Here is a 144,179-nt window from a genome sequence, read left to right as displayed (position 1 = left end):
TGATGCTTATCAGGCTGGAAAAGGTTACAAAACCATCTCGAAAGACTTCGGACTCCACCAATCCACAGTCAGACAGATTGTGTACAAATGGAGGAAATTCAAGACCATTGTTATATGGAATCAATTTTGTGCCAAAATGTTCATACAATACTTTTGAAATATCAAACAAAAATGACAAATCAAAATACAAAAAAAAGAAAAAGTGGACTTCAGTGGCGACTATGATATTGAATTAATTCAACAAAGTCTAAATTCAATATCATAGTCGCCACTGAAGTCCACTCGATCCTTGTTTACCGTCAATGGATCGGTCACTCGTCAAACAGTCTGCCAGAATCTGAGTAGGGAATGGCTGAGCGTAGCTGTCAGTCAAACACAAGTTAGCCAATGGGAATGCATTCCTGGACAGCCCACCCACACGTGAAGTTTGTGCCAAAACTGCAAGCAAAAAGTCAGGGAGCGCAAACGAGAAAGCTGGAATCGCAACCAAAATAAATTACGTCAAGCAAAACTGAGAAAGACGTGGAACAAAAATAAAAGGTTTCTGAAGAGTAATAGACTGATATTTTGCACAATTACACGAATAATTTGTTTGCCAGTCTAAAAAAATTGACCTTTTTTTGTATTTTGATTTGTTGTTTTTGTTTGATATTTCAAAAGTATTGTATGAACATTTTGGCACAAAATTGATTCCATATTGTTACCCTCTCCAGGGGTGGTCAACCAACAAAGATCACTCCAAGAGCAAGACGTGTAATACTCAGCGAGGTCACAAAGGACCCCAGGGTAACTTCTAAGCAACTGAAAACCTCTCTCGCATTGGCTAATGTTAATGTTCATGAGTCCACCATCAGGAGAACACTGAACAACAATGGTGTGCATAGCAGGGTTGCAAGGAGAAAGCCACTGCTCTCCAAAAAGAACATTGCTGCTTGTCTGCAGTTTGCTAAAGATCATGTGGACAAGCCAGAAGGCTATTGGAAAAATGTTTTGTGGACAGATGAGACCAGAATAGAACTTTTTGGTTTAAATGGGAAGCGTTACATTTGGAGAAAGGAAAGCACTGCATTCCAGCATAAGACCCTTATCCCATCTGTGAAACATGGTGGTGGTAGTACCATGGTTTGGGCCTGTTTTGCTGCATCTGGGCCAGGAGGGCTTGCCATCATTGATGGAACAATGAATTCTGAATTATCCCAGTGAATTCTAAAGGAAAATGTCAGGACATCTGTCCATGAACTGAATCTCAAGAGAAGGTGGGTCATGCAGCAAGACAATGACCCTAAGCACACAAGTCGTTCTACCAAAGAATGGTTCAAGAAGAATAAAGTTAATGTTTTGGAATGGCCAAGTCAAAGTCCTGAGCTTAATCCAATGGAAATGTTGTGGAAGGACCTGAAGTGAGCAATTCATGTGAGGAAACCCACCAACATCCCAGAGTTGAAGCTGTTCTGTACGGAGGAATGGGCTAAAATTCCTCCAAGCCGGTGTGCAGGACTGATCAACAGTTACCGCAAACGTTTATTTGCAGTTATTGCTGCACAAGGGGGTCACACCAGATACTGAAAGCAAAGGTTCACATACTTTTGCCACTCACAGATATGAAATATTGGATCATTTTCCTCAATAAATAAATGAACAAGTATAATATTTTTGTCTCATTTGTTTAACTGGGTTCTCTTTATCTACTTTTAGGACTTGTGTTAAAATCTGATGATGTTTTAGGTCATATTTCTACAGAAATATAGAAAATTCTAAAGGGTTCACAAACTTTCAAGCACCATTGTATGTTTTCAGCTGAGACGTAAGTGCTGAGACTGCATCTGATGCCCGAACTCTATTTGGAAGGCTGTTCCATAACTGTGGGGCTTTGTAAGAAAAGACTCTGCCCCTTGAGGTAGCCTGCACCTTTTGATCTAAGTAGGCATGGTGGGTCATAAAGGACCAGAATTTAGCTCAGGTACTGTAGCATGAGACCATTCAGTGATTTAAAGGTCAATAGTAGTATTTTATAAACAATATGGAATTTGACTGGGAGGAATTGTGTATGGATCTTAACCGCTAATAAACTCTAATTTCTGCATATATTTATCCTTCACTTCTTTTCTCCATCTCTTTCATAAAGATGGTGGCACGTGTGGTTGCAGCGGCTTATGGCTCTCCTTTTCAGTGCTCTTTTTTTTTGTATTTCTTTCTTAGTTGTTTGTGCACCATCGGTTCTGTGAACATCCAGTACACCCGCCAGACACTTTTAGCCATCGGTGACCAACACCAGATATCTGTTTCGAGCAACTTTCTCTTCACGCATAACATCCCAGATGACATAGCGAGACCGCTGGGCTCTCCGTGGATTGTTGTCGGGTCTAGGAGGCAGTGCAGACGGAGGAGGGAGAGGAAGCAGAAGCAGGGCCGCAGGTCCAGTGCTATGCTAAGGCTAAGAGAACAACCATATAAGCCACCTCTACTGAGGCTGTATCTCTCCAATGCCAGATCCCTGGTGCATAAAATGGATGATCTGGAATTACAACTCGCTGGAAATCGCTATGTTCGGGACTGCTGGGTTTTAATTATCACAGAAACCTGGCTTCATCCGGAAATACCCGATGCTAGCTTGCAGGTAGCAGGCCGCAGTTTGCTCCGCTGGGACAGGACTGAGAACTCTGGTAAGAGTAGAAGAGGGGGCTCTGTATTTACGTGCATGATAATTGGTGTAACAACGGAACAATAATAGACAAACACTGTTCCCCAGACCTCGAGTACATGTCTGTAAGATGCCGGCCTTTTTTTCTACCGAGAGAGCTAACTGTGGTGATTGTCACAGCTGTGTATATTCCACCTGACGCCAGTGTAAACACAGCGCTCTCTCTTCTGCTGAACACCGTTAACAAACAGCAGCGGGCCCACCCTGACGGTGTTCACATAATAGCAGGAGACCTTAATAAGGCCAACTTGAAGACTGTACTGCCGAAGTTTTACCAACATGTTAAGTGTTCTACTAGAGGGGAGAACACTCTGGATCATGTTTACTCCAACATCAAGCATGCGTACAGAGCCATACCCCTCCCCCACCTCGGCCAGTCAGACCATCTTTCCCTCCTGCTCTCCCCAGCCTACACCCCCCTCCCCCCTCAGACGCAGAGCCAGGCCCACCACAAGGACTATCACAACCTGGCCTGACAATGCACTCTCAGAACTACAGGACTGCTTTAAACAGACAGACTCATTTGAACACCAGGAACTGGAGACATTCACAGGAATGATGCTGGACTATATCAAGTTCTGCATCGGGAATGTGATGGTGGATAAAAACATCTGGGTCTTCCCAAACCAGAAACCCTGTATGACCAGCCAGGTCCGCTCGCTCCTCAGGGCTCGCGATGCTGCCTTCAGGTCAGGTGATAGAGCTCTGTACAGAGCCGCTCGAGCTGATCTGAAAAGAGGAATAAATAAAGTCAAGGCGGGCCACAGGCTGCGCATAGAGTCCCACCTGTCCGGCAACAACACACGGGAGGTGTGGTGGGGCATTCAGGACATCACAAACTTCAGAGACTGTGATGCGCCAACAGGAGACTGGAGTGCGCTGCTAGCAGAGGAGCTAAATCGCTTCTTTGCTCGCTTTGAAACATCTCAGCAGCACTCATCTGCTCCTGCCCTGCCCCCACCACCACACAGTTCCTACACCACTCCTTTCACTGTACAGGAGCACGATGTCAGATGGGTGCTCCTGGCAGTGAACCCCAAGAAAGCTGCCAGCCCAGATGGTGTACCTGGTAAGGTGCTCAGAGCGTGCGCCCACCAGCTCGCCCCTACCTTCACCAGGATCTTTAACCTCTCCCTGGCTCAGGCAGTCATCCCACCCTGCCTAAAATCTGCAACAATAATCCCAGTGCCGAAGAAGTCTCCCATCACCAGCCTGAATGATTACCGTCCTGTGGCCCTCACCCCAGTAATCATGAAGTGCTTCGAGAGACTAGTTCTTCAGCACATCAAGGGCCACCTCCCCCCAGACTTCGACCCCTACCAGTTCGCATATTGCGCAAACAGATCCACAGAGGACGCCATCGCCGTAGCTCTCCACTCTGTACTGAACCACCTGGAGCAGCAGCAGAGCTATGTCCGCATATGCTTTGTGGATTACAGTTCAGCTTTTAATACAATAATCCCTATTACATCCTTATTAGAAAACTGGACACTCTCGGCCTCCCCCCTCTCACGTGCCTGGTTAAAGGACTTTCTTACTAACCAGCCCCAGACTGTGAGACTTGGCCCCCACTTCTCCTCCACCCACACGTTGAGCACCGGCTCTCCACAGGGCTGTGTGCTGAGCCCCCTCCTGTACTGCCTCTACACCCATGACTGTAGTTTGACCCACAACAACAACCTCGTCATCAAGTTTGCTGACGACACCACAGTGGTCGGACTCATCTCAAAGGGAGACGAGGCAGCCTACAGAGAGGAGGTCCTGAAGTTGGCAGCCTGGTGTTCAGAAAATAACCTCGCTCTGAACACCAAGAAAACCAAAGAGCTCATTGTTGACTTCAGGAAGCACAGCCCCGACCTAGCCCCCCTCTACATCAACAACGAGTATGTGGAGAGGGTCCACACCTTCCGGTTTCTCGGCGTCCTCATCTCCGCCGACATTTCCTGGTCAGTAAACATCACAGCAGTCATTAAGAAGGTGCAGCAGCAGCTACACTTCCTGAGAGTCCTCAGGAGGTACAACCTAAACTCCAACCTGCTGCTGACCTTCTACCACTCGTCCATCGAGAGCCTGCTGACATACTGTATTACAGTATGGTATGGCAGCTGCACTGCTGTAGACAGGGAGAGGCTCCAGAGGGTAGTTAAGGCAGCACAGAAGATCATTGGCTGCCCTCTCCCCTCCGTGATGGACATTTACACCTCCCGCTGCCTTAGCAGAGCTAAGAACATTTATCAAAGACAGCTCCCACCCTGGCTTTGATCTGTTCGACCTGTTGCCCCCAGGGAGGTGCTACAGGTGCATCAGGACAAAGACAAACCGATTCAAAAACAGCTTCTTTCCAAAAGCCATAACAGCCCTGAACTTGGATATGCTCTGACTTTATAGTCTATTTATTTTACTATGTGACTCTCCTCGTGCAATAATTTATAATGTGCAGTACTTTTATAAGGTACTCTGTCTGTGCAATACTTTTATAATGTGCAATACCTCACTCCATAATGTGAAACACAACACATTCACCTCACCTCAAGACTGTGCACCTTACATACAGCACATGCACCCCAGGACTGTGCACCTTACACACAGCACATACACCAAGTCTGTGCACCTACCTTACCTTGCAATACTTCATAAATGTGTAATATTTTATTTTATAATGTGACTCTCTCGTGCAATAATTTATAATGTGACTCTCTCTGTGCAATAATTTATATGTGCAATAAGCAATACCTCACTCCATAATGTGTAACACAACACATACACCTCAGGACTGTGCACCTTACCCCCCTTACACACTCCCCCCCTCTTTCCCCCCTTCCTCCCTGTCTCTCACTCTACACGCTGTTTTGCACTGTTATTGGAGATGCTTTAATCTCATAGTACATGTGTATAGTGACAATAAAGGCATTCTATTCTATTCTTTCTGACTTAGATTATCCAAGTAATGCGATAGTAAAGCTTTTTTAGCTGTAGTTTTCTTAGGACAACAGCAACAGATGTCGAACACCTTTGCTTGGCTTCAGTATGTGAACTGTATTTAAACAACGTTCACTTGTCCCCCCAGGACTAGGGTAGCAACAGTTGCTAACGTAAATGTGACATCAGTGCAAGGGGTTTATAGCTGCCCACTACTCTGTGTGTGTGTGCGTGTGTGTGCGTGCTCATTGCTCACTTGTATATGCATGTGTGTATTCACTGCTTTAGATGGGTTAAATGCAGAGGAGGAATTTCATTGTGCTTGAGTGTACATGTGAGAAATAAAGGCTGCTGCTTCTTTGGCTTGCAAACCTAATAAAATTAAAAAGGCAATAGTTTGGAAACTATTTAAGATTAGTTTAGTGTGGGGGCAGTATTGCCAGTTGGCAAACTGAGGATGGGGGAAAGGGGGTTTATGAAATTAATAATCTAGGGGAAGTGCTGCTGAAATTTTTTTTTTGTTCATTTGAAAGTAATGCCTACCCTAAAGGGAAAATTAAGTTTTTTTTTGTTCATGTCCAGTTTAATATCAATTCTTATTGTAATCACATCAAATTTTTAATGCCAATATATTTTAGCATGCACAAGAATGTTACAGGAATAATTTGCTGTAATTAGTATTTTTCTGTGAAGATTGAGAATGCTTTGTGACTGTACTAAATCTTTCAGATGAGCTTTGGTATACGCATTGCTACCATTTCTTGTTTTAATTAACTATCTTGATACTTTTTTAAAACAACTTTCAATACCTGTGGATTGATTCTAAATTTATTCAAAATTTACTAATAAAAATCATTAAGCTGTTTTACTTTTAATCAGGTCAATGGCTTCGCGCCGTAGTTCAAGGCTAAGTATCTGTCTTTTAGAGACACACACTCCGCCTTACTCCATCCCCACCGCTCAAAAAAAGGAAAACTGCCGCTGAGGCGACACGCAATTGGAAAGACCGACTGCAACAAAATTAACCTGAGAGATGGGCTGAATACATCCAAAGAGGCAGAGAGGCAACAAAAGCCTACAGAAAAAATTGTTCTGAAGAAAAGAAGGTACATTTTTTACAAAAACCTAAATCAAAGTGTGCATTAGACATATTTTGCAAATGCATCTATTGTTGATATATTTGTCAGTAAGAATATGTGCATGGCAGTATAAATGAATGAAGCGAAGCATACCTGAATATTGCAATTAGTGCAAGTTTCATTTTTATGTAACAGGGTTATTCATCATAACGTGTTAAGTTGCCAAATACAAAGCTAACTTTTGTGTGTGTGTGTGTGTGTGTGTGTGCAGGCCATTCAGAGAGAACAAAGCACGCTTCGGATGCAGGCGATGAGAACCCGAAAGAAAGCAGAGCAGCCAGAGCAACCTAGATTGACTCGAGCTGCTAAAGAGGAGCAGAGAGAGAAGTGGAGGCAGGCGAAGGCAAAGTGGTGGGCGAGCTTACACCCCCAGAAACAACGCCGTCAGAGGGAGAAGAGAGCCCAGCCGGAAAGAGAAAAGCGAGCGAACAAAAGAGGTACCATGTATTGTCTAGTAATAATAAACTTAAATCTAGTTAGGAAAGTGGGAAGTAAATTCCACTTAGTTATAATGTTTGGTGTAAGTTGTAATTTCTCAGAGCTCTCTATTTTAAGTGACACTTAAAATATAAAGCTGTAAAAGCCATTTAATCTGAATGTCATGGCCACTACTGACATTGTTCAGCTGCTTTTTGGAACTATCTCCCATCTATTTGTGTTTACCAGTAGTGAAAAGAAAGATAATAATATTGACATAATAAACTTTTCTATTTAAAATATTGATTTAATGATTTTTCTTTGAATGTTCTAGTGCATGCAGTCAAAAAAAGATTTTTAAAGATGTTGATGTGAATTATCATTTTTTTTTTTTATAAACTGTAGACTGATGGATGTTTTAGAATCGTCACTTTGTGTTATATCCTGGTTATGAAATTAATCATAGCTGTGAAATTCTGCATATACACTGCAAATTAAACATTACAATAGAAATATATTGATGATCATTATATTTAAATAGTATTATTGAAAAAAATATTTTTCACAAGTTACACACTTGTGTTTCAAAAATTGTTACAAGTTTATTTAATAATTTTTACTGTTTCAGTATCTGCAGCTGCTGCTTCCCAGCCATCCAGCAGCATACCACAGGCTTCCACTTGCACCCCATTGTCATCATGGAGTCAAGGAGCCAGAAGAAAGGCAAAGGCTCAGGCCTATGCAACTTTTCCACACAGTCCTTGCAGACTCATAGAGACTCTGAATGATATTGTACATTCCCTTGCACCTCGTAAGAAGCAGCTATTCAAAACGCTCCAGCCAGAGTCATTAGAACACAGGATTGGGAAATCTGTGATATTTGAGCTGAAAAAGAACACCACCAGGCGAAATAAAGATCTGCTTCACACTCGCCATGTTCTCCTCAATACCTGTCAAAAATACCTGAATCTTTGAGGATCCAGCAGCATCCTAGCAGTCAGCAAGGGGAGCATTTTGTCACTGGCTGCATCAAAGCACATGAAACAAGAGAAGATGAAAAAAGAGATTGAGGAATATTACGAAAGTGTTTCCTGCCCCATCCCTGTCAAAAACCTTGTCTCATCAAAAACCGGCCAGGCTGCATCACTGTTGACGAAGCCCTTGAGAGAAGTCTACGATGACTTTGTTGCCGCACAACCAGCAGGGTCAACGAAGGTCAGCTTCTCTCATTTTGCCAAGTGCAAACCCAGGTACATTTATCCACGGCAAGACTGGCAGCTGAGAATGTGTCTGTGGGAGTATTGCACAAACATTGACCTGAAGCTTCGTACCCTAAATGCCATCACTGGAAGGACAGACAATGCTGCTCGCATCAGGCATGGCAACCATGCCATTGATCTCCTGACCTGCGGTCGGGATGACAGAATATGGCAAAAGAAGTGTGCATACAGGGAGTGTGTAGAGTGCCAAGACCAGACACTGAAGCAGCACACAGCGCGGCTCCTACAACACCAGCGCCCCCTGACCTGGTTGTAATATCTCGTTATCTCTAGCCGCTTTATCCTGTTCTACAGGGTCATAGGCAAACTGGAGCCTATCCCAGCTGACTACGGGCGAAAGGCGGGGTACACCCTGGACAAGTCGCCAGGTCATCACAGGGCTGACACATAGACACAGACGACCATTCACACTCACATTCACACCTACGCTCAATTTAGAGTCACCAGTTAACCTAACCTGCATGTCTTTGGACTGTGGGGGAAACCGGAGCACCCGGAGGAAACCCATGCGGACACGGGGAGAACATGCAAACTCCGTACAGAAAGGCCCTCGCCGGCCACGGGGCTCGAACCCGGACCTTCTTGCTGTGAGGCGACAGCGCTAACCACTACACCACCATGCCGCCCCTGGTTGTAATCAAAATATAATTTAACTTTAAGTTGTGAGAATGATTGCATTTTAATGCAGAGTGTAAATCTGCAACTTGTTCAGATGTGATATACCGTAAGTTATGATATCTTCACTGTAAAAAAGAAACTAGTAAAGAAAAAAAACATGTATTTCCATGTTATGTGAATGATGAAAAAGCAAATAATTGAATAAATCAATGGGATATTGTGTGACAGTTTCAAACTTTTGTCTGTGTATTACTATTATGCTAATTGATAATTTAGTACAAAATAAGGGGTGTATCTACATGATATCCTGCAGGCACAACAAAGTAAAGTTTAATAAAATGTATGATAACTGATGAACCATCAAAACTAAGGAGTAAAATAAAAAAATAATGATAACAAATGTTTGTTTTTCTGTCCAATAATTGCATTTAAAGAAACAAATATATGCACAGAAAAAGATATTCCTTGGTTATAAAACAGTGTTTTTAAATGCATACATGTTTCCATGTTATGCGAGTGAACTTCAGAACATCGTTAAAATTTTCCACAGTGGAGGCCAGATAAAACAAGATGCTATCTTTATTCATTGATTGATTGATTGATTACTTTATTCTGAACAATTAAGAAGATATAAAAATAAAATTTAAATAAAAATGCAATAATCAAAACATCATCATAAACAAACAGAATAGCGTAGCCACAAGGCAATAACATAACAATGTTCTGAAAGGATTAGGAAGAAGTAATAACTTATCCAATCCTAACCCTCTATACCACCGCTAATCAAATGTCACTTTCCACCATAATAAACTATATATATATATATATATATATATATATATATATATATATATATATATATATATTTTATATATATATATATACAAAAGAAAACAAAAGCAATAAACAAAAAAGAAAACATGCCGACATGGTATAATATCGACCAAATCGAATCATATATACAGATACTTATGTTATGCATATAGACACACATACAATACATATATACAGTACATACATGTACACCTACCTATAATTATACACTAAATACAAGAAGACCAGTCACAGACTTACTCTCAATTTCATCATCACCTATATAGTCTGCCTGTCCTCATTCTCATATATTTTTATTAACATGTTTTTATATAATTTTTTAAACAGTTTTATGTTAGTGCTATTTTTGAGCTCATTATCCAGACCATTCCACAATTTCACCCCACAGGCTGTTATGCACATACTTTTCATAGTTGTTCTAACATTTACTCTCTTAAAATTCATTTCCCCTCTCAGGTTAGACCCACCCTGCCTTTCCATAAACGTATTTTGTACCTCACCCGGAAGAAGGTTATGTCTTGCTTTATACATAATTTGTGCAGTCTTGTGTTTAACCAGATCCGTGAATTTCAGAGTGTGTGCTTTTACGAATAATGCGTTTGTATGCTCAAGATATCCCGTATTATTGACGATTCTTATTGCTCTTTTTTGTAATGTGCATAACGGCTGCAGGTTAGATTTGTAGGTATTACCCCATATCTCCACACAGTAGCTCAGATATGGAAGTATGAGTGCATTATACAGAGTATGTAGTGGTTTATAGTCCAGAATGTGTCTTGATTTCCCCAAAATTGCAGTAATCTTTGCTATTTTTGCTTTAACATGATTAATATGCGGTTTCCAGCAGACTTTATGATCAACAATCACACCCAGAAATTTTATTTCATAAACTCTTTCTATGGTTATGTTGTCAATTTTCAATTCAACTTTAGGGTTTGACTTATATTTTCCAAATAACACAATCTTTGTTTTACTCAAATTCAATGACAATTTGTTTACGTTAAACCACCTTTTTAATTTATTCATTTCGGTTGTGATTGTTTCCATAAGCTGCTGTGCATTGTCCCCGGCGCAAAAGATGTTTGTATCATCGGCAAATAAAATGCATTTCATTATACTTGATACATTACAATATAAACAGTTTAGGACCTAAGACAGACCCTTGCGGTACTCCACATGTTATGGGCAAATAACCAGATGTGTGATCTCCAATTTTTACAAATTGTTGCCTGTTACTTAAGTAGCTCCTCACCCAGTCCAAACCAACCCCTCTGATACCATACCTCTCTAATTTTTTGAATAGAATGTCGTGATTTATTGTGTCAAATGCTTTCTTTAGATCTATGAAAATTCCCATAACATGTTTTTTATTGTCTATACCATTTGTGATTTTCTCAATAAGTTCCATTAATGCCAGGGTTGTTGATCTGTCTTTCCGGAATCCGTATTGACTGTCAGCTAAAAGTTTATATTTTTCAATGAAGTTGTCTAGTTTTGCTGTGAACAGTTTTTCGAGGATCTTGGAGAACTGAGAGAGTAAAGAAACTGGCCTGTAAATTGTGTAATGGTGTCTATCTCCACATTTATATAAAGGTATAACTTTAGCTATTTTCATGTTGTTTGGAAATTTACCAGATTGAAAAGACATATTACATATGTGAGTAAATGGTTCTGCAATTTCTTCAATAACTTTTTTTATTAAACTCGTATCAATATCATTCCAGTCAGTGGAGGTTTTACTTTCACTTCTCCTTACAATGTCTATGACCTCTTTTATGCCAACTGCACCAAGGAATATAGATTTAGGATTTCTCTCCCATCGAGCAGCCTCCGCCCCTCCAGGTGTGTCTATATCCTGAATCTTTTCTGCCAAATCTGGTCCCACATTTACAAAGAATCTATTAAAACCATTTACCACTTCTTCCATATTATTTATTGATCTGTCATTCTCAATATAATGATCAGGGTAGCTTGTGTTTTTGTTTTTAGCTCCATTCCTAATAATACTATTTAGTACATGCCATAGCCCCTTCATGTTATTTTTATTACTATCTAATAATTTATTATAATATTCCTTCTTACATGTCCTCATAATGCTGGTTAATTTATTCTTGTATTTTTTATATTTAATTTCTGCCTCCAAAGTTCTTTTTTTAATGAATTGTCTATACAGCGTGTTCTTTTTTTTTTTTTTACAGGCATTTTTTAATCCTTTGGTGAGCCATAGACCATTTGCTTGTTTTTGTCCATCATTGTATTTCCTTACAGGACAGGTTTTATTATATAGTGTTTTAAAGATATTTAGGAATCCACTGTATGCTTTGTCAGTATCTTCTTCCTCATATACTACTTTCCAGTTCTGTTTAAGTAATTCACCCTTAAGTGTCCTTATGTTTTCTTCGGTTCTTATCCGTTTGTATTTCAGCTGAATCATATCCTTAGGTTTCCAGTAATTACAGTGATGGACAATAAATACAGGCAAATGGTCACTGATGTCATTATATAAAAGCCCACTTTCTGTATTATTTTCCATACTGTTTGTAAATATATTATCTATTAATGTGACACAATGAGAAGTAATTCTACTAGGTTTGGTGATTTTTGGGTATAAACCCATACTGTACATTGTATTTATGAAATCTTCTGTCATTTTATGCTTTTTTGGATTTAACAGATCAATATTATAATCCCCACAGATAAACACAGTCTTCTGCACTGAGTTAGAAAACATGTTTTCCATCCAGTTTTCAAATATATCGATACTTGATGCTGGAGTTCTGTACAAACAGCTCACAATTATATTTTTTACTTTTTCCATACAAATTTCCACTGTGATACATTCCACCATATTATCAACAGCTGCTGTCATACTCTCCACCACCTTATACTTCAGTCCTTTATCCACATATCAAATCAAAATCAAATTTATTTGTACAGCGCTTTTAACAATAAACATTGTCGCAAAGCAGCTTTACAGAATTTGAACGGCTTAAAACATGAGCTAATTTTATCCCTAATCTATCCCCAATGAGCAAGCCTGAACATATATTGCCACACCTCCTCTCTTTTTCACTCTGCTTATATGATTTAGATCATAACCCTCCATCTCAAAGTCCACATCTCTGTCAGTGCTGATCCATGTCTCTGAAATTGCTATGATGTTGAATGGGTTCTTAAACTGTTTCAAATATTATTTAATATTGTGGAAGTTGGCATATAGGCTTCTGCTATTGAAGTGGATGATTGATATGTTATGCTTTGATTGGAAAGTTGCGTTGTAGTGCTCATCTGTGTAATAACTGCAGCTGTTTTCTATATCATTGAGTAAGTTGTTATCCGGATCAATATCATGTTCTATGTCCTGTATTTTATGTTCTGTATATACAAAGTTTTCTAGTCCTAATGTGTGTTTATTATCAGGAGTTGTCATGGCTGTAGTTTAAGGATACCTTGTTGTTGTACGTTTCGTTAATATTTGCTCAGCTCCTCCAGCTCCCTGATGACTAGTACTTTGGCTTGTTCTGGTGTTCCATTTAACTTAATGTATATTTTGCAGTTTGAAGTCCATGTTGATTGTATTTTCTTCTGTTTTCTGAGTAAACGGGCCATTCTGGCAATGTCCGCATTTTTCTTTGTCAGGTGCTCATTGATGTAAACGTCTGATCCCTTCAGCCATCTTCCCTGTTTCAGCAGTTTGTTTTTGTGTTTCCTATTTGCAAACCGAACTATTATTGCCGGTTTTGTCTTCTCGTTTCTCCTTGGGAGCGGGTGACAGGCCTCGATGTTCTCCCTGTCTAACTCAACTCCCTTTGAGCGGAGAAATGCCGCCACCTGTTGCTCCACCGATGCCGCGTCCTCCTTTCTCGGCTCCTCTCCGTTCCGCATCGTCACTGCCCGTGCATATGAACGAGGTTTCACTTCCAAGCCGGTGATTATGATGTCGTTCATTCTGGTATATTGCTCCAGATCGGCCACCCGGTTCTCCAGCAAGTTTAATCCGCTTGTCCTTCTCGGTGATTTTTAGCCTCAAGGCTTTAACTTCCTCCACCAGGCTCATGATGGTTTTCTGCTGTTGTTTAACAGCAGAAAACTCCTCCGTCAACATGTCGAGCGATCTTTTAATATCGTCGACCTCCTCAACCTGTGCTGTATTCTTTTTTGGTGGCATGTCGTCCCGTTATCATAACACGCCCACTGGTAGCTTCTTAGCCCCTTTCAGCTTCTGAGCAATGCGAAGCGCAGGAAGAACAAGCGGGGCGGCGGCGGCAGCAGCGCAGCAGGAAAATCTGAGGCTTCAGCCGCGGCCCGGGCCGGCTCTCAGCCCGCTCTCGCTCTCAGCCTGTTCCCGCGCAGCCTCTCAGCCCACTCTCGCTTTCAGCCTGTTCCTAACCCTATTCTTATTAAACATGACAAAAGAAACATTGAGTGTTAAGTAAATGCAAAAAAAAATTGTAAAATTAGAAAATGTATTTTTTGACCATAATGTCCCAAATGAAAGACCAGTTTCTGAGACGGACCCATATACAAACTACTTGGCACTAATGTTTCCTTCAGATCATAAGGAACAGGTGCATATAAATTACAACAAACAAACAAACAAAAGTAAAACACATTTATGAGGCTCAGGCTTTTCTTGTAAATCATGCTCTTCAATTATGTTTAAAAGTTTAATTGCAGCTTTCGTTTTCGTGACCTGAATGGCTTTAGTGTAAGAAAGAAACTCATGATGAAGTCCACAACACCTGGGTTTCACCTTCATGTACTTCCATCTGTGGATATAGAATTTACAAAGGATAATAATGACATTCACCAAAAAGTCATTTTTCCTCATCTCATTCTTATCTCTAGCTGCTTTATCCTGTTCTACAGGGTCGCAGGCAAGCTGGAGCCTATCCCAGCTGACTACGGGCAAAAGGCAGGGTACACCCTGGACAAGTCACCAGGTCATCACAGGGCTGACACATAGACACAGACAACCATTCACATTCACACCTATGGTCAATTTAGAGTCACCAGTTAACCTAACCTGCATGTCTTTGGACTGTGGGGGAAACCGGAGCACCCGGAGGAAACCCACGCGGACACGGGGAGAACATGCAAACTCCGCACAGAAAGGTCCTTGTCAGCCACGGGGCTCGAACCCGGACCTTCTTGCTGTGACGCGACGGCGCTAACCACTACACCACCGTGCTGCCCCTGTTATTTTTCCTGTTGTCCATAAACAATGTCCTTTTTGAGTAAAGTTTTCCAAATGAAAAACCTTCAGGTCAAGCCAGTCATGTCCATCCAGTCACAAGACTTCTGCAGACATGCACTGGAAAAATAAATGATCAGAGGTTTCATTATTTTCACAAAACACACAATTCCTGGTTTCAATAATTAACCACTGTCGCAACAGATCACTGGATGGTACACTCCATTTAGAGTTTGAAAATGTATTTCTCTGGCTTTGGGATCTCGTCTCATCTCATCTTGTCTTCATCTGCTTATCTGGGGCTGGGTCGTGGAGGCAGCAGTCTGAGCATGGAAGCCCAAACTTCCCTTTTCCCAGATACCTCAGCCAGCTCCTCGGGGAGAACACCGGGGCGTTCCCAGGCCAGCTGAGAGACATAGTCCCTCCAGCGTGTCCTGGGTCTTCCCTGGGGCCTCCTCCCGGGGGGACATGCCTGGAACACCTCCCCAGGGAGGCGTCCAGGAGGCATCCGAAAGAGATGCCCGAGCCACCTCAGTTGATTCCTCTCGATGTGGAGGAGCAGCGGCTCTACTCTGAGCTCCTCCCGAATGACTGTGCTTCTCACCCTATCTCTAAGGGAGCGCCCAGCCACCCTGCGAAGAAAACTCATTTCGGCCACTTGGATCCGCGATCTTGTTCTTTCAGTCATTACCCAAAGCTCATGACCATAGGTGAGAGTCAGAACGTAGATCAACTGGTAAATCGAGAGCTTCGCCTTTTGGCTCAGCTCCTTCTTCACCACAACGGACCGGTAAAGCGACCGCATCACTGCGGAGGCTGCACCGATCCACCTGTCGACCTCACGCTCTAGCCTTCCCTCACTTGTGAACAAGATCCTGAGATACTTAAACTCCTCCATTTGAGGCAGGACTTCTCCACCAACCTGGAGAGGGCAAGCCACCCTTTTCCGGTCGGGAACCATGGCCTTGGAGGTGCTGATTCTCATCCCAGCCGCTTCACACTCGGCTGCAAACCACCCCAGTGCATGCTGAAGCTCCTGGTTTGAAGAAGCCAACAGGACATCATCATCCACAAAAAGCAGAGATGAAATCCTGTGGTTCCCAAACAGGATTCCTTCCAGCCCCTGGCTGCGCCTAGAAATTCTGTCCATAAAAATTATGAACAGAACCGGTGACAAAGGGCAGCCCTGCCGGAGTCCAACATGCACTGGTAACATGTCTGACTTACTGCTGGCAATGCAATCTAGACTCCTGCTCCGTTCGTACAGGGACCGGACAGCCCTTAGCAAAGGGCCCCGAACCCCATACTCCCGAAGCACCCCCCACAGAATACCATGAGGGACACGGTCGAATGCCTTCTCCAGATCCACAAAGCACATGTGGACTGGTTGGGCAAACTCCCATGAACCCTCGAGCACCCTATGAAGGGTATAGAGCTGGTCCAGTGTTCCACGACCAGGACAAAAACCGCATTGTTCCTCCTGGAGCCGAGGTTCGACTATTGGCTGAATTCTCCTCTCCAGTACCCTGGAGTAAACCTTCCCTGGGAGGCTGAGAAGTGTGATTCCCCTATAATTGGAGCACACTCTCCGGTCCCCTTTCTTAAAAAGAGGGACCACCACCCCAGTCTGCCACTCCAGAGCCACTGTCCCTGACCACCACGTGATGTTGCAGAGGCTTGTCAGCCAAGACAGCCCCACCACATCCAGAGACTTGAGCTACTCAGGGCGGATCTCATCCACCCCCAGTGCCTTGCCACCGAGGAGCTTGCAAACCACCTCAGTGACTTCAGCTTGGGTAATGGACGAGTCCACCTCTGAGTCCTCAGCCTCCGCCTCCTCAATGGAAGACATGATGGTGGGATTGAGGAGATCCTCAAAGTATTCCTTCCACCACCTGACAATGTCCCCAGTCAAGGTCAACAGCTCCCCACCCACACTGTAAAGTGTTGGCAGAGTACTGCTTCCCCCTCCTGAGGCGCCGGATGGTTTGCAAGAATTTCTTTGAGGCCGACCAATAGTCCTTCTCCATGGCCTCCCCGAACTCCTCCCAGTTCCGAGTTTTTGCCTCCGCAACTGCCCGAGCTGCAGCATGCCTGGCCTGCTGATACCTGTCAGCTGCCTCAGGAGTCCCGGAGGTCAACATGGCCTGATAGGACTCCTTCAGCTTGACGGCATCCCTTACTTCCGGTGTCCACCACCAGGTTCGGGGATTGCCGCCACGACAGGCACCGGAGACTTTGCGGCCACAGCTCCAAACAGCTGTGTCTACAATGGAGGTAGAGAACATGGTCCACTCAGACTCAATGTCCCCCGCCTCCCTCGGAAGCTGGGAGAAGCTCTCCCGGAGGTGGGAGTTAAAGACCTCCCCGACAGAGTGCTCGGCCAGACATTCCCAGCAGACCCTCACCATATGTTTGGGCCTGCCAGGTCTGTCCGGCTTCCTCCTCCGCCAGCGGATCCAACTCACCACCAGGTGGTGATCAGTTGACAGCTCAGCCCCTCTCTTCACCCGAGTGTCCAAGACATAGGGCCGGAGATCAGATGAAATGACAAAGTCGATCATCGACCTCCGACCTAAGATGTCCTTGTGCCATATGCACTTATGGACACCCCTATGCTTGAACATGGTGTTTGTTATGGACAAACCGTGACTAGCACAGAAGTCCAATAACAAAACACCACTCGGGTTCAGATTGGGGAGGCCGTTCCTCCCAACCACGCCCATCCAGGTGTCACTGTCATCGCCCACGTGAGCATTGAAGTCCCCCAGTAGAACAATGGAGTCCCCAGTCTGAGCACCTCTCAGTACCTCTCCCAGGGACTCCAAGAAGGCCGGATACTCTATACTGCTATTTGGCCCGTAGGCACAAACAACAGCAAGAGCCCTCTCCCCAATCCAAAGGTGCAGAGAGGCGACCCTCTCGTTCACTGGGGTAAACTCCAACACATGGTGGCTGAGCTGGGAGCTATAAGCAAGCCCACACCAGCCCGCCGCCGCTCACCATGGGCGACTCCAGAAAAGTGGAGAGTCCAGCCCCTCTTGAGTAGCTGGGTTCCAGAGCCCAAGCTGTGCATGGAGGTCAGCCCGACTATCTCTAGCCGGTACCTCTCAACCTCCCGCACAAGCTCGGGCTCGTTCCCCCCCAGCGAAGTGACATTCCATGTTCCAACAGCTAGCCGCTGTGTTCGGGGATCAGGTCGTCGAGGCCCCTGCCTTCGACTGCCACCCAATCCACACTGCACCAGCCCCCTACGGCTATCTCTGTGGGTGGTGAACCCACAGGAGGTCGGGCCCACGTCACCGCTTTGGGCTGAGCCCAGCCGGGCCAAGCACTCGCATATGAGCCCCAACCCCAGGCCTGGCTCCAGGGTGGGGCCCTGGCTGCGCCATACTGGGCGACGTCACGGTCCTTGATTGATTTTTCTCCATAAGGGTTTTGATGAACTGCTCTTGGTCTGGCCTGTCACCTAGGACCTGTCTGCCTTGGGAGACCCTAACAGGGGCGTAATGCCCCCAACAATATAGCTCCTAGGATCATTCAAGCACACAAACTCCTCCACCACAATAAGGTGGCAGTTCTAGGAGGGGTGGCTTTGGGATTTATCAGGAATTGTATGTATTTTCTTTATAAAATATGAAGTTATTTTTGAGTAAATTTGTAAGCTGCGATTTCTATAACAAATGGGGTACAACATTGATTATTGTCATTGCATATTACTATACAACAAAACACTGTTTGAGGGCTCAGATCACAGCAGCATATCAATAAATTTTATATATATATATATATATATATATATATATATATATATATACACACACACACACACACACACACACACAACCTTTTAAGAGCAGCATAATGGCATATAAGCAGTCGTATAAATTGTAGTATGTAATTATTTCATGTGGCCAAACACAGTAAGGTGCAGAGTGAGAGTCCAAATCCAGATCAAGCCTCCAGCAGAGCTTTTACAGCCCTGGGGAAGAAGCTATTTTGGTGTCTTGCGGTTTGTGACTTTATGACCCTAAGCCTTCCAGAGGGAAGGGTGTCAAAAAGACATTGTCCAGGGTGAGTGCAGTCAGTCCTAATCTTTGTGGCTCTGTTTCTCAGCCTGGCAGAGTAGATCTGTTCCAGGGATTGGAGAGGGGTACTAATGATTTTAGATGCAGTCCTGATGATCCACTGCAGATCTTTCCTCTCCTCTGAGGTGGAGATGGAGAACCACACTAGGGTATTTAAGTATTATAGACCCCTTCGCAGTAAACGTCATTCATACGTAAGCGGAAATTGCGCGCGCAGCCTGGACCCAAAAAAGACTCAGAAATGCCTAGTTGTTGTGTTTTCGGGTGTCAGAGTCATAGCAGTGATGGGGTTAAAATGTTCAGAATTCCAGCAGGATTTCACCCATTCCAAAAAAATCGCCAACGTCTATGACTACAAGCCATCAAACGTGTAGACTGGGATGAAAGCACTATCAAAAATGCACGGGTTTGCAGCGCCCACTTCATGACAGGTAAGATCAGGCTATTTATTAAATCTTTTTTATTCTTTCTAGTCTTCGTTTATTGATGTAGCAAAATACTTTGGTAACGTTTGTCTGATTAGCTGGGTCATAGTTACACAATGTAATGAATATTGTTAGCATGTTAACTTAGCTTTGCATGCAATTTTGTTTGTAGGAGAGGTCTCGCTTGACTCAAGCAGTCCAGATTTTGTGCCATCATTATTTGTGTATGCCGAAAATCACAATTTTAAAGCAAGGATGGAAAGGTAAAATTGTGTGCCCTCACTCTAAATGCCAACTTACGTTGACTGCTCTAGCCTAGCTCCCGCCCCGTTCAGTTTCATGTCTGGTCTCTGCCTCTCGCTTTTTACGCAGCTCTGATTTCTCTTAGCTGCACTCTTTACACTATCATTCCTTTCATGCCATTACCTCCTGCAAATTGCTGTTTAGTGTTGGTATTTGCTGTTGTAGCTAAAGCCACATTGCCCTCACATCACTGGCATAATTTGATTAAAACAAAATGAATATGAATGTCCCATTGTTAATCAAGTTGTACATGCCTGCACATAACATAATCATATGCTTCTAAAGACTTGTAGGCACGAAGTTTTTCGTGGGTGTACACTGAAGTCTTGTCAATAAGGTACGAGTATATATCTGGCCATTGTATACCAGGGAACTTACTAACATCGTCCGTCCACTCTTTAGTTAAATGCGGATCCGGTAGGCGATGTCCACTTGTTAGAGTTAACTTATTTATGTAGCATTCTCGATCTTGTAACGGTAATTGTTTGGCATAATCTGACAGCTCATAATGCCGGTCTATGGAGCACTTGCATGTGATGTCACAGCCGATCCAGATTGTGACAGACGCCATCTTGCCGGTCAAACGCCATATTTCCGCCTTCTACTTCTACCTTTTCTTCTGGAAAACCCTACTATATACAATTCTACTACAACGGCTGCGGCTACAAGCTCTCCCTACCTGTGCACGTTTATGTTTTTTGTGTGTATTTTTGCTTGTTGTTCGTCTGTACCAGACTTCAATATCCACTACAACTGTATGGACTTACTGAACATTGGTTTCCAGCAGAAAATGACGGTTTGTAGCGATTTCCATCGCATGCACAACATTCCGGACGAGAAAAAAAAAACATTCCGGACGAGATAGTACGGAGCCCTAAAGGGACATGGAAAAAAAAAACTTTTCTGGTGAGCACCTGAAACTTTCAGGTGCGCACGCAAAACTTTCTGGTGAGCACCTGAAACTTTCCCTAAAGGGACATGGAAGAAAAAAAACTTTTCTGGTGAGCACCTGAAACTTTCAGGTGCGCACGCGAAACTTTCTGGTGAGCACCTGAAACTTTCTGGTGAGCACCTGAAACTTTCTGGTGCGCACGCGAAACTTTCAGGTGAGCACCAAAACGTTTTCTTGTGTGCATTCCCATATGAAAATGTCAGTACAGGAGTTAACTCATTTATATTTTGACCTGGGACTGCATTATAAAGACATAGCTACTTTGCTTGCAACTCGTCATGGTTATGTTGTGTCTGAAAGACACTTAAAAAGAATTTTGATGTCATGTAGTCTGTTTCGGCGCAGGGGATACACTGCTTTGGATCATGTTGTCAGTTTCATTGAAGAACAGCTGCAAACATCTGGCCAGCTCTGTGGATATAGGTGGATGTACACAAAATGCAAGGAGAGTGGATTACGCGTCAAGAAAGAAGAGGTTCGTTTAATTCTAAAAGAACTTGACCCAAGGGGTGTGGAACTCAGAAGAAGGAGACGGTTCCATTGCCGCAGATATTTTGCAAAAGGGCCCAATTATATTTGGCACTTAGACTTCTATGACAAACTGAAACCATTCGGTATTTGTATTAACGGCTGTATTGATGGCTTTTCCCGGAAGATTATCTGGATGAATGCATTCCCTACTAGCAGTGACCCAAAAATCATTGGAGGCTACTACATGGAGGCAGTACAGAGATTCAGTGGCTGTCCAAGGATTGTAAGAGGTGACCAGGGCACAGAGAATGTTAAAGTCAAAGACTTTCAACGTTTTCTCCGTCGCAACATTCACAACACCTCTGGCATTGACCGCTACATCGAAGGGGCAAGCACAGCTAATCAGCGCATAGAGAGTTGGTGGGGCTTCCTCAGAAGGAAATCAATGGAATTCTTCATCTCTCTCTTTACTGACCTGAAGGACCGTGGTTTGTTCGGTGGTACATATTTGGACAGAAATTTGATTCAGTTCAGCTTCATGGGTATCATTCAGGTAAGATCATAATGTTGTTAAACCTTAATTTTAAATGGTGGCCCGCATTTTTTTAAACATTCTCCAATTAGTAGACACTGAATGGTTGTGAATACTGTAAAGGACTCATATGTCTCTTTGTGTCCACTAGTCTTAATTACTGTCATCCATGTGGTGTCCTACAATAATCATTCATAATAGAAGTGAAAATGGCTTTAACTTTTTGAGCATGGAAGCGCACCGGTCTGCTGTTCCACGGCAAAAGCTGCACACCCAACTCTCTGCTCTTCGATATTTTGTTTATTTATTATTAATTTTTTTTGTAAATTTATAAAAACACTTATTTCAGGTCATCTGGCCTACACGAGAACAACAAACTGCATATTATTTTCTACTTTCTAATATCTACAATTTTTTCCAGGACGAATTAGATGAGACCATCCATGTGTGGGATTCACATGTCATCAGACCATCAAAGAATGACAGGGTACCCAGTGGTCGACCCCGAATCATGTACATGTTTCCAGAACTCTACTCAAGTGATGACTGCATTTCCCCAGTGGACAGAGCTGATGTACAGTTGTGTCAGAGTAACTGCACATTTCGACCAGCTGTGCCATGTGACACAGACATCTACGACCTCTGCAACATTCTGATGGTGGAGTCGCAGCTGCATCTTCCAGCTGATGCTTATCAAGCAGTGGATTTGTACCTGCATTTGAGGAATGAGATAAGATCTGCTCTCTAATGTGAGATGGAACACATTGTATCCATGTCACTAAAGTGATCTGATGCTTTATTCACTTACCATTAGGGGAGAGTGGGGTAAATTGAGCCATTTCTTACTAATGCTGTCTTCTCAGCAAGGAAAAATGTTATAGCACAAAAACAAAACCACCCACATATAGTCCAGGATGTGTGCTGTAAATAGAAGTGACAAGTATGTATCTATGACAAACGATAATGAAAAAATGACTTATCAAAAAAAAGTGGTGTGATGGCTCAACTTCCCCCACCTTAAGGGTAAGTTGAGCCATCTAAGTGGGTAAATTGAGCCACATGGGGGTAAAGTGACCAATGCAGCTTTTCTCGTGTAAAACTCGAGCTTTACTTAAAATAATAAATAAATAGATAATGCAAGGGTATTGTTCTAAATATTTTAATACAGTGCAGACACAAAAATAACAACAGTGTATGCAAAACCTTTTCTAACTTCTTTAACTTTTTTAAATTCTTTAACTTGACCTAACATTCTTTATTGAACAAGGCTTTGTTTTTCTTACTCAACAACTAATTATTCCACATTCCAACCTTCAACGCTACAAGGAAATATGAAGTGCTGTTGCCTCCGTGCAGTTCCTCCTGCCTTTTGAGGTTGAGGTAACTTCTTCAGCACATCACTTTGTGGAAAAAGTGCCACATCATTTTCCTTGAAAGCGAAAGTGGGTTTCTCATTGGCAGTGCTTCCCCGGATTCTTCTCAGAAACCTTGCAGTCACTTCATCATTCTCTAGTTTTTCCACCATGCCAATGTAATTGTAGCTTCTGCTTTTGGCTTCAAACTTAACAATAACAAAGTCGCCAACTAACAGATCTCTGGTGCTTGGTTCATTTAAAGTCATAGAAATCGTACAAATGCCATTTTCAGACTTTTTAGGATTAAAATAACTAGTGGCTCAAGGTGGGGTAAGTTGAACCAGTGGCTCAATTTGACCCAAGGCAACTGGCTCACTTTACCCCACAGTCACCATTTTGGAAAAAACATCCTGTTCTGGCTAATCAGGCTAATCTTTAGCTAAATTATCACCATGATTTGATACACTAGCTAACCATCAACATGTATGATATATGTTTTTAGACCTTGATAAATTTGCTTTTAGCAAAATACCCTTTATATCTGATGTGTAAAAAATTTACTTTGACAAACAAAAAATTTATTTTTGTGAAAAAAACATACCACGCAAGCATGGACATCTCTCCTTCACATGGAACAGCAAATGAATGGTGATTGTAGAATTTCTGATCACATGACTCTAAAGGTGTACCAGTGCCTTAATACAGGGGGTGGGTCAACTTACCCACTGGCTCAATTTACCCCCCTCTCCCCTACAATGATCTAACAAAGCACAGACATGAAGGAGAAAATGACTCTTTATTGAACACTATTCTGTTGACAGTAACTGTCTGTATGAGGCTCCAGCCATAAGTAGCCATTTGAAATGTTACTATGACAGTGACATCCTTTTTGAAGTAAACAATTGCATAAGATAAACAAATGCACAAAACATGAACATGTTAATATCAACATTGTATATGCCTGAAAAGTTAAGACATGAATGAACAATAAAATGTTTTAAATGTAGATCTGTGTAAACAGCTTGCTTCAGACAAATGGTACCGTACAACAACCTCACAAGAAAAGGGACATGTGTAAGTTCCCTACATTGTATATTCCTGAAAAAGGGATATTAACAAAGTATGAGAGCAGACCTTTCTGACTCATCAAAATTATTGAATTTAAACTGTTGTTTGGACTTAAGCAAAGTTTTCAAAGTCTTAACAGAAAAGCAACAAAACCAAAAATGTCAAAACAGTTTGTTTCTGTTATGAGTTAATGAAGTGCAATGTTTTCTTGGTTGCAACCTCAGAAGAAGAGGGACATGTGTAAGTTCCCTTACATTCACTACACAATATCCATTGTAAAGCAGTCACCAGACAGGACATTGTCAAACTCTTTATGAAACTCAGGGTATGAGCTGTAGGTGCATGGTAACTCAAGAACTGCTCCACATGTGTGTGCTACAGGTCTGCGACTTAATCCACATAATGTATTAAAAGTTACTTCAGTTGTGTCTTTGCAAAGCACAGTGGATCCTGTGCAGAAGCGCAAGAAGATCTCCAGCTTTCTTTGGTCAATGTTTCTCACGTACCGCAGCAGTTGGTTAAGAGCTGTCTGCTCTTGTAGATTTAGGCTTTCAGGTGATGGCTTTATCATCTGGACCACTTTTTTGTTAGTTGGCCTCTTAGATTCATAAAGCCCCATTATGCTGCCTTTGGTTGAGTGTTGGCACAGAACTGTGAATAATGTTGTGGAAACAGTCAATTATGAACTTTGGCTGTTGAAGAAGAGCTTTGTGGGCCATTGTCAAAATGGCTGCCCGCAAGTTGTCTTTAGAGGGCATGCAGTGTGAGCCCATTCTTGAAAAAATGTCAAGTAAATCCTCCTCAACAGTTTCATCAATGTTGCCCTGCAGTGCTTTTTCAAGTGATGCACGCTCGTTCTCTGAAATAAATCTGGCAAATGACATAACAGCTCGTCATCCACTGAAGTAAGTCCTTGACAACAGGCAAGAACAAAAGCGGGTGACAGTCTGACTGGTATGATTTTGTAGTCCAGGTATCCTTTCAACCACACTCTTCCAAGAGCTTCCCATTTCTTCTCAGAACACTCTGGTTGTAGTCTGGGTACTCGTTCATCTTCCCCCTCACACTATTCCAAGAAATTTTCCCAGAATGCGGAATATGCCTCTCTTGATACCCCATCACTGTCCACAGCTTTCTCATTTGTGAATTCCATTTTTAGAGGAGCATTCAGTACCTTCGGATCCATAAAGACATCGAGGACATCATTAACTATGTTTACCCGTCTTAATTTCACAAGGACTTCTTTGTCAGATGGGTCTTGTGATGCTGCAAGACTGCTTGATGATACAGGCCCATCATTCAATGTAGAGTGCTGCAATATAAGAAGAAAAAGAAAGAAAGAAAGAAAGAAAGAAAGAAATCAGATGTGATTATTGGTTGATTAATCCATTTGTGAGCAGAAAATGACAACACCTTTGACAATCAATATATGAATTAGCATGCAAAATGCTGATTATGTTGTGGTTCTAGATTTGTTGCTTTTCTGTTTTATATGACATTGCATGGACTATCTTTTTGTTTTTAAATGTTTGGATGAAAAAGTAATCTCAAAACATGAGCCTTGGATGATAAAAGATGGGGTAACAATTTGTCACTGTTTTTTGTACGTTTGTAGACAGAATTACTGGGAAAAAATCTTTAAAGGAATCAGTAATTGCAGTAATATTTTGCTGCACTATAACTTAGACCTTTACTATACCTACTGAGGGTCCAAGTCATCTGGATTCCAGGGAAGGGTGGAGTCTTGATCAGCATCATCATCACCAGTATTGGGTCCAAAGTTTACTTCAGAGTCCTCAAGAGATGCTTCGATGGCAAAGGCAAGAGGGGACTCTGACTCAACACTTGTTGGTTGCTGAGTATGACTGTCAGGATCATCAGAAGATAGTTGATGCAGGAACTCTGCGTCACTCATCTCAGGAGTTGCTGGTCTTGGTCTTGATTCGATGATTGGTTCGGCTCGCTGTCGATATGAAAAAACAAACATATAATTATTACCTTATCTTTGCAGCTTTTTGGCATATGAAAAGTTAACATCAAACTCAAAACCTTTGCCGCCTTCAAACATCTTAGCTGCAGTTAAAATTTATGATGGATTTACATTTGTTGTTTGCAACAAAATCATGGTCTCTTAAACCAAATCTCTGTGTCCTCATGGATTTCACCAGTGGCATATTCTAAGCACAGCTGCTGTGTCATGCAGATGTAACCTAAATACCACTACAGGAAACTGTAACTTTTGATCAATCAATTTATGTTTGAGGGCGGCACGGTGGTGTAGTGGTTAGCGCTGTCGCCTCACAGCAAGAAGGTCCAGGTTCGAGCCCCATGGCCGACGAGGGCCTTTCTGTGCGGAGTTTGCATGTCCTCCCTGTGTCCACGTGGGTTTCCTCCGGGTGCTCCGGTTTCCCCCACAGTCCAAAGACCATGCAGGTTAGGTTAACTGGTGACTCTAAATTGACCGTAGGTGTGAATGTGAGTGTGAATGGTTGTCTGTGTCTGTGTCAGCCCTGTGATGACCTGGCGACTTGTCCAGGGTGTACCCCGCCTTTCGCCCGTAGTCAGCTGGGATAGGATCCAGCTTGCCTACGACCCTGTAGAACAGGATAAAGCGGCTACAGATGATGAGATGAGATTTATGTTTGAATTTTAAATAGTACTTTGGCACAAATAAATGTCCTACATACAACAACAGTTCACAAAGTTCTTCATGGTTTACCTGCATTGAGCCACTGGGTGCTGGGCTTCTCCTTGTTTTGTTCCTCGAGGAACGTCTCTGCATTTTCCTAGACTATAAAGAAGTCAGCAGATCAGCAAATTATAGGCTTGATTGACAGATTGTCCAATTGTTCAAAAAAGACTATCTGAACTTAGGTGAAGAGAGAAATGGAGCAAATATGTTTGGGAACCGTCCCCTGCAGATTGGCAGCTGACTCGAGAATTAATGCATAACTGTAGTTTACTATTGCGCATTTCCTTTTGCTGCTATAATAAATATTTGTGTAGGATTTGTGATGCAAATAGGATGGAAATTGGCAAACACAAGCATGTGTCAAACTACTGTACAGAAAGCAGTGGCAGACAGCAGGGAAGTGAAGTTTTGGTCAGTGACAGATGGGGGAGGGGGAGAGAGAGAGATGGTATGAGCAGAGCAGGAGAGTCATTTACCTACTGCTCCATAAGATGACCAGAGACCATTTTAGACATGTCCATGTTCTGTTATGATCTTTTGCTTTTGATACCTCATGATATTTTAATAAATACATTGTTTCATTTTGAAACAGTGGTCTTGATGCTTCCCATTGTATATGTTGTGCTATATTAACTGCCCCTTCAGTAACTTCATCCTATTTATTCTGTTTGTAGTCCACAGCTGGCTGCAGCATCACAAGGTAGCTGATACATGCCTCCAAACTGAGAAACATGCTGAGGTGTGCTTTTATGCATGCACAGTGCTGACTGACGTACCTTCATTAACAAGCTCGGCCAGGATTTGATTATATTAATTATTTATTTATTAATATTCTCTGTTCTACCTACATCTATACAGGTCAGCTGTTGCACAGTTTCCAGATTTACAGTTAAATTATTTCAAGGCAGACTTTATGGATCAATTTAGAGCCCCATCGCATCTGCTATTTCTATTTAAAATCTGACATAGGCCTGCATGCTAGTCCACAATCTACAAATGATATCACAAATGTGTCAAAACAAAAATTGAAAGGCAAACAAAAAATTACCGTCTTTGGCCTCTCAGTGGGCTCGGAGTCCGATGATTCATCAGAGATGAGCGTTACATTTTTCGCCTTGGAGCTCACGTAAACCCGCAACATTCTTAATTTAGTCTGGTCGTATAGCTGGCCCACTGTTACTTCAGGGGATACTATGACGTGGCTATAATCATGAATGTCGATGTCAAAGTCTTCCATCAGTCCTTTGGACGAACGTCCATTTGGAAAAAACAAGTCTTTGCCTGTCTGCAGCAGCTCACCCATAGTTATTGATTTCTGGACAGATAGATGCCGTGTAACACCTCCATTTCTAGTTCTGATTTGGTGATAAGTGCCACTCTCAAAGTTGAGCCATCCCATCTCAACCCGCTGGGTGACTTTGGTGGCAAATGTATTGCCAGCAAAGCGTTCTCTGTCGCTGATAGAGTTTTTCCGTCCTTCCTCTAACCTGTGTCTTAGGTTCCGCATGACAGCAGACCTCACTGTCTCCGTTCCTGCTCGGTTTTCATTTGTTATAGCTCTCTGACTGCAAAAGGGCAATTCCATGTAAATGTCAACCTCACCATGCAAAAATAAAGCAACATGTAATACATCAAAACCACTCCCAGAGAGATCACCTAGACCTGTATTTTACAGATGTGAATAAGTTGAACCAATTTGTAACCAACCTAATGTGTCACTGTCAGTCTTTCTTTCTTATAATGTAAAACCCAAGCTAAAATCAACTTTGATCATGTACAATTCTATATTATTGCCACAAGCCACAGAAATGTATGCTAAAATCCACAAAACAGCAAAACAATAGCCATCCTAAATATTATTTAAGAACTTTGATAGTTTTAGCTGATATTTAGAGAGTTTTTCAAAGGGTTATGGTGGTTAAATTGCTGATTTTCTAAACATATGCCATGTCTATTTCAGACGCGTCACATCCATAACGGAATTTCGTCACATCCATAACGCTGACTTTTCCTTCCGAAACTCTGCATGAAATACAAAATATTTTAAACAAAGATTTTTTAATATTCACCTTGGACCCCTCTATCAAATGGATATCTCCATTTCGACATTAGGTTTACAATTTCACAGAGTTTGATAAAAATGTACAGTCACCCAAGAAAAGTGATACTTTTTCTGTCACGTCCATAACGCATCTTTTATTGGCGTTTTCTGGCATGCCCTAGATGTACTATGGGAATTGTTCTTGTTCTATCACTTCTCCAGTATGGTACAGCCTTAAAATATGCAACACCTGTTTAAATACTGGGAGACAATAAAACATGCACTGGGTCATTTGTTGCCATTTTGAGTTCAAGTGTCACATCCATAACGCTGGAATTGCTCAAAATGCTTTTACTGCAAGTCGGTCCCCATATCTTGTGAAATATTGTCCCAATTCATCATCTGTCATAACACCGATGACGTTGATGTCGACCTGTAAAAAGACAGGCAAGCATCAAAAACGTTTGAAACAGTAAACGAGATGGAGCAAGCTAGCAATGCTGTACAATACATGTATTTCTATATTCATATATCTAAAATTAACATTTATATTCACCTTATCGTCTTTCAGTCGGTTGATGACACTATCAGGTATATTTTGGCCTTTAAAGAAAGAGGACAAGTCATCTTCTTCTGCCATACTTGGAGATTAGCCCGGAGGCTGTCGCACGCCGATTCAGTTACTGTGCGCACCTGAAAGTTTTCTCGTGCGCACCTGAAAGTTTCGCGTGCGCACCTGAAAAGTTTTTTTTCCATGTCCCTTTAGGGGCTCCGTAAGATAGCGAGATCAGCGGGGTCTCCGTGGATTGTTATCGGAAGCAAAGCGAAGGAGGCGGTGCCGGGAGCGGAAGCAAAAGCAAGGCTGTCGAGCCGGCCTGTTGACGAAGCTCAGAAAACAGCTACTCAAACCTCCACTGCTAAGCCTCTACCTCTCCAACGCCAGATCCATGGTAAACAAAACGGACGATTTGGAATTACAGCTCGAATTACCCTATTCTATTCTATTCTATAATCGGCTGGTCAGTGCAGTACGAGTAATACTTAAGTGACTTACCCATCCAATGAGGATTGTTATTTTCTTGTTTACAAGATGCCACATCTGAGTCGCTGACAAATCCTGAATTTCTATAAAGATAACTGTCCAGAGATTTATAAGCACGCAGTGCTTCACCACTGAACAGCGAGGGAAAGTTAATGAGGTAATTATACACGTCTGGGTATTCCGCTGGCAGTTCCATATCCACTGACACGGTCGTGAAAACTCCGTCCGGTAAGCCATAAGGGTCACTAATCTGTAGATCGTTTATTTTAGACATAGATCTAGTTATCTGTTCATTAGAAAAATGAGCCGTGTAGTCCGTCGGTTGAAATTGATCCATTCTGTACACGAGTGCAGCAGTATTCAGCGGTGTTTTTTACCGACAAGATGGCGGCTGTGTACTTTCCGGTCACGTGACTGCAAGATCTCTATGGGCAGCGCCATTGTTTCTGGGTCCAGGCTGCGCGCGCATCCTGGCAACGGTCGGTTTGTTTACAAACATGCGAAGGGGTCTATTTACATATCCAGACTCACACTCCATTTCGGTAGGTGGTGGTAATGCTTCCAAAAGTTGTTTGCCAACCGCCATTAAAAAGGAGGAAGAAGCAGGTTGGGATAAGCGTCCTCCAGTCCAGGTGGTGGCGGTAACGCGTCCAGTAGCTGCTTCTCCAACCGCCAGAAAACACTGGAGAAGAAAAAGCCGCTGCTCGTCTGAGCCGCTTTAGCCCCTCGTGTTATAAAAATAAAACCATGTTATTGTGTCTGGCTCTGAGGATTTAAAACCCTTTAGCCCCTCGAGTTATAAAAATAAAAACACGTTATTGTGTCTGGCTCTGAGGATTTAAAACCCTGAGGTAAGTTAAACTGAAGGTGTGTGGTCGAATCCCAAATATATCTCCACTTTACTGGTTTAGGAACTCCGTTCAGTATGAAATAATGCCGTGTGCACCCTAGATAGTGCACTATTTATCCACTCAGGAGAGAGTTGTAGTTTGGCTAACCTGCTTAGTTGTATATTGAAAGTATTTAAAGCTTCACTTCAAGTTTATTTCCATCACGAGTTGTTGTTTTTTTTTTCCCTCTTTCTCTAAATTGCGACTTCCTCGCAATTCCAACTTTTTATTTCTCAAAATTCCGACTTGATTTCTCACAGACTTTTTTTTCCCTCGGGGTTTTTATTTATTTTTAAATTATTATTATTATTATTATTATTATTAAGCTAATCAGGCAGCCTCACCCCCTCTGCAGTGTGTTGAGCAGAAAGCTTTACACACTGAAAATGAAAATGGATGAAATCATAGGGGACTGTTTTAGGCATGGTTTCCCGAACCGGGAGGTCTTGCTGTTGGAAGAATCGTATGGTGTTGAGCTCGAAGCCTCTGATCCCTGGAGAGAGAGAACTGTGTCTAACAATTAGCTCTGGCAGCAATGAAACCTCTTTAACTCAGGGCTAAAGGCCAGGAGCAAGATCAATGTAATTCTCCTATTTTATATTAATCGTTTGTCAAATATCTGTCACATTTTGTGCAATTTTTTTTACCTTGCACAATACCAGAAAAATTCAGTTGAAATCAAGCCATTTGAGGCGAATTGGTCCGCCTCTGAAAAAAATTGCCATTTGGATTTCCCGGCAAACATTGATTTTCGTGACGTTACGTGCGGAACGCCTCCCTCTGAATCCTACGTCAGCGCTGGTTTGTTTGCAGAAAACCACCAGGTCGTTTTCTCAGATTTCTTCAATGTTATCGTGTAATTATTAAAATGGTTAACAGATGTATCATAGGAGGCTGTAGCAACACCAATCATGATGGGATTAGTACTCATCGTTTCCCAAAAGCCTGGACAATGAGAGAGAAATGGGAACGCTTCGTGCAAGGCACCCGGAAAAAGCCGAGGACCAAAGCAGAGCCGAGAAAAAGACCAAGAAAATCGGCAATTCACAAGTCGACTGTTGCCAGGGTAAGAAATAAGAGAGACTATACTCTAAATTAGGTGTTCCTGTGGTACACGGATAATGTTATTTATTGACGCACACGAAAGCGCTGGGCGATAATACCCTTACTTAGATTAGATAGAACTTCATTGATCCCTTTGTGAGGGTTCCCTCAGGGAAATTAAAAACGTTCAGTCCACAGCCTGGTAAAAAGCAGCCAAAGTAGAGTCCAAAGTAGCATGGTTAAAGTCCCCAGAAATGATCAATGCCTCCGGTTGCTGTGTCTGCAGCCTTGCTGTGACAGAGTGAATCCCCTCACATGCTGCGTCTGCCCTCGGAGGGATGTAAACACAGATGGTGATGCTAGTGGCTCCAAGTCCGGGCAACATAAGACTGTCTTTACGGAGAAATGTCCCAGGTTACACCAGCGGTTGTTCACGTAGACGATGAGTCCCCACCTTTGCCTTTCCCGCATGCTTTAATGTCTCTGTCGGCTCTCACAGCAGTGAATCCCCGCAGGTCCACGTTAGCATCCAGTACAAGGTGTGTTAGCCATGTCGCTGTAAAAATAAATAAGCTGCTCTCCCGGTAAATCCGCTGGTTGTTCAGTGCGGATAGCTTGTCGACCTTATTCGGCAGCGAGTTCACGTTCCCCATGATAATGGAGGGAATGGATGGTTTGTAGCGCCACCGGTTGTCCGCTAGCCTAGCCTTTAGCTTAGCCCCAGCTTTGCAGCCCCTGGGTTTCCTCCTCAGCTCCGCCAGGAGGGGGTGTCGTATCCCGGCTCATCCCATTGTTTTCAGGGCCAGCAGCTCCTCTATCGAATAAGTGAGAAAACTGGCTCCTGGTTGCGTGTTAAAGTTAAAAATATCCATGGGATATGAAGAAAAACAGTCTTTGTAAGAAGAGCAGAAAAGTAAAAACATGGAAAAAAAGAGGTTTAAAGAGCTAAAAACTACAGAGCTACTGGAGAGGCAGCCATCTCACACAGCACCCAAGGTCACATTTTCTTTACATTTTACTTCACATGTATCAAGGGATATACGGCGTGTCAGGGATTGAGATCTTGGGACCTGTCAAACACGTTAAATGTATATCAGGCCTTTAGATTACACTAATTTGGGCACATCAAAGGAGCAAAGTGACTGCGCGAATGAGTGTAGCGATAAATACATAAAAATCTTAGTATGAGTCTCATACAGAACGTTGAATATTTGGCACAACAAGATGATGATATATGAACTATAAAGTAAATTTATATATATTATAAAACAGGTTTAAGAAACATTGAAGTTTGCTTCTGGAATGATGAACAAAAAGTAAACAATATGCCCAAAATACCCAAAACAAAAATCTCCTTAGTATGAGTCTCATACAGAATGCTGACTATTTGGCACAAGATGATTATATCATATGAACAATAAATTAAATATAAAACATGCTAAGAAACACTGAAGTTTGCTACTGGAGTGGTGAATAAAAAGTAAACAATATGCCCAAAATGCATAAAACAAAAATCTCCTTAGTATGAGTATTATGAACATTAGACTCGCAAACACATGTACAAGTCTATTGCTGAACTAACCCAACACAGCCTATGTATGCTATTATGTACTCAGCCTGTTTGATTTAACTATGGCAGTGCTGTAGGTCAATTGAAAGACTATCATATGGTATCTACCAGTGTTCAAACAACCAGATCAGTCATTTCATTCAGACTTCTGGTGTAATTTTACATGTCTGTCCTTATTGAACTTAGTGTCAAATATGTCGACCACCTCCTCCACGAATTTGTCCTCCAGTGAAAGGGGAAACAGCCTTATCTGCAGTAGTTTCTCCAAGGTTTCATCTTTGATAGATGCTTGATGGGGGCCGCACTGTAGTGCAGGGGTGATAGCGTTCCGGCGCCGCGCCGGATTTCCGGCGTACCGTGGCTGGGGGAAAAAAAAAAAATCTAGTTCGCCCATTGTCCTGTGTCATTCTGAGATGCGCAGATAGACAGTAAAGGGAATTCCGAATTCCCTTTACTGTCTATCTGCGCATCTCAGAATGACACAGGACAATGGGCGAACTAGATTTTTTTTTTTTCCCCCAGCCACGGTACGCCGGAAATCCGGCGTGGCGCCGGAACGCTATCACCCCTGTCTAGTGCCATGTGGCTAAAGCCCCTTTCAGAAATGGCGTTTGAAAGGGGCAGGATACAGCATAGAGATAACAGGAAGGACACGGATGGGTAGAACCTGACTAGGTCATCTTTTACAAGACCCGCCAGTACCTTCTCTGGAGTAAGAGTCCTCTCCAACTCCACCTGTGCCTTCTGGGCCTCTGCTTGGCGAATTTTGTACTGTGGGGTAGTCCGTGGCGATGCTTGTCTTTGCTGTCTGGCCAGATCTAGTTTACTTTGAAGGGTATCCACACGTTTTTGAACATCCTGTTGTATTTTCTGTTTAAGGAGGCACAAGTGTCTCAGAAAATGTTCATATTCAACAGTAAAGGTTTCGGTTGTGGTCTACAAGTCGCCCTGGTAAAACTCTGTCAACCTTTCTGAATGGAGCTCGATGGAGGCTGTGTCTGGCTGTAGCAATTTCAGATTGGTGGTGGGGCAGCTTATGGGTTGAATAAACAACTTCAACAGGCTTTCTACAACTGTATGCTGATCATCAAAGAAAGTGGCTTTCATCTGATCTGATCAACAAGTGATCTGCACAATGGTTTAAGAGTTTGTTCTTCAAACTCAACTCGATTGAAGTCTTCTTTCCGGTTTGAGTTGCGACATACTCTTACAAAGCCTTCACTTTCCAACTGGTACTGCTTTGCTTTCCCCAGGTATGTGTCCACCTGGCTGTAGTATCCCTTGTTCTGGTTTGGGAGAGACAACACAAAGTCTGTGGTAAGCTGTACAAAGTCAATGACGCGTGCAATATTAACATGATCAGCCTGCATAATAATGGAGAGCTTGTTTGTTTCTTCTAGGATATCCGTCATCAACAATAAGGTACATATGTTTTGTGGATTTGTTAATTTCTCAGAAATGTTTAGATATTTGGTGTCTCCGTTTTTCTGGAACAGGGTGGTGAATGTTGTTAGGAGATCTGAGTATCTGTCACAAATTCGTTTGGAAGCTTTGAAATGTGAAACCCATCTTGTTAAAAAAGCTTTCACCATTTTGAGACACTTCTCCTTATTTAAGGCTTGGATTGACTGAAAGACTGATTTTGCAACTTTACTGTAGTCTATAGCTAAGTAAATGTCAAGCAAAAGCTGGTCATAGTCACTGATTTGAGGGTAGTGTTTTTTCAAGTGCACAAATACAAGCACCAGTCGCGGATTTCTACAGTTTATGTAGATGGAGCTTGGTACATCATCCCTCCAAAGCTTTTGCACCCCACCTCTTTGGTCAGACATTACATGTGTGCCATCAAAACAGACAAATTTAACAAGTGACGGATCTACCCCTTTCTTTGTAAAAACTGCTCTCATAGCATTGTACAAGTTTTTGGCATCAAATGATGTTGATGTGGCAAAATCACCTTGTGCTTGGGTCATTGATGCATTTGAGCCAATAGAAAGAAAGACATGGGGTACGAGAACACCCAGTGTCATCTCTGGATCCACCCAGGAAAGAAAGCTAATCATCTCATCATGGTCATTGTTGGCATCACTGTAGTAGGTGAGCATTGTGGCCTTTTCCAAACTCGTGTTAGTTTTTTGCTCACACCACAGGCTATATGATGACAACAGCTCCTCAACTGAGGGTCCAGTGATATATGTGGCATAACTAGAATTCTTTGACAAAGTTCCTTGTCACGGGTTCATTAAGACCGTTGGCTAAGAATGAAATAAAGTCTTTCATCTGGGACTTGGCAATTTGACATTTTATCATATCAAGAGACTTGAGGTGAGAAATGTACTGGCGATTTTCAGAAACATTATTTGCGTAGCTTTTGTCAAGAAGTCCAGCCATCCCACCCCTTGCAATAATGCGATGGACCATTTGATTCATTTGCTTCACTGCGTTTATGTAACTCAGCTTTCAGGTGAGCTTCGAGCCTCCTTGTTGGGTGAACACCAAGGTTGGAACCACCGACAATGAATGGCTGAAGGGATATATTATTTCTGTCCTGTTGGCTTGCAGAACACACTTTGCAGATAATTCCTGTTCCAGACATAACAAATTGTGGATACTGCTGTAGTAGCCAGTCATTATTTCTCTGTCTCAGATCAACAGATACATCATCATGCATGCCTTGCTTGTCACCAGGAAGATCCATTTCCATCGGCTGAACAGGACTACTTGATGGACCAGCAGTATCACCCACATCTTCATTTAACTCTCTTACATCAGAGGCCTGCTGTAAGAAATAAATATTAAATAATAAAAAAAATCCCCTGTTTTCTGTCCTCAAAATTAATGAAAATGAGACTAGTCTGGGCGGCATGGTGGTGTAGTGGTTAGCGCTGTCGCCTCACAGCAAGAAGGTCCGGGTTCGAGCCCCGTGGCCGGCGAGGGCCTTTCTGTGCGGAGTTTGCATGTTCTCCCCGTGTCCGCGTGGGTTTCCTCCGGGTGCTCCGGTTTCCCCCACAGTCCAAAGACATGCAGGTTAGGTTAACTGGTGACTCTAAATTGACCGTAGGTGTGAATGTGAGTGTGAATGGTTGTCTGTGTCTGTCAGCCCTGTGATGACCTGGCGACTTGTCCAGGGTGTACCCCGCCTTTCGCCCATAGTCAGCTGGGATAGGCTCCAGCTTGCCTGCGACCCTGTAGAAGGATAAAGCGGCTAGAGATAATGAGATGAGATGAGACTAGTCTGCAAGCTCTGTAATCAGGGTATTTTCTAGCCAATTCTTTTTTTTTTTTTAAATTTCATTTTATTTTTTTAGAAACTCAATATAGTCTGGACTAGCACTTTAAGATCACCCAATAATTTTCATGCAAGCGGTTCAGACACATGAGCATTATGAAGTTGAAATATGAATTGATGTAGCGGTAGAAGTATTATGAAATTTCCGAGATCGCATAAATAACAAAATTAATTTGGTAGACTACTAGGCATATCTGCATGTAGTCATATTTAAATCCCCTTGTAACTGCCCATGGGCTCATAGGATAAAATTTAGTACGTTTATTTAATATTTATTGTGTGATATCAGAAGTCTATTAATAGACTGCTGGTGATATATATTATAATAAAATGACAACAGCAAATTTTTCATTTTCAATGTAAACTAGACAGGGACACTCTAACGAGTGCAAACCCCACCTTTTCCCTATTAAAATACATTGGGCGAAAATTTCGAAGTTCTGCCATGACCTTGACCTTTGACCTCCAAAATTTAATGGTTTCCTTCCTGGGTGATTGGCAACACGTACAAAATTTGGTCCAAATCGATCCATTGGTTCTTGAGATATCTTGCAGACAGACAGACAGACAGATACACACACACACACACACACACACACACACACAGACTGACGCAGGTGAAAATAATAACCCCTCCGACTACTGTCGGCGGGGTTAACAAAGGAAGTTGTTGTTATTGGACGCACCTTGTCGTCTCCGGAAGTCTCATTGTTGCAGTTGGACTCGCTTGCTGTTGGGAGTGGTAGTGTTGTAATTGATGAGCCTTGCCTTGCACTTAAAAATCAGTCCAAAGGCCCAGTTTGTTTCTCGCTTTCGGGCTGAAGCCTTGCCAGACGGCGGCTCTCATAAGTGTCGCTTTGCTTGTTGTGTGAGCGTCTTGTAGTAATGGGCCGTCCTCGCGGCATCGTGGCTTCCAGAAAATCAAAGCAGAAACGCTAGCATACGAGTCAATGGCAGATGCCTTAACCAGTCAAACCTCAGGAATCCAACTTCCGCCGATCAGGAAAGAGACTAGTACCTTTCTGAGTGGGTTATAGGTAATGTTCCGTCGCTTGCTTGACGTTTTCGGTCGATTTTGGAAATAACTTAATTGTTTTGATCAGAAATCGGAACAATCAAGGTGTGATAAAGATGCGCCCTTTTTTCCTTGATTAATTTGGGGACGCTAATTTGGGCGCATTTAATTTGGGCACACCATTAAATGGCCTGGCCAAGGTGTAATTTAAAGGCCTGTATATACAACCCTGCTTAGCCGATTCCATGTGTGTAGCTTATGAAATCTTTTTCCTGTAGTAGCCAGTACTCTTCTAAATGAAGAAATGTATAAATACATAATAGTAAATAGAAAAAATATGATTTATGTAGCAATAGATAGATGAGCATTGATGCATGAATCCATGGGTTTAGCAGCTCAGGCAACAATTCCATATTTCAATGCAAAATCGCTAGCTGCTAAACTTGGTCTACACAGACTGTGCACTGAACCCATGCAAGCTCTTTCAGCCTGCTGGCGGATCCGCACGTGACGTCACGAATCTGGCTCCAGACTCCCTTGGGATTTTTCCAGATGCGTTTTATTTTATTTTTTTCTGCTGTAGACAGATGGCCTTGTGCAAAATTACCCTTCTGGATGAGTGTGTAAAGGGACATACTTTCAGATAAAACAAAAAACCCACGAAATTGGTCCAGGATATGCACTTTAAGGTCGAGGTCTTTGACAGCTATAGACCAAAGCCAGACTCTGCAGGCGAGAGCGGTTGCAATGGCCTCTTCGTTCGGATTTATTGGAGATTCTTCAGATCCTCAGATAGTAATACACCTGACTGCAATAATCCTGAAATTGGAGTGTGTGTACATGCTACTGCTATACACGTAGAACCGTATCAGTTCGAACTATCTGAAAGTGAATCCGATAGGAACACGTCGGCCACGGAGACCCTCACCTTACGAAATAAAGCCAGAGAACAAAGCCGTCTAGAGAACTGGATGGAATTGAACTGACGGTCTTCTGTGACTTTCATTAAAACAGGATAGGTGTTATAACTTATGCAACGTACATGCATGCATTTTTACTGAAAACGTAAAAGGCTAATTAAGTAATCAGATGGACTGAGACAATCACATTCTGAAGCAAATTAAATAATCTTATACCGGTAACTTAAACACACAATACAAGTTACATGGATTAATCTAAATGCAGGTAAACATGTTATATGAGTGAAATGACAGTCGGCGCTTACCCGTCTGTTAGGGCTGTGCGATATATCGAATAAACTCGATATATCGCCGAAAATTGTGTGCGATACATAAAATTATTATATCGTAACTCTCGAATATTTTATGGTCATCTTCCGACTTGCGTTCGTTTCGTGTTTGTTGTGTTTGTTTAAAACATTTCCCAGTGGTTTTCTCACTGTCCCTCAGGCAGTAACGTGAGAGGCTGCCAAGGGTAAAGAAAACAATGTCACGCACTTGCCAACCAATCCCGGGCGACATCTCGGTGCTGAAAGGAACTTCCGGGAAGATTTTCTAGTTTCGGTTGTGTTGCCAGATTGGGCGGTTTTAAGTGCGATTTGGCGGGTTTTGAACATATTTTGGGCTGGAAAACGTCAGCAGTATCTGGCAACACTGCCGGCGGGAGGATTTCCTAGTTCCGGTTTACAGCGCTGACTCAGTTCGTGCAATCGCTGATTTTGCGTAGGCTACTGTGTAAGCTCTGTCAATTTCAGCAACACATTAAAAATGGAAGCAGATGAATTGGTTCCTAAAAGAACTAGTAAGGGGTCAGTCATCTGGCATTTTTTTTGGATATCGCGAGGAGGACGTGGAACAGCAAATGGCAGTTTGTAAAGTGTGCAAAAAAAACCCCTGTCATCACGAAAAGCAGCAGCCGGAATTATACACATCTGAGAGGCAGAGCCAGAAAACATTCAGTTCAAAAGTATGCAAAGAGAAAAACTGTTTTGCAGATCTCTCTCTATTGTGAATGTTCCAGTGGTTCTCAGTAGTCAGGTTAATAGCTTGGAGATCTATTTTTTTTTTTAATAATTTAATAAATGAGCACTTTTCTTATTTAGGCTAAATGTCTTTCTCAGTGTTGAGCTTGCACTTTATTGATTTGAGCTCTGAGCAGCTCTGTATTGTATTGCCCCTTTGTTGCAATTTTCAAGATTGTTTTTGTAGTTTGTGCCACATCTTTGTTGAATAAAAATAGTGTTATTTCAATTCAATTGTGATTAATCACTAACATGAAAATTTAAAATGTGTTGTTGAAAACCACCTGTAAAGTTAACCAGCAATGTTATTTAATCTGCAGGGATTGTAGTGAAAACAGTAAAGTTAGATTTCATGGGGTCCTTTAGAGGAGATTTAAATATATCGAGATGTATATCGTGAAGTGGAGAAAATGTATCGGGATATTCATTTTTTCCCATATCGCACAGCCCTACCGTCTGTGCTCTCGTTTCTTGAAGGCCGATCGTTTCAAAACAATCTGACTTTCAGTTCTCTGTTCATTCGCTTCTTCCACACAAGGGTAAGAGATTGCTGCTGAGGTAAGTATATCCAGTGGAGAAATCTGACGACTGGTCCACTCATTCTCCATTTTCTCCATGCTGAGTACTCCGCCGTTACTGCTCGGTTCACACTCCGGGAGAACTGGTGCAACTGAACTTGCTTTCCTTTTTTTTGTAGTTTTCCTTTAATTGTTGGTACTGCACCCTCTTTCAATACAGGCTTATAGCCAACGCTCCTCAACAGATCAGAGGTTTCGTACAAGTATCAGTAAAATGTGCCCGTGAATTTCTCGCAAAACGCATCCAAATCATTGCCTTTTGAACATTCTTGGGCCATGAATGCAACATAAATCCACCTTCTGTTGTGTTGCTGCACCTGCCAGCAACACATCTATGTGGCATGGCGATAAATGAGCTTAAAATGGAGGATTGAAGTTGCAGTCAGCTCGGTGTTTTAGTATAGCGAAAATGGCGATGAGCCCGATAGCCTTCCTGCTGTGATGTCAAGGTCATTCACTCAGACTGCTACCTATGTGAATCCTTTTAATCATAAAAATGACTATTTTAGATTTATTGTTAATGCTTAGATCATAGGCAGTGGTTTTCAATTTATGCACATTTGAAACTTTATATGTAAACAAAACAAAAAAACCCTGTAATTTTCTTCTGGTCCTAAGAAGTATTGTTAATAAGTAATAATTAAAATAAGTTAGTGTGGGTTGTGGCGAATTTCTGTTCGGTAATTTTCGTGACCACCCAGTGCATGACGTCATTCAAGACAAACAAACCGCTTGAGTTGAGTCCACTTCCGTTTACTTGCATTGCCGTTTGGCTTGAGTGCAGACGTGCATTCGGGAATTTCCAAAGAAAAAACATGCCTTATTGTTGTACAGTGAACTGTAACAATGGGACTGGTTCAGGAAGGAGTTTTTTCCGAGACAGGAGAAGAGGCGGAGCAAGAGGATTGGCTTTTTCCGAAAAAGGAGAGGAGGCGGAGCGAGTCAAGTTTCTTTGTATAGCGCTTTTAACAATAAACATTGTCGCAAAGCAGCTTTACAGAATTTGAATGACTTAAAACATAAGCTAGTTTTATCCCTAATCTATCCCCAATGAGCAAGCCTGTGGCGACGGTGACAAGGAAAAACTCCCTCAGACGACATGAAGAAACCTCGAGAGGAACCAGACTCAAAAGGGAACCCATCCTCATTTGGGTAGCAACAGACAACATGACTGACATTAACAGTTTTAACATGAAGTCAGTTTCGTTGATGTTAAACTCTTCATTGATGGAAACTTGAGTGCAAAACTGTTCATGACAACTGCAGTCCTAAAGTTAGCAAGTCAACTGTAGTCCTCAGCCATAAAAGCATTACTGTAAGTACTGTAAGAGCATCCTCCAGGTGTGACTTTCAACTGTCCACATGGGGCCATCCTCCACAGGAGCGATGCAATGAGACTCCAACCAGACACAGGGCACCAGGATGGATCAGCAGAAGGGGTTCAGCATCTCGATCCCAGGACCAACATGTAACTCAGAGGGACAGATTGAGGAGAGAGAGAAAAAAAACAGGTTGTTAGATATGCCCAATGTCACTTGAATAATTAGGAACAGTATACATTTTGCACTGAGTACAAGCAGGGACTCCGGCAACTAACTATGACAGCATAACTAAAAGGGGAGAGCCAGAAGGTAACATGCCTATAGGCATGAGGGAGCCCCGGGACATAAAGCAGCCAGCCACTACACCATCAAAAAACTCGAGTGAGCAAGCGAGTAGGGGACTGACAGCGTCCATACATCCCAGTTTACCAAAACACTCTGTCTGAGGACCCTCCAGATCTACTCCTTTACCTCAAACACCATTAACAAAAGGCTTGACTAAACAGGTATGTTTTCAGCCTAGACTTAAATGCTGAGACTGTGTCTGATTCCCGAACACTACTTGGAAGGCTGTTCCATAACTGTGGGGCTTTGTAAGAAAAGGCTCTGCCCCCTGATGTAGCCTTCACTACTATATGAGGTACCAGCAAATAGCCTGCACCTTTTGATCCAAGTAGGCATGGCAGGTCATAGAGGACCAGAAGTTCGCTCAGGTACTGTGGTGCGAGACCATTCAGTGCTTTAAAGGTCAATAGTAGTATTTTATAATCAGTACAAAATTTGATTGGGAGCCAATGCAGTGTGGATAAGACAGGGGTGATGGGGTCATATTTTCTAGTTCGAGTAAGGACTCTTGCTGCTGCATTTTGAACTCACTGGAGCTTGTTTATGCACTTATTGGAACATCCAGACAGTAAGGCATTACAATAATCCAACCTGGAGGTAACAAAAGCTTGAACTAGTTTTTCTGCATCATATCGTGACATTAAATTTCTTATTTTCTTATTTTTTCTAATTTTTTAAATTTCTTATGTATTATTTTTTTACTTATTCTTATTTTATTGCATTGCCTGTTTGCACCGTGGGTCAGAGAGGACTGAAATTTAATCTGTGCTGTATGTCGAGCATGTATAGCATATTTGACAATAAAGTTGATTTGACTTGACTTATCTTGGAAGTATTTCTGAGATGAAAGAAAGCTATCCGGGTTATGTTATCAGTGTGGGTTTTAAATGAAAGACTGGGGTCAATAATCACCCTGAGGTCTTTTACTGCTGCACGTGAAGAAACAGAAAGGCCATCCAGAGTTACTGTGTAATCAGAAAACTTACTTCTAGCTGCATGTGGTTCTAGTACAAGTACTTCAGTCTTGTCAGAGTTAAGCAGAAGGAAATTAATAAGCATCCAGTGTCTAATGTCCTTCACACATTCCTCAATTTTTTTAAGCTGGTGTCTCTCATCAGGTTTTGCAGAAACCTACAACTGTGTGTCCTCAGCATAACAGTGGAAACTAATACAATGTATACAAATAATATCATCCAGAGGTAACATATACATACATGCACATATATAAAAAGACAGTGGCCCCAAGACAGAATCTTGTGGAACATCAAACTTTACCTCAGTATGTCTAGAAAAATCACCATTTACATCAACATACTGATAGTGATGAGTTAAATAAGACCTGAGCCAGGAGAGGGCCGTTCCCTTAACTCCCACAACATTTTCTTGTCTATCCAGAAGAATGGAATGATCAATGGTATCATGCTGCACATTTGATTAACATTTTCTAGTCTATCGCAACAGCGTTTTCCCCAGAAAAAAAGTTAAAGCCCTAAATTCTGGCATGATGAGACACAGACAATTGAGTGCCAATGGCGTGAAGTGAAACTAGAGTAGTTTCAAAAAATGTTTTGAAAATGGATGCTCTCAGGTGCATTTTCAGGGTCTCTGAGAGGTTTTAGATACATGATTTATAGGATAGATTTTACCAGTGTTTCAATGATTTCTGACCTAAATAGTATTAATGTATACACATTTGAAATTTCACCTTAAAGTTCAATATGCACATGAAACTGTTTTGTTATTGATTACTTAGGTATATGATAGATTGAAAATCTACGGGATACCTTAATTATCTATCATCAAGTAGTGTTGTAACAAAAATATGCATGAAAATATGAACAGTGGTTTGCTCCATCTTATGCAATCCAGTGAAGAGAATTGATCATCATGACCTCCTGTTGATCACAAAGGGATCTGAACCCAAGAACTGCCACCTTAAAATAAGTTGCTGTATTATTATAACTAATGATTTAGAATGTTTCTGTTGCAATTACCCTAATATATGTATAACTAAGATACACTGAAAAGAAAAGTAAGGCAACTGCATATTAAAGTTTACATTTTGGCACTTTATTAAATGGACTAGATTAAGATTAAAACATTTAAAGGAAAAGAAAACTTAATTCATACATTTAATTTTGCAGAAAGGTTATGTACAACCCCGATTACAAAAAAGTTGGGACAAAGTACAAATTGTAAATAAAAACGGAATGCAATAATTTACAAATTTCAAAAACTGATATTGTCTTCACAATAGAACACAGACAACATATCAAATGTCGAAAGTGAGACATTTTGATATTTCATGCCAAATATTGGCTCATTTGAAATTTCATGACAGCAACACATCTCAAAGTTGGAACAGGGGCAGTAAGAAGCTGGAAAAGTTAAAGGTACAAAAAAGGAACAGCTGGAGGACCAAATTGCAACTCATTAGGTCAATTGGCAATAGGTCATTAACATGACTGGGTTTAAAAAGAGCATCTTGGAGTGTCAGCGGCTCTCAGAATTAAAGGTGGGAAGAGGATCACCAATCTCCCTAATTCTGCGCCGACAAATAGTGGAGCAATATCAGAAAGGAGTTTGACTGTAAAATTGCAAAGAGTTTGAACACATCATCTACAGTGCATATCATCATCAAAAGATTCAGAGAATCTGGAAGAATCTCTGTGCATAAGGGTCAAGGCCGGAAAACCATACTGGGTACCCGTGATCTTCAGGCTCTTAGACGGCACTGCATCACATACAGGCATGCTTCTGTATTGGAAATCACAAAATGGGCTCAGGAATATTTCCAGAGATCTGTGAACGCAATTCACCGTGCCATCTGCCGTTGCCAGCTAAAACTCCTGTAGTTCAAATTAGAAGCCGTATCTAAACATGATCCAGAAGTGCAGACGTCTTCTCTGAGCCAAGGCTCATTTAAAATGGACTGTGGCAAAGTGGAAAACTGTTCTGTGGTCAGACGAATCAAAATTTGAAGTTCTTTATGGAAATCAGGGACGCCGTGTCAGTCGGACTAAAGAGAAGAAGGACGACCCAAGTTATCAGCGCTCAGTTCAGAAGCCTGCATCTCTGATGGTATGGGGTTGCATTAGTGCGTGTGGCATAGGCAGCTTACACATCTGGAAAGACGCCATCAACGCTGAAAGGTATATCCAGGTTCTAGAGCAACATATGCTCCCATCCAGATCCAGGTCATCTTTCAGGGAAGACCTTGCATTTTCCAACATGACAATGCCAAACCACGTACTGCATCAATTACAGCATCATGGGTGCGTATAAGAAGGGTCCGGGTACTGAACTGGCCAGCCTGCAGTCCAGATCTTTCACCCATAGAAAACATTTGGCGCATCATAAAACGGAAGATGTGACAAAGACCTAAGACAGTTGAGTAACTAGAATCCTACATTAGACAAGAATGGGTTAACATTCCTATCCCTAAACTTGAGCAACTTGTCTCCTCAGTCCCCAGACGTTTACAGACTGTTGTAAAGAGAAAAGGGGATGTCTCACAGTGGTAAACATGGCCTTGTCCCAACTTTTTTGAGATGTGGTGGTGTCATGAAATTTAAAATCACCTAATTTTTCTCTTTAAATGATACATTTTCTCAGTTTAAACATTTGATATGTCATCTATGTTCTATTCTGAATAAAATATGGAATTTTGAAACTTCCACATCATTGCATTCCGTTTTTATTTACAATTTGTACTTTGTCCCAACTCTTTTGGAATCGGGGTTGTACATCACTGTGGCAGCGGGGGCGTGGTCAAGCGCCGGTCTGTGACAGGAGGGTGGAGCCAGGGAAGGTGAGTGGCAGAATCGCTACACCTGACGGTAATTAACCTGTGTTTGTGTGTGTTTTCCCAGTAACCGCTCCCTATTTAAGGAGGCAGATAGAGAGCAGAGGGGGCGCAACGCGGGACCAGATGTGTGTGTGTGTGTGTGTGTGTGTGTGTGTGTGAGATTACTTAGACTGAAAAGTTGTGAAAATAAATAGCCTTATCTGCCTCAAAGCATTGTCCTGCCGTCCTCTGTGCTCCACCCACACTCGATACGCGCTACAGTGGTGCCGAAACCCGGGATTAAGGTGGAGCACCAACACAGCAGCCCCATGGAATCCTCCCCGTTTGCGGACTTGGTCCACGCCCTCGCCACGGCTCAGCAGAGTCAGCACCAGGCACTTGTCACGCTCCGAAAGGAGCAGGAGTGCCGCTACGAAGCCCTGGTGCTGGCCCAGCAGGAAGATCGAGAGGCGTTCCGGCGTCTCCTCGTGTCGGCGGGGTCCACCAGCGCCCCGGCCGCGGGCCCGTCTCCCCTCACCTTGACCAAGATGGGCCCACAGGACGACCCCAAGGCTTTCATCACATTGTTCGAGCAGGTCGCCGAAGCCTCGGGGTGGCCGATGGAGCAGCGCACGGCACGCCTCCTCCCCCTCCTGACAGGAGAGGCGCAGCTGGCCGCACTACAGCTCCCCGCCGACCGCAGGCTGGCCTACGCCGACCTTCGCTGGGCTGTCCTCCAGCGCGTGGGGCGGAGCAGCAGCGCCAGCGCTTCCACGCGTTGCGGATGGAGGAAGTCGGCAGCCCGCTCGCGTTCGGCCAGCAGCTCCGGGACGACTGCTGGCGGTGGCTGAGGGCCGAAGATCGCGACGCCGAGAGAATCATCGACCAGGTGGCGCTGGAACAGTTCATCGCCCGCTTACCAGCCGGAACCGCGGAGTGGGTCCAGTGCCACCGCCCGGCGTCGCTGGATCAGGCCGTGGGACTGGCGGAGGATCATCTGGCGGCTGTTCCGGCGGCAGGACAGCGGACGACATCATCTCTCTCCTCTTCTCTCTCTCTCCCCCTCCTCCTCCCGTGTCCCGTCCTCGCCCCATTTCCCCACCACGGAGGCGGGGGCCGGCTCCACCCCAGCCGGCCCGCCGCACCCGTGGTGCCCTCCCGTTTCTCCCTTCTGTGTCTGTCTCTCCCCCCCCCCTCAGGTGAGTGAGCCCCAGAACACAGCTGCAGAGGGAAGGCCCGGGCCGGTTTGCTGGTGCTGTGGGGAACCGGGCCACCTGCAGCAACAATGTGCAGCGATGGAAGTGGGGGCGGTGGTGCGGATCCCCGACGCGCCAGAGGCTGCCCTCGATCGGGCTGGAGCATATCGCATACCGGTAAGTGTACAAGGGGCTACATATCAGGCGTTGGTGGATTCGGGTTGCAATCAGACCTCGATCCTCCAAAGCCTGGTGCAAGACGAGGCATTGGGGGGAGCACAAGGGGTGAAGGTGTTTTGTGTGTGCGCGCGCGCGTGCGCGCACGGGGATATTCACAGCTATCCGTTGGTGTCGGTCCACATACATTTCAGAGGGGAAAAATCAATAGTGAAGGCGGCGGTTAATCCTCGCCTTACCCACTCTTTGATCTTGGGGACTGATTGGCCGGGATTTCGGGGTTTAATGACATGCCTAGTAAAGAGTGGGTCCTGCCGGTTGACAGGGGAAGGTCCCGGTGTCGCTTTGGCTGGAGCTGCGGTCGCAGAGCCGTCTACGTCATCTCCGCGACAGAGTGAGGAGCCACCAGCCCCTCCTCTTTCTATTGGGGAATCCCTTGCGGATTTCCCACTGGAACAATCGCGAGACGAGACTCTGAGACATGCGTTTGACCAAGTGGGAGTAATCGATGGTCAGACACTCCAGCCAAACGCCACCCCGTCCTTCCCCTATTTTTCCATTTTGAAGGATAGGTTATACCGAGTGACGCAGGACACTCAGACGAAAGAGCGAGTCACGCAGCTTTTGATTCCAAAGAGCCGCCGGGAATTGGTATTCCAGGCGGCTCACTTTAATCCCATGGCTGGACACCTCGGGCAGGATAAGACACTCGCCCGGATAATGGCCCGATTCTATTGGCCGGGGATTCGCGGCGACGTCCGTAAGTGGTGTACGGCGGGCTGCGAATGCCAGTTAGTAAATCCAGCGGCCATTCCAAAAGCGCCCTTGCGCCCCCTACCATTAATCGAGACCCCGTTTGAAAGAATTGGGATGGATCTTGTCGGGCCATTAGATCGGTCAACACGAGGGTACCACTTTATATTGGTTCTGGTGGACTATGCAACGTGATACCCGGAAGCGGTGCCTCTTCGCAATATCTCAGCACGCAGTATTGCGGAGGCCCTCTTCCACGTCATCTCCCGGGTTGGAATCCCGAAATAGATTCTGACTGACCAAGGCACCTCGTTTATGTCACGAACACTGAGCGAACTGTATGGGCTACTGGGTATTAAGCCGATCCGCATCAGCGTTTATCACCCACAGACGGACGGTTTAGTTGAACGGTTCAATCGCACCCTCAAGAATATTATCAAAAAATTCGTAAGTGAGGACGCACGTAACTGGGATAAGTGGCTCGAACCCTTGTTGTTTGCAGTGCGAGAGGTCCCCCAAGCCTCCACGGGGTTCTCCCCGTTTGAATTATTATATGGGCGTAAGCCGCGCGGCATCTTAGATGTACTGCGGGAAAATTGGGAGGAGGGACCTTCACAGAGCAAAAACGAAATTCAGTACGTTATGGATCTGCGCGCAAAACTCCACACGCTCACCCACCTAACTCGGGAGAATTTGCGGCAGGCCCAGGAACGGCAAGCCCTCCTGTACAACAAGGGCACGCGCCTTAGAGAGTTCACTCCGGGAGATAAGGTACTCATCCTGTTGCCCACGTCGAGCTCCAAATTAATCGCCAAGTGGCAAGGACCCTTTGAGGTCACACGGCAAGTTGGGGACGTCGACTATGAGGTTAGGCGAACGGACAGGGAGGGGGCACTACAGATCTACCACCTGAATCTGCTGAAACTCTGGAACGAGGAGGTCCCCGTGGCGTTGGTATCGGTAGTTCCGGAGAAGGCGGAGCTGGGGCCGGAGGTCCAAAAAGGGTCATTGGCATCACGTACCTCTCCGGTCCCCTGTGGAGACCACCTCTCCCCGACCCAACTCGCGGAGGTCGCCCAGTTGCAGGCCGAGTTTTCGGATGTGTTCTCGCCCCTGCCCGGTCGCACTAACCTCATAGAACACCACATAGAGACGCCCCCGGGGGTGGTAGTGCGTAGCCGTCCTTATAGATTACCCGAACACAAAAAAAAGGTGGTTCGGGAAGAACTTAAGGCCATGCTTGAAATGGGCATCGTTGAGGAGTCCCCCAGTGACTGGAGCAGCCTGGTGGTCTTGGTTCCCAAGGCTGACGGCTCGGTCCGGTTCTGTGTGGACTATAGAAAAGTAAACACGGTGTCTAAATTCGACGCATACCCAATGCCTCGTATTGATGAGCTGCTCGATCGACTAGGCAAGGCTCGCTTTTACTCGACACTGGATTTGACGAAGGGATATTGGTAGATACCCTTGACTCCATTATCCCGGGAAAAAACGGCCTTTTCCACACCGTTCGGCTTACACCAGTTCGTCACACTTCCGTTTGGGCTACGTTTCAGCGGCTGATGGACCGGGTCCTCCGGCCCCACGCCACTTATGCGGCCGCTTACCTAGACGATATCATCATTTATAGTAATGACTGGCAGCGGCCCCTACAACACCTGAGGGCCGTCCTTAGGTCGCTGAGGCGGGCGGGACTCACTGCCAACCCGAAGAAGTGGGCGATTTGGGCGGGTGGAAGTACGGTATCTGGGCTTCCACTTGGGCAACAGGCAGGTGCGTCCCCAAATTAATAAGACAGCAGCGATTGCGGCCTGCCTGAGGCCCAAGACCAAAAAGGGGGTGAGACAGTTCCTGGGGCTGGCTGGCTACTATCGTAGGTTTATACCTAATTATTCGGACGTCACCAGCCCGCTGACTGACCTCACTAAAAAGGGGGCGCCAGATCCGGTCCAGTGGACGGAGCAGTGCCAGCGGGCTTTCTCTGAGGTAAAGGCTGCACTGTGTGGGGGGCCACTTTTACACTCCCCTGACTTCTCTCTCTCCCTTTTTTGTTGCAGACGGATGCGTCGGACAGAGGGCTGGGGGCCGTTTTGTCCCAGCAGGTGGAGGGGGAGGACCGCCCGGTACTATACATCAGCCGGAAGCTGTCAGTGCGTGAGTGGCGCTACAGCACAATTTGCGAAAGAGTGCCTGGCGATCAAGTGGGCGGTCCTCGTCCTCCGTTACGACCTGCTGGGGTGCTCTTTCACCCTCTGTTCGGACCACGTGCCCCTCCAGTGGCTCCACCGCATGAAGGATGCCAACGCGCGGATCACCCGTTGGTATCTGGCACTCCAACCCTTCAACTTCAAGGTGGTCCACAGGCCGGGGGCGCAGATGGTCATGGCGGACTTCCTCTCCCGTCAAGGGGGGGGGAGAGTCGGCTGCGGGCCGGACAGCCGCCCGGCCTGAGTCGGGCGGTGGGGGTATGTGGCAGCGGGGGCGTGGTCAAGCGCCGGTCTGTGACAGGAGGGTGGAGCCAGGGAAGGTGAGTGGCAGAATCGCTACACCTGACGGTAATTAACCTGTGTTTGTATGTGTTTTCCCAGTAACCGCTCCCTATTTAAGGAGGCAGAGAGAGAGCAGAGGGGGCGCAACCCGGGACCAGACGAAGTGTGTGTGTGTGTGTGTATGAGATTACTTAGACTGAAAAGTTGTGAAAATAAATAGCCTTATCTGCCTCAAAGCACTGTCCTGCCGTCCTCTGTGCTCCACCCACACTCGTTACGCGCTACAATCACATTTCATGAAGTGTCAAATGTAGCATAATTTCGAATAATAATAAGCGTATTTGGCAGTGTGATGTCACTGTGAGCCTTTAACAAAAGAATAATCCGGAGCCTTCTTTTGTTAAGTGGATCCCAGTGACATCACGCTGCCAAAAATTCTTATGATTATTATTTGAAATGATGCTATATTTGACAGATTTGGACAACTTCACTTCGTGAGAGTGTTTTATAAAAGTAAATAATCTTTCTGCAAACCCAAACTAATGAGTTAAGTTTTCTACTGCTTTAAAGCAGATTAATTCTCCTTGGAATTTGCTTGGCCCATTGTTGGGCAACGCACTCGTAGTTCATCTCGCTGTCATCCATGCTGATGTGGATCAAATTGTCCAGCGAGTGCTTTTTGAGCCAGTCGCTGTGATCAGAATTGACGATGTTTTGGTTGTCGTGACAGTTGTCTGGTTTTGTGCACCGTCACTCACGTGGGTTTGTTGATGTTTAATCAACCAATCTTTGATCGAAGCCATAATGATAGACTAGGTCAAACTTTTGTGATTAAAATCAGTTGGCTTTGTCCGTCTGGTGGTAGACAGCATCGACAGCCAATGAGATCGCTTATAATGAATCGGAAAATTCCAGGATGTGTTTTCTTTCGATATTTTTATGGGAGCGTTCATCAAACTAGAGCATGACACAATATTGCGCATGCGCATAAAATTGGTTGGCAAGAACCATTCACAATTGCTGACAAAGTTGCATCACCTAGTTTTCGTGGCGATTTATCGCAGTATGCAAGTTCGTTGCCAACTGATGCTAAGCAAAGATATGCAGCCAAGCTTCTGTACAACAGTGGCACCAAAGTTTTGCCTGATCCTTACGCAGTTACGGACAAAAGAGGCCCAAATCCAAGCACCTGGCCTGACCTGACCTTCGGCGATATCTACCTGTATGTGATTGACACACCTTCAATATACACAAAAGAATCGATGAAGGCCTACAAGTCTCTTGATGCATGCAAGTGTTAATTATTCAGTTTTATTGAAATACTTATTTGCTTTTTGTGCCTAATAATAGACAGAATAAATAGGCACAATATAATCTTTGAAACATAAGTTAATGTTGTTGCTTCAGACGCACACACCAAAGATATACAGTATTAAACTTAAGCAAGTTCTACATTTAGAATGCACAAGCAGTGTTTTAAATCCAGGCTATGCTATTTATCTTCAAATACATATCATGAAAAGTTCGACCCATCTTCTAATGTCAAATATTTATACTGCAAAAAGTACATAAATTTGCCGTGAGTGCGTTTGTGGAAATCGTACTCGTGTACTGCATACAAATCAGCTGTTCGTGCGTTTTTACTCCTCTTTTGGTTGATATCTAAGCAATGTCATTTGCACAACAAATTATTTCTGATGGGGAAATTTTATCTAACATCACACGGCTCAAAATTCGCGGTGGTCCGGTCGCCCGAGGCGACTTAATTTGTCATTTGGCGGGTAATTCCTGTCACTTGCCAGCCCGGCTGGATAGTTGAAAATAAAAAAATATATATGAAGTGAAGATTCAGACACACCATCAACTAAAGCTGCCACATATTAAGCGTGTGCCGTGTCTGTATTAATCCATGTGTTTATCGGCAGGATGGAAAATACAGAAGAATTCCAAATCATATCGTGTACGAGGCAGGCTGTCGTTTTTTTTCACTACTGCGCATGCATATAATGCATCTCGCTAAATATCGCGGTAATCACGTTATCAAATTCAATAGTTGTGGCCACATTATTGCCCATTTAAACACGTGTTTTTGTTGTTTACATCTACATCTGCCAAAGCTACGTTGCGATGTGGAGTTTTCTGAAAGGTGTACAGAAACCGCCAGAGACGGGGACAAATTGACCTCGGTCTGAAGAGGAGAAAAAGGCCACCGATAAAGAGTATGAGAAGGAGAAATGACGAAGGACTTGTAAACAAACGTGGGAGCAGGGTAGGCCTTGGCTGCGATACGATTTTTATGGAATAATTAATTTTTTTCAAGTTGATTCCTAGTCAAAATGAAGCTCCTAATGCTTTCTCTCATATAAATGGTTAAATACAGAAAGCATGTTGGACATATTTTGGGTGCTATAGTCATGATGGTAAGTATATTTGTTTTCAGTACTCATACACCAAGTTGCCAAGTTTTCCAATATGTTATTATTTGTTGATATTATATTATGGTGCCCTGTGTTGTTCTCATTTATGTATTTAACAACAGTATCAAAATACTCGGGTCTTGAAATAAATGCACATTAGTCATGAACAATGGTAACTACTCTCTTTTGTGTTATTTTTGACAGAAGTAAAATTCATACATGAACAAATTTTGGCTAGTTGATTTTCTGTTTGGCTAGTTACTTTGGAAGGTAACTAGTCCAGCTGGCTGGTGAAAAAAAAAAAAGAATTTCTAGGCCTGCATCATAATATTAAACTGCAAAACAAAATAATAAGTCATGTGTCTTGCCAGATATAAAGTGTCGAAAGCAAACACGGTCATTGTCAGTAGGTTCCCACTTGTTAGTGATCCAAAGCTTTCGTCGAGCTTCAGTTTTTTTTGGAATATGGTAAAAGCTCTTGGGATCATTCTTATCAAATCCGTATGTACAGCCGATAACACGACACTACCATAATTTATGACCCGATAACTCCGATCGGCCATTTATAAATAGCCTCTTGCCAACCAAAACATCACGTGACCATTTCGTGACATCATGGCGAAAGCTACCATAGGACGGTTTGAACACGTGATCTTGACATAGCCAACAGATTACAGTTTGTTTACATCATACCACGCAGACATATTACTTTGACAATCAACACAAATGTTGGAAAAAAAGACCGCTTGTTTAACACACATCAAATCAATATGTAAATGAATCTGTTATTTGCTTTCCTATGTATCTAGTTACTTGCAGGTAGGAAATTTAACGTATCGGATTTTAACCCTCCTATTATCTTTGGATTAACCCTCAACGGTAGCTTTGGCTCTGCACTCATGCTGCCGAGTCGTCACCCATTTGCCCCGCTGTGAGGGCTCTAATGCCAGAGTTGGGGGATTACTTTTTTTTTTTTTAAACTTTAATTTACTACAAAACCAAGATGTGTGTAACAAGCAATATAACAAAAAAACATACAACATTAGTGAACCAGGACATAGGACATTCAGTAAGGGCTAGGGACATGGTATTGGGGGGGAGGGGTTATTAAAGTGTATGTGTGTGTGTCTGTGAGTGTGTTAGAGGGGATGTGGGTGTGAGGGGGGGTATGTATGTGTGTGTGTGTGTGTGTGTGTGTGTGTACACATGAATACATATGTATATTATCAGTTTAACAATTATGTAAATGATATGTGAGCAGAAAAGTCCAGGGCATGGGGGATAAGGATGAGTCCCACTGGGAGGGAGTGGAGGAAGGGAGGAAGAGACAAGGGAGAGAGAAGCAGACTTCGGGCAAACTGACGCACACCCCCAAGAGAAAAAATAAAATAAAATAAAATGGAGGGGGGGTGGTGGTAAGATGACTTCCTCTGACCACTCCAAGCCCCAGTGCATCAGAGGTACAAGCCGACCCCTAGCGGGAGGAGAGGACAGGAAAAGGCCGCCGCAGAGCCCCCCAGACAACCCCCGGCCCCCACCCCCCCATCTTGAACAGAACAGGAGCCCAAGGCTCCCCCAATCCACGCACCTCACTGGCCCTATGATGTGTTTTATCTAATGTCTAAATGCATTAAAAAGAGGGGGGGGGCAGAGCAGAGAAGAGAGCCTTACTAAAGACCCCCCCCCGACCCACCCCCACCTTTCCTATAAATTGAGATTGTGATTTTTCTAAGATGTGATGCATTAAAAGAAGTGAGGCACAAGCTGATTCGAGCCTTTTTACAGGCCACTCTACAGAGCGCCCCACCTCGGCCCTTACTTACTGGAGGTGTTTGTGTTATTGAGTGGGAATGTACCTTCCAAGTCAGCTAATGTGGAGCGTTAAAAAGTGAGACATGCAGAGTGGAGGCAGCCCGGTCCATTCCAGGGGAGGATGGGGTCCGCAGCAGAGGCAGCGGGGGAGAGGCCCCACCACTTCCCCACCATGGCCAGAACCCCCCACACAAGAGTTGGGGGATTACTAACTCCACCTATAGCATCCAGACTTTCCCCTACAGAAACTATACTGTTCTCATTCTCACTGGCCTTCTCTAAAGCCTGGATACGCGCTTCTAAAACTACAATCTTCTCCGTCAGAGACCTAACTAATTTGCACTTTGCACAAATAAACTGTCACTCGCAACGGAGGAAGAATGACTAAACATCCTGCACTCAGCACACTGAACAAGCTGAAGGTGTGTCATGATGAAAAGAGTCACGTACCTTAATCAAAGATATGTTGTTGTTAAAGCAGATCCCATGTGGATGGCCTCCGCTTGTGGTCTTTACACAGGAGGAAAAGGTCTCGTCTCGTCGTCTTCCGCTTTATCCGGGGCCAGGTCATGGAGGCAGCAGTCTAAGCATGGAAGCCCAAACTTCCCTTTCCCCAGACACCTCGGCCAGCTCCTCGGGAAGAACACCGAGGCGTTCCCAGGCCAGCCGAGAGACATAGTCCGTCCAGCATGTCCTGGGTCTTCCCCAGGGCCTCCTCCTGGGGGGACATGCCTGGAACACCTCCCCAGGGAGGCGTCCAGGAGGCATCCGAAAGAGATGCCCGAGCCACCTCAGCCGATTCCTCTCGATGTGGAGGAGCAGTGGCTCTACTCCGAGCTCCTCCTGAGTGACTGTGCTTCTCACCCTATCTCTAAGGGAGCGCCCAGCCACCCTGCAAAGGAAACTGATTTCAGCCGCTTGTATCCACAATCTTGTTCTTTCGGTCATTACCCAAAGCTCATGACCATAGGTGAGTCTCGGAACGTAGATCGACCGGTAAATTGAGAGCTTCGCCTTTTGGCTCAGCTCCTTCACCACGACGGACTGGTAAAGCGACCGCATCACTGCGGAGGCTGCACCGATCCGCCTGTCGATCTCACGCTCCATCCTTCCCTCATTCGTGAACAAGATCCCGAGATACTTAAACTCCTCCACTTGAGGCAGGACTTCTCCACCAACCTGGAGAGGGCAAGCCACCCTTTTCCGGTCGAGAACCATGTCCTCGGACTTGGAGGTGCTGATTCTCATCCCAGCCGCTTCACACTCGACTGCAAACCGCCCCAGTGCATGCTGAAGGTCCTGGTTTGAAGAAGCCAACAGGACAACATCATCCGCAAAAAGCAGAGATGAAATCCTGTGGTTCCCAAACAGGATTCCTTCTGGTCCCTGGCTGTGCCTAGAAATTCTGTCCATAAAAATTATGAACAGAACCGGTGACAAAGGGCAGCCCTGCTGGAGTCCAACATGCACTGGGAACAGGTCTGACTTATTGCCGGCAATGCGAACGTACAGGGACCGGACAGCCCTTAGCAAAGAGCCCCGAACCCCATACTCCCGAAGCACCCCCCACAGAATACCACGGGGGACACGGTCGAATGCCTTCTCCAGATCCACAAAGCACGTGTGGACTGGTTGGGCAAACTCCCATGAAACCTCGAGCACCCTATGAAGGGTATAGAGCTGGTCCAGTGTTCCCTGACCAGGACGAAAACCGCATTGTTCCTCCTGGAGCTGAGGTTCGACACTTGGTCGAATTCTCCTCTTCAGTACCCTGGAGTAAACCTTCTCTGGGAGGCTGAGAAGTGTGATTCCCCTATAATTGGAGCACACTCTCCGGTCCCCTTTCTTAAAAATAGGGACCACCACCCCAGTCTGCCACTCCAGAGCCACTGTCCCCGATCGCCACGCGATGTTGCAGAGGCGTGTCAACCAAGACAGCCCCACAACATCCAGAGACTTGAGATACTCAGGGCGGATCTCATCCACCCCCGGTGCCTTGCCACCGAGGAGCTTGCAAACCACCTCAGTGACTTCGGCTTGGGTAATGGACGAGTCCACCTCTGAGTCATCAGCTTCAGTCTCCTCAATGGAAGACATGACTGTGGGATTGAGGAGATCCTCAAAGTATTCCTTCCACCGCCCGACAATGTCCCCAGTTGAGATCAACAGCTCCCCACCCGCACTGTAAAGTGTTGGCAGAGTACTGCTTCCCCCTCCTGAGGCGCTGGACGGTTTGCCAGAATTTCTTCGAGGCCGACCGATAGTCCTCCTCCATGGCCTCCCCGAACTCCTCCCAGTTCCGAGTTTTTGCCTCCGCAACTGCCTGAGCTGCGGCACACCTGGCCTGCCGATACCTGTCAGCTGCCTCAGGAGTCCCAGAGGTCAACATGGCCCGATAGGACTCCTTCAGCTTGACGGCATCCCTTACTTCTGGTGTCCACCACCAGGTTCGGGGATTGCCGCCACGACAGGCACCGGAGACCTTGCGGCCACAGCTCCGAACAGCTGCGTCCACAATGGAGGTAGAGAACGTGGTCCATTCAGACTCAATGTCCCCCGCCTCCCTCGGAAGCTGGGAAAAGCTCTCCTGGAGGTGGGAGTTAAAGACTTCCCCGACAGAGTGCTCGGCCAGACGTTCCCAGCAGACCCCTCACCATACGTTTGGGCCTGCCAGGTCTGTCCAGCTTCCTCCTCCGCCAGCGGGTCCAACTCACCACCAGGTGGTGATCAGTTGACAGCTCAGCCCCTCTCTTCACCCGAGTGTCCAAGACATAGGGCCGGAGATCAGATGAAACGACAACAAAGTCTATCATTGACCTCCGACCTAAGGTGTCCTGGTGCCACATGCACTTAGACACCCCTATGCTTGAACATGGTGTTCGTTATGGACAAGCTGTGACTAGCACAGAAGTCCAATAACAAAACACCACTCGGGTTCAGATCAGGGAGGCCGTTCCTCCCAACCACGCCCCTCCAGGTGTCCCTGTCATCGCCCACGTGAGCACTGAAGTCCCCCAGTAGCACAATGGAGTCCCCAGTCTGAGCACCCCTCAGTACCTCTCTCAGGGACTCCAAGAAGGCCGGATACTCTATACTGCTATTTGGCCCGTAGGCACAAACGACAGCAAGAGCCCTCTCCCCAATCCGAAGGCGCAGAGAGGCGACCCTCTCGTTCACTGGGGTAAACTCCAACACATGGCGGCTGAGCTGGGGAGCTATAAGCAAGCCCACACCAGCCCGCCGCCGCTCACCATGGGTGACTCCAGAGAAGTGGAGAGTCCAGCCCCTCTCGAGGAGCTGGGTTCCAGAGCCCAAGCTGTGCGTGGAGGTGAGCCCGACTATCTCTAGCCGGTACCTCTCAACCTCCCGCACAAGCTCAGGCTCTTTCCCCCCCAGCAAAGTGACATTCCATGTCCCAACAGCTAGCCGCTATGTCTGGGGATCAGGTCATCGAGGCCCCTGCCTTCGACTGCCGCCCAATCCACATTGCACCAGTCCCCTACTGCTACCTCTGTGGGTGGTGAACCCACAGGAGGTCGGGCCCACGTCACCTCTTCGAGCTGAGCCCGGCCGGGCCCCATGGCCAAAGGCCCGGCCACCAAGCGCTCGCATACGAGCCCCAACCCCGGGCCTGGCTCCAGGGTGGGGCCCCGGCTGCGCCATACTGGGCGACGTCACGGTCCTTGATTGTCCCTCAGGATTTTGGTGAACTGCTCTTGGTCTGGCCTGTCACCTAGGACCTGTCTGCCTTGGGAAACCCTAACAGGGGCATAATGACCCTGACAACATAGCTCCTAGGATCATTCAAGCACACAAACCCCTCCACCACAATCAGGTGGCAGTTCTAGGAGGGGAGGAAGAAAAGGGGGAAAAAAAAAAAAAGAGAGCCTCTGGTCTTGGTGTTCTTCCGAGAGAGAGGAAAAAAAATAAAAATGAGAGGATACTGTAAAATTATTTGTAGAAAGAATAAAAAAAGATTTGTGATTAAAGCCAACACTCGTGGAAAAAAAGACTCCTCGCAAACAACTCAGAAACCAGGAAGTACGTAGCACAGAATGCGCATGTGCCAACTCGACCAAGTAATGTACCTTTGACTATTCTGAAAACTACATAATATCTATAGCAAATTAGTTTCATCTGTTCATTTTTCATTGGTCTACTATGCAAAATTTAAAACTAATGCAACAAAAGTATGCCAGTATAATTTATTCATAATTACTCGTTCACTTATTAACTTCTTTTTATTGTGATAACCTTTGACTAATATATTCATTGTTTTGTTTACCTTTTTCATAGGCATGTTCTATCCTCAGAAAACATGACAAAGAGTTTCGTAGATGGGAGCCTCGATTTTCTTTTTTTTTTTTTTTTTTTAAGTTGTCTTCATGCCTTCCTTTGACAGGTACCGGACTATGAAGATGTCGTGCTTCTCCATAGTCCTATCTGTCGACTCGTCAAGGCCAACTCCTCTAAAGGGGCTCTTCTGGAGTTCTTTGAGACAGTAACGAGCACTTGCAATGTAAAAATGAATACAAAAATCTTATGGGTTGTATATCTAATATACTTTTTTATAGGATTCTTCTAGTCAGCTGAGTTGTTCATTGTCCACCTATTGTCAAAATAAACCACCTATAAAACCTAAAAAAACCCCAAAACAATAGGTTAGTAATAAATTGGATATCATCAAACTAACCTTATCCAAGGAAGCAAAGTTGAATACTGACGGGGATTCTTTCGTGCAGTTTCAACCCCTCCTTAGGTTGATGTCCTGCACTCCATGGTTTTGCTGAAATTTTAGGAAGGATGGATATTTCCTGAAAGAACAAAATGCATTTTCTTCTAAGCAATGAGCACAAAATAAGCAATGAGCACATACCCATACTGAGAGCAGTGGGCAGCGATGCTACAGCACCCAGAGAGCAATTAGGGGTTAGGTGCCTTGCTCAAGATGGGTGGGAAGATGGCACCTGTGTGTTTGGCTGGCCATCTCCCTCTGTTGAGTGTGTTGCTGTTTTTCTCAAGTCTGTTGTTTATTATACAGAGTGTCTCACTGCTGCAGGTGTATGATTGCCTGGCACTTCTTAATATCAGGGATGAGAATTTTCCGCCGATTGGTGGATTTCCGACTTTTTCAGACCAAAATGATCGTTTTTGAGATCGATGTAAATCCGTTGAGATTTTTTTTTTTGTTGGGGGGGGGGGGGGGGGGTATGATTAACGATCTGTAGTCACCTTATAACGCAGACATCCCAAGTCTCCCAGAACTTCCGGGAGTCTCCTGCATATTGATAGAAGTGAGCAAGAGCGTGCGCGCGCAACATTAAGGTCTGCATCACGCATCTTAGAATGTGCGCGCGCGAGGGAGACTGTGTGCAGTGTTGCCAGATATTGCTGACGTTTTCCATCCCAAAATGTGTTCAAAACCCACCAAAATGCACTTAAAACCACCCAATGTAGCAACACTGCCTGTGTGCCTGTTCATGTAGCGCATGCCAGACAAAGAGCATCCTGATTGGGTTACTCAGCAAAATAAGCCAATCAGCTTTCAGTGTGGGTGGGCTTTTATCCCTTTTCTCGAGGACCGACCAGCATAGCAGAGAGCGAGCGCGCGCCCCAAAAAACGAAAGTACAAAACCCACTTCAGCTCAGATTACACAAAAGAATCTTCCTGTCTAATAAGGGTAGAAAATAATGACAGTTTCGCGCGATGTACTGTTTGCAGTAGTGATTTCAGCATTGCCCATGGTGGCTTAAATGATTGTAAAGGACATGTTGAGGTGAGGAGTGTCATTTCATGTGCATTATAGGTCTACAACAGGCTGTCATGAAAAGACCAAACTTATTGAAGGTTTCCGTCAAGTAACAATGTATGAATATCCATCATATATATCAAATACACATCATATACAAGTGTGTATCTTTTTATAAATGAGGTTAGCTTGTCTAATGTAGCATGTTGGGGAGAATCATAGTATCATATCTATATTTCTGATAAAATTTTAGGTATGGTACCGTGTATAACTCTCCTACTTATTGCTCATTTCATGGGGGGGGGGGGGATTGCTGGGATGTGCCGCGCGGGAGCGTCTGCCCACATTTTTTTTTAGGCCGAGATGAACTTAGTTTTTGATTTAAAAAAAATTTTCCAATTTGTAATGCCCATTGTACATGCCTGTTCTTTAACTCAAAATCACCATCTCGATCTTCAGATTGACCGTATGGTATCTGTATTACATTACACAACATCCTGTCCAGATAAAACCTAGTTAGTGTACACAACAGTTGAAAGGGAAGTGATGAGTGATGTTGAATGTTGCCTGCTTAATATGCAAGACCTCCTGCTACCATGATAACATCAGAAGAAAGCTTCAGAGAATTATATGAGACAACTTTTTTCTGGTTTGCACTTCATTGTAAAGGATTAGAGTATTCAAAGACATGAATAGCAAAAATGCAGAAATATAATACTGTAGAGCTCGTTTATATTAAAAGGTGCATTGATTTTTTTTTTTTTGAAGTCATCAAATGTGAATTGATTAAAAACAAGTCTCTTGTACCATATTATTCATTTTCACCTGGTAGTCCACCAAGAAGGGGAATTTATTTCCAAATACATTGCAACTTTTTGCTGATAAAATTAATGGTTTTGGAGTAAAAAAAAAAAAAAGCCAAAAATCATTAGCCCCTGGGCCCCGCCCCCTTGGGCTATGGGGCCCCACCCTGGTTTTTTTTCAGACTTTTTAAATATTTTTCATTCTCATCCCTGTAATATTCATGAGTCTTTGGAAAAACTGTCGATCTGTGGCTCTGATGGACATTCAGAGACGCCTCCGCCTTTTCTGGTGTTCATATCGCCACATCTACGGCATCTTTCCTGCTGGCTACCTCGCAGCAGTCGCCACAGAAGACGTGGAAAGTGAGGAGGAGTTCTCATTAAACTTAAATCTTACCTGGCTTCTTCTCATCATGATCCCCGTCGTTTATTAGCCGGATCCTCCATGGACTACAGGGGCTACGATCTGCGGAGTTCCACGGAGTACAGGTATCTGTGGCTCTGACCGGTTCTCCATGATACTGGGGTGCTGTTCCCATGTTGTCGGCTAGTGCGGACCTGTCAGCGGGGCTGTGTGCTGGGGAATCTTCGCTCGCTCACCCGCTCCTCTCACCAGTCTGGCTGTTGCTCAGCTCATACTGCGCTGATTAACACCAGATCTCTCACAAATAAGACGTTTATTCTGAATGACTTCTTTACAACACATGATCTGGATTTCCTTTTGCTGACAGAGACCTGGTTGAAACCAGGTGAGAGCAGCGCCTTTTCGGAGCTCCTCCCTTCTGGCTGTTCTTTTTTTCAGCACCCCGCGAGCTGCTGGTCATGGCGGCGGTCTGGCTGCTATATTTAAGGAGAGTTTCAGATGCCGAATGTTAACCGCTTAAAATTATTCCAGCTTTGAACTGCAGTTGTTTGTGATCGACCTCGCCTGCCCCGTGCTGTGTGCCACAGTCTATCATCCTCCCAAATTCAATAAGGACTTTTATTCAAGCGTTCTGGGACGAGGAGTAATGGCGGCGAGCTAGACAGACGCTGCTTTTTAGTCTCTGAACTAAGAACAAAACCTACACCCTTAAAAATCCGTACGACGACTTCAAATAGAACACACAGACACTTACAAAACAAGGTTAACAATGGAAGGCACAAGAAAGGCCAAAACTAAACCAGACAATCAATCTAACAAGTCTGCAAAAGCTTCGGCAAGTGGCAAACTTCAAGCTAGCCCCAAACTAGCAGCCTCTTCAGTGGAGGATAGCAAGAGAATGGAAGCAACATACTCTGGCCGAAAGGACATCCAAAATCAAGATGCTATACTAGAAGCCATCAGTTGTCTTAAGACTGAAAGCTTGGCACGTCACAGGGAAGTTATCGATGGCATAGCTCACATTCGATCTGATTTGGATGCTATCAAAGGTAGAATGACCACAGCTGAACAACGCATAGGAGAAACGGAGGACGTAACAACACAGCTAACAGCAAAGGTGTCTGAGTTAGAAGCTAAAGTGAAACAACTTACAGATAAGAATGACGACCTTGAGAATCGCTCACGCCGTTCTAATTTACGCATCATTGGGCTGGAAGAAAAGGCGGAGGGTGTCGATGCTGAATCCTTTCTGGAGAATTGGCTTACCGAAGTCCTTGGAGCAGAGAACTTTCCCCACCCGCTGAGGATCGAGCGAGCTCACCGCATCGCGGTTACTCCACCTGGCTCTTCAGGCATGCAGAAGCCGGCCGCTGAACGTCCTAGACCACTCATCGCGAAATTCCTGAACTTCAAAGATAAAGTTCGGGTGATGAACGCGGTACGGAAGAAGGCGGCGATTATGTACAACAACCGACAGGTAAAGTTTTTCTCAGACTTTTCCTCCGAGGTGCAACGCCAGAGGAACGCCTACTATGCGGTGAAACGGACTCTATACTCCAAGGGAATTGAGTATGGTCTTCAGTATCCTGCCAAGCTCCGGGTGACTTATGTGGGCAAAGATATCGTCTTCCAGACGCCCGGAGAAGTGGATAAGTTTCTTCACAGCATTGATAATGAATCTATTTCAGAGTCAGAGTGAAGTATTGCTATGTGCGCAAATCTAGACTTGTAATAGAAATACAGGTTATTTAGTTTGACCATACTCGAGGCTGACTTGATTTGAAAGATGATAAAGGATTGGATACAGTTACAAGTTGGAAAAAAGAACAGCTACTCTAACTAGGCCTAATGTTATTTTGCTCTGTCTTTCACTTAAGTTGTACCTCTGTAGCCAACTAAACGGAGTCAGGATTGCATTGAGTAACCTTTGCTTTCAGAACAATTTAAAGATTAACCACAATGGGACATGTTATATAGACGTTCATTTGTCATAACGTAAAGGGGTGGTATTATTACTGATATTATCTGAATACACAGAGACTAAAGGTGGTAAATTTAGTTTATTTACTTTTGCTCCTAACCAGGAGCCATGGAGCACTTGCATGTGACGTCACAGCCGATCCAGATTGTGACAGACGCCATCTTGTCGGTCAAACGCCATATTCCGCCTTCTACTTCTGGTTCTACTTCTGCTTTTACTTCTACCTTTTCTTCTGGAAAACCCTACTATATACAATCCTACTACAACGGCTGAGGCTACAAGCTCTCCCTACCTGTGCACGTTTTTTGTGTGTATTTTTGCGTGTTGTTCGTCTGTACTGGACTTCAATATCCACGACAACCGTATGGACTTACTGGACATTGGTTTCCAGCAGAAAATGACGGTTTGTAGCGATTTCAATCGCATGCACAACATTCCGGACGAGATAGCGAGACCAGCGGGGTCTCCGTGGATTGTTATCGGAGGCAAAGCGAAGGAGGCGGCGCCGGGAGCGGAAGCAAAAGCGAGGCTGCAGAGCCGGCCTGTTGACTAAGCTCAGAAAACAGCCACTCAAACCTCCACTGCTAAGCCTCTACCTCTCCAACGCCAGATCCATGTAAACAAGACGGACGATTTGGAATTCTCATTCTCATTATCTCTAGCCGCTTTATCCTTCTACAGGGTCGCAGGCAAGCTGGAGCCTATCCCAGCTGACTACGGGCGAAAGGCGGGGTACACCCTGGACAAGTCGCCAGGTCATCACAGGGCTGACACATAGACACAGACAACCATTCACACTCACATTCACACCTACGGTCAATTTAGAGTCACCAGTCAACCTAACCTGCATGTCTTTGGACTGTGGGGGAAACCGGAGCACCCGGAGGAAACCCACGCGGACACGGGGAGAACATGCAAACTCCACACAGAAAGGCCCTCGCCGGCCCCGGGGCTCGAACCCAGGACCTTCTTGCTGTGAGGCGACAGCGCTAACCACTACACCACCGTGCCGCCCACGATTTGGAATTACAGCTGGAATTCCAGCTATTCTATAATCGGCTGGTCAGTGCTGTACTCAATACTTAAGTGACTTACCCATCCAATGAGGATTCTTGTTTACAAGATGCCACATCTGAGTCGCTGACAAATCCTGAATTTCTGTAAAGATAACTGTCCAGAGATTTATAGGCACGCAGTGCTTCACCACTGAACAGCGAGGGAAAGTTAATGAGGTAATTATACACGTCCGGGTATTCCGCTGGCAGTTCAAAATCCGGTCGTGAAAACTCCGTCCGGTAAGCCATAAGGGTCACTAATCTGTAGATCGTTTATTTTAGACATATATCTAGTTATTTGTTCATTAGAAAAATGAGCCGTGTAGTCCATCGGTTGAAATTGATCCATTCTGTACACGAGTGCAGCAGTATTCAGCGGTGTTTTTGACCGACAAGATGGCGGTTGTGTACTTTCCGGTCACGTGACTGCAAGATCTCTATTGGAAGGTGGATTTACTTAGTTTAGACTGTAAAGCAGGCAGTCAGTAGGTGGATATGTTACCTGTTCTGCATTTTGCATGTTCTGGCAAAATGTTTTTGTGGTTCTTGTGTGGGTTTTCACTGTTTAAAATTCATTGTGATTTTATTTCTTACTATTTTCTGTATTTCCCTCTTCTCTTTCTCCCCTCATATTACCCAACTCTACAGTACAGCTCATGCTCTTTGGTAAGGCACCCCATAGCACCCCCTATTGGCAGATAACCAGATATGCAAATTAACATCATGGGACATAAGAGGCTTAGGCAGTTTAGTCAAAATAAAACAGGTTATGACTAGACTAAAACACTTGGGCTCTAGAATTATATTCCTACAGGAAACACACTTAGTCTCCACTGAAGAGATCAGACTACGTAGAAGGTGGCAGGGGCAGGTGTTTGCTGCAAACTTCTCCTCTCATGCTAGAGGAGTAGCTATCTTAATTCACAAATCTATTCCCATCCAGATAATCTTAACTATCATGGACCCTGGGGGCAGATATATAATTCTGCAGGGTAGTTTATTTGGAAATTACTTTAATTTAGTTAATGTCTATGGGCCGAATAAGGATGACCCTGATTTTTACAAGAACATTTTTCTAACAATTTCAACCTTGGGGGGAGTTATTATGGGTGGAGATTTCAATTGGGTTTTGAAACCCAATATGGACCGAGAGGGTGGTCAAGTCTCCTCTCATAGTCATACAAGAAAGGTAATTCACCACTTCATGGAAGAGCTGGGGCTGTGTGATATATGGAGGAAACACAACCCAGACAAGAAAGAATTCTCATGCCACTCCACTACATACAATACCTATTCCAGACTTGATTATTTGCTCATTTCCAACACCTCACTATTTAAAATCAAGAGTTATTACAATAGTATAATAATCTCTGATCATGCAGCAGTATCTTTAGAGTATAACGTTTATAAAGAATACAATGGACCTCCTAGATGGAGATTTTGATAACAAATGGCTGCAAGATCCTGAGTTTGTACAGTTCTTTAATGCAAGTATAGATGTGTTTTTCAAGCTCAACAAGAATGAAACCTCATCGCTAACCAGATGGGATGCCTTTAAGGCTTACATCAGAGAGCAAATAATAAGCTATACCAGTTTTAAATCTAAAGTATTTAAAAAGAAACTGTTAGAAATTGAAAAAGAAATCAAAACATTGGAAGACCAAATTGTAACTAAAGGCCTCTGCATGCTCTTGCGACAAGGCTTTCGCAGATAGCTTTTCGCAGACATTTGTAATTTATCGTTGAGCGGGGAGTAATAGGCGTGCGCAATGTTATTCACCGGCACAACGCAAGGGGGCGTGAAGTCGCTAGGAGTAGTTGGTGGGTGTGGTTAGTGGAGTGTTTATCCTCCGGTTACTTATAATGACTAGAACTTTTTTTTTTTTATAATGACTAGAACTGGAGTCGTATAGATGTACGTACTTCCTCACTTCCTCAATCAACCGCTCTTCGTGCTGCTCCATCTTCGCTCGTGTTTTTAAAAATGCCGGTCGTGAAAACAAACCAAACCGGGAAAGTAGGGAAGTGGAAGTGCGTGTACAGCGGATGTAGAGTGGACCAGTCAGAGCCCTCTTGTTTGCGGCGCTGTCTGCGAGGCTTCTGCAGTGGTCACAATTTTTGGGAGGTGCGCGCAGAGCGTCTGCGAAGGTGGGGGGGGGCTACGCAGACACTGTCTGGGATGCTATCTGCGAGGACTGGGTTGTCAGCCTAAATTGGCCTTAATAAGACACCATCTGTAGAGCATAGATTAACCGCACTCAGAGCCCAATATAATGAACTATCAGTAAATAAGGCCTTAAGTAATCTAAATAAATTAAAACAACAATTCTATGACCGGGGGAAAAGGCAGGCAAATTACTTGCCTGGCGTATTAAAACTCTACAGAATGAGAGATAAATACATGAGATAGAAAAATCAAATGGAACAATTACTTCAGACCCCAAAGAAATAAATGAAACATTTCAGAAATTCTATGAAACACACTACAAATCTGGTTTCTCAGCTGACAAAATGTCTTTAAATGGTTTTCTTGATGCCCTGGACTTCCCTACTCTTTCTCAAGAAGACATGGAAGCTTTGGAGAGACCATTAGAGTTATGGCCCTTTTCCACTACCCTTTTTCAGCTCACTTCAGCTCGCTTCAGCTCACTTCAGCCCGACACGGCTCGTGTTTCGACTACCAAAGAACAGCACGACTCGGCTCGCTTCAGCCCTGCTTAGCCCCTAAAACTCGCACCGTTTTGGAGTGGGGCTGAAGTGAGCCGAAGTGAGCCAAAGCGAGCCGAGTGAGGCTGGGGGCGTGAGCAGACACTCCCCTGTGCACTGATTGGTGAGGAGGCGTGTCCTCACATGCCCACACACGCCCCGCGAGCACGCTGGGATCTGTAAACACCGTAAACCCGGAAGAAGAATAATTACGAATTACGAGAATTTCTGAAGCCTTATGCGCCTCGCCTCATCTATACGCTCTTGCCAGTATCTGTTGGCATTGTCGGTGACAAGCCACAGCACCAAGACCAGCAACACTAACGACTCCATGTCCTCCATGTTTATTGTTTACTATCCGGGTTGTGAGACTACCGCTTAAAAGATCACTGATGTCACTGTTTGCGCTGCTTAACGACATCACGTGACGTCCACCCACTTTCGCTAACTCCACCCAATGTGTCCACCCACTTCCAGCCAGCACGGTTCAGCGCGGTTGTAGTCGAAATGCAACTTCAATAGCCCCGCTCAGCTCAACTCAGCCCAACTCAGCACGGCACGGCTCAGCCCGACTCAGCCGCATTTGTAGTGGAAAAGCGGCATTAGAGTTATATAGTGCCCTCATGTCTATGCAAAGTGGGAAAGCTGCTGGCCCAGATGGGCTCCCCATTGAAATATATTAGACCTTTAAAGATATGTTGATGCCTCACTTATTCAGTATGCTTGAAGAAGCCTTCAGAACAAACTCCCTACCACCTTCCTTCTCTACAGCCCTCATTACTACTATATTGAAACCTGGCAAGCCACCTACTAAATGTGAATCTTACCGACCCATATCCCTCCTAAATTCAGATACCAAACTAATTGCTAAAGTCATTGCACGGAGATTAGAGAAATTCCTACCTAGCCTGGTTCACGAGGATCAAAATGGCTTTGTAATAGGAAGACAGGCTTTTCACAATCTTAGAAGAGTTTTAAATATTAATATAGAAGATGGATGCCCCGATGTGGCCTTACTCTCCCTAGATGCCGAGAAGGCCTTTGACAGGCTGGAATGGCCATATCTATTTGATATACTCCCTAGATTTGGCTTAGGACAAAACATTATTAAATGGGTGAAGTTATTATACAGTAGACCTACTGCAGTAGTCTTGACAAACTCTGACGTCCAAACCAGTCGAACTTACCAGAGGAACACGTCAAGGATGTCCACTGTCACCCCTTTTGTTTGTATTGTCCATAGAACCACTGGCACTAACAATTAGATCACACCCTCTGATAAGGGGAGTAACAATAGGAAGCTGTGAACACAGGATTAGCCTTTTTGCAGACGACATCATACTCTCTTTAAAAAAATCTGGCACAAACTCTTCCTGCCCTCCTTCATGTAATAGCAGCCTTTGGCAAAATTTCTGGCTATAAAGTGAACAACACCAAGTCTAATATGTTCCTAAATGACAAAGAAAGAAATAACCCAACAGTGGGGAATGAATTTCATAATGCACCCAAGGGCTTTAAGTACTTGGGGATACAGGTCACCCCAAAAATACATGACATAGTCTCAGAAAATTATAACCCAATTCTATCTTCTACCAGTAATGCTCTGAAGAGATGGTCAGATCTCCCCATATCTCTAATTGGTTGTGTAAACATAGTTAAAATGAATATCTTACCAAAATTCTTGTATCTTTTTCAATCTATCCCACTTAGTCCTCCACCTACCCTATTTTCTAAACTGAAGGAATTAATAACTAATTTTATTTGGAATAACAGGCGCCCAAGACTTAGGATGTCCATACTTTATTTGCCATATGATAGAGGGGGCCTACAAGTGCCAAACTTCCTATGGTATTACTAGGCAGCCCAGATTAAGGCAATTATGCACTGGTTCTCAGATGAAACCACACATTCCTGGGTCGAAATAGAAAACAGTACCACATCCCCCTTGCCATTAAAGTTATATTTATTTTCTGATTCATTAAAAAACCTATTAAAGAATACAAACAACCCCTTTGTTAAAAACTCCATTAAAATCTGGCATAAAGTGCAGACACATTTAAATATTGACTCCGATCTATCAGGGTTCACCCCAATTTGGGGGAATCACCGATTTCCTGCAGGCAGAAATGACCCAGGGTTCAAATCATAAGCAATGAAAGGTATTAGTAAAATTATGGACATGTACAATGCCAATAAGGTACTGTATAGTTTTGAGGAATTACATGGTGCTTACAATATTCCCAGGAACCACTTCAAATATTTGCAAATTAGGAGTTACATTTTGAAAAAATACAAACAGCAGTTACATAAACCACCACTGTCCAGCCTTGAAGAGGTCATACTAAAGCACATACACAGTCGTGGTCAGGTTTCTATCACTTATAGATTAATTGTGGAAAACTCCAATGGATCTTCAACTGACAAGAGAATGAAGTGGTCCAGTGACATGGACACAGAAATTTCTGAAGATGAATGGAAAATGGTGTGTCATACAGCACAGACTCAAACTATCAATACCAGATTTAGACTTGTACAATATAAATGGATTATGCGTACATGTATAACTCCCTCCCTTTGGCACCGCTTCAACAACAATAACCCTGACCTTTGCATTAAGTGTGGTCTAGAGGAGGGCACACTTTATCACTGCCTATGGAACTGCCCTAAAATTAGGGAATTTTGGGAAAAGGTTATAGAACGAGTCTCTGACATTAGCTCTACCAGATTGCCTGTCTGTCCTAAGCTGTTCATTCTTGGACTTGTCCCAGCAGACTTAAGATTGTCTAGTGCAGATAAAAAGATGGTCTATATGTGCTCATTACAAGCTAAACACTGTATAGCCATCTCATGGAAAGCCATGGTGGCACCTTCTGTCGATGTCTGGTTCAAGAACCTCTCCAACACTCTAGCCATGGAAAAACTGACTTATGCTAAAAAGGGGAAGCTACAGAGTTTCTACAAGGCATGGGGACAATTCACAGACTTCTTAAAAAGACAGCAAGATGAACAAGATGCATAGGCTGTATTTTTCAACTTTCTGATTGTTTTGTAAGAGGGTTTTCTCTTTTCTCTCCCCATTTTTTTTCTTTTTCTCTCTTTTTTTTTAATGTTTTGTTTCTGTTTAAATTTTAAAATGTATTTTTCCCTCTATGTTGCTAAATATATGTATATATGATTTTTGTTGTAAAAGTTGGGAAAATCTAATAAATAAAATTATTTAAAAAAAGAGTTCTGAGTTTTTGTCTGATTTTATTGTAAAGTTTGATAAACTATTGATTTGTGGAGACTTGAATATTCATGTTTGTTGTGCAGCAAGTCAACTGGCTAATGAGTTTAAAGGCCTTTTGGATTCCTTTGGTCTCACCCAGTCTCTTAATGCACCAACACATGAGCATGGGCGCGCACTCGATCTTATTTCTCACGGGCTTTCAGTTTCCCTCAGAGAAATAGTGGACACTGCCATTTCGGATCACCTCCCCATTGTTTTTGATTTTGCTGCCCCCCTACCTGCCAATAAGCCTGTTTCCCCAGCTCACAGATGCCGTATCTTCGTCGACGGCTGGAGAGTTTGCTGTTGCCTTTAGGGACCCTCAGCTGCATACTGACAGTGGGCTGGTTCCTTCCCTTTGCCCAGAGAGTCTACTCTCCACTTTCCATTCTACTTGTTCTGCGATTCTGGATTCTGTTGCCCCTTTTTGGCAAAAAAAGCATCAAATCCAAGACAGATCCCTGGTTGAACGACCACACCCGTCTGCTTAGGCAACAATGTAGACAGGCTGAACGGCCGTGGAAAAAGGACAAGCTGCATGTATCCCTGGGCTGGTTAAGGGACGGTTTCACTGCTTACCAGAGATCGCTGAAGGAGGCCAAGTCCAAATATCTGTCTTCCATTATAGCCAATAGCTCTCATCATCCAAGACTGCTATTTAATACTATTGACTCTGTTATTAATCCACTCCCCACTGTTCTGTCTGATGCCTTCGCTGCAACCTGTGAAGAGTTTGTCTGTTTCTTTACTGACAAAGTGGCATCAGTCAGACAGAACATCAGGAACATTGATACGTCCCTTGATAATGTGGATGTTCCTCCTACACAGTCTGCTGTTTTTGACCGGTTTGAGACTATTTCTCTGTCGTTTTTCAGAAAGGTGGTTAGTGGCATGAAACCCACTAACTGCCCCTTAGATGTCATTCCGGCCAAGTTTTTGAAGGTTTTTAATTCTGTTGGGTCAAGTCTGCTTGTTTTTATAAACACTTGTCTTAATTCAGGGTCTGTCCCTGAATTATATTTGCCCCTAATTGCCCTTCGGAGATAAATAAAGTTTTGTCCAAGTCCCAGCTGCCTTCAAACATGCTGTAGTTAGGCCCCTCCTTAAAAAAAAAAAACACATCTTGACCCCTCTGTTCTGTCCAATTTTAAGCCTGTCTCCCATTTGCCTTTTCTTTCTAAGGTCTTAGAAAAAGTTTTTATTCAATTACAGTCATTTTTAGAGAGAAATTCTAGTCTGGTTTCAGATCCCGACATAGCACTGAGTCAGCACTGTTAAAGGTGCACAATGAAATCGCTCTGTCTGTGGATGCCAGGAATCCTGCCATGCTGGTGCTGCTCGACCTTACAGCGGCCTTTTGGTACAGTTGACCATGCGGTCCTTGTATCTCACCTAGAGCAGCATGTCTGCATCCGTGGCACTGCTCTCCAATGGTTAGGTCATACTTGGCAAATAGGAGCTTCGCTGTGATGATTGGTGACCTCTGTTCTTCATATGCATCCCTCTCTTGTGGGGTGCCACAGGGTTCTATTCTCAGCCCTATTCTATTTTCATTGTACATGCTACCTCTGGGATCAATTATAAAAAACAAAAAACCCACAATCTGTCTTTTCACTTTTATGCTGATTTGCAGATATATTTGCCCATGAGACCCAATGAAAATATGGCGCTTACTAAGTTACTGGATTGTATTACTGATGTAAAGCACTGGCTGGCACGGAACTTTTTGCACTTGAACGACAGCAAAGCAGAATGTATTTTATTTGGCACATCACCCATGTCAAATGTTCTTACAACAAACTCTGGTATTCTGGCCCCCTTTTTTAAACCATTTGTACAAAATCTTGATAACGTTTGACAGTGGGCTTAAATTTGGTAAACAGATTAGTTCTGTTAGAACGAGCTTTTTTCAGCTCCGCCTCTTGGCCAAAGTGAAGCCGTTTCTCAGTCGGCAGGATCTCGAGAAGGCAATCCTTGCATTCATCAGTTGGAGACCGGACTACTGTAATGCCCCTTATGTTGGCCTCAGCCAGTCTTCAATTTTACATCTTCAACTTGTACAGAATGCTGCAGCCCGATTTTTAACAAGCACGTCCAGACGTGAACACGCTACTCCTGTGCTGTCGTCACTCCACTGGCTTCCAGTCCATTTTAGAATTATTTTTAAACTTCTGTTTGCTTTTAATGCCATCAATGGCCTGGCTCCCTCTTACTTGTCTGAGATTTTAACTATCTGTGATCATGGTAGGGCCCTGCATTCTTCAGGTCAGCTTCTGTTAGAAGTCCCAAGGTCGAGATACAAACAGTGGGGTGATCGTTCTTTTGCTGTCAGTGCTCCCCAGACATTCGCACCACTTTTGATCTCGGCCTTTTTACATCGAAGTCGAAGACCTACTTTTTTAGATTGGCATTCAATCCTGACTAGAGGAGTCTTGTTTTTGAGGGCTACTTTGTTTCGTCTGTTCTATTTCATGTACTTCTGAAAGGCTTTTAATAACCTGCAGCACTGTGGCACCTTCTGCAGTCAAAACCTGTGTTTCTATGTACTGTTTTTTTTTTTTTTTTTTTTTTTATGTATTGTTTTATACAAAACACTTGTTTTAGTGTTATGTTTTATGGCTTTGATGTAGTTTCGTATGGTTTATTTCACACCTCTATGTTAGTGCACCATTGTTGGAATATTGGGCCCGCCTCATAAATTGAATTGTAACCTCCAGGTATAGCTGTCTGTGGGCAGTGAAGGACCAGGTGGTCCATGTCTTGTGGTGCCTGTTGGCATTTTGGACATGTTGGAGTGTCACGATACCCCCATTGGTAGAGGTTCACAGTGGTTCGTCCACTTTTTGATAAAATTCTATTGGATTGGACCCACTCGTGTCTTGAGGGGGCCGAAAAGCCTGGGAGTGGGTCTGTTGGGTTTGTAATTATTTCTCCTCTCCGTGGTATATTCGAATCCCATTCTCTTTTCCAGGATTCATTTATGTTGAAATTTGGATTACTTGTTTTGAAGAATGGTTTTCATGATTTTAGTCTGTTGGTGTTGCACACTGGGGTAGATTCGTCCAGCAGTTGTATACGCTCATGTTGGCGCTGGGTTGCTTGTTCCCTGCGCAGGTGTGGAGGGGCGATTGATGCCATCACAGGGAGCCAGGCTGTAGGTGTGGCTTTAATGGAACCTGTGATTATTCTCATGGCTGAGTTCAGCTGAACATCTATTTTGTTGGTATGGGAGCAGAGGCTCCAGACTGGAGCACAGTGCAAGAGCTGAAGTCCGCAAGACAGACTGTGATGCTCCCAGTTGGTACCAGCTAGTTTTCTTATTATTGCACATCGCTTTTTGAGTTTCTGTGCTGTGGCCTCGCAGTGTTGTCTGAATGTTAGCGCTCGATCTAAAGTACCCCCCAGGTATTTTGGGGTTAAGTCTGAAGGCAAAATATTTTCTCCAATGTTATCACGGACTTGCAGTGTCTGATTTGCTGAGTGTTTAAGTGAAATACAGAGCTAACAGTCTTTGTGACCATTCATCTTCAGGTACCATTTATTAAAAAAGATGTGTAGTGTTTCCACGTCTCTTGTTAGGGTATTTTCTAATATTTCAAATGAACGTGCCTGTGTGGCAATAGCTAGGTCATCTGCGTATCCAAATTGTAGGGATTCCGTGGGTGGCATGTCACTTTATATAAATGTTAAAAAGAGTAGGTGCAAGCACTGAACCCTGGGGGACTCCGTTCTGTATTTATTTGGGTTTGCTCATCTGGTCAGCGACTCATACAAAGTAGCTACGGTTTCCTGCCATTTTGTAAAGCAGCCTCAGTGTGGCTCTACATTTTACATATGACGACAGCTTAAACATGGGCCCCTCGTGTCACACTGTATCATAGGCGGCTGACAGGTCTACAAAGATGGCACCAATTTTCTGTTTGTTTTCATATCCTGATTCAACGTAGGAGGTGAGAGCTAGAACTTGTTCTACTGTGTCGCACTGGGTTCTGAAACCTGCTTGTTTTGGTGGAATATGTACATTTAGGACAGGCTGTAGTCTAGCAAGAAGCACTCTTTTGAGTAGTTTGAATCCACAGCACAAGAGGGCAATAGGCCAGTAGTTACTTGGAATATCAGCCTGTTTTCCTGGCTTTAGGAGGGCTATTATATGGCTTTGATGTAAAGCACTTTGGGTACCTTTCGGTTATTGTAAAGGGCTATATAAATAAAATTTGATTGACTTCATTCATTCATTCATTCATTCATTCATTATCTCTAGCCGCTTTATCCTTCTACAGGGTCGCAGGCAAGCTGGAGCCTATCCCAGCTGACTACGGGCGAAAGGCGGGGTACACCCTGGACAAGTCGCCAGGTCATCACAGGGCTGACACATAGACACAGACAGCCATTCACACTCACATTCACACCTACGGTCAATTTAGAGTCACCAGTTAACCTAACCTGCATGTCTTTGGACTGTGGGGGAAACCGGAGCACCCGGAGGAAACCCACGCGGACACGGGGAGAACATGCAAACTCCACACAGAAAGGCCCTCGCCGGCCACGGGGCTCGAACCCAGGACCTTCTTGCTGTGAGGCGACAGCGCTAACCACTACACCACCGTGCCGCCCTTGATTGACTTTAAATAGCAAAATATATTAAATACCAGTATTCATCTATGTTTAAACAAAAAGGAAATAAAGATATAATGTCATCCTATTTACATGCAAAAGAATCGCTTGACAGTTTCTAATAAGCAGATTGTGGTTGACAATTAGGAACAAAGACACACTGGAGCAAAAGAACATTCAAAAGGGATCATAATTATATTGAAAACATTATATATAAAATGGGGCGGCACGGTGGTGTAGTGGTTAGCGCTGTCGCCTCACAGCAAGAAGGTCCTGGGTTCGAGCCCCGGGGCCGGCGAGGGCCTTTCTGTGTGGAGTTTGCATGTTCTCCCTGTGTCCGCGTGGGTTTCCTCCGGGTGCTCCGGTTTCCCCCACAGTCCAAAGACATGCAGGTTAGGTTAACTGGTGACTCTAAATTGACCGTAGGTGTGAATGTGAGTGTGAATGGTTGTCTGTGTCTGTCAGCCCTGTGATGACCTGGCGACTTGTCCAGGGTGTACCCCGCCTTTCGCCCGTAGTCAGCTGGGATAGGCTCCAGCTTGCCTGCGACCCTGTAGAAGGATAAAGCGGCTAGAGATAATGAATGAATGAATGAATATATAAAATTCATTCATTTTTTTTTAAATCAGGCTTGTATTGAACATTCTTAAGATAAAAAGGTTAAAATGAAGGTGGTATCCTGAAAAAAGGGTTTATTAAAAATCATTGACAGTTCAAATACCCATTTGGTATCTTCTCCATCGCAAGCCAGTATACAGATTTCAGGGCAGTGGTGCAAGATGCTTTCTGATCCTCCTCCACCTGCTTGTTGGACTCAGTAATGCTTCGCTGCTATGGCCGCACAGTGGGCTTCTGACACCATGTGTGTCTTAAGAGTCTTGGTGCTATAAAATAAAATATTTTAAATATTTAAGAAAACACAACTTGAATATTTAGTCATGTAGTAACATTTTATACTGATAAAGCCAGTAAAATTGAGTTCCAGCACATATTTATTTATTTATTTTTTAACAGCTGATTAGTTCATATGTAAAGATGCTGAAAACAAGGTGCACACATTAATTAAATGAAGTACCTTCATTAAATAATGGGTCATTCCATGTCAATTCACACACCCTCCCCAGTGACACCTCTTCAATTTGCCTGATATTTATTTTATTAGTGCCTTATGATGTCAAAAGAAAGAATCCAAAATTTTAGCTTCCAAGCTGGAACAGTTTTTGAATTTTGGCCCTTCAAAGTTTGGGTGCCACGCCCACTTTTGGGATCCGGGAATTGTACACTTAATTTGCAAGCATTTTTGGAGGCCCATATCTTTTGTTCTAAAGGGAATATAGACCTGTAAATTGCTATATCTATGTATTCTGGCCCTGTCTATCTGATTCTGCACCTAAAACTAGCACAAGTATACTAACTTTAGAGATATTAACCCCATAAAAGTGGATTTTTTTTTTTTTTTGAGATTTTTTTTTTTTGACATTTCAGGGGTCCATATCTTGGGAAGTTTTTGTGTTGATGGGGTTTCAACTGATTTATCATATTTGGGAACTCTACTGTGTACTTGGAGAGTTTCAGGGTACTCGGAGGTTTGGTGGGGGTACAGGAGGGCCCCAAATATGGCTTCGGGACAAAATTACCATTTGGTACGTCCTACTTCAGGCCATTAGTTGGCCATGTGGGCACATGATGACTGGAATGAGCCTTTAACCCTATCAACAGACACCTTTTATCAAACTTTTAAGCCAATAAAAACTTTGATTATCCAACTACTTCAATAGAAACTAAGCATTTGTATATGGTACTGTTTTTGCATATTTTCTGAAAAATCCGAAAAGTCTGGAAAGTAGGTCAGCTATTGTTTTAACTGCCAATTAAAAAATCAAAAAGTACTAAAACACATTCAAATTATAAAATAGTAAGATTAAAACAAGGATAATATCACTGAACACATATTTGAATATATAAACTGGCAGTTTACATTTATTAACCCTTTGCACACTGTACACACACACACACACACACGTAACTTAAACTACACTTACTTAAGAATAAATTAGTCATGTGATCAGATCAGACAATTTTAATGAGGCATGGACGCCATTTACTGCTGTAAAATACATGTAGGCACAATACAAAATGATTCAATTCAATATAAAACCATAACCAGGATTGCTGACTGACACTGACAGTTAAGCATGAATGTACTTTGGAAGAAGCATCTCAATTCTTTCTACATTAACTGCAACAAGTTTATAATGCTGAGCACTACGACCTTGAATCTCTGGCGCATTTACACGACATGAAATGGCACCCAGCATGGTGGATTTTGGCGGTTTTTAGCAGGCCAAGACAGAGTTGTGTTTGACCGTTTCATGAAATGACAATATACATCATTGTGTTCATCAGAACGGTCGACAATGTTTGCCACATACCAGTTGTTGTCATACGCACAAGCAATATATTGCCCAGGCTGATATGAACTGCCATATGCTCAAGACTTTGATATTGAAACAACCAATTATTGTAAGTAATGAACACACAGCATAAAACTTAACATTTAGATGTATTTATGATCAATCCTTTAAAAACAATTGTATAGAAGAAAGGTATGTATCAAAAATATATAGAGTTCCTCATGAATACCCTTGCCCCCTTCATGTTTATAATGATTATAATAAAAATCTTATTTCCCCTTTTTACTAATTGATGTGCTAATTTTCCCCACATGAGTGTCTGGGGGCCCCTTCCCCTTTTCTTGAAAAAAAAAAAAAACCCTGATGAGTCTCGGTTTAACTTCCAGATCGGATGTCAGAACAAATGTAGTAAAGCAACCAGGATGTTTTTCTTGGGATCATCCCCTTGTTTGCATCTTTCCCTTTCCTGTTTGAAAGATGCATTTAACTATTAAGTGTATAGTGGTCAGAGTTAGGTTGGATACAGGGAAAGGTGTTAAATGTAAAAAAAAAAAAACAGCATCGTGAAACAGCCGGGAAAGGGTTTATATCCCTTGTAATTGTCAATATAACTAATGGGGTATTGGGTATAAATAATCTTACCATAGATTAAAATCACTATATGGGTGTGCTTTTACTACCTTAAACATGAATAGGCAGTCAAAACAACAGTTGACCTACTTTCCGGACTTAGGATTTTTCAGAAAACATGCAAAAATAGTACCATATACAAATGCTTAGTTTATATTGAAGGAGTTGGATAATCAAAGTTTTTATTGGCTTAAAAGTTTGATAAAAGGTGTCTGTTGATAGGGTTAAAGGTTCATTCCAGTCATCATGTGCCCACATGGCCAACTAATGGCCTGAAGTAGGACGTACCAAATGGTAATTTTGTCCCGAAGCCATATTTGGGGCCCTCCTGTACCCCCACCAAGGCTCTGAGTGCCCTGAAACTCTCTAAGTACACAGTAGAGTTCCCAAATATGATGATAAATCAGTTTAAACCCCATGAACATAAAAAACTTTCCAAGATAATGGACCCCCAAAATGTTGAAAAAAATGGTGTCATTAAAAAAATCCACTTTTAAGGTGTTAATATCTATAAAGTTAGTAAACCTGTGCTATTTTTAGGTGCAGAATGTGATAGACAGGGCCAGAATACATAGATATAGCAATTTACAGGTCTATATCCCCCTTAGAACAAAAAATATGGGCCTCCAAAAATGCTTGCAAATTAAGTGCGCAATTCCCGGACCCCAAAAGTGGGCGTGGCACCCAAACTTTGAAGGGCCATAACTCAAAAAACGTTCGAGCTAGGAAGCTAAAATTTTGGATTCTTTCATTTGACATCATAAGGCACTAAGAAAATAAAAATAAGGCAAATTTAAGAGGTGTCACTGGGGAGGTTTTGGGCATTTGTGTGAATTGACACGAGTGAATCTGTGTTTACATCTCACTTGAGGCTAACGCTATCACCATCACAGCCGAGTTAGCCAACTACATCTCCTCAGTGGAAAGTAAACATCTGGATGCAGCAGTTATTGTCCTAGGGGACTTTAACCAGACTAACCTCTCATCTGAGCTCCCGGGTTACCATCAGCAGGTTACTTGCCCAAGCAGAGGAAGCAATACGCTGGACCACTGCTATACCACCATTAAAGAGGCTTACCGTGCTTTTCCGAGAGCTCCGCTGGGAAAGTCCGACCATGCAATGCTGCTGCTAATTCCCCAGTACAGACCAGAAAGTTAAGTTCTCTAAAACACCGACCAGGCCAACTAGGTGCTGGTCCTCGGAGGCAATTGAAAAACGTCGGGGCTGTTTTGCGTGCACAGACTGGGAAGTTTTCCATGCTGCAGGCGACCTCCACAACGTCACCGATGTGGTGACGTCATACATCGCGTACTGCGTGGACTTATGCATACCGTTCAAAAAAAAATGAAACACTATAATAATAACAAACCATGGTTCAGCAAGGACATAAAAGAACTAAGGAGAGAGAAGAACTCTGCATATTTGTCAGGAAATAATGAACAATACAAGAGTGCCAAATACAAACTCAGAGCAGCAATCAGGAGGGCAAAATCCAACTATGCCTCCAAACTAGAAAAACAAATCACCACCACTGACATACGCTCCATCTGGAAAAAACTACAAAATATGACAAACTACAAAAAGGAACCCTCCACCATACCGGACACTGACAACCAGCTCTCAGACAACCTCAACCACTTCTACAGAAGATTTGAGCAGGCCCCAACTTTACCACCATCTCCCCCCGATCCTCTTCCTCCCCCTCCATTTACCATTCAGGAGGGGGAGGTGAGGAGCACTTTCAGGGGACTGAAGAGAAATAAAGCTGCTGGCCCCGACAACATTAGCCATGCTGTCCTCCACCAATAGAGATCTTGCAGTCACGTGACCGGAAAGTACACAACCCCCATCTTGTCGGTCAAAAACACCGCTGAATACTGCTGCACTCGTGTACAGAATGGATCAATTTCAACCGACGGACTACACGGCTCATTTTTCTAATGAACAGATAACTAGATATATGTCTAAAATAAACGATCTACAGATTAGTAACCCTTATGGCTTACCGGACGGAGTTTTCACGACCGGATTTTGAACTGCCAGCGGAATACCCGGACGTGTATAATTACCTCATTAACTTTCCCTCACTGTTCAGTGGTGAAGCACTGCGTGCCTATAAATCTCTGGACAGTTATCTTTACAGAAATTCAGGATTTGTCAGCGACTCAGATGTGGCATCTTGTAAACAAGAATCCTCATTGGATGGGTAAGTCACTTAAGTATTGAGTATAGCACTGACCAGCCGATTATAGAATACAATAAGGTAATTCCAGCTGTAATTCCAAATCGTCCGTCTTGTTTACATGGATCTGGCGTTGGAGAGGTAGAGGCTTAGCAGTGGAGGTTTGAGTGGCTGTTTTCTGAGCTTAGTCAACAGGCCGGCTCTGCAGCCTCGCTTTTGCTTCCGCTCCCGGCACCGCCTCCTTCGCTTTGCTTCCGATAACAATCCACGGAGACCCCGCTGGTCTCACTATCTTGTCCGGAATGTTGTGCATGCGATGGAAATCGCTACAAACCATCATTTTCTGCTGGAAACCAATGTCCAGTAAGTCCATACGGTTGTAGTGGATATTGAAGTCCGGTACAGATGAAGAACACGCAAAAATCTCATTCATCTCATCTCATTATCTCTAGCTGCTTTATCCTGTTCTACAGGGTCGCAGGCAAGCTGGAGCCTATCCCAGCTGACTACGGGTGAAAGGCGGGGTACACCCTGGACAAGTCGCCAGGTCATCACAGGGCTGACACATAGACACAGACAACCATTCACACTCACATTCATACCTACGCTCAATTTAGAGTCACCAGTTAACCTAACCTGCATGTCTTTGGACTGTGGGGGAAACCGGAGCACCCGGAGGAAACCCACGCGGACACAGGGAGAACATGCAAACTCCGCACAGAAAGGCCCTCGCCGGCCACGGGGCTCGAACCCGGACCTTCTTGCTGTGAGGCGACAGTGCTAACCACTACACCACCGTGCCGCCCCACACGCAAAAATGCACACAAAATCATAAAAAACGTGCACAGGTAGGGAGAGCTTGTAGCCGCAGCCGTTGTAGTAGAATTGTATATAGTAGGGTTTTCCAGAAGAAAAGGTAGAAGTAAAAGCAGAAGTAGAACCAGAAGTAGAAGGCGGAATATGGCGTTTGACCGACAAGATGGCGTCTGTCACAATCTGGATCGGCTGTGACGTCACATGCAAGTGCTCCATGTGCTGGAGAACTGGCTGGGGTCTTCACCAACATCTTTAACACCTCACTCTGCCAAAGCTCAGTACCAAAGTGTTTTAAAGAATCCATCATCATCCCAGTTCCTAAAACCAACACCATCTCTTGCCTCAATGACTACAGACCCATTGCCTTGACATCAGCAGTGATGAAGTCATTTGAGTGCATCATTCTCAAACATCTAAAAACTGTCACTTCACCCCTCATGGACCCATATCAATTTGCTTATACAGCTAACCGATCAGTCGAGAACACCGTAAACCTGGCAATTCACCACATACTGAACCATCTGGAGTCTGCCAACACATATGCACATATACTATTCATGGATTTTAGCTCTGCGTTTAATACCATAAAACCAGCCATACTGCTTGACACTGGATATGAAAATCAATCCATGCATCTGCCACTGGATCCACAGCTTCCTTCACAACAGGCAACAGAGGGTGAAAATCAGCAACAACCTATCTTCCCCTCTGTCCCTCAATACAGGCGCTCCACAAGGTTGCGTTCTTTCTCCATGGCTTTTCTCCCTCTATACTAACCAGCTCAAAACACACCATAGATCTGTCAACATGTATAAATATGCAGACGACACAACTATTATAGGACTCATTACCAACAACCAAGAATCTGAATACCGTGCACAGATCAATCAAGCAGTGACCTGGTGCACAGACCATAGCCTACTACTTAATACATCAAAAACAAAAGAGCTCATTGTCGATTTTAGACGCCAGCCATCTCCCAAAACTCCTGTGTACATTCAAGGTGAACCCATCTCCATCACTGACTCATTCAAACTCCTCGGCACTTATATCAGCACTGATCTCAAATGGAAAATAAATGCAGACCATATCTATAAAAAAGCTCAGCAAAGACTCTTCTATCTCCGACAGCTTAAGAAATTCAGAGTGAAACCTCATCTCCTGGTCCGTTTCTACACAGCCATTGTTGAAAGCATTCTTTCCTCATCTATCACAGTCTGGTTCAGTAGTCTTGACACACTCTCCCGGAAGAAACTGCAACGCATAATCAACAGAGCCTCAAAAATCATTGGCTCTCCCCTTCCATCCTTGGAATCACTACATCACAAAAGAACAGTATGCAGAGCCCACAAAATTGTCTCAGACCCCACTCACCCTGCACACTATGCATTTCAGCTTCTGCCCTCTGGAAGGCGCTACAGGTCAATTGCCACCAAAACAACACGCTTTAAAAATAGTTTTATCCCTACTGCCATACAACTTTTGAACTCTTGCAGATAAACATTGATCATGGACTGGAAATTGTTTGATGTTGGAATTGTCTGTGTCTATTTGTATGTATGATATTCATGTTGTCTTAGGCTGTGTCCCTAGTCCTTATGTTATATGTTGGAACCTGTACTATGCCGTACTGAAAACAAATTCCACCTGCTTGCAGTGTGGTCATTAAAGAATTATCTTATCTATCTAATCTAATATATAAAAACATTTCTTAGTAATGCAGGGTTGGACTTAAAGCAGTCCCCATTGGGAAAATGCTCTACAAAATCATAAAGGACTCCATTTTTGAAAGACCACGGAGTCCAGGGACTCGAAAATTTGAACGTCTTAGTCAAACCCTGTACCTACTGCATGGACAAAATCTTGCTGTATTTGAATATTGATCAAAAGCAACACAGTACATCTTTCACAGACAAAATACTCATTGTTAGTTTGAAATTTAGTTAAGTTCCTTTTTGATCAAAGGATTAGTGTTTTTCACGACCCAATATTTCATCTAGATTATAACGTAACAAATATAGGCAGTGTTCTCCACAGGCGCTTTTAAAGTGGCGCACCGCCACATTATAATTCTGGCCCGTCACCCTTCCCTTGGCCAAAAAAAAAAAAAAAGTAACTTCATCAGTATGCACCAAATAAATCGTAAAGTATTTGCTTTATTATAATTTAACTATTTAACATCCAGAAGACCATTAAATGAATGCTTATGGGGCTATGCGAAGTGGCCACGCGATTGCAATAGAAAAACATCCAGCCGGCTGCATGCAGATTGTGACACAGCTCTGCAGATTGAGGTCTATCCCTGCATTACACTACACCGCATCACATTACACCATACTGACACATAGCAACGTTGGAAGCTGCAGCTAGCCAGCAGCTAAGTAACTTTGCAGTGCACACACAGATTGTTTGTAGCATTATTGTGCAACGGTTATGCTTATCTATCGTCTTTTCTGACCATACACCGTTACAGTAATCATATAACGGCGCACACGCGCTAGTTAAGTTCAGGTCTTTTATTTTACGTATCTGTGATTGTGTAGGCGAGAACTGCATTTTCCTGTTGCTTTACTGTTTGTTTACTGCAGGACTTCTGGGTTCCTGAGTCAAAGGACCCAAACTATGAAGGCCGGGGTGGCTTTGTAGTGCCAGTCTTGGGCATGCACAAGCTGGTGCGCATGGACTGTAGTGGTTTCACCCCATTAACATTATGTGTATTGTTTTAAAAAAAAAAAAGCAGCATTTATTGTAACTGGGTATTTTGTTTATGAATTATAGAGATTATTGGCATGCACTTAGACCCGAGATTATGTAAATGTATGGTTTATGCAATGTTAGTAATATAAAGTAATTGGTATCTTCCAGTGGGTGGGGACAGGCCACTATATCTAGCCCTCTGAAGGGAGGTGGATTAGTTGGGTCATGGCGCTGTCTGTTATGTAGTAGTCCTGTAATGTGCATGTAATCAGGTGGTGCAAACATAGTGCAATACAGTATTCTGTTTTGTAGACAAAGTATTTTTTTGTTGCAATAATTACTTGAGCTTTTATAATTTATTTTGTGTTAAATTTCTGCTGGTACTTTGGGAAACCAGACCCAATAAAACATCTTGTATTAAAAGTTCTATCTTTGGCCGTTGTCCATCAGATGATATGTACAGTAAGTGTGTTAATTTTTTATAAAATGATTTTAACAATGACTTAGCAATTCCTATCCATTATTGGCCAGTTTCACTGTCAAAAAAGCCCAAAGTCCGTCAGCTTCAAGGGGGGGCTTTGCCCCTCCCAGCCCTCAAACCCCTGCCACCACCTTTTATTTTTGAAAAGTGGAGAACCCCGATAGAGGTCACAAAAACATATATATTTTGCAGTACATAGGTACTTAGTGGTCACATTAAAAAAAAAAAGCCACTAAAGATTTAGACTAATCCGTTGTTGGGTCCAAGTTTGGTTTGGGGTGGAATCTTTTTCTACAGACTCCTTCTTGTTGTTGTGATGAGGATGGTGGTTGTTGAGCTCTATTTCTGCGCATTCATCATCCAAAGTGAGATCTGTTGATGGTGAACTTCTAGAAGTTTCTGTAACTGGAGGATTCTTGTTAGGCAGGTTGTCTTTCTTCTTGAAGAAAGATATGCTTCTTTGTGCCATCACAAGAAGAAGAAACCATGCAGTGTGTCTTGTGTGAATTCTTGCATCAGTGTGAAATTGGTGTGTGGGACAGCGTGGCTAAAATATTTGGGGTATGTGGTCGGGACCCGTCTGGATAGATTGGAGACCATTTTTGAATCCTAAAACAGTCCATAAATGCCTACATTTTATATATAAATGTTTCTCATTTATATTTTAGATTGCTACAGATTAGCATTTTTATCACAACAAGAATTTTCCATGGTCTGTTAACTCTGGAAAAAATTTTCCTCTGTATGCACTACAGCACGCACACCAACCGATCTGCTTATCAGAAATAGAAGAAATATTTACACTTACCTTTGATCTTTGGCTGGATCGAGTTGAAGTTTAAAAATAAAAAAGGCACTGTTCATCAGGGTCACAGTTCTCAAAATTGAATTGAATCGCTGTCCTGAATCATCCGACGCGCATAAAATCTGCGTGCCATCTTGCAACAAGTTTTACCTCCAAACAGCCTGAACTATGTCTGACAGCATGGCAGGCGAGAGATGACGTTCTCTCACACACTTTTTTTTTTTTTTTTTTAATTTTTGTTTTTTAGCTTTAACGTCCGTTTAGGTACCCAGACATGTGCATACACACAGTTGCGTTTTGGTCTGGGGAAATCTCTGCTCTCCCTCCTTTTCTGTTCTCCACAGTCACTGCAACAAAAACACACATTTAATTGACAACAGGTGCATTGACTTTGCCACTCGCCTTCCCTGGCCCCGCCCTACATTCACAAACTGACACTAAGCCACGCCCCCACTGCCACAAATGCGTTTGAAGTTCTTCATACTAACTGTCCAGGTTTTTGTGTCATGCTGAGCTAATCATTATAAAGAATCGCGATGCCTCCTCTGCCAGTTAGACGAGGCTGGTGTATATAACTGCAACCTGGAGGACTAGTTTCATTTAATGCTACAGACTCGTTTGGTTTAATCCATGTTTCTGTTTAAACACAGTACATTAAACTGCTGACCAGTAAGAAGTTCATGAACAGTTCATGCTTCAATGTAATGGTACCTGTGTGATGACTCTGTGTAGGTAGCAGACAGACAGTTTAGCCTGTCCGTCTGCTCCCTGGCCTTGGCTCTGGATTGTCACAGATCAACTAGGCCTGTTCTGAAACTGAGCTATGCTGCGAGAAATGAGAGCAGCATCTTCCCGAGTGGGGTGGATACCGTCCCGCCCTAACAGATTATTTGTTTGATCTTTAGCTGTGTGAGGACATGAAAACAGAGACATCCATGGATGGAGAGACCTCAGAAGCCTGTGTGAAGAAAGAGGAGACGCTGGAGCTGAATATCTACAAGTATGGAGACGATCTTGACAACCCACCTGAAGGTCTCTCCGTTAAAGTGGAAGATCCTGACGATAAAGACTATCTCTGTAAGACATTAGGCCACTCTGGTGCTCAGTAACACTCACTGTTTATTCTACCCTGCACACTATCTGGTGCACTAAAAGTGCAATACAGTACATTTGGGATGTAGCCTCAGTCTCTTATTTTAATCAACAAATTATGACATTGAAATTTAGATTTTTTTATTGATTAAAGTATGAACATGTCTGTGAATATTCTCAGTCATCCAGGTCATAGTAACTATGGGTGGTAAAAGAGAGCAACTGGACTTGCTTGAAAATTCTTGAAGACGTTTCACCTCTCATCCGAAAGGCTTCTTCAGTTCTGTCTGACTGGTAGGGAGTATCAGGTATTTATCCTCTCATGGATGAAAAGCTCATCTAAGGTGTCGTTGAGTCATCCTGTTGGCGTGGGTCACTGGGGGCTGAATGTGAATGGCCTCGAGAGTCGTTAGGGTGATCAATGGATTGCCCGTTAAGGTGATCAATGGAATGCTGATTCTCTCTGTCCTCCTGTGAGCCACTGAAAACAGCTGGGTTTTGGTGTGCATTCAGTTGTCTGGGAAGTGTGCCAAGGACTGCATTGTAGGTGGCTGATAAATTATGTCTTAGACCCCCACCTCTGTTCAGTGATGGCCGTTCCAGGTTGACAAAAATGGCTTCTTTAACTCCTCGCTCATACCAACGATCCTCTCTGGCTAAAATGCGTACGTTGGAATCCTGAAATGAGTGTCCTTTGTTGTTAAGATGAAGGTAGACAGCAGAGTCCTGGCCTGAGGAACTGGCTCTCCTGTGTTGAGCCATACGCCTGTGAAGCGGTTGCTTGGTTTCACCAATATACGAGTCCGTGCATTGCTCACTGCACTGAATTGAGGACAGAGAGAATCAGCATTCCATTGATCACCTTAACGGGCAATCCATTGATCACCCTAACGACTCTCGAGGCCATTCACATTCAGCCCCCAGTGACCCACGCCAACAGGATGACTCAACGACACCTTAGATGAGCTTTTCATCCATGAGAGGATAAATACCTGATACTCCCTACCAGTCAGACAGAACTGAAGAAGCCTTTCGGATGAGAGGTGAAACGTCTTCAAGAATTTTCAAGCAAGTCCAGTTGCTCTCTTTTACCACCCATAATTAAAGTATGAACTTTGTTTATAGAGCGTGTAACATGATAGTGAGGAGTGAGAGAAACTTATTTATTTAAAATACTTTAGTCGTTATAAACTGATTGTTAACCTGAACAAAAAAAGCATGGAATATCACACGATGGGTGTGTAAAAATCTATGCCGCGTGATTTTATTTTCATATACCAACATGGCCCAAAGTGTATGATTCCCCTCAAACCATAGTGATTTGCTTGCTATTGCAATTTTTAATTTATTAATGAATGACTCATTCAGTGTTTAGTTTGTTTCTGTTTACATTTAATGTGGCATAATGTCTGTCATTCCCTCCAGCCACTCCTGTGTTTTATTCTGAGACAAAAAAAAAAGTGGGCTGTCGTGTGACTGAGAAACCAGAAAGCACAAAGTCCTCTGTCCTGAAGACTCTTCCATCTTGGGAAACTTACTGACTGATACCTGGGTCTCCTTCCATAAATGTTAAATAAATGTGTCATAACGTCTTCACCACATTAGAAGATTATAGGTTTTTGTTTTTTTTTTTCCTCTTTCTTCCACCCGTTTTTTGTCCAGTGTGGTCACCTGCTAGTATCCACCCACTAGCCAGGTCTCTCTAACCATGTGAGTGAAGGCTAACATGCACTTCCTCCAAGACATGTAAAGCCATCAAACTCCTCTTTTTCAACTGAAGCTCATGCTGTGTGTAAATGACTCTTATTGACGGTATATAAGCAAGTTAACTACTTCCTGTAAGTTTTATTTTTGTTAGTGCCTTTTACGTTTTCAGTTCTTTTATTTTGAAGCCCTTCTGGCGTACTCGCATCTGAGAGTCAGCAACTTGCCCATAGGTGTTCACACGTGAACGGCAGCTAATTGAAGAGTGTACGGAAGGAAAAGGTGTTTTGAAGATGTTGCCTTGCAATGTAAAGTTTCATTATGGATAATTAAGCGCCTAGCTGGAAATGGGAACAAGGTATTGTGTGTTTCAACTTGTTTTATGACTGTTTGCTGTGACGTGTTTATCCTAATTAACTGCCGAAAGGGTGTTTACGTATATCGTTGTTGTATTAGCCATGCTAAGGTTAGCTTATGCGAAAGGGTGCTATATGGATAAGCTGTAATGTCGTGTTAATGCTGGTTTTCTAGCTTTTCATGTGCTTTGACCGATTTATATGTGAGTGAATATTTGATAAATGTCCACGTGTGGTTAACTGGCATTATGGAAATGTTTATGCTTGTGAGGGCTAATTTTATTTTATTTATCCATCTGCAGCTCTTACGGTGTTTGTGAAGAAAGGTTGTGAAGGAAAGGAAGTATATTTGTGTTCAAATTAAGGATGATGGCTGAAGATGATAAATGCTTCTTGAAACATCAGTAAGCTTCATCGTTGTCTGGCTGGGGTTCGCTATAGTAAGAGCTTGCCCTCATCGATCTGACGACTTGCTGCCATTATGACGGGCCATGATGGAGGGTCTTTGTGGCGTGCCTGCTGCTGCTGCTACTACTTCACCATGTGCTGTCTAAATGGATTCATCATGAACATGTCCCGACGTGTCAGCACATGATCCACTTCGGCAATCCAGGCAGCGGTTTCATGGATTCGACGCACTGGTCAAGTATGGTCACATTCACTGACATTGAAGCAGAACTGTGAGTACACATCTATATTACACAGTCTACAGACTGCAACAAGGTGAGCTCCACATGAACAGCCCTTTTAGACTGAACCAGTGAACTTTTCATACTCATCTTCTCATCTACAGCAAAGGAGAGAAACTGTTGCTTACACTCACAAATGGACACATTCACATAGACTCTTTATTAAAGACATTTCATATTTTTTGCATACCAAGTACTTTGAGAAGTGTGGTCATTACAGTACTTACCTGGACATTTAAAGTTGTTTGAGTGTCTGCACGTTAATGCAGCTCTGCTAGTTGTTCATGCTCATACTCTGATTTTTGCATTTCAAGTACTTTAGGGTTTGCCTTTATTGTAATACTTATCTGGATATCTACAGCAACTTTCTGTTTATTGCAAAGGTTCGATCATACTTGTTAAGAGGTTTCTTCTGACTTAATAATTTCAAATTGAGTTGATAATGTCAAAGTCAGGTAGCTTCAAGGAGACAGAGGAGCAGATGCCTGGTTCCCAGCATGAAGTTCAAGACTTCCAGAGTGAGCTCCACTCAGTGGCAGTTGTATCTGAGACACCTGGCCTGAAGGAACCTGAAGGGCCTCGACACTCTGAACATGCACGGAACCCGACAGAGAAAATGCGCGCACTACAAGATGAGGCCAAGAAAAAGGAGAAACGGCTGCTCTCCATGGACAAAAAATGGAAGCTCGACATATGCAAAGCAAGAGATCAGCTGCAGACATACATGCCAGAGAGTGAGCTCTGGCCTCTCACTGAAGAGCTTAAGAAAGTGAAGGAAGACGTAATGAACCTGTATTTTGGAATTTGAGATCTTGCCACACCTTCCACCTGCGTGAGAAGAAGAGTTGACACTTGCGAATCAGTTACCACAGAAATCATCACCATTGCCTACGGCAGAGCAATAGACGAAGAAGGGGAGTTTAACGAGGACATGGAAAGACGCCACCTTCATGAACTGCTCCACCGTGACTATGCAGAGTCTGTCTATGGATCTTCTGCTTCCTTGACAAGTCACAGCAAGTCTGACTAACACTCCACAGCTTCGTCCATGGCAGCCAAGCATGCAGCTGCAGAGCTAGCAGTGAAGGAAGCAAATTATGAAATGATGGAGGCAGAAGAAAGACAAAGAGAAGTCATCCGAGAGTTAGAGGAACAACAACAGAAGGCTCTGGAGGCACAAAGGCATGAGTTGGAGCGATTGCAGACAGTGAAGGAAGTGCGGGCAGCTCAAGCTAAGCTAAAGGTATACGATAAAGAGACAGAACGCGAAGCTGCTGACTGCATGAACGATGAAAGGAACAAGGAAACAGAGTGTGCCTGTAACTGCTGTCCCTCTATCTCATGTTGCAACACCCCCTCACACAGATGTTTCCCCTCTTGTTTGGGTCTTTCAAGACAGCATAGCCTTAAATAGGCTCCCTGTTCCAGAGCCATTTGTCTTCAATGGTGATGCAATATGGTTTATTGAATGGAAAGCAGTGTTTACCTCACTCATTGACCAAAAAGCAATCACACCAGTTGAAAAAAACTATTATCTGAAGAAATACGTTGGTGGTCCAGCATGCCAGGTGCTAGAAGGCACTTTCTTCCGGAATGATGATGAAGCCTATCAGGAGGCCTGGAACAAGCTGAATCGTCGCTTTGGCCAGCCATTCGCCATTCAGAGAGAAGCTCTGCAATTGGCCAAGGATTCAACCTAAGGATGTTCAAGGACTCAAAAACTTCTCAGATTTTCTGAATGCCTGTCAAGATGCCATGCCTCACGTCAAGGGTCTTGACATACTAAATGACTGTGAGGAGAACCAGAAGCTTGCCCACAAACTACCAGACTGGGCAGCTTCACACTGGAACCGACAAGTCACCCAATGCCTGAACGAGAAACGGGAATTTCCAAGTTTCAAGGACTTTGCAACATTTGTGTCAGCTGAAGCTGAGATTGCCTGCAATCCAATTACATCGCTTCATGCTCTTCATTCATCAGACTCGAACACTGAGAAGAGAAATCTCAGACACACAGAGAAACAAGGCCAGTGTTCTCACCACTCGCACAGCTACAGACAACACAAATCAAAGGTCAGGCCAGAAAAGGGCTAAAGCTCCATGCATCCTTTGTCAAGATAAGACACCAACTTCATGCATGTCCCAAGTTCACAGGGATGTTGTTGGCAGAACGACAGAACTACGTAAAGGAGAAGAAACTGTTACGGATGCTTAAAATCTGGGCACGGTGCAAAAGACTGTCGTCATAGTCACTGCTGCAACAACTGCAAAGGAAGGCATCCTACAGTCCTCCATGATTACAACTATGGAAAGGAAAGGTGTTCATCTGAAACAGGGATGAATCCAAGTGCTGCTGCTGCAACATCACTCAGTGTAACAGGCGAAGGCTCATCCTACACATCGATGGTAATACCAGTGTGGGTGTCAACTAAAAATAATTCAACAGCTGAGAAGCTTGTCTATGCTCTACTCGACACTCAAAGCGATACAACATTTGTCGACCAAGAAGTGAGCGACAGTCTAATTGCTGACAAGTATCCAGTGAAGTTGAAGTTGACCACCATGAGTGGGGAAAAAACACAGTTCTCCCAAGTGAGTGTGTCTCCGGCCTTTGTGTAAGGGGATACAGTTCTGCTATTCAGGTTGATCTTCCAGTTGCCTACACAAAGGATTGCATACCCATTAACCATGCTCACATTCCCACTTGTGAGACGGCTAAACAATGGAGTCATCTCAGAGAACTAGCAGACGAAATTCAATCACTAAAGGACTGTGAAGTAGGATGACGACTTATAGGCTACAACTGCTCCAGAGCCATGGCACCAAGGCAGGTCATCCTAGGAGGAGATGAGGAACCCTGTGCAATACGGACAGACTTAGGATGGACTATTGTGGGGCGCTCATCCCAAGGCCATGATCTGTTGAGCACAAGTCGCTTGTGTCACAAAGTCACGGTTAAAGAGCTGCCTCTGGTAACTTCTGCCAATGCTATTTGCATTCTAGAATCTGACTTCAAGGATGGCAGTGAAGACAGCAAAGCAGTGTCACAAGACGATATCGCCTTCCTCCATAAGCTAGATGAGGGTATATGGAAAAACACGCATGGCCACTATGAAATGCCCCTGCCCTTCAAAAACAGACCTAGCTTGCCTGATGATAAAGACTCAGCCATGATACGCCTCAACCACCTGAAAAGGAAACTGCAACGGGACGAAAGGTATAAGGAGCGGTATGTCGAGTTCATGGAGGAGGTAATTGAGAAGGGAGATGCAGAGCAGGTTGAAGATGGTGGGAGTGAAGGTGAGAGATGGTACATTCCCCATCACGGTGTTTGTCATGCAAAGAAGCCGGAAAAGCTTCGCGTAGTGTTCGATTGCACCACCAGATGCAAAGGAATCAGCCTAAATGACCACCTCCTCTCTGGTCCTGACATGCTGAACAAGTTGAGTGGTGTTCTCATTTGCTTTTGACAACACCCTGTTGCTCTGATGTGTGACATTGGAAAAAATGTTCCATCAATTTCATGTGTATGAGGCTGATCGCAACTACCTGCGCTTTCTCTGTCGGAAGCAAGGAGACTTGAACTCGCCACCCAGCGAGCTCCGGATGAAGGTGCATCTGTTCGGTGCTGCTTCCTCTCCTGGACGTGCAAACTATGGGCTGAAGCGTCTAGCTAAAGAGAATAGCAACCTCTACCCTAAAGGCTCCCGGTTCATCATGAGGGATTTTTATGTAGACGACGGGCTTGCCAGTGTTGAAAGCACCGAAGATGCTACTCAGCTTGCCAGAGAAGCTCGCAAACTGTGCACCATGGGTGGTCTGCGACTACATAAGTTTGTGTCGAACGACAGAGACGTTCTAGAGAGTATACCACCCTCAAAACGAGCAACTAATGTGAAAAATATGGACCTCACCTTCGACAACCTGCCACTTGAGAGAGTCCTAGGGATTCAGTGGGATGTGGAATCCGACCACTTCCGGCTTAACGTCAGCCTAAAGGATCAGCCTGCAACACACTGTGGCATCCTGTCTGTAGTGGCTTCCTTGTATGACCCTCTTGGGTTTGTGGCGCCTGTTCTGCTCAAAGCGAAGATCATTCTTCAGGAGATGTGTAGGCGAGGCACAGGCTGGGACGATCCTCTCCCAGATGAACTTCGTCCAGAATGGGAACAGTGGAGAAGTGATCTAGCCCAATTAGACAATGTTACCATATCCCGTACCTACTCACCTGCTGGATTTGGAAAGGTCACAAAGACAGAGCTGCATCATTTCTCGGATGCTAGCCTTAAGGGTTATGGCCAGTGCTCGTACTTGAGACTTCAAAATGAAGAGGGAGATGTTCACTGTGCCTTAGTTGTAGGAAAGGCACGCGTCTTACCATCCAAGGTCACAACTGTTCCGAGATTGGAACTAACAGCCGCAGTTGTTTCTGTGAAGATAAGCAACATGCTCAAGGAGGAATTTGCATTTACTGGGACTGCGGAGTTCTTCTGGACTGATTCTAAGGTGATCTTAGGATATAGCAATGATGAAACATGACGATTCCACACCTTTTGTGGCTAATCGCATTCAGAAGATTCATCTCAGCTCGCCCCCTCAGCAATGGAGATGCGTCCCAACCAATGAGAATCCTGCTGACCATGCTTCTAGGGGCTTGACTCCCAGCGAGCTTCGTTCATCCACCTGGCTCACTGGACCCAAGTTCTTATGGAACAAGGAAATGAAGCTGCCTGTTGCTGAGATTCCAGAGTTAATGATTGGAGATCCAGAGGTCAGAAGTGCTGTCGTGCTTAGCACAAGAACCACGAGTAAGCCTTGTTGATTGCTTGTCTAAGCTCTCATCTTGGTCACTGGCTACTCGAGCTGTTGCATGCATACTAAGGTGCATCAGCAAGAACAGATCAAACGGTCTCACCACTGTAACAGAACGAGAACATGCAGAACATTGCATAATCATAGACCTGCAGAAAAATGTGTATCAAGAGGAGTTGAAACTGCTGAGCAAAGGGATCCCCCTACCATCTCAAAATCCGTTATACTCGCTTGATTCCTTCCTTGACAAAGATGGCATCCTCAGGGGTGGGAGGTAGGCTGTGCAGCTCTTCTCTTCCCGACTCCATCAAGCACCCTGCAGTCGTCCCCAAGGATCATCACATTGCAAAGATGATCATTGCTCATCACCACGAAAGGATGAAACATCAAGGCAAAGGTCTTACCATTAATGAGATCAGGTCCCATGGATTCCTGGCATCAATTGGGCAGTAGCATCCTACGTTTGTCAATGCGTTACCTGTAGACTGCTTCGGAAACCACCGGAAGAGCAAAGGATGGCTGATCTACCCCCGAACGTGTGGAACCATCACCCCCCCCCCTTCTGTGGAATGGACTACTTTGGTCCATTTTTTACAAAGCAGGGTAAAAAGGAGAACAAGAGGTGTATGGTCTTCTCTTCACTTGCCTTAGCTCCCGCGCCATCCATATTGAGATGCTTGATGACATGTCCACCGACGCCCTCATAAATGACCTACGATGCTTTATTGCCATACGTGGCACTGTTCGTCAAATCAAGTCTGATCAAGGAAGCAACTTTGTTGGAGCCAAAAATGAACTCAAAGAAGCTCTAAAAGAAGTCAGTGCAGACTGGCTGGCTGCATTTCTTGCTGAGAAACAATGCGAGTTCAGCATGAATGCACCCTATTCGAGCCATGTCGGAGGGGTGTGGGAGAGACAGATTAGAACAGTCAAAGGCATCCTAAGGCCACGCTTGCTCTTTCTTCTGGTAGGCTAAATGATGCTTCGCTATTAGCTTTCCTCTATGAAGCTATGGCAGTCGTCAACAGCCATCCACTGACTGTTAACCTCAGTGACACCCCACACACACACAGCCTCGAGCCACTCACCCCTAATCATCTCCTAATTATGAAATCTGTCAAGGCCTTGCCTCTTCCAGGTGAGTTCATCAGAGAAGACATGTATAGCAAGAAAAGGTGGCGACATGTTCAATACCTGGCAGAACAGTTTTGGAGTCGATGGCGAAAGGAATACCTGGCCAACATTCCCCTCAGACAGCGCTGGCATACTCCCAGGAGAAATCTGCAAGTTGGAGATATCGTAATGATGAAAGGAGAGGATGTGCACAGGAACGAGTGGAGGTTGGGCAGAGTTTCAGAAACCACTACTGACAAAGACAGACTAGTAAGGAGAGTTAAGGTCTGCCTCGGTGACAGGAAGCTTGGCAAGAAAGTAGAGCGTCTCCACAAGATGTCTGAAGTGGAGCGCCCAGTCCAGAAGCTAGTCTTGCTGCTGTAGACTGATTTAAGCCTGTTCACCCTATAGTTAATAATACAACTATAGCTTGTAAGCTCATAGTTCATGGTTTAAAAGGGTTTTCCACCTTCTAAACAAGTTATTTGTATAGGGAAGGTCATTTTCAGTTTGAAATCATTCGTGCCTAATGTAAACCGTATACTGTTCCATTATTTACTCATGATTGGTGGGAGTGTAAATTACTCTTATTGACGGTATATAAGCAAGTTAACTACTTCTTGTAAATTTTATTTTTGTTAGTGCTTTACGTTTTCGGGTCTTTTATTTTGAAGCCCTTCTGGCGTACTCTCATCTGAGAGTCAGCAACTTGCCCATAGGTGTTCACACATGAACGGCAGCTAATTGAAGAGTGTACGGAAGGAAAAGGTGTTTTGAAGACGTTGCCTTGCAATGTAAAGTTTCATTATGGATAATTAAGCGCCTAGCTGGAAATGGGAACAAGGTATTGTGTGTTTCAACTTGTTTTATGACTGTTTGCTGTGACGTGTTATCCTAATTAACTGCCGAAAGGGTGTTTACATATATCGTTGTTGTATTAGCCATGCTAAGGTTAGCTTATGCGAAAGGGTGCTACATGGATAAGCTGTAATGTCGTGTTAATGCTGGTTTTCTAGCTTTTCATGTGCTTTGACCGATTTATATGTGAGTGAATATTTGATAAATGTCCACGTGTGGTTAACTGGCATTATGGAAATGTTTATGCTTGTGAGAGCTAATTTTATTTTATTTATCCATCTGCAGCTCTTACGGTGTTTGTGAAGAAAGGTTGTGAAGGAAAAGAAGTATATTTGTGTTCAAATTAAGGATGACGGCTGAAGATGATAAATGCTTCTTGAAACATCAGTAAGCTTCATCATTGTCTGTCTGGGGTTCGCTATACTGTGTCATATGATAACAAAACACACCTGGAGGACAGTGTTATGTGCTCTGTTCCCCACATGCATAAGCTCGCAGAAGATCCCAGCTAGCTGTGATTTAATAGGGGACAGAGAGTATGCCCCTCATTATGCCCCTGGAATGGGATGTTCAATAAGAGACAGTGGGTGTGAGAGACAGGAGTCCAAATATGCGGATTTCGGGGCATCACAGTGGCGCAGCTCCAGGGTCCTGGATTCGATTCTAAGTTCGGGTTGCTGTCTGTGTGAAGTTTTGCAAGTTCTCCCCCATCAGTGTAGGTTTCCTCTGGGTCCAATGGTTTCTTCTTCAGCAAATTAGTTATGCTTAAATTGTCATTCGGTGTGTGGGGGGGGGGGGTTGTTGTGTTTTTTTTTTTTTATTAAATATGAATCCTACATGTATGGCATTGCGGGGAAAAATGTCTAGATTTAGAAATGCCATAATTGTCAGCAAGCTCAAATAGAGATGTGCATTGGACTATTTTTATTTACTTACTTTCTTAGTGCGTGGACAGTTAATTTTGTTTGTACCTGCATGTGATTTCTTAACAAATTTGGGAAATTCTGTTCCCCAGAAGATAAGCAAACAAGTAGCTGAATTTAAAACAACCCTGACCAGGCAAGTCCTAAGACAATACTGTAAATACATCATGCAGTGCCACAGTCATGTTAATGAACATTCGTTTTATTTTGCCCTGCAAGCTTCGTATCTGACCATTTGTTTACTCCCACAAGGAAGTAAAAAAAACTTCATACTCGTATCCAGTACTGGCACAAAATATGGAAATGCCTAGGAAAAGGTCGATTTTGCATACTTAATCCGTGCAAATGACATCAGAATCTGCACTGAAGACAGCTGAAATGCATTATGAAGATACAGAGACACCTTTTAACCACAATTTTATACTTTACCCATGAAAACACTAGCAGTTTTGGCCATCGTTGTGTGATAAACATCAAAATATTGGAAATGTTATCTCTTTTTGTTTTGTTTAGCCCCAAAGCCAACCTTAATCACTCCTTGTTGGGCAATCCTGCCATGATATGCTAATTATTCCACAGGTGAAAACCATTAACTAAATCATGTGGTCTCTACAAAGAATTCATTAGAAAAATATTTATCCTCTGACTACAGCCAGGCAACAGGCAGAAATGGCATCAGAGAGAGAAACTACAGAAGAGCAGCGTATTAGGATGAAAGTTTTGTGGGAGGAGGGTCATTCATAATGAGCCATAGCAATGAAACTGCATGTGACCCACAGTGCTGTCTGGAAATGCCTCAAGCATCACCAGAAGACTGGGAACTTCAAGAACATTTCAAGCAGAGGAAGGAAGAAAAAGTTGACTAAAGCTGATGTCCAGTACCTCAAGACTACATCCCTACGAGAGAGGAAGAAATCCAGCAAGGAACTGGCACAGGACCTCCAAGATGCTACAGGCAAGGATGTGTCTCCACACCTGGTTAGGAAGATGCTCTCAGCAGAAGGCCTCAAAGGTCATGTGTCAGTGCGCAAAACTTTTGTTGAGAGGTGGAAATAAGCAGAAGAGACTTAACTGGGCAAAAATTCACAGGAGTTGGACTTCTGAGCAGTGGAAAAGGGTCATGTTCTCAGATGAGAAGAAATTTGAATTATTTGGCAACGCTATGCAACAGTAAGTCAGGTGCAGAAAGGGAGAAAGATACAAGGCAAACTGTATTTCACCCACAGTAAAACATGGCGGAGGGGTCCTGCAAGTATGGGGAGCCATCACCTACAATGGAGTTGGTCATCTCTACAAAATAGATGGGACCCTCACTGCTGACAAGTACAGACAAATCCTTATCCATCATGCTATGCCTTCTGGAAGAGCTCTCCTTGGCAACAACTTTATCTTCCAGCAAGATAATGACCCAAAACACACAGCCAGGATGGTTAAACAGTATTTACAAAACAAAGAACAAGATGTCAGCTTGACAATTCTTGATTGGCCAGCCCAAAGTCCTGACATGAATATAATTGAGCAAGTCTGGAACTACATGGAGCGAGAGAAGGTGAAAAGGGCTCCTTCAAACCTGCAACAGCTCTGGGAAGTGTTGCAAGACATATGGAGATCAATTCCACTTGATTTTATTCATAAACTTTATGATGGCATGCCTGATCGTGTCAGTGCACTTCAGTGTCAAGGGGTTCCATACCAAATATTGATAATATTTTAGAATGATTTACTCTGGTTACTTGTAACATTTGTTTGTTATGATGAAAATGTTTAGTTTATTAAGAGAACTTGAGAACAAAAGGCCAAATTGTGTTGTTTTGTCATTTTGGTAGGTGTTTCCATATTTTTTGCCAATACTGGTACCTTGTTGTGTCCTGTTTGATCCCAGTCCTGGTGGACACCTCTAGTCTCAACCAGATGCTCAGTGAACCTTACTGGCAAGCTTTCTTAGGATAATCTTTATACAGTACTAATGTACCGTATATGGTCTTGGATAGACACACACAGATTGCACACACATTTGAGCCTCATTTCTTCCTGTTGTATTTTCTCTGCTCCCAGACTGTGAAGTTTGCAAATCCTTCTTCCTCAACAAATGTGAGGTTCATGGACCACCCCTCTTCATCCCCGATACTCCTGTTCCCATGGGAGTCCCTGACCGAGCCAGACAAACACTTCCTCCTGGGCTAGAAATCCAGAAGTCCAGTATTCCCGATGCAGGCCTGGGAGTGTTTAATAAGGGGGAGACTGTTCCAGTAGGTGCACACTTCGGCCCCTGCCAGGGAGAGCTGGTGAACCGAGAGGAAGCCAAGAACAGTGGAGACTCCTCAGTTGTGAGTTTGTCATAAATTTTATTATAAAGATTGTATATTTTTATGTAACAAAATATGATGACTAGATGAAGGTAGCTCCAATTAATATCAATTTCTTTTCGCAGATATGTGGAGTAGTGGTGTAAATCGTAAGTTTGAGCACAATCCAGTCCAACATCGGTTCTTTTAGCCAGTGTGGTGGAACTTAGCTGTTAATAAAAATACTAGTAACACCTCAGTGCTCAAGTAAATAAAGTAATGCTCAAGCAAATATTTCTTTATTGTATAATTATTCATGAAAGTCCCATAAAATCACAAGCCCAGGTAGTCACCAACATAGGTCCTCCCATAACGACTCCTAAACATGGTCAGCTTCCTGTATTACACAAAATATTAGTCGTCATCTTCAACAACATTCCATTATAGTCTGTTTTCCCAAGTGCAGTTGAGAAAAACTGTACCAAGTTTTCCTTGACACTGCTGCATGCACAACATGGTAGCTTCTCTCTCTCTCTCTCTCTCTCTCTCTCTCTCTCTCTCTCTCTCTCACGCATGCACGCACGCACTTCATTTACACTTAGTTTGTTTCTTTTCTCAGTGTCGAGGATAAACAGAGAAGCATGACGCTACAGGATTTGAACAGATACTGTTAACTATAATTAATGCTAAAGTTAATATAAAACTTGTTACCACACCAACGAGCCAATGGTTTTCGATGCCACAAAATTTGCCACCTATGCGAGTTGGGTTGATGCTGGGGTCTGCGGTTGGTGTGACGACGTTTCATTTCCGTGAATTCACAAATGCAGACAAAATATAATTTGAACATCGGTTCAGTGAGGGTTGATTTAGATATGTACAGTATATACCCAGTGTGCTGTGAGACAAAGTGAAGTGTGCTGTGGAATTTTGAGCAACACCATGCATTTTTATGCAGGCTCATGAAATAAGATTTTTTAAAATACAACGACTGTACTTTTTCATTAAAAATGTTTGTAGGTAGTCACTTTTAACTTTTACATTTTTTTTTAAATCTAAATGGCCTTTAATCCCATTTTGAAAATAAATTTGGGTCCAGGGAGGAGGATTACTATTGTAGCGACCAGAAAAGGCAGTCGCTTTAGTTGTTGCCAGTTCCACGGAGCCTTGCCAGAGTGCAAAGGCTCATGGGGCTGTTAATGTTTAAGCTTGGAGAACATTAGGGGCTAAATAGCAATGAGCCACCTTGACCAAGACTCCTGCAGTAATTGACCACCTCTGTCCAGTATTTCTGATGGGCCTGTATCTTGTAGTAAAATAAAACATCTAGAACCATGTTATGCACAGAGCATAGGATGTCACATAAGTCAATCAGTCCCTATCCCAGTCCACCATCCAACCCTGCCTGAAGTCCTCGACCATCTTCCATTGCCAAAAAAAGACCATTAGCAGCCTGAATGACCACTGTCCAGTGGCACTTACTCCCGTCATCATGAAGCACTTTGAGCAACTGGTTCAGACTTGCATCATCTCAAGTCCCCCACCTATGTTAGATACCAGTATGCTTATAGAGCTAACGGGTCTACAGAGGACACCATAGCTACCGTACAACTCTCCACACTGCCCTCAGTCACCTTGAGCAGCAGGAGAGCTATGCTAGGCTGTTCTTTGTGGACTTTAGCTCAGCATTCAACACCATTCTCCCTTACAGACTGGTGTCCAACCTGACAGACCTAGGACTGTCTTAATCCATCTGCCTCTGGATAAAGGACTTCCTGTCTGATCGCTCACAGAGGGTGAGAGAAGGCCCCCACATCGCCTCAGCAATGGCTCCCCTCTCTTCACCCTCTAGTCAAGTTTATTTTTATAGTGCTTTTAACAATAGACATTGTTGCAAAGCAGTTTTACAGAATTTGAACGACTTAAAACATGAGCTAATTCTATCCCTAATGAGCAAACCTGTGGCAAGGAAAAACTCCCTCAGATGACATGAGAAAGAAACCTCGAGAAGAACCAGACTCAAAAGGGAATCCATCCTCATTTGGGTGATAAGAGACAATGTGATTATAACATTTTTAACATGAAGTCAGTTTTCTTGATGTTCTAACTCTTCATTGATGGAAACTTGAGTGCAGAACTGTTCATGACAACTGCAGTCCTAAAGTTGGCAAGTTAGCTGTAGTCCTCAGCCATAAAAGCATTACTGTAAGTGTCCAGAGCATCTTCCAAGTGTGACTTTCAACTGTCCATATGGGGCCATCCTCCACAGGAGTGGTGTGATGAGACTCCAACCAGATGTAGGGCATCAGAATGGATCAGGCAGGTCTGAGGAGCAGAAGAGGTCAGGATTGCCATGTAACTCAGAGGGACAGATGGGGGGAGGGGGAGAGAAAGAGAGAAAACACAGGGTGTTGGGTATGCCCAATGTCACCTGATGAGTAGGAACAGTATACATTTTGCACTGAGTCCCTGCTTGGGACTCTGGCAAAACTAACTATGACAGCATAACTAAAAGGGGTGAGCCAGAAGGTAACACAGACATGAGGGAGCCCCAGGACATAAAGCAGCAGCCACTACAGGATCAACAAACTTGAGCGAGCAAGCGAGTGGGGGACTGACAGCATCCATACATTCCAGTTTGCCAAAACACTGTCTGAGGACCCTCCAGATCTACTCTTTTCCCTCATAAACACACTTAACAAAAGGCTTGGCTACGCAGATATGCGTTCAGCCTAGACTTAAACATGTCAAGTTTATTTGTATAGCGCTTTTAACAATAAACATTGTCACAAAGCAGCTTTACAGAATTTGAACGGCTTAAAACATGAGCTAATTTTGTCCCTAATCTATCCCCAATGAGCAAGCCTGTGGCGACAGTGGCAAGGAAAAACTCCCTCAAATGACATGAGGAAGAAACCTCGAGAGGAACCAGACTCAAAAGGGAACCCATCCTCATTTGGGCAACAACAGACAGCATGACTATAACATTAACAGTTTTAACATGACAATTTCGTTGATGTTATAACTCTTCATTGATGGAAACTTGAGTGCAAAACTGCTCATGACAACTGCAGTCCTAAAGTTAGCAAGTCAACTGTAGTCCTCAGCCATAAAAGCATTACTGTAAGAGTCCAGAGCATCCTCCAGGTATAACCCTCAACTGTCCTCATGGGGCCGTCCTTCACAGGAGCGATGCGATAAAACTCCGACCAGACACCAGGGCACCAGGATGGATCAAGCAGTTCCGAGGGGCAGAAGAGGCCAGCATCTCAATCCCAGGACCAACATGTAACTCAGAGGGACAGATGGGGGGAGAGAGAGAGAGAGAGAGAGAGAGAAAAAACACAGGTTGTTAGGTATGCCCTAAAAATGACACAAGTATTAAATCTGTGTGGTAGGCTCGCAGAGATGAGAGTCTTGACATCAGGCATAATACACAACTATGGCATGCTAATATGGTTAAAAAATATCATGGCCTGCTCTGGCTGGATGCTTGATTGGGTGATGGGAGCACACTGATGGGAGAAACATGGACTGTTTCTGATTCCCAAACACTGCTTGGAAGGCTGTTCCATAACTGTGGGGCTTTGTAAGAAAAGGTTCTGCCCCCTGATGTAGCCTTCACTATGGGAGGTACCAGCAGATAGCCTGCACCTTTTGATCTAAGTAGACGTGGTGGGTCATAGAGGACCAGAAGTTCACTCGGGTACTGTGGTGCGAGACCATTCAGTGCTTTCAAGGTCAATAATGGTATTTTACAATCAGTGTGAAATTTGACTGGGAGCCAATGCAGTGTGGATAAGACAGGGGTGATGGGGTCATATTTTCTAGTTCTAGTAAGGACTCTTGCTGCTGCATTTTGAACTAACTGGAGCTTGTTTATGCACTTATTGGAACATCCAGACAGTAAGCCATTACAGTAATCCAACCTGGAGGTAACAAAAGCATGAACTAATTTTTCTGCGTCGTGCAGTGACATTGAATTTTTTTCTCTTAGAAATATTTCTGAGATGAAAGAAAGCTAACCGGGTAATGCTATTGATGTGAGTTTCGAATGAAAGTCCGGGGTCAATAATCACCTCGAGGTCTTTTACTGCTGCACGTAAAGAAACAGAAAGGCCATCCAGAGTTACTGTGTAATCAGAAAACTTACTTCTAGCTGTATGTGGTCCTAGTACAAGTACTTCAGTCTTGTCAGAGTGAAGCAGAAGGAAGTTAATAAGCATCCAGTGTCTAATGTCCTTTACACATTTCTCAGTTCTATTAAGCTGGTGTCTTTCATCAGGTTTTGTAGAAACATACAACTGTGTGTCATCAGCATAACAGTGGAAACTAATATGTTTATGAATAATATCACCCAGAAGTAATATACATATATATGTGTGTGTGTGTGTGTGTGTGTATAATATCACCCAGATTCCAAAAAAGTTGGGACAAAGTACAAATTGTAAATAAAGACGGAATGCAATGATGTGGAAGTTTCAAAATTCCATATTTTATTCAGAATAGAACATAGATGACATATTAAATGTTTAAATTGAGAAAATGTGTCATTTAAAGAGAAAAACTAGGTGATTTTTAAATTTCATGACAACAACACATCTCAAAAAAGTTGGGACAAGGCCATGTTTACTGCTGTGAGACATCCCCTTTTCTCTTTACAACAGTCTGTAAACGTCTGGGGACTTTGGAGACAAGTTGCTCAAGTTTAGGGATAGGAATGTTAACCCATTCTTGTCTTATGTAGGATTCGAGTTGCTCAACTGTCTTAGGTCTTTTTTGGCATAACTTCTGTTTTATAATACGCCAAATGTTTTCTATGGGTGAAAGATCTGGACTGCAGGCTGGCCAGTTCAGTACCTGGACCCTTCTTCTATGCAGCCATGATGCTGTAATTGATGCAGTATGTGGTTTGGCATTGTCATGTTGGAAAATGCAAGGTCTTCCCTGAAAGAGACGTCGTCTGGATGGGAGCATATGTTGCTCTAGAACCTGGATATACCTTTCAGCATTAATGGTGTCTTTCCAGATGTGTAAACTGCCCATGCCACACGTGCTAATGCAACCCCATACCATCAGAGATGCAGGCTTCTGAACTGAGCGCCGGTAACTTGGGTCGTCCTTCTTCTCTTTAGTCCGAATGACACGGCGTCCCTGATTTCCATAAAGAATTTCAAATTTTGATTCGTCTGACCACAGAACAGTTTTCCACTTTGCCACAGTCCATTTTAAATGAACCTTGGCCCAGAGAAGACGTCTGCGCTTCGGGATCATGTTTAGATACGGCTGCTTCTTTGAACTAGAGTTTTAGCTGGCAACGGCAGATGGCACGGTGAATTGCGTCCACAGAATGTTCTCTGGAAATATTCCTGAGCCCATTTTGTGATTTCCAATACAGAAGCATGCCTGTATGTGATGCAGTGCCGTTTAAGGGCCCGAAGATCATGGGCACCCAGTATGGTTTTCCGGCCTTGACCCTTACGCACAGAGATTCTTCCAGATTCTCTGAATCTTTTGATGATATGCACTGTAGATGATATGTTCAAACTCCTTGCTATTTTACACTGTCAAACTCCTTTCTGATATTGCTCCACTAATTGTCAGCGCAGAATTGGGGGGGGGATTGGTGATCCTCTTCCCATCTTTACTTCTGAGAGCCGCTGCCACTCCAAGATGCTCTTTTTATACCCAGTCATGTTAATGACCTATTGCCACTTGACCTAATGAGTTGCAATTTGGTCCTTCAGCTGTTCCTTTTTTGTACCTTTTAACTTTTCCAGCCTCTTATTGCTCCTGTCCCAACTTTTTTGAGATGTGTTGCTGTCATGAAATTTCAAATGAGCCAATATTTGGCATGAAATTTCAAAATGTCTCACTTTTGACATTTGATATGTTGTCTATGTTCTATTTTGAATACAATATCAGTTTTTGAGATTTGTAAATTATTGCATTCCATTTTTATTTACAATTTGTACTTTGTCCCAACTTTTTTGGAATCGTGTGTGTGTGTGTGTGTGTGTGTATATATATATATATATATATATATATATATATATAAAAGAAAAATGCAGTGGACCCAAGACAGAACCTTGTGGAACACCAAACTTTTGCCTCAGTATGTCTAGAAAAATCACCATTTACATCAGCACACTGATGGTGATCAGTTAAATAAGAGCTGAGCCAGGAGAGGGCCGTTCCCTTAACTCCCACAACATTTTCTAGTCTATCCAGAAGAATGGAATGATCAATGGTATCAAATGCTGAACTAAGGTCAAGCAACACAAGCAGCGAGACACAGCCCTGATCAGACACCAACACTAGGTTGTTTACTCCTTTAACCAGAGCTGTCTCTTTGCTCTGATGAGGTCTAAATCCTGACTGATACATTTCATGGATGTTATTCCTATGTAAATATGAGCATAACTGCTGTGTCATGGCTTTTTCTAGGATTAAAAAAGTAGTTCTTCTGCACTTACAACTGCACCCTGCTTGCTCCCGTAATGGCATCATATTTGCGGATGATACTACCATAGTGGGGCTCATCTCTGGGGGGAAGGAGTCTGCTTATCAGCACAAGGTGGAATAGCTGTCTGGGTGGTGCTGAGACAACAAACCTGGACCTCAACCACCAAAACCAAGGATCTGATCATAGACTTCAGGAAAAAGAAAACGGACTTTCAGCCTATTCTCATCAGTGCGCAATGTGTGGAGAGGATCCTGGACTTCTGGTTCCTTGGGGTGCACGTAGAGGAGGACCTGACCTGGAGCTCTAATGCCACACAGTGATAAAGAACGCACAGCAGAGACTTTACTTCTTGATGATCCTCAGGATGAACGACCTCCCTCAGAAACTGCTTGTGTCCTTCTATTGTTGCTCCATAGAGAACATACTTACAGACTGAATCAGTGTGTGGTTTGTCAGCTGCACAGGAGCAGAGAGAAAAGTTCTCCAGAGGATTGTCGCCACCACCCAAAAGATCATCGGATGCCCGCTTCCCTGCCTGGAAGAGCTTTACAGTTTCTGCTGCCTCAAAAGAACCCTCAGTATATTATAAGGTCCGTCCCACCCCAGAAATTCTCTGTTTGAACTGCTGCCCTTGGGCAGGCAGTTCAGGTCAATTAAGAAATGGACAAATAGACCCCTTGCACATGACGTTACGCATCATGTGATAATTGACCCCCAGGTGAAAAGACACCAGTTTTCGTGTAAGCAAGGCTTAACCAGTCTTAAATATGGTTCATTTTTGCGCTGTTTTTGGTTGTTCCAATCATTTAAATCGAGGAATAGATAAGATATTACCATTTCCCTGCTATGAAGAAAAATGTTAACAAAGAGAAGCAAATGCTTCAAGAACAATGAAGAAATGAGTGGTTAAAGAGAATACAGCGAGAGGAGCTAACCCTGAAAACTCCAGAGAAATTTGCGACTATTTAAAATCTGTTTTTTAAAACATAGACAGGCGCAACAGAGTATGGAAGAGTTTGTTTAAGAATCTCCTTTTATTTCTGCTCACATTTGAATTAGCTTCTTCATGAAAGTGTTCAGACAAAATCAAATGATTTTCTTCCAGATAAACCAACTTTCTCATTCGACATGGAAAACCCAGATTGGGCACCAAACAAACAATGCTGACATAATTTGTTAAAAATCCCAACAAGGAGCGACATGCTCCTGATGCATCCTGAAAGAACAGAAAAGATTAAGAGCAAAAAGCGCTGAAGCTTTGCTTCTGTTATCAGAGGAACTCAGTCCTGTGCAAAATGTCAACCTGGAGCCAGAGTTAGACCCCGAAGCCGCCGCCAGGCGCCGCTAAAACCGCCATTTAGAATTTGAGCCGCCGCCAGCCAATAATTTTGTAAGCCAATTTGAGCCGCTATCTAATAAAATTTGGCTGAGCCACTAAGAATTGTGTACATCAAATAATGGGTTTATCCACATCATGAGCTACAAGAAAAGTGACACAAACATGATCAACTGTACACACTAGTAGTAACACAATAGAGACGTATAGGCATACACTGTAGAGATTTAGAACTGATATCACAGCACAGAGAGCCACCACAAGCTTGCCGTTGTGACTACCTGTCTGGCTTCCCGCCCCTCACACCGTTACCACGATACACTGGGGAACCCGGGAACCCACCCAGAGCATCAATCGACTCCGATATCGACGAGATGGCTGCATTCTTTGCCGCTGCTGAGGGAAAGTGTAAAGGTATTTTTTTGTTTGCACGTCCAGGTTTTTCCGGGATTGTCCCGGTTTTTTTGTGGAAAATGGAAAATGTCCAGGAAAATGGAATAACCTTCCCGGGACACGTTTTGTCCTGGTTTTTTACTTCCTCACATTATCCCCCATTGAAATAAACACAAATCATTAATGTTTCTCGCAGCCACTTAACATATTAATAGTTTTCACGTAAGCGGGCATATTGTAGGCAGCTACTTGTGTGGCCTCACCGAATGTTTGCGCACGCAGCCAGTCGCCGTTGCTAGGTGATCGTGGTTAATACAACGGCGGCCGCGCGAAATCAAAGATACTGGAATACCGTAATACCAAACAATAGGTGAGAGTTCCCTTGGTCGGTGCGCGAGTAGGCTGGCTGTCTACTTCCTATGTTCTGATTCTGATAAAGGCTGGTTCTAAAGCCTGGGCCAATTTCATCAATAAATTAATCATTAAATAAATCATTAAATATATCAAAAAAGAATGCCTGAACACTGGTGTGAGAAATGAATAAATCAGTTGTCCCAATAACATAGCACCTCTCTCTTGTGATTAAAACAAAGGATTAGGGCTATTTGGTATGATACGGTAGTCTAACTTTTAAAGTTCAGTTCTCCAGAGAAAAGGCTAAAACAACAACGAAGCAGACTGAGAGAAATTATATTGATTATATTTGTATTATTTTGATTTGGAAACGGAATGGGAGGAGAGACAGACGATGAGGGAGTCGGACAGAATGAAGTAGAAGATCCGGTACCTGTCAAAAAGAAAAAAAAATATTGTTAAAAAAAATATTGGCGTCCAAATAAGATCATTCCTATATGAAATTATTTTTTGTAATAATATTTGTGGCAGTGCCCATTTAAGGGTTAAGAAGACAAAATGAATTTTAACTAAACGCCTAACTGCACCAGTTGAACTGTTTTATTTTTAAACGTGAACATTCACATAAGGCATAAGGCATTGTAGATGTGCGTGTCCGCAGCCCTCAACCCCCGCGCTCGTACGTGCGCGCAGGCGCGGCCGCCGACCGATGTGTCCCGGTTTTTTACAACTCAGATGTGGCAACCCTATTCACATACTTCGAGATTGATTAAAAAAAAAAAAAAAGTACTCCACCACTCTACTTTCATCATAGTAAGATAGCTGCCAGTCCTTCACTGGTCATTGCTAGTGAGAGTAGATAGCTAGATGCCTTTCTCGAACAATCCAGATTAGCTTATTATTAGCATTGAACTACAATCTTGCTAGATTTATATTTACAATGAAGTAAGAGACCAGGGGACCTGTGGTAATTTGCTATTTATTCCCCCCATTTGTTTGATCCGTTCGCCCGGATATATGCCACACAGTGACGTCCAGTATCAGCCATTTGTAGCCATAAACATTTTGGTGGCTGCAGCAGCCATTAAGGTTTTGGCTGAGTCAGCTAGCCAGCCAATAATTTCATCAGCCAGCCATTATCCTGAAAACAAACGGCTTCGGGGTCTAGCCAGAGTGTAGTAATGAACCTACAGTTTGAGAGAGTTCTACACAAACGCACTGAACATTACAACAGCTGCAGGCATGTGAAATGGAAATAAGGCAGGAAAAACTTTTTTAGATAAAATTGTTACTGTCTGTTAAAAGGTAGAAACCAGGACTTCCTGGTTTACGCACTTCCTGCTTCCTGAGTTGTTCGCGCCGAGTCCTTTTTTCCCGCGAGTGCCGGCGTTAATTACTAATCCTTTTTTAACTTTTTTCTACAAATAAATTTCCAGTATCCTCTTCATTTTTATTGTACTGTCGCTTTCATTTTTGTACTTTTCGCTTTCCTTTTTCCGGTTTTTTTTTCCCGTTTTTTTCTCTTTCTTTTTTTGGAAGAACGCCGAGACCGGAAGCTTTCTTTTTCTCTCCTCCTGTGTAAAGACCACAAGCGGAGGCCATCCACATCTGATCTGCTTTAATATCAACAGATCTTCATTTAAGGTACGTGAATCTTTTCATCATGGCACACCTTCAGCCTGTTCAGTGTGCTGAGTGCAGGATGTTTAGTCATTCTTCCTCCGTCGCTAGCGATAGCTTTATTAGCTTTACTTGTGATAAGTGCAGATTAGTTAGCTCTCTGACGGAGAAGATAACAGTGCTAGAAGCGCGTGTCCAGGCTTTAGAGCAGGTTAGTGAGCGTGAGAACAGTGTAGTTTCTGTTAGGGAAAGTCTGGACGCCCTAGGTGGAGTTAGCAATCCCCCAACTCTGGCATTAGAGCCCTTACAGCGGGGCGAATGGGTGACGGCTCGGCAGCATAAGCGTAGAGCCAAAGCTACCGCTGAGGCTCGCCCACGGGAGCACCACTCCTCTCCGCGTCACGTGTCGAACAGGTTTGCTCTCCTTAGTGATGCACCCGCTGAGAAACCTGAAAGAGCTCTGGTTATAGGGGACTCTATCATACGGCACGTGAAATTAGCTCAGCCTTTGGGGCACCAGCAGCTTTAGTCAGGTGTATACCGGGAGCCAGGGTGCCGGACATAGCAGGTCCTAGGCAAGCACAGGTTCTCAAAGATAGTTATCCATGCAGGAGCTAATGATATACGCCTTCGTCAGTCTGAGGTTACTAAGGCCCAATCCCAATTCTAATTTCTACCCCTACCCCTCCGCCTTCCCCTCCGCCTTCCCCTTGGCCCTTCCCCTTGAAACTGAGCTACAAGGGATAGGGCTTGAAATTCAACCCTTACGTATTGGGATAGCCCTTCAACGATCGCATACGTCATCGCGTACCTCCGTCAGCGTTTACGTTAGCAAAACGCGACGCGTCATTGGCTGCGACCAGCCGCTACAGTCAGAGGCAGAGGCAGAAATCTCTGCTGGCAGGGTGTGATTTGTTAACTAACACCACTGAATGGGATATCTTTGGCGCTTCGTGCACCACATCCGACAGAATGAGGTGTCAGAACACTCATGTAAACAATAAAAGCGAGAATAACAGAACAAAACGTACGCAGTAAAGCAACCGAAAACAATACTCACTCCCAAAGCTTTTTAGCAGCAGCTTGGATTTCAGAAATCGCTGCTCATTCTCAGCTCGAAAGCGAATCAAGCGGCGTGTTTCCTCTGGATAACAACTTAAAACACGTAAATAATGGAGAAAATACATTTATGACAATCTTTCGCCGCGGGAACCGCCATCTTTCTGAAATCCGCATGAAATCTCGCTGAAATCCGCATGGCATTGTGGGAAATCACTCAAACCCCTTCGTTCGGAGTCTGCTCCAGGAAAATCTCCGTTTGGAGGGGTACAGAAGCCCTACGCCTTCCCCTACCCCTCCGCGTTAACTGGGATTGGGATACCCCTACCCCTTCACGTGAACGCGCAAAATGGAGGGGAAGGGCTAAGGGGTTGGTCCAAGGGGTGAAATGGGATTTGGCCTAAGAGTAACTTTGTAGAGGTGTTTAAATTACCGAAGGTGATGTCTGATGCTGTAGTATGCTCTGGCCCCATCCCAATGCGGCCTGGCGATGTAGCTTACAGGAGGTTATGGTCACTGAACTGCTGGCTGTCCAGGTGGTGCTCTGAAAACAGTGTGGGCTTTATAGATAATTGGGCTAATTTTGAGGGCACTGCTGGCCTGTTAGGGCGGGACGGTATCCATCCCACTCGGGAAGGTGCTGCTCTCATTTCCTGCAGCATAGGTCATAGTCTCAGAATAGGCCTAGTTAATTTCTGACAATCCAGCGCCAAGGCCAGGGAGCAGACGAACAGGCTAAACCGACTGTCTGCTAGCTGCACAGAGTCGTCACTCAGGGCCCACTACATCGAGACTGTGTCTGTTCCCCGAGCTCAACAAAAAGGTAGAAATTTTCAGAGAGTTTGTTCCAGTAACCTAATCAATATAAAATTAGATCATACTGACTGTACAGCTGCTGCCAGCACCTTTGATCTAAAGGTGGGGCTATTAAATATTAGATCTCTTACATCTAAAGCGCTAATGGTTAATGAACTCATTACTGATCAGGAGTTTAATGTACTGTGTTTAAAGCCAAATGAATATATAGCATTAAATGAAGCGAGTCCTCCTGGATACAGTTATATACACCAGCCTCGTCTAACTGGCAGAGGAGGAGGCGTCGCGGTTATTTATAACGATTATCTAGGTGTAACACAAAAACCTGGTTATAAATTTAATACATTTGAAGTTCTTCATACTCATGTAATATATGTAGCCTCGAAAAATAAGTCTACCCAGTTAAGTCTATTGCTTATTATTTACAGGCCCCCAGGGCCATATTCTGAGTTTCTTTCTGAATTTGCAGATTTTATCTCAGATCTGGTTATTTCCTTAGACAAAGCTTTAGTTGTCGGAGATTTTAATATTCACTTCGATAACCCAGAAGACCCTTTAAAAACAGCGTTTGTGTCCATCTTAGACTCAGTCGGGATTAAGCAGAATGTCATAGGACCGACCCATAATGGTGGTCACACCCTTGATCTAATACTAACATTCAGATTAAATGTAGATAATATAGTCATACTTCCACAGTCTGAAGTTATCTCAGATCATTGTCTCATCTCATTCAAGAGATGTCTGAGTAATAATATATGCACCTCACTATGCTACTGTATTAAACGTACTTTCACGTCAACTACTGCACAGAGCTTTATAAATGATCTCCCAGAGCTGTCAACTTTGATTGGGTCACTGTCAGCCCCTGCAGAACTTGATCAGGCAACTGAATGCTTAGAGTCAACATTCCGCTATACTTTAGATTATGTAGCTTCTCTAAAAAGGAAAATGGTCAGAGACAAAAAAAATTAGCACCCTGGTATAATGATGACACTCGCACATTAAAACAGACCACTCGAAAATTGGAACGTAAATGGCGTCAAACAAAATTGGTAGTGTTCAAATTAGCTTGGAAGGAGAGCTTCCTGAAGTATAGAAAAGCTCTTAGTGCTGCAAGATCAACATATTTCTCCTCCCTAATAGAAGATAACAAAAATAATCCTAGATTCCTATTTAATACTGTAGCAAAATTAACCAGGAATAAGTCCACTATCAACACATGCACACCTGCAGTATGTAGTAGCAACGACTTCATGAATTTTTTTAATGACAAAATTGAGAATATCCGACAAAAAATTCAAGCTACTAATTTAAGGTTAGACAATTAAAGTGACCTTGTAGTTAACAATATAACTGTATCAGATCATCAGTTAGAATGTTTTACTCCCCTAAAAGAAACTGAATTACTTTCATTAATCTCTACATCAAAAGCCTCAACTTGCGTACTAGATCCCTTACTGACACATCTATTCAAACAGATAATGCCTGGAGTAATTGAACCGCTTCTAAAAATAATAAATTCTTCTCTTATGATTGGCTATGTACCCAAATCCTTTAAACTAGCAGTTATCAAATCCCTGATTAAAAAACCTGACCTTGATCCCTGTCAGCTGTCCAATTATTGGCCAATATCAAACCTCCCCTTTATCTCCAAGATCCTTGAAAAAGCTGTGGCACAGCAGTTATGCTCATATTTACATAGGAATAACATCCATGAAATGTATCAGTCAGGATTTAGACCTCATCATAGCACACAGACAGCACTGGTTAAAGTAGTAAATGACCTACTGTTGGCGTCTGATCAGGGCTGTGTCTCGCTACTTGTGTTGCTTGACCTTAGTGCAGCATTTGATACCATTGATCATTCCATTCTTCTGGATAGACTAGAAAATGTTGTGGGAGTTAAGGGAATGGCCCTCTCCTGGCTCAGGTCTTATCTAACTGATCGTTATCAGTATGTTGATATAAATGGTGATATTTCTAGACGTACCGAGGTAAAGTTTGGTGTTCCACAAGATTCTGTCTTGAGTCCACTGCTTTTTTCTCTACATATGTTACCTCTGGGCGATATTATTCATAAACATTGTATTAGTTTCCACTGTTATGCTGATGACACACAGTTGTATGTCTCTGCAAAACCTGATGAGAGACACCAGCTTAATAGAATTGAGCAATGTGTTAAGGACATTAGACACTGGATGCTTATTAATTTCCTTCTGCTTAACTCTGACAAGACTGAAGTACTTGTGCTAGGACCACATACAGCTAGAAGTAAGTTTTCTGATTACACAGTGACTCTGGATGGCCTTTCTGTTTCTTCACGTGCAGCAGTAAAAGACCTCGGAGTGATTACTGACCCCAGTCTTTCATTCGAAACTCACATTGATAACATCACCCGGATAGCTTTCTTTCATCTCAGAAATATTGCAAAGATAAGAAATTTAATATCATTGCATGATGCAGAAAAACTAGTCCATGCTTTCGTTACCTCCAGGTTGGATTATTGTAATGCCTTACTGTCTGGATGTTCCAATAAGTGCATAAATAAGTTCCAGTTAGTTCAAAATGCAGCAGCAAGAGTCCTTACTAGAACTAGAAAATATGACCACATCACGCCTGTCTTATCCACACTGCATTGGCTCCCAATCAAATTTCGTATTGATTATAAAATACTACTATTGACCTTTAAAGCACTAAATTGTCTCGCACCACAGTACCTGAGTGAACTTCTGCTCCTCTATGACCCGCCACGCCTACTTAGATCAAAAGATGCAGGCTATCTGCTGGTACCTCGTATAGTGAAGGCTACATCAGGGGGCAGAGCCTTTTCTTACAAAGCCCCACAGTTATGGAACAGCCTTCCAAGTAATGTTCGGGAATCAGACACAGTCTCAGCATTTAAGTCTAGGCTGAAAACATATCTGTTTAGTCAAGCCTTTTGTTAATGGTGTTTATGAGGTAAAGGAGTAGATCTAGAGGGTCCTCAGACATAGTGTTTTGGTAAACTGGGATGTATGGATGCTGTCAGTCCCCACTCGCTTGCTCACTCGAGTTTGTTGACAGTGTAGTGGCTGGCTGCTTTATGTCCCGGGGCTCCCTCATGCCTGTGTTACCTTCTGGCTCTCCCCTTTTAGTTATGCTGTCATAGTTAGTTGCCGGAGTCCCTGCTTGTACTCGGTGCAATATGTATACTGCTCCTACTTATTCAGGTGACATTGGGCATACCTAACAACCTGTGTTTTCTTTCCCTCCCCCCCACCCCAAATCTGTCCCTCTGAGTTACATGGAGTCAACAGGAAATCTTTTGGTGGCGAGGGTGGAGACCTCGACTGGCTGTCATAGCCTGCAGGGAATCGGCCGTCAGACATTCTGTCGCATGTCCCAGACCCGGTGAAATGTAACTGAATTGTCTTGGCCAGCCCTAAGGGTCCCATCTGCATCTCATCATTGCTGAGGAGTGTGCTCCCATCACCCAATCAAGCATCCAGCCAGAGCAGGTCATGATATATTTTTTACCATATTAACATGCCATTGTGTGTTATGCCTGATGTAAAGACTCTCGTCTCTGCGAGCCTACCACACAGATTTAATACTTGTCATTTTTAGGGCATACCTAACAACCTGTGTTTTCTTTCTCTCCCCCCCCCCAATCTGTCCCTCTGAGTTACATGTTGATCCTAGGATTGAGATGCTGGCCTCTTCTGCCCCTCGGAACTGCTTGATCCATCCTGGTGCCCTGTGTCTGGTCAGAGTTTTATTGCACCGCTCCTGTGAAGGACGGCCCCATGAGGACAGTTGAGGGTTATACCTGTTAAAACTGTTAATATTATAGTCAGGCTGTCTGTTGTTGCCCAAATGAGGATGGGTTCCCTTTTGAGCCTGGTTCCTCTCGAGGTTTCTTCCTCATGTCGTCTGAGGGAGTTTTTCCTTGCCACCGTCGCCACAGGCTTGCTCATTGGGGATAGATTAGGGATAAAATTAGCTCATGTTTTAAGTCGTTCAAATTCTGTAAAGCTGCTTTGCGACAATGTTTATTGTTAAAAGTGCTATACAAATAAACTTGATTTGATTTGATCTGTTGCACACTTAACAACCTGTGTGACTCAGTTGTGCCTTTTGAATAGAGAATAAATGAAGAGGGAACTGAACATGATCAGTTTATTGAAATTATTATTACAAGGGTGATTATAGTTAACTATATGATTATAGTTAGCTATATGACTAGATCTACAACTGGAATGTGCTGATTCTGTTTGCATTTGTAATTATTGTACCATCCACTATTAGATAAAATTAAAATGAAATCTTACAACATTGAAAGTCTAGAGCAAGATAACGTTATTTTACAAATAATACTTCAGAGATTTATTTTTTAACAAATCATAAATATCAATGTTTAAATGAGTGCAAATAGCTCTGTAACTTGATGTCCTTGAGGTTGTTGAGACATGGCGGGCCGGGAATACCATCTAGCCCACAGTTCAAGTAGTAGTCCTTTGAGAGTAAATGCTCAGGCTTTTGCAGCATTCTGTTCCCTAAAGCTGATGTCGGTAAAATTCTTTACACAAAGGTTTTCTTGTTTATGTAGTGGGGTGTGCGTTTTTTTTTTTTAATTAAATTTTTTTTAAACTGTTCTTCCATGTCCGGATTCTTCAGGAAAAGGAAAGTACATTCCAACATGTAGCTAACACTAGGCCACAAATCTGCACCGTCACTCCATTGGTTTTGAGGAATTTTGTACAGATCATAGCCACTAATAAATTCTAATTTCCATGTATCCTTCACTTCTTTATAACTAAGATTATCCAAGTAATCCGTTAGTAGAGCTTTTTTAGCTGTAGTTTTCTTCAGACAACAGCAACGGACATCTGACATCTTTGCTTGGCTTCAGTATGTGAACAGTATGTAAACAAAGTTTGCTTGTCCCCCAGGTATAGGGTACGGTAGTGAACGTTGCTAACGTAAATGTGATGTCAGTGTAAGGGGTCTATAGACCGAAAAAGAGCTTCTACCCAAGAGCCATAATTGCACTAAACAGTGCTTGTTTTAAAGGGACCGTGCAATTTAAAAAAAAAAAGTGTGTGAATGTTTTGTGTCTGTCTTTTTAGAGTTTTTGAGTTGTTAATATATATTATGTGGACATTTTATTTCTTTATTTTTAATAAGCAGATGTTGCACTGGTAGGATGGCATCCAATTTCGTCGTACGATATGCAATGACACGTTTTTATATTCAAAAGTGGAGCTCTCTGTCTCATGATTTCTCCTTCCACACACACTTGCCACATTAGTTCACTACCTGTCAAGTTAAACATGTAAAAACAAAAATGTCCAAGTCTATTGCAATACTTCATAAAACTAAACACATTCTAAGCCAAAAATCATTGCACGCACTTTATAATTCTCTGCTTGTTCCATACATAATTTATTATGTGGAGGTCTGGGGAAATGCATGTAAAACAATCACAAACCCGACCTTCATATTGCAGAAAAGAGCTATTAGGATCATACACAACGTATGTTATAGTGAACCAACCAATCAGTTGTTTATAAACTTGAATGGCCTTAAATTTCGTGATTTTGTGGATTACAAAATTGCTCAATTTATGTTTAAAATCAAAAACAAAACTATCCCTGACTGTATTCAGAGGTTCTTTCAAATCGGAGAGAGTCATTATGAATTGAGAGGAACTCATATATGTTTGTTAAAACAAAGTTCAGAACAAATGTGAAACAGAGGTGTATATCTATAACAGGAGTTAATTTATGGAATGGTCTTGAAAATGAAATGAAACTGTGTAACACGCTTAAAGGCCTTAAAGCATGCAAACATAAGATTATCAGTAAATACAAAACTGAGATATGAAATATGTTTGGGAAAAAATGGTTTGATTTAAATTTGATCCAACTACTTGATATTTAATGCTACAGAATACGAAAATGGCAAAATCCAATATGTATGTTTTGGTCTTCATTTGAAATTGAAAGCTGTAAAATTGTATTGAACAAAATGTAACAGATACGACTGTTACTATTCTAATTTTATTTTTTTTCCTTTTTGTTTCTTTTCTTAATTCCTTTGGCATAAAAAAAAAAGATTTATTAATTTTTGAAATGTGATGAGGGTAGACGCAATAAGCTTTTGCTTCAGTCTAATCCTTTTCAGTCTTTCTTGCTGATATGTATGTAACCAGTGTGTATGTTATTGAAAGTTGAAATGACCGAAATAAATAATTAAATCTAAAATAAGCAGATGTTGCACTGGTAGGATGGTGTCCAATTTCATTGTACGATATGCAATGACACACTTTTTTATATTCAAAAGCGGAGCTCTCTGTCTCATGATTTCTCCTTCCACACACACTTGCCACATTAGTTCACTACCCGTCAAGTTTATTTTTGAACATCAACATGCTTCTAGGATACGTTGCATAATCACGGTCACCTACTTCTACGTTTGAGCTGAGAGTGATTTCTTTCACAGCTACCCTAACTTGCAAAAGAACAGGTAGCTTTTCCTCTGGCAGTAGTTATTAAAAAAAAAGACAGAATAATAGTGTTTCCCTCAGGATTTTGTGAAACTAGGGTCAGTGGACCTCGCTCTGGGGGCATGCTCCCCTGTGAGATAATTTTATTTATTTTAAGGTTAAATGTATCAAACTGGTGCACTTTGCGAGCAAAATTAAGAGTTTTAGATCTAGGAAGACTTTGCACAAAACAATTTTGTGCTTTAGTAATTTAAGCATAAACACACTGGTTGTGTCGATATGAATGGTGATGCCACAGCAGAAAGGCCACACCCGCAAAGCATGGTTAAGGAGTTTAACACTTCATAAACGGTTAAAAAAATGACTAGAGCATACACTTCAGCCCTCAAAGAAATGAAGCAGAAGTGGTTACCTGTGTTCAACTGGAGAACATGCAGAATAATTTCATTTTAGCCAAAAATAAACCTATTTTGAACTCTGTTTAGAGCATGCACTTGTGTTTTGAATGACGAATACATGCTACCGGATGTGTTAGCAGCTTTTCTGACTCAAATAAGCTAAAACTCTACAAATTTAACCGTGCACTGTTTTAAAGCGAGGATATGAGATTCGGACATGCTGATGTTAATGTTCTCTAAGCTCAAGTTTGATGAATGCTGATGATCAATGCTAACTTCTCCATTGATGTTATCTGTTTGCTGTTTTAAATTGATAACCATAGTATTGTGTTTGGACTAGTGGATGACTGGAGTGGACACTTAATGTTGTCAGTCTCAAATCAAATGGTGTTTGTGTTCTGAAAATGCTTCCTTCACTCACTACAGTCTAGGTAACTCATGAAAAACACTGTAATGAGCGTTGCCTCACATTTTTAATAAATTATACAATTGCCTGTCTGATTTACCTATCTGTTTTAATAATTATTTGACAATCTGCTGTCGTGCAATCTGGGTCAAATTTTGCAAATGACCTTCTAGCCCATCATAATGTGTGTGACATTCTTCATAATCGATAGCCAACTTTTAATTTGGTGTGCCTTGACATTCTGATTTGACCTTTGATGTGCTTCAGCCCCAACAAGCTTGGAAATCTCTGGTACATATGATAGTCAGTTATGGTTGGGCAAGTTACGGCAGTTTTGAATGAACATGCAGCCTAGCCCATCTCTAAAGTCCTTCCCGCTCCATGCAGTCAGGCACATTGGGCGGCGCTGACCTTCGTTTCCATAGCCCTCGGCCTCTCACCTTTACAGCTAGGGTTACAGGGGGGCTAGTCCTCTGGTAACCGCGAGAGGCAACAGCCTAGTCTATAGCTATGTTTTAATGTCCATTTTAAGCTGTTCATTCTGGTCCTTGAAAATGGCATTGCAGGCCAATTCAGGGTGCTGATGCCCAAACAGTTTGTAGATTTTTTTTTTTTAAACATTTAGAAGCCTATGCCTCTAATGCCTGGCTTGTTTGTTTTTTTGGCCCCTCCTTTAATTTTTGACCTTTCCATGGCATTTGTTTCACTGCTGCACACTGCTTTTGCAATCTGTCCCTCTGAGTTACATGTTGATCCTGGGATTGAGATGCTGGCCTCTTCTGCCCCTCAGACCTGCTTGATCCATCCTGGTGCCCTGTGTCTGGTCGGAGTTTTATCGCACCGCTCCTGTGAAGGACGGCCCCATGAGGACAGTTGAGGGTTATACCTGTTAAAACTGTTAATATTATAGTCAGGCTGTCTGTTGTTGCCCAAATGAGGATGGGTTCCCTTTTGAGTCTGGTTCCTCTCGAGGTTTCTTCCTCATGTCGTCTGAGGGAGTTTTTCCTTGCCACCGTCGCCACAGGCTTGCTCATTGGGGATAGATTAGGGATAAAATTAGCTCATGTTTTAAGTTGTTCAAATTCTGTAAAGCTGCTTTGCGACAATGTTTATTGTTAAAAGCGCTATACAAATAAACTTGATTTGATTTGATTCATATTGTGACCTCATTAAGATTTCAGAATGTTTTGCCTCTAAAAAGGGCCTTTGCATGCTTAGGAAGAGCCCCTCCTCCTTCCCCTTTGTTCCAAGAGGTCCTGTATCTCAGATTAGAACTAAATATAAGTTCTAAGTTTAATTCAACCTTGATAGCAATTCTCCTGTTTACATTTAAAGCCATATAAACTACAGATGACTGTTTGAATGTATTTTAACCATTAATTTCTGGTTTTTGACACACATAGTTTACTAGGCCTGAAGAAAGCACATGGTGTAGCTAGCCTTTCTTTGTCTAGTTTGTATACCTAGCTAATCACTGGGCTATACACACACACACACACACGTGCTCACTAAACTTTGAGGATCCCCTCCTCCAAGATTGCAGATAACAACATAGCTCACAAGTTAAAACTGCTTACACACAAACACACAGACCTACTCTGTTATAAAGATTTCATTCTGTTGCCATTCAATTATTAAATTCTTACTTTCTTTTTATTGATTTCCCTTTTTATCTTTTTAATAATAAACTCTATTATTATTGAAATTGTGTCATTGCCTGTTTCCAATACCTCTGAAGTCGCACACATCGTCAAAGAATTCTTAAGGTGTATGAATAATTAATTAGATGCAGTTTGGTAAGTGATAAACTTTGAATTATCAAATTTTAAACGATTCTTCACTTGATTCTTTAAATGATTCACCAAATGATTCACTGACTCGATTCACTGACTCGATTCATTGAATGATTCATTCAAACTGATTCAAATGAGACTGATTCTATGGTATGATTCAATTCAAATGAATCAAATTAAATGATTCAATAGGATTGAGTCATTTTAACTATTAACCTTCAAATTTAATAAGACTGATTTCATTTAATTATTAAAGATTGATCATTTGATACCAATCTACATATCCATAATCATTAATTACACCTACACTCTGCAGTGTATGCCGTATTGTGTCACCGGAAATAGTCACCCCGGTTTGGCTTTCTACTTCTTTAGATAACTGCAGTGAACTTGCATGCCGATTTTCTTCAACCCTTCTCATCAGAAGACGCTCCTGTCGAGGTGTTAACTTCCGTGAACGACCTGGACATCTCTGTGAGATGGTTGCAGTTCCATCTTTCTTAAATTTTTGTACCACTTTTGCTAAAGTATTCTGACTGATAAATAAATCTTCGCTGATCATCTTGTAGTCTTCACCTTTGTGGTGAAAATAAATTATTTTCTTTGGGGAATTTTGAAGAGACAAGTTGAGCATCACTCTCCATCCAGCATCCAATCACTAAAAGAGGTCATTGTTGAAGAATGGAAAAAGATTGATGTTGCAAAATATCGCCAACTTGTTCATTCCATATCTAGAAGACTTGGTGCTGTCATTAAAAATCATGGAGGCCATACAAAGTACTAGATGTAGTAGTTTTTGTTGTGGGGTGTACTCATTTTTGCACCACCCTAATTTGAGTAAAACTGGAAAAAAATGTGTAATCAAAGTTATATTATTAACCTTACTTTCACGTTATAAGTTAAACAGATGTTATATTAAACTTTGTCTTGTCAACATTTTGGAAATTGTTTGTGTTCATTGAGATTGTTTAAAATGTTACTTTTCAAAGGGGGTGTACTCATTTATGCTGAGTACTGTAACTTCTGCATAGTGACAAAACCAGCCATGTGCTGGGGGGTGGAATCCAGCTAAACCCCTGCTGCAACAGGCCCTCTTAAAACTGCAGGGCATATTTTACAAGTACCATGCAACTATCTGAGGAAATTATGATTAAAACATTGATAGACTAAAATTAAAATTGAGTTCCATTGATGAAATCTTGACCAAAAAAAAAGACTAAAATGTAACTACTATTTTCAGGACACAAGACTAAAAGTAAACTTAAATCATTTACATTAAAGATGAACACTGCTACACTGAACTAAAACAACATTGGCGCCCAAATAAATATTACTTGTACAGATCAAAAATATTTTATATAAAACCCATTTAGAGACAGAACTGACTTTTAAAGTTGTGTATTTTTGTAGCTGTCTGTTTAGAGACCAAAACACAAGCGACAGATATTTATCAGAGAGGTCTGATTCACAGCACAGCTTTGCCATGTCAGAAGTAAAGCCCTTTATGAGAAACCTTTCCTTTGCCTAAATTCTGATAAAGCCTTGCCTGCATTTTCCTATAGTTACTAAATTCATCTCGGAGCTTGTCAGCTGTTTTGTGAATCTTACGATGCAGTCAAAAACCTTTAATTCAGCCTTCATGAGGCTTAATAATATTGGCATGAGCCATTGTTCTTGTTTCTGTAAACCCCATTTAAAGCCATATTTTGATTTTGTTTAAAAAAAAAATGTAAATGTGATATTTTTCTACAGGTATACAGGAGCATGCAGTGTGAAGAATACATCGATGCCAAAAGAGAGATGCATGTGAATTGGATGAGGTGAGCAGTACACCAGCTGTTGGGTCGTTTTAGTGATTTGATTTTACAGCTCCTCATTTGTTGGAAGAACTTTATCTTCATGTCATTGATATTTCCACCATGCTTTCTCCAAGTCTGTAACTCTGATTTGATTTTTTACCTTTTTCTGAAACGTTGCCTCACTCTTTTAGGTATGTGAATTGTGCCCGTAATGAAGAAGAACAGAATCTTGTGGCATTTGAGTATCAAGGGGGAATTCTGTATCGTTGCTGTCGATCGATTAACCCAGGACAGGAGCTCTTGGTGTGGTATGAAGAGGAGTACACCAAAGAACTTAGTCCTGCACCTACAGGAACAACCACACAGCAAGGTGTTACTTTTGTCTAAGAGGTTATAGAGGTTATTTTCTGCATCATTTCGTGACATTTCTGAGCCTATCAGTGTTTCTGGGATGAAAGCTGTTGTACAATGCAGTCTGCAATAACTAGAGCATTCCCCAGAAAACTCATTTTGGCCTGTTCCACCAACCAGGTAGGTCTTCTCGATCATATGACCGTGACCAACCAGAGAGGGTGAAGTCTATCAGCTTCCTTTGAGACACATGAAGTCCGCCCACTGCACATCTTGCTATTGCAAAACTGACTACAGTGATGCTTGAAAGTTTGTGAACCCTTTAGAATTTTCTATATTTCTGCATAAATATGATGTAAAACAACAACAAATTTTCACACAAGTCCTAAAAGTAGATAAAGAGAACCCAGTTAAACAAATGAGACAAACATATTGTACTTGGTCATTTATTTATTGAGGAAAATGATCCAATATTACATATCTGTGAGTGGCAAAAATATGTGAACCTTTGCTTTCAGTATCTGGTGTGACCCCCTTGTGCAGCAATAACTGCAACTAAACATTTCCAGTAACTGTTGATCAGTCCTGCACATTGGCTTGGAGGAATTTTAGCCCGTTCCTCCATACAGAACAGCTTCAACTCTGGGATGTTGGTGGGTTTCCTCACATGAACTGCTCACTTCAGGTCCTTCCACAACATTTCCATTGGATTAAGGTCAGGACTTTGACTTGGCCATTCCAAAAACATTAACTTTATTCTTCTTTAACCATTCTTTGGTAGAATGATTTGTGTGCTTAGGTTCGTTGTCTTGCTGCATGACCCACCTTCTCTTGAGATTCAGTTCATGGACAGATGTCCTGACATTTTCCTTTAGAATTCACTGGTATAATTCAGAATTCATTGTTCCATCAATGATGGCAAGCTGTCCTGGCCCAGATGCATCAAAACAGGCCCAAACCATGATAGTCCCACCACCATGTTTCACAGATGGGATAAGGTTCTTATGCTGGAATACAGTGTTTTCCTTTCTCCAAACATAACGCTTCTCATTTAAACCAAAAAGTTCTGTTTTGGGCTCATCCATCCACAAAACATTTTTCCAATAGCTTTCTGGCTTGTCCACATGATCTTTATCAAACTGCAGATGAGCAGCAATGTTCTTTTTGGAGAGCAGTGGCTTTCTCCTTGCAGCCCTACCATGCACACCATTGTTGTTCTGTGTTCTCCTGGTGGTGGACTCATGAACAGCAACATTAGCCAATGTGAGAGCGGCCTTCAGTTGCTTAGAAGTTACTCTGGGGTCCTTTGTGACCTCGCTGACTATTACACGCCTTGCTCTTGGAGTGATCTTTGTTGGTCGACCACTCCTGAGGAGGGTAACAACGGTCTTGAATTTCCTCTACTTGTACACAATCTGTCTGACTGTGGATTGGTGGAGTCCAAACTCTTTAGAGACGGTTTTGTAACCTTTTCCAGCCTGATGAGCATCAACAACGCTTTTTCTGAGGTCATCAGACATCTCCTTTGTTCATGCCATGATACACTTCCACAAACGTGTTGTGAAGGTCAGACTTTAATATATCCCTGTTTTTTAAATAAAACAGGGTGCCCACTCACACCTGATTGTCATCCCATTGATCGAAAACACCTGACTCTAATTTCACCTTCAAATTAACTTCTAATCCTAGAGGTTCACGTACTTTTGCCACTCACAGATATGTAATATTGGATCACTTTCCTCAATAAATAAATGAGCAAGTATAATATTTTTGTCTCATTTGTTTAACTGGGTTCTCTTTATCTACTTTTAGGACTTGTGTGAAAATCTGATGATGTTTTAGGTCATATTTATGCAGAAATATAGAAAATTCTAAAAGGTTCACAAACTTTCAAGCACCACTGTATATAGTAAACCACAAGATATTGTTGTAGTTTTATTCATCATGCCCAGTTTAACCAGAAGTAGCGTAAAATGCATGCCCTGTGGATCCCGAGTGGCACAGCAGAAAAGTGTTGTCCCCGTCATCCTCCCCATCACAGGGGTGGTTCTAGCCATTTTGGGGCCCTAGGCGAACTACAGACATGGGGCCCTCAAAAGTCAGTCTTGAAACATACATACAGAATAATGGTCATCCCTACTTGGCACATGCCATATCTCCTTGCTGTAAATTCAGAAAAAAAGATAGCAAACTGCCACTAACAATGTGCCCCAAATAAGCTCCACAGTGAAACAGGTTTGAGATTACTCCAGCATTCGCCAAAATTCTGACAGTGTTTATTGCTCAGATCAAACCAGAAAGAGAGAGAGTGACAAGGCAAACAACAGAAGAAGAGACAGTAGAGAGAGAGAGAGAGAATTTTAAGAGTCAATCTCCATATTTTAATAAAACAAGGATATCTGAAATCCAATTATTATTTTTACTCCACAGATACTATTAGTATCTGTAGCAGACTCAGGCGATTTGAAAAATGTAGTTAGTTTCAGAAGTGCAGCTGCATTCTTTTTGCTTTGTGCCCTTTTTTTTCGTTTAGCGCAACCACTCTCATAACTGCACTTCATCTTGTTTACAGTTCCCTCTGCTTTGGTTTGAATTTCCGTCGCGCACCTGTCTACGTCGTCAGATCATGGACTAGTCCAATGTAAAACAACCAGGGTGTGTGTGTGTGTGCTGGGACAAATACTGTATACACATGAATTCGATATTCTGATGCTATTTTGGTGTGTTTTTCCATTTATATCATTGACTACTTAATATCAGAGACAAATTAAGATTGCATATATATTGTTTGGTGTTTACCATGGCGGGGCTGACTGTTAGGGGCCCCCAAATTTTGGGGGCCCTAGGCAACCGCCTTGGTTTGCCTAATGGTAAGTCCGCCCCTGCCCCATCATCCAGATATTGGCACTTTCAAATCCTGATGACACTACAATCATCTGTGGTTGGGAGCTCAAGAGAGCAAAATTGTCTGGGCTCTCTGGGAGGGAGAGATGGCATGCTCTCTCTTCTCTCCCCTGTCAGTTACACTGGCCAGTCATGGGTGTGTGAGAGCACATTTAATAGGAAGTAAGTGGATTGGGCTTTCGTCCGAGTGTGCTTTGCAGCCCCCTGACATTGTATGAGTAAAACGTGGTCAACTGGTATTTCTTGTCTTGGAGGAAGCACATGATAGCCCTCCCTGGTTGGTAGCTGTTATGTGATACTGGAGAGGAGTCTGATGGGTGGGAATTGGCCATGGCTAAATTAGGGAGAAATCGGGGGGGAATGCCCTGTCATAGTAAACACGTAATATAGGATAATGTCAGACCTCCCCATATTACAGAAACACTGGGGGGGGGCATTATAATGTAACCCCTTTTTAACAGGTGCTGATCACCCAGCACAGTAGGCTACAGGCTACTAAAGAGTTACACTAAATCCCAGTAAATAATGGCGCAACAGGGTCCTATGTTCTTAGCGGTGGAGTGGTCAGCTGGCTGAGATTCCTGATACCATAAGGGTACAAGTACGAGTATAGAGAGAGAATAATAAGCATGAATCTAATAAATGATAAATTTAACAGCGCGGTGTCTCCACTGCAAAAATACTACACTTACTTTTGAAGCTAGTGTATGGTGTATTTCCTCAGAATTTAAAATAAACAGTACTTTGAGTGAAAGAACTTATGGCTAGTCTGCAGTGTGCATGTCAGAATGTTCAAATATAAAGAACCAAATGAGCAGCCAATACACCCAGGATATAATTAAATAATAATAATGATTATATTTATTAATAAGCAATAATAATATTAATAACAATAGGAGATATTTCGATTACGTTCATTAAAGATTAAGATTAAGAATAAGTTGTGGAGATAAAAGCATCAAGGAGTTTCGCCGCCAAGAGAGATTGACGCGAAAACGGGCACGATACAGAAACCACCTGAGATTCAATTTGCGCTGCTGGGATGAGGAAGTCGTACCGGCCAGCCTGAACATCAAGAACCCGATTCCAACCAGAAACGCGGAGAAGATGATCAGGAAAGTGCGGATGACTCTGGTAAAAGAACGGATATGGTGCACAACTGACAAACTCAATAATATCAACAGCCAACTACATAGGGAGATGGAAACTTTCAAACGCCGGTTTCCCCAAAACAAGGAAATGGAAATAGCAATACATGGACACTTGGCAGACATACACGAGCAGGAATTCACCAAGACAAAAACCCGACAAATCCGAAAACTGGACAAACTCATTGCACAGAAAAAGAAGGCAGAACCGGAGCACGCACACATCAACGAAAAATGGATCCACAACATATCAAGGTACAAACTCTCACAAGCAGAACGCAGTATACTAGGAAAAGGACTCAACTACGCTGTCACACCGCACAATATACCACACGATTAATTCATTCTGGCAACTGAATTAGCATGTGAGAAAATACAGGGTCAGGCACAAAAAGCAGCACTAAGAAACGCAATAGCTGGTATATTGAAAACAGCCAAACCACCACCTAGCAACATCACCAAACAGGAAGCCAAAGCCATGAAAACATTAGCAAAAAACAAAGACATCACAATCCTCCCAGCAGATAAAGGCAGGACAACAGTTATTATGGACACTGATGAATATGAACGGAAAATGATTGAATTACTCAGTGACAACGCATTTGAAATATTAAGAAAAGACCCAACAGAAGACAAGAAAAAGAAACTTAAAGCACTACTCAAACCACTACTCGATGAAAATAAAATAGATAAGCAGGCATACAATCATTTAGTACCCACAGCCAACGTCATCCCCAGGATTTACGGAACACCAAAGATACACAAACCAGGAACACCATTACGCCCCATAGTAGATAGCATTGGTTCAGTGACATACAACTTATCAAAAGCACTCACCGAAATAATTAAACCATTACTAGGACTCACAGACCAACACTGCAAAAACTCAAAACAACTGGCAGAAGAACTAAAAAACATCAAAATGCAGCAAGACGAAGTTTTCATATCACACGATGTCATATCTCTGTTCACCAGAACACCCACGGAAGCCACCATACAGATAGTACAAGAAAAATTAAAAACAGACAGGACGCTCAAGAAACGCACAAACCTCACTGTACAAGACATCACTCAGCTCCTTCAATTCATTGCCACGTCCACATACTTTCAGTTCAGGAACACAATTTACAGACAGAAGGAAGGTTTTGCCATGGGAGACCCACTATCAGCCATCATGTGTGGCTTTTTCATGGAAGATCTGGAGCAGAAAGCACTCACTACAATACCAGCAGAATACAGGCCAACACTCTGGAAACGTTACGTGGATGACATACTAGAAAAAGTGAAGAGGGGACACACTCAACAACTCACCGACCATCTCAACACCATAGACAATACCGGCAATATAAAATTCACACATGAAGAGGAAACGGAGCAGTCAATAGCATTTTTGGACTTAAAAATACATCACACAGAAGATGGGGACATCAAAATAAAAGTACACAGAAAACCCACACACACCGACCAATATTTAAACTGGACTTCCGAACACCCCATAATGCACAAAATATCTGTAGTTAGAACATTACATGAATGCGCAGCAATAATTACAGATCCACAGGACAAAGAACAGGAGGAACAACACATACAACACGCACTGAAGGCATGTCAATATCCACAATGGGCAATATCCAAAGGGGCGGAACAGGTTAAGAACAATAAAACACAGAAGAAAGATAAAAAAAACAACAAACAAGAACACAGGGGAGTAGTTACATTACCATACATTAGGGGAATAACTGAACGCATTCAAAGAGCAATGAGGAAACACAACATTAACACACCTGTCAAACCACACACAGCACTCCGTCAGATCCTGGTTCATCCCAAAGACAGAATACATCCGGACAACAGATGCAACACCATATATGAGACTCCATGTCAATTATGCAATAAAACTTACATTGGGGAGACAAGAAGGAGTTTCAACACAAGAAAAAATGAACATAAGAAAGAGTGCGAAAAGGAGACAGCTACAAGACAAACCCGAACAATAAAAGAAAAGGCACAACAGGAAAATTATAAGTCAGCCATAACAGATCACTGCAAAAGGGAAAATCATATTATGGACTGGGGGAATGCCAGAGTCATCCGCACAGAAGATAACAAACATCAGCGCTGGATCAGGGAGGCCATGGAGATCCGTAAGCGAAGCCCGAGGACCATCAACTGAGATGAGGGAGCATACATGCTCTCCCATACCTGGAGTGCCATCTTGCAGGGGACGAACAGACAGTAGAAGATGTGACCGACCTGTCAAAGCAGACAGGAAGGCCACGCCTTCGGAAACATCAGCTGATAAAAGATGCGTCACCAATAACATCCGGTGACACTCTGGGGAAGACGACAGTCGTACGTCGAAACATGTCAGGTAAACAAACCTAAAAACTAGATGTCTGATAAAAAAGAAAAAACTAACTATAATAGGAGATATTATTTGATAATAAATGCTTCCCAAAGAAGCATGCAATGTAATCACCAATATGAATAAAATAGTAACACCTGCACAAGAAGAGCGGAAACAATTAGCCTACATCATAGAGGTGTTACAGATAGCACATCAACAGTGTGTATACCAGCAGTACATAGCAGTGGCGGCTGGTAGTCTTTCAAACAGGGGAGGCTGGTCGGTTACGATACTTCCAGATTTTAAAAGAAAAAAGAAAAAACATCAATTTTGCCCATACTCTTGCTTCTGATCTGGCTGATTGTTGGCAGGGTCACAAACTGTGAAATAACAGGTTCTTTTGGCCCATTAGCCTACTGTCCAATATACATGATGGTGGTGTTGGGGGGGAGGGGTATATTTTAACATTTTATATTTTAAAATTGTGGCATGTTGTTTAAAAATTGATCATTATTGAAAGCAGCTCTTTGTCAGGAACCTCAGCAGTAACAGCAGAGTGTTCTGGAATAGGCACAAGCACTGACCTTGGGGAGCCAAACATAGAGCTGGGTGCCACACATTTCATTCAATGACACTTTCCCTATATTTTACTTATTTTGACTGAGAAATGTTTTATTGACAATTTTGATAACCCTTCACTTTTAATCCAGGTCTGTAGTGTGAAATGTTCTCGGCTGTGTTTTTGTTTAAAAATGTTTTCCAAATTGTAGCTGTGTTTAATTCATATCCAGAAAAATATATATTCCAATATAATATACTCAGCATAAACATTTTAAATAGATTCTATATTTTTGGTCCATCCATGACATGTTACTAAAGTAGCCTATTTACTGTTGTTGATGTGGGTCACTTGCTGTTAGCCAATTCACTTTCTCGTACCAGGAGAGCTGAAAGGAACGAGTATTATTCCCTACCTTTTTCACCAAGTCAATTTGAGGCGTTGGTCTACCCTGCTCTTTAATTTTAATTTTTTCCTCGAAAGGAAGACTGGCAAATGGCTTCGCCAAAATTAACTCAGCAATGCTTGGCATCCGTGCGCAGCTTTCTTGCTAGCTGACTAGCCCCCTCAAGTTCAAGTTCAGTCACTCAAATAAACGAAATTTCTGGAACTAAGATATCAAACTTGACAACACTATATTTACACTTTATTTACAATGAAAATATATACAAACTAAAAAAGCTGGTAGAAACCGTATGTAATGAATGAAATCGAAATGTAAGCTGATCTCTTACAATACACCACAGCACTTGCGAATCCGCATGGGACTGAACTGAAATTCACTGCTGCCTGTCTATATTTGAAACGAGCTGTCAATCAAAGAAAATATCCGGCTGCTTTCACCAATCACCAGTCTCTTCGCGGAAACTGCCATGTCCCTCCCACTGTGAGGCTCGGAGTCCGTGGGCGGGCATTTTTGCAGTATTTGTCCAATAACCGTCTTGCATTTTGAGATTGAAAAGCGTATAGCTCCCAAATGCCATTGAAGTCCACTGAGGCTGGGAGTCCGTGGGGCGGGCGTTTTCGCAGTATTTGTCCAATAACCGTCTTGCATTTTGAGATTGAAAAGCGGCTAGCTCCCAAATGCCATTGAAGTCCACTGAGGCTGGGCTGCATCGCGCTGTCACGAGGGGGAAAAACTCATGCACACATTAGGCGAACTGAGGAAAGTTATAACGGAATGATTTCGCACTGTAGTTGGGTTGAGCACATATATTTCTATGATTCTGGATCTGAAATAGCAATGTTATGAGGTCGGCTATAACATAAGCCTAGCGCAATTCATCCTACACGATGTTCGTCATTTTTAGAGGAGGCTGAGCCTCCCTCGTTGTCTTAGAGCAATCGCCCGTGGTACATAGTAAGAAAATAAAACTGGGTAAAGTATGAAAAGAAAAGAAGTGGAAAAGAAAAAAAAACGTGCGCAGTTGGGGTCTGTTGGTGCACAGGTGGCAGCTCTCTGAACTGTAGGCAGAACAGCAACCACTACAATGCCCTTCAAAATGCTGGCTATCCAGGCGAGACCAGAGGAATGTGTGTGTGTGTGTCAGTGTAAGTGTGGGTTCGCGTTACTCACAATCCACCAGTCAGACCAGACGGATCAGGTTACAGATGTCGGTACAGTCACGCAGCAGATGCTCCTGAGCAGAGGGCTAGCTACTGCTGTGGGTTAGCTCGCTCGAATAAGATGCTGCTCACCCCAAATCCCTCGGTAGCTGGCTGGGTCCCGGTCCCGACACAGTGAGTCCCCGGGAACTGACGAAAGTGCTCCGGTGGGCCCAGCAACGGAGGGCAGATGTGTCCATGGAAAAAAACAGCAAGATCACTCACTGGAGTGACACCAGAGTCCCAGGTACATGTTATGGCCACAAGCAGGCCAAACTATAAAAATACTCTCTGCAAAATAAGTGCTGAAATAGAGCTCACAAACAACGCGATCTCTCTCTCCTCTGCTGCAGGCGGGAACTGACGTGAACTACTCTCTCGCGAAGTGATGGAACATTCCAAAAAGCCCGCGAACTCGCGGGCATTAAACATATACCAATTACCATTGGCTGACATCAAAATTCAAATAAAAATACAACGAGCAAATAAGTCTGATTGGTCCGAATGCACAGTACGTTACAACACATCAGAACAGTGAAAATATTCCAAACCACAAGGCATTATGGTAAATGGAGTTAATTACACAGAAATTAGGGCAATCCAATATAGAGTATAAAATACAGTGTTAGTTTAGAGGACCTTACAATAATACCTTCAGTGCAATATAACCAGCTGGCTGGAAAGAAGCTAGTTGAAAACACACATGCAGTGTGTCTGAACCAAGTGAAGTTGTTAATTGGATAATGCAGATGTCAGTCAAACCCATCAACCATTATACAAATCAATTGCAACACATTTGCTTTATTTCAGGAGCATATGTGATGGTTATATTATCAAGCAATTTAACAAGCAGTAACAATTTTAGTATTTTTATGGAATTCAATAATTCCACAAGTCATACCATGGACAACTTATCTTTTTAATTATGTTAAATTTTAGCTCCTTAAAGTGCATATCACGGGTAAATTCAGGAGCAAGATCAATGGAATTCTCTTATTTTATATTAAACTTTGGTCAAATATCTGTAACATTGTGCAATTTTTTTCCTTGCACAATACCAGAAAAATTCAGTTGAAATCAAGCCATTTGAGGCGAATTGGTCCGCCCCTGAAAAAACTTGGCATTGGATTTCCCAGGAAACAATGATTTTCGTGACGTTGTGTGCGGAACGCCTCCCTCTGAATCCTACATCAGCGCTGGTTTGTTTATGAGAAAACGACCTGGTGGTTTTCTGCAAATTTCTTCAACGTTATCACGTAATTATAAAAATGGTTAACAGATGTATTGTAGGAGGGTGTAGCAACACCAATCTTGATGGGATTAGTACTCATCGTTTCCCAAAAGACCGGACAATGAGAGAGAAATGGGAGCGCTTAGTGCGAGGCACACACACGCACAGACTGAAACCGTGCAAAGCTCTCGCAGCCTGCTGGCACTTCTGCAGGTAACGTCACGAATCTTGCTCCAGACTCCCTTGGGATTTTTCCAGACGCATTTTATTTTATTTTTTTCTGCTGTCGACAGGTGGCCTTGTGCAAAATTACCCTTCTGGATGAGTGTGTAAAGGGACATACTTTCATATATAAAAAAGAAATTGGTCCAGGATATGCACTTTAAACTCTTACAGCTGAAGAACTTCAACATGTTAAGGAACAAATAGCGTCCGATGAATTAACGAACAATTAAACACATGGAGTTTGGTTGCTTTATTACTACAAATCACACCATGGTGTTCTTCAAATACTGCAGTAAGGAAATTCCTACTGCTGCAGACCTACTTGAATGCCATCTGAACCGATGCAGTGTGTCCCTTTTTTTATACGCCTACATTTAAATTAAATGACTATTGTTATATGTCTTAATTTATGGATGTTGGCTTGCTTTCATCAATTACATTAATATGAATCAACTGGGCTTCACAAAATCCCACAAAACTTAATTTCATGAAATTTGTGTGTAATTGAAATTAATAAGTGTTTTAAACTTGACAACCTAATCCGTATATAAAATCCAGATAGAAAATACAGATTTGCTTGTGTAAATGCTACAAGAAACTATTTGCAAATAAATCTATCCATATCCAGTTTGATAAATAAGGCCGATTTTTGGATCTTTCAGAAACTTGAATGTGAGGGCTGAGTTTCCTTCTCAATCCTGGATGAAATGTAAATAAGGCTAGGCTTGCCATTACCTAGACTTGACATGATGTCCAACAGGAACCAACAACTCCCCTTTGGTCGCTCAGACCCACGAGGCTATGGCCAATGCTGTGCATAGCTGCTGTTCCAGGACCTTATTGAATCTCCCAGTAGTCCAAGCTAGAGGCTGCTATATCTTAGTCCGCAACCTTTTGTTTTTGTCTCAGTCTTAATTCATGTAGAATCTTGATTTTCAGTAAAAACACTCCTTACATTGGGTTAGTGTTGGTATATTTTATAATCTTGTTGCATTTCATGTTCAATTTATTTTTGTCCTTTTGTTTCTCCAGAAGTAAAGAATGCTCTGCTGCAAGTCTTTTCCTGCTCCACATGCCCTCGTTCCGATGCATCTCCAATTTACCTTGACAAGCATATCCAGAGATGTCACTATGAAGAGAACGTGAGACTGCGAGAATCAGGAGAGATTAAATATAAGCTTCAGATCCCCTCCAAATGCTGCAGTCGTCAACCAACATCAACTGATATTATCCATTCTGATACTTCACATAATGATATACAGAAGGAAATTCACCACTGCTCAGATTGTGGAAAGAGTTTTAGTTATCAGAATGCACTCAAGACACACCAGCGCATTCACACAGGGGAAAAGCCGTATCACTGCTCACAGTGTGGGAAACGTTTTACTCGTCAGAGTGATCTCCAACGACACCAGCGCATTCACACAGGAGAGAAGCCGTTTCACTGCTCACAGTGTGGGAAGAGTTTTACTTGTCAGAGTGATCTCCAACGACACCAGCGCATTCACACAGGAGAGAAGCCGTTTCACTGCTCACAGTGTGGGAAGAGTTTTACTTGTCAGAGTGATCTCCAACGACACCAGCGCATTCACACAGGAGAGAAGCCGTTTCACTGCTCACAGTGTGGGAAGAGTTTTACTCAGCAGAGCAATCTCCAACGACACCAGCGCATTCACACAGGAGAGAAGCCGTATCACTGCTCACAATGTGGGAAGAGTTTTACTCAGCAGAGTCATCTCCAACTACACCAGCACATTCACACAGGAGAGAAGCTGCATCACTGCTCACAGTGTGGGAAGGGTTTTACTAAATGGCGTCATCTCCAAATACACCAGTGCATTCACACAGGAGAGAAGCCGTTTCACTGCTCACAGTGTGGGAAGAGTTTTACTCGTCAGATTGATCAACAACACCAGAGCATTCGCACAGGAGAGAAGCCGTATCACTGCTCACAGTGTGGGAAGAGTTTTACTCGTCAGAGTGCTCTCCAAACGCACCAGCGCATTCACACAGGAGAGAAGCCGCAGCACTGCTCACAGTGTGGGAAGAGTTTTAATCAGCAGAGTCATTTCCAAACACACCAGCGCATTCACACAGGAGAGAAGCCGTATCACTGCTCACAGTGTGGGAAGAGTTTTACTCGTCAGAGTCATCTCCAAACACACCAGCGCATTCACACAGGAGAGAAGCCGTATCACTGCTCACAGTGTGGGAAGAGTTTTACTCAGCAGAATCATTTCCAAACACACCAGCGCATTCACACAGGAGAGAAGCCGTATCACTGCTCACAGTGTGGAAAGAGTTTTACTCGTCAGAGTAATCTCCGAACACACCAGCGCATTCACAGAGGTGTAGGGACAGCCACAGTCCCTGTCTAGAACTACAAATCCCATCAACTAACTCCCACGATGACCTACGTCACATCGTCCATGATCACCTATGTCACGTGACCCCGACTCTATAAGTGACCCAGTCACCCTCAAACTCTCTCTCTCTCTGTTGATCTTCGCGTCATACAGACATATAGAGATACCCCTGTTCATCGGACCATCCGAAGTCACGACGTCTGCCTTGCAAGAAAGAAGACTCGGCGCGCTTTCGTATATACCACTGGCCACGGTAAAGAGTACCTAAGTTGCGTCGTCTCACTCAATTGAGTTACAACCGGTTTATTTGTGTATTATAAGTGACGTTACGACTGCAGCCCAAGCAGTTAATTAAAAGTTAGAAGCGACCAGATTCCTTCTGACTTAATCGCTGTGCACATTATTGGTCAGAGACTTTTCCTCACGAACGACGAAGCTTCGGATCAAGGACTTCTCTGTGCCTTCACAGGAGTGACCCACGAGCCTTCTGTGAATCTCTGCAAGCACCCGAAACTTCGGGACATCTCTGTATTCTTGCATAGGAGCAAGATACTGGAAGTAAGGCTGGCATTTGGGCAAAGTAGTCTTAGGAATTAGCTTTATGAAGTAGTGTGAATTTAAACTCAGAAACTGTTTAATTGTGCACACTAGACACTTAGAGTGTCGAGTTGATCATTGTTGTTCTACATTGTTCTCTCCGTTGTTTTAATAGATAGGTTGGTGCATGCTCTTCTCTATCCTCTCTAACACCCCTTAATTTCATTATTACACACATTTTGACCTCATCAAGATTTCAGTGGATTTGGTAATGTTATAAGGTAGTGGAATTAGCAACCACGACGAATTCCTTTGTCTCAAGAAAACCACGAAGTGATTTTCCCTTCCCCCAGCACCTTAGATAACATTCCAATCTCTGATTTATTTATCTTGCGTGTCCTCACGCGCATACTCAAACTCTCTCTCTCTATCTCTCCTCTTGCTCTCCCTCTCATACACACACACACACACACACGCTCATCGAGTGTACTACCTCACTGTTTGTGCCTTGTCTATATATTGCTGCTGACCATATTGAATGTATTCAACTGCTATTACCCATTGAGTATCGTTATAATAAATTCAATTATTCTGTTAAACTGTGCTTGTCCGTTTGCTGCTGTATCCTTGAAGTCACACAATCTCAAAGAACTCCAAATTGCCTTCACCCAAGTGTATATGAATGCTATTGGCTGTAGTGTCTATGTAATACGGTAAGTAATACATTATTGCTGCATCAGTAGTCATCATAATAATTTGGAATATACCATAATTTAGCTGTTTGGTAATTTATTATTAAACACCAAAATTAATGGCATTAATGAGACTGATTTAATGAGAATGATCACTTAAACCAATTGCACCAACACAGGAGAGAAGCCGTATCACTGCTCACAGTGTGGAAAGAGTTTTACTCGTCAGTGTGATCTCCAACGACACCAGCACATTCACACAGGAGAGAAGCCGTATCACTGCTCTCAGTTTGGAAAGAGATTTACTCATAAGTATGATCTCCAACAACACTAGCGCATTCACACAGGATAGAAGCCGTATCACTGCTCCCAGTGTGGAAAGAGTTTTACTCGTCAGTATGATCTCCAACGACACCAGCACATTCACACAGGATAGAAGCCGTATCACTGCTCACAGTGTGGGAAGATGTTTGCTTATTTAGTTACATTTAAGACCTTCAAGTGCACTAACTCAGAGACATTGCATGATTTCAAGTTGTCAAATTAAATGTGGTTATTACAGTTTTGGCTGAAAATGACCTGTAATTTGAACTTTATTGTTCATGTTACACTGGTCAACATTTTCCAGAAGTTGTCTGCTTCAGAGATGAAATTGGCTATTATGAAATTTGATGTGTTGAATTAGAAGTGATAGTTAATCAGCTGATTAGCTATGGCTTCCAAGATATTTAAGATTTTAAATTTTATACTTATGTACATTGTGTAGATCGTAATGTTTTAAGTATAAATTATAAAACTAGGTCTCTTCACGTGTTTATGGTTGGTTTACATGATATTTCACCTGTTCTCTTTATGTAACACTAGAAAATCAGCAAAAAGTTTATATAAATAAAATGTATTATGAACCAAATTGCAAAAACCAATTATGTATAAGTATTGAATAGGTTTAGTCCTTATTCTGTGTGTATGCAGTGGGTTTTTATTTATTTATTTATTGGCAGCTTGTCTCTTGTATTCATGAAACGGAGCATCTCTGGTCAAGCAAAGACTTGATCTCGAGTGCATAGCACTGTATGAATTATTATTATTATTTTTTTTTAGCTGATCTAAGACCAGTTTGTTCAGCAGAGTGATGTCAGTTGACTTATGAATGCATCATCAGTGACTTCTAGGAATAACCTGTAGGTACATTCAGTCCGTCGCTTTAAGAAACTACGTTTCCCATCAGCCAACTTCCGCGTTGACCTACATCACGCGTGGGTGGGATCATCTACGTCACATCCTCCAGGAAGGCATAAACCCCCCGGAAACTCCTAGCTTCTCCTCTTTTGGCACTGTGATTCAACACGGACACAAGGAGGAATCGCTCGCTCCGCGAGCAAACCCAAAAAGACATCTTTTCTTTCTTGCAAGAATCAGAGTTTCACGCTTTTCTTTGTTTACCTTTGGCCACGGTAGACTCTAAGATTGCGCGATTTTAAACTCAGCTTGAGTTACAACCGGTTTTTCATTTGTTCCTTATAAGTACGTACTACTGCAGCCCAGGCAGTTATTTTAAAGTTAAGAAGTGACTGGATCCTTTTTAACTCAAAAGCTGTGCACAGTATTTAATCAGAGACTTTCTTTTCATCACGAGCGACCACACGTCGGATCAAGAAGTTCTCTGCTCCACGGAATCGATTCACAGAGACCTCCACAACGGCGAAACTCCAAAGTCTCAGAACATCTCTTCATAATCTTGCTAGAGGCAAGATACTAAGTAAGACTGGCAAATTTTGGGCAAAACCTAGTCTTAGGAATTAGCTTTTATTGAAGTAGTGTGAATTTAAACTCAAGTTTAATTGTTACACTATAGACACGCAGCGTGTTGAATTGATTTTTTTTTTTGTTTTAATCTCTCAATTGTTTAATAGATAGGCTTTGCATGCTTCTCTTAATTCCCTATTAACACCTTTTGTCTTAACTCCACGAGGTAGGATCCTTGGGCCTTAGCTAGCCACATATGGCTAATTATTTGTCTAATTAGCAACCAAAGCTAGCTCACCAGGCCTCACAAACACCTTAGCTAAACACACGGCTAATTCTTTTGTTCCATTTGCCTCCAGGGCTAATTGTATTGTCTCAAGGGATCACAAGGCCTCCACCACATGGAGTTAGCTACACAGAGCTAATCTTTTGTCTCTAACATGTGGCGGTCCTCCCCCCCCACACAAACACACCTTTAGCTAGCAACCAGAGCTAAATCCTTTGTTCTCAAACCCCACATGGTGACACACCCTCCTTAGCTAGCTTTCCTCTGCCTTAGCTAAACACAAGGCTAATCTAGGCCTACACAAACACACCTTAGCTAGCTTTCCTTTGCCTTAGCTAAACACAAGGCTAATCTAGGCCTACACAAACACGTGGTCACAGGCCTCACCACGTGCTCAAACACACCTCAGTTAGCATCCCACGCTAGCTTCTTTCTTTTGCTAGGCCATAGGCCTAGCCACGTGGTCAACTCCTCCCCCACAAACACATGTGGAGTTAGCTACCAGAGCTAATCCTTTTGTTCTACTTGGATAACATTCCTTTGTCTTAGCTAGCAACCAAGCTAGGCCTCACCAGGCCTGACACACACAAACACATCTTAATTAGCACACAAAGCTAATCTTTTGTTTTCACCACAACACACACACACACACTCAAGTATATCTCACTGTTTGTATATATTTCAACTGCCATTATTCATTTTTATCTTTGTTATAATAAATTCATTTATTATTGAAACTGTGTGTATTTATTTGTGTTCGAATATTTCTGAAGTTGCCCAATCTCCCAAAGAATTCAAAAAGGTGCATATAAGGTATGTAATATGGTAAGTGATCATAATAATTTGGAATATACTATAATTTAGCTGTTTGGTAATTTATTATTAAGCACCAAAATTAATGGTATTAAGTAATGAGACTGATTCCATGAGTGATTTAATGATAACATGAGACTGATTCACTGAAAACAATTCAAATGAGACTGATTCAATTTAATTATTAACCTTCAGATTTAATGAGATTGATCACTCAATTACCCAAATGCACCTACAAACCTAATGTCATGTATGATGCAATACCGGCTTCAGGTTGCATCATTCATTGTTTTGCCAAAAAAGTAAGTACTAGCCAAAGCCACTCATAGATTTTGTAATAGCCATTTTTGATTTGAAGATAAATTGTAATATTGTGCTATAGGAGCACTTGAAATTTTGGTTGAACTTTAGTTTATTTTAGTTGACCTTACTTTGGTTGGTAATGTACTCTTATTTTGATACCTGTGAAGAGCTTTGGAGCCAAGATGGCTGCCAGTCACCTTCGACCTTAAGAGTCAGTTCAGCAGAGCAGAGCAATAGAATTGATTGAAGGACCTGGTGGTCACACAGCTCTTTACAAGCCTTTAGGAAAGCTATTAGAAAGCTATTTTGAAAACTACTTTGAAAGTTTAAAGCCAAGAACAAGTTGGAAATATTTTTAGTTTGGTTTTGATCTTAAGTTGATACTTTTGATGTACCTTTACTGGATTGCTGACTTTTTTGGAGCCTTTCTGTTAGCATGCTAACACTGCCTGCCTTCCATCCACCTGTCCATCCATCCATCCATCCATCATCAACCGTTCATCCGACAAGGTACATCTTTGTTTATTTGAAAGCTTGTTAAAGGAAGCCACAAGGTCTGCTTGAATCTTGAAATTAGACACAAAGTAAAGAGCTAAGCCATCACAAATTGTTTGTAAAGCAGGGACACTTTGGCTAACAGCTAACTATTGAAGCCTTTTGAGTTTTGAAGATTTTTGAATTGACGACTTTTTTGATCTTTTGAGTGCAACATTGAACTGAATTGCATTGAAACTTGGACATTGAAGATTTTTACAAGTTTTAAGTTTGACTTTGAATGAAGTGGATGACTATTGGAGTATCCTACCTACTTAACTTGAAATTGCTACTGGAGCAAACATCATTTTTGTTTGAAAAGGAAAGCAAGACAACTGTTTTTTTGTGGATTTGAAGAATTCAACATTAATTACATTTGAATATTTTTTTGTTTATTGAAATTAACAAAAATGGCTGATGAACAACTTTTAAAGCACTTTGCTCCTCATGCAGAGGAAAGGGTTAGGGTTGGGTTTCGGGTTAGGGTTTCCACAAAGATCCACGTCATGGGCTAGGTCAAGGCCGTGTTGTGCACTATCCTTCCCAAGTCCCATCCCCGCTGCTCCACAGATGCCTGGTAAGTACCCCCATGTGTATTTGGGTTATTATTCCATTCTTTTTTGGGGCCTAGGGGCTAGGTTAGGGGTGAGCCCCGGTTAGGGTTAGGATAGGGCAGGAGAGACTGATCGCGACATGTAGCGATCCTCTGATAGCAGTTGACAAGAAGGTCCTAGCACTGGAAGTCCCACCATTTTTCTGTCTACCTAGAAGACCCACATGGGGGCCATTTGGCCCGACCGCTTTTCCCTAATACACTAATCACTCATTTTGTTATGGTAATGAGGCTGTTAGTGCAATGGCAGTGCCAGGATTGTGAGTGACTGCTCAAATGTATTTCACTCATGATGCATGGTTTTTCATTCTTTGTAAATATGCTTGGGTTTCTTTTTTTTTTTCTTTTTACTATTTTTAGCACACAAAAATAACAATTACTTCTGCAACAACCCTCCACACCAAAACTGGGGCAAAGAAGTTGCTTTTTCATTCTTTGTAAATGTTTTGTTTTTTTTAACAATAAATGTCAGTGTGTTGATCCCTCCCTTCCTTCCTGTTGATCCTTTCCACTGCATACAGCTCAGTCCAGTTTAAGTCTTTATGGCTATGTTCACTGAGGTATTTATCCATCTCAGAACTAAAGCTTGCTCTCAAAAGAACCTCCTAAGCTGTAAGGTGTGTCCCCTCCCCCACACAAGTTCAAGTGGCTCCAGCCGTGTGCCACTAATAGCCACATTTCTATAACAAAATGAGTGTCCACAATATTTCCATAACAAAATGAGTGTCCACAGGGGGGACTTGGGGCCAATTGGCCCTCTTGTGGGTTTTCTGGGTAAAAAGGACAAATGGCCCCTCTCTGGGACTTCTAGTGCTAGAGCAGGGGTGGCCAACCAGTCGGAGCCCAAGAGCCACAATTCTTACTGTGTTATGGCAAAGAGCCACATCGGCACATGAACATGGGCACACAAATATTACCCTTCCTTCTGCGCGCGCGGACACACACACACACACACACACACACACACACACACACAGCCACATTGATGTCACACTCCAACTTAACTAATGCCCCACACCAACATGATAATGATACATTTACTGCAGTACCAAGACCACAGGCCAGTCATTTTCAACAGTGGTGACTGGTGAAGAAAATTGTAGGTGGGGCACAAAGGCAGACATTGTTTACATGTGGGGATTCCCCCCATTGGGGGGGGGGGGGGGTTCCGGGGGGCCTCCCCTGAAAAATTTTGGATTTCTTAGATGCAATTTCCTGTATTCTAGTGCATTTTGGAGTTATGTTTAACATCGAAAATGCAAAAGCCATTTTGATTCAGCTTGAATTCTCAATTGCATGACCTGCACAAGACCTGCATTCAAATAAATAAGTATTCAAATAAATACAGTCAGTCGGAAAATGGAGATTACAAAGTGCTAATTTAATTTCCTCAAACAGTACAAGCTCCATAGGCACTGGGAACAGTGATCAGTGCAAGTGCAAATATAGATAAAATATAATACAATGCTCAAATTTTTGAAAGAAGAACACACGCGCGCGCACACACACAAATTGATAACTGGAAAACAAATGAACAAATACATAATGTATATACACTACATGCCAAAAGTTTGGACACACCTTCTCATTCAATGTGTTCTGTGTTCTCATGACTATTTACACTTACAGTATACTCTACTCTCACTCAAGGCATCAAAACTGAATGAGCACTCACCCACTACTCAGGCTTGCGCGCCCAGCGCGTATCCCAAGCCTCAGCAGCAGGGATGGTATGAAACTCTCACACACAGTTAAATCCACAAGAACTCACCCATTACTCAGGCTTGCAGGCCCAGCGCATATCCCAAGCCTTGTGCTTACGAAGTTCAGCTCACTACATGCTAAAATCGACCAGGAGTTTCCAAAAGGGAGTGAAGAGACGCTGAAGATTTGAACCCTTGAAATGCGACAATGACAACTGACATAGAAGGCAGAATGGCTTGCCATAACGTTCAATGAAAAAATATAAATTCTCACACTCTGTTAAAAACTATACTACATGGCAAAAGTTTGGACACACCTTCTCATTCAATGTGTTCTGTGTTCTCATGACAATTTACATTTACAGTATACTCTCACTCAAGGCATCAAAACTGAATGAGCACTCACCCACTACCCAGGCTTGCGTGCCCAGCGCGTATCCCAAGCCTCAGCAGCAGGGATAGTACAATACTCACACGCAGTTAGCATCACAAACGGTCACCTGCTACTTCAAGAGAAGGTATGTTCAAACTTTTGGCCTGTAGTGTATCTGAATTCACATCAGCACACATTCACATACTCAAATGTACACATATATATATATATATATATATATATATACACACAGCAGCAGAAGTGCTACTTGTAGGGGAATTAAGCCCTTCTGTCCTTTAAATTGGCAAATTTTTTGATGATTTTCAGATTAAAGTCAGTCATCTCTGTCACAATCCTCCTTTCCATGGACAGGGTGGCCAAGACATGGTGAAGAGAAAAAAGTAAAGCTGTTCATCAGTTCACTTGGATGAAATGTAAATGCTCAATAGCAATTATTAAGTGTACCCTTAACATGTAATGATACAAATAAATAAATATAAATGTTCAATGAAATTATTTTTAAAAATACTACTACTGCAGTACCAAGGCCCTGTCATTTTTTATTTTTTTTCCAATAATCAATGTAGTGCACTTACTATGAATGTTGCTTAGTGGGACTTCTGGCATTCCTTCCCCTCAACAATCCTCCTCAAATCTGGCTCATAGTCTGTTGTTGCCACTCGTAACAGTTCTTTGAGATGAGTGTCGGTCAGAACAGAATGGTGCTTTGATTTCACGTACTTCATGGTGGAAAATACTGACTCGCAGACATAGGTTGAGCCAAACATTGATAGAATTTTCAGTGCAGCCCTTTTGACATTGGGGTATTTTTCCATTGACACACTTTTCCAGAACGCAATGGTCCCTTCCCTTAAAGCAGGTTTCAGTTGGTCCTCCTCGGCGAAATCAATCATCTCTAACTCAGCAGCAGCCTCATCTGCGACTAACGGGGCTTTCAAACAGTCCGTATCCGCATTAAATGGGTCGACGGGGAACGTGATTTGTGGCCGTTTCAGTTGTAGGTCACGGAACCGGATCACAAAGGTCTTGTGCAGGTGTTCAACCAGTGTTGCATATCTGGCTCCTTGCTTGTTCAGGGTGGCACTGGTGACTTGCCCACTAACTTTTAGCAGAGTGGGGAAATGCGCTAAATCTCCCTTTTGAAGATGCGCTTTAAACAGTTTCAGCTTGTTGACAAACGCAAACACACTTTGCACCAAATCAGGCAGCACTTTCATTTTACCCTGCAGGGTAAGATTCAGTCTATCCAAGTGGCCCAGCATGTTGACCAAAAAGGCCAAGTCCATAATCCATTTGGGGTCCGAGAGCTGTGGGTAGTTCTTATTCTTTTCTTCCATGAAGAGCTTCACGGCATCCAAAAGTTCAAAGAAGCGGGAGAGTACCTTTCCCCTTGACAGCCACCTCACGGTGCAGTGCAGTGGCAGGTCATCTGGAAGCTCTTGGTCCAGCTCAGCGATGAAATTCTTGAATTGCCTGTGGTTGAGAGCATGTGTACGGATGTAGTTGACGATTTCCATCACAGGTTTCATGATGTCTAAATTCAACGATTTAGACACGAGTTGCTCCCTGTGGATGATGCAGTGGAAATTCCAAAAATCGGGAAATGTTTCTTCGGCTTTGCACAGCCCCATGAGCCCGTTCACAGATCCGATCATGGATGGTGCACCGTCAGTGGCTATTGCGGTTAATTTACTTAGGGGCAGATTTGCTTTCTCAAATACAGTCATCATTGTTTCTTTAACATCTATGCCACGGGTTCG

The 144,179-nt window shown here is 42.9% G+C and overlaps 2 protein-coding genes across 8 annotated transcripts; one reads left to right on the top strand and one right to left on the bottom strand.

The window, feature by feature from the left end:
- Positions 1 to 24,924: 24,924 nt before the first annotated feature.
- LOC132874766 (uncharacterized) lies at positions 24,925 to 28,495 on the bottom strand. Its single transcript, XM_060911161.1, has 4 exons — positions 28,037 to 28,495; positions 27,016 to 27,087; positions 26,000 to 26,259; positions 24,925 to 25,608 (listed from the first exon to the last, which is right to left on the bottom strand). The coding sequence occupies exons 1-4, from the start codon at positions 28,493 to 28,495 to the stop codon at positions 25,596 to 25,598; spliced, it is 804 nt and encodes a 267-aa protein (XP_060767144.1). The 3' UTR covers positions 24,925 to 25,595.
- Positions 28,496 to 30,752: 2,257 nt separating this feature from the next.
- Positions 30,753 to 135,934, top strand: LOC132874727 (zinc finger protein 883-like). 7 transcript variants are annotated; one of them, XM_060911101.1, is made up of 8 exons: positions 30,753 to 30,922; positions 34,829 to 34,892; positions 34,976 to 34,997; positions 86,209 to 86,380; positions 98,906 to 99,177; positions 122,016 to 122,083; positions 122,254 to 122,432; positions 133,465 to 135,934. In XM_060911101.1, exons 2-8 carry the CDS (start codon positions 34,831 to 34,833, stop codon positions 134,808 to 134,810), a joined length of 2,121 nt encoding a protein of 706 aa, XP_060767084.1. In that variant the 5' UTR covers positions 30,753 to 30,922; positions 34,829 to 34,830; the 3' UTR covers positions 134,811 to 135,934. The 7 variants fall into 7 exon arrangements, with proteins under 7 accessions (XP_060767084.1, XP_060767088.1, XP_060767085.1 ...); XM_060911099.1 differs by lacking the exon at positions 30,753 to 30,922 and adding an exon at positions 31,861 to 32,027; XM_060911105.1 differs by lacking the exons at positions 34,829 to 34,892; positions 34,976 to 34,997; positions 86,209 to 86,380 and adding exons at positions 88,758 to 95,913; positions 96,213 to 96,314.
- Positions 135,935 to 144,179: the final 8,245 nt, after the last annotated feature.

Source organism: Neoarius graeffei, chromosome 27, assembly GCF_027579695.1.
Source record: "Neoarius graeffei isolate fNeoGra1 chromosome 27, fNeoGra1.pri, whole genome shotgun sequence".
Lineage (NCBI taxonomy): Eukaryota > Metazoa > Chordata > Actinopteri > Siluriformes > Ariidae > Neoarius > Neoarius graeffei.
This window is presented reverse-complemented; position numbering and strand designations above follow the sequence as displayed.

Coding starts and splice junctions, on each gene's coding strand:
- LOC132874766 (XM_060911161.1), bottom strand. CDS start 28,495: ATGCGGAACCTAAGACACAGGTTAGAGGAAGGACGGAAAAACTCTATC. Junction 27,088..28,036: donor CCACTGAGAGGCCAAAGACG/GTAATTTTTTGT, acceptor ACTTCTTTATAG/TCTAGGAAAATGCAGAGACG. Junction 26,260..27,015: donor CACCCAGTGGCTCAATGCAG/GTAAACCATGAA, acceptor TCATATCGACAG/CGAGCCGAACCAATCATCGA.
- LOC132874727 (XM_060911099.1), top strand. CDS start 31,925: ATGGGAACGCTTCGTGCAAGGCACCCGGAAAAAGCCGAGGACCAAAGC. Junction 32,028..34,828: donor ACAAGTCGACTGTTGCCAGG/GTAAGAAATAAG, acceptor TGCTTTCCCCAG/GTATGTGTCCACCTGGCTGT. Junction 122,433..133,464: donor AGGAACAACCACACAGCAAG/GTGTTACTTTTG, acceptor TTGTTTCTCCAG/AAGTAAAGAATGCTCTGCTG.